Source organism: Anas platyrhynchos, chromosome 5 (genome assembly GCF_047663525.1).
Source record: "Anas platyrhynchos isolate ZD024472 breed Pekin duck chromosome 5, IASCAAS_PekinDuck_T2T, whole genome shotgun sequence".
Classification (NCBI taxonomy): Eukaryota; Metazoa; Chordata; class Aves; order Anseriformes; family Anatidae; genus Anas; species Anas platyrhynchos.
Genome location: NC_092591.1, coordinates 3,263,099 through 3,387,719, shown reverse-complemented (window position 1 = coordinate 3,387,719; position 124,621 = coordinate 3,263,099). Strand labels below are relative to the sequence as shown.

The window sequence follows — 124,621 nt, the reverse complement described above, 5'->3', positions numbered from 1 at the left end:
TGGCGTAGAGCAGCGAGAAGGTGACGTGCATCCCCGCCTCCTCCGCAGCGTGCCGGCCGTCGTCCAGGTACATCTGGATGAAGCACCAGGTGCCGGGGCAATACTGCACATAGCGCCCGAAACCCACCAGAGGCAGCGAGCAGAAGGCAGCAGAGAAGGTGTAGATGGCTGGCAGGGCCACCAAACCCGTGCGGGGGCTGAGGAAGCGCTCGTAGAAATAGGGCCGCCCCAGCGCCAGGCAGCGCTCCAGCGCCATGGCGAAGAGGATGAGCATGGTGGCGAGGCCGAAGAAGCTCATGGAGAAGCCGAAATAGAGGCAGAGGTGGCCTCCCCGCGCCAGGGCGGTCAGGGTGAGGTTGCGGTGGTAGGAGGCCAGCACCAAGGGGCTGACCGAGCAGGTGCCCAGCAGGTCGGTGACCACCAAGGCCAGCACCAGGACGTGGAAGAGGGACGGTGGCCGGGCGCGGGGTGGCCGGCGGCAGCGCAGCAGCAGCCCCAGGGCCAGGAGGTTGCCCAGGAGCCCCGCGGAGAACATCAGGGCGCTGACCAGAGGCCGGGCACCGGCCACCAGCGCCTCGCCGCGCTCGCACGGCTCCCGGCCCGTCCCGTTCATCGCCGCCGCCCGAATGCGCCTCCGCCGCCCGCCCCCCGCCCCGGCCCCGCGGCGCCGCCCCCCCTCCCGGGCCGCCCCGCCCCGGGGCCGGGCCCCAGCCCCGGGGATGCTCCGGGAGCCCCCGAGGATGCTTCGGGAGCCCCCCGGTGCCGCCGAGCTGCGGGGATGCTTTGGGAGCCCCCCCGCGCTCCAGGGCTGCCAGCACCCCGCTTGGGGTGCGCGGGTGGCCAAGGGGTGCGCGGGGGGCGCAGGGGGAGCCCCCCCTTTCCTGCCCCAATGCTGCTCGCCCTGGGGACCCCCCAGCTGGGTGGGAGCCCAGGGGGGATGGAGGAAGCCCCCAGCACTCAGCCTGCCCCAGGGGGCTCACCCAGCCCAAGCAGCAGCCCCAGAAAAACTTCCTTGTGGCGGTGCCGCGGGCGCGCAGGATGGCACAAGAAGCCTCGCCGCTGCGTTGCATTTCCCCTGGCATGACCCCAACCCTCTCCACACTTTGCCCCTTCCTTTGGCCACCGAGCACGGATCCAGCTCAGGCAGGACACGGGTTCACCCTTTCCTTCATCCCTGCCCCAGCTGGAGCCTGTCCCCACTCGTGTCCCCCCCCCCCAAAACCCGTCGAGATGCGGCGCCGTTGCTCAGCTCCGGCGTGGGCACGCCGCTCGCTGCCACGCTCACGTTTTCGCCGTTGCTTTTGAAAACTCCCTTTGGTAACAGGAACTTCGCAAAGGAAACGCCATCGAAGGCGAACTCCAGCGGGGGGTGAGATGTGGTTTGTGACAGCACCTTGGCTTCCGACGCGAGGTTCCCGTTCCTCGGGCTGCTCGCACGGCCCGAGAGGCTCCTGCCGTGTGCCGTCACCTCCGCGGTCCCGTGGCTGAGCGTGAGGGGTGTGATGGAGGGAAAGAGGATTTTTGTGTGCTTGTGGGACAGGAAAATGCCTGTCCTAGGACCTCTGCAGCCCCCCATGGGGCTGATCCTGCTGAGCATCAATGCCCACGGACACGGACGATGTCGGGAGCTGTCCCAGCAGCTCCCCAGGCTGCCGAGGGCTGGATGCGACCCCGCCACGCTCAGCCCCCCAAAAAAGCCCCCAAAAAGCAGATTAAAACGGTGGCCAGGGCCAAATCCTGGCCTGGTTGGTGTAAGCAGCCCGGGGAGGCTGCGGCGTGCGCTTTACGAGCAGAAGCCCTCCCGCGGGGTGGCTGCCCCAGGGCTCCTGCCAGCCTCCCACTCCTCTCTGGTGGTTGCTATCGCAGCTCAGGAAAGGTTTTTGGCAGGTTCTGGAGCTCGTTTTCCTGGCAGCTAATGGAGCCTTAAATACCCATCTGGGGCTTCGGGCTTCTCAACCGACAGTTGCCTCTGAGGGGATATTTTTGCAGTAATAGGGAAATTGCTAGGCTTTTTTTTTCTTTTTTTTTTCTTTTTTCTCCCCGTTCTGAGCTCAAAACCAGGAACATGCCACTTGGTACAATCTGTCCGTTTCTTGGGAAGTGTTTGTTTCCCCCCCTTCTGCTTCCATGTTTATCTCCGCGTCTAACAAGGAGCATATGTCTTCCCGAGGGTCGTTGGCATCATTTTTCCCTAAGAGGAGATTTATGGGGCTGTCCCGCTCGGAGAAGAGCTCCGGGCTCGGAGGAGCACTGAGTGAATTTCACAGAAACCCCGGGGCCAGGAGGACGCAGCCTGTGCCCGGGGCTGGGGAGGCGCTGGGACCGTGCTCCATCCGCGGCGGGTTTGAAATAAAGAGACCCGCACGGGTGGGTTTTGACCCTTTTAAATCAAAAGCCCTTCTGTTTAGAAAACCCAGACAACGTTTTCCTTCCAAAGAAAACCCAGACGTTTTCCCAAAGCGTTCCCAGCCCCGACACTTCTCTGGTTGGTGCTGGAAGCAGCCTGGCTCCCCGGCTGCTCGAAGCCAGGCTGAGCACCAGCGGGGCAGGGACATGTTCCTGGGCCCTGGGGAGCGCCAGCACCTGGGCGCACGGGTTAAAAAATGCAAAGCACTCACTGGCTCGTGGTGTCGTACAGCCCGCGGGCTCTGCGCCCTGGCTTGGGTGCCTGGCAGCCGTGGCGCTGCAGCCTGCCCAGGCACGCGGCTTCCGACTTCGGGAAGGGCTTAAAAATGCAAGCAGACAATAAAAAAAAAAAGAAAAGAAAAAAAAAAAAAAAGGGCCCCGTGCAAGAACCAAGCATGCTGCTGGGAAATGAGCTTTTTGGGAAGCTGCGCCTGGATTTCATGAGCTGAAAAATATAAAAATATATATATCTATAAAAATAAATCAGCTGGGCTCGATTTACAGGGTTGGGTGACGCCGGGGACAAGGACACCAGGGGACACCGTGGTCACGGGAGGGCGGTGGGCACCAGGCAGCAGCTCCAGAAGTTGCCTCGCTGCTTCCAGCCACTGCAGCACCTCCTGCTTGCCTCCGTTACGCACCGGATCCGTGCCTTTGTGCCTCGCTGGCACCGCAGCGCCCTGGTGCAAAGGGGCCCCCCCGGGAATTGCCGCGCGGTGCCCGATGGCCGGGAGCAGGGACAGGCTCAGCCCTGCAGCCCTCAGCATCTCTGCTTTTTACCTTTACAGCTAAACTGCAGGTCTCAGAGCTTTATTTATTTATTTGTGTGCTTGTTCATAGGAAAGGGCGATGGGTTTGGGCTCCTGAAGCCCCCAAAAGGGGCAAGGGCACACCTCGGGGCACAAGGCTGCCGAAGGGGTGGGTTGGAGAGGAGAGCGCAGCCCCCTCCTTGCAGCTGCTTTGCTCTGTCCTGCTCTCAGCCAGCCCTGGCTGGGGACGTGCTGCCATCTCTGGAGAAGACAGCAGCACGGCAGCCCCACGGCCCCAAAACGCAGCCGAGTTTTGGATCCCAGCGGTGTGAGGATTCGCCAGCAGCTGCTGGGGTCCCCCCTGCTGTGAGCACCCATGGAAAGCGCCACCAAAGCCAGGTGAGCGCGCCGAGGTCACCAGGATCCCCCAGGAAACCTATGCAGGGAGCCTCTAGGGATGGGGTCGGGGAGGCAGGGGCAGGGGTTGGGGTCACCCCACTGCCCTGCAAACCCCCCCAAAACGGGGACGTTTCCTTCCTCGGGTGATGAGCGCACGGACGAGTCCAAGAGCGCGGCGCACGCGTCACCTGGGGGCTCGGATGGAGTCTGCATCCACGCACCTTAATAAAAACCCTGATTTATTTTAATTTAATTGCTCTCACTTCGCACTGAGCACAGTCCCGGGCTTTACAGACCCGCAGTCAGCACCCGGCTCGCGGCACCAGCTCGCAGCCTGCTTCGGGACGCTCTCCCGGAGCGAATCCCGCTGGGGGCACGGCTCCTGCCAGCCCGGTCCCCCCATCCTGAGCGGTGCACGGAGCCACACGGCGGAGGAGATGCCAGCCCAGGGGCCAGCAGGAAGGTTTTGCAGAGCCTTTATCCCAGCCAGTGTCCGTCCTGCTGCGGAGATCAGCCCGGTGAAAGCCGTGGCGCTGCCTCGGGGCCGCTCCTGAGCTCGCAGGGTCCCACGTGCGCCACCTCCAAGTCGGGAACGTGCGAGGAACGGGACACCAAAATGAGGACCAAGCCTCAGTTCAGTCCTTTTTCCGCAGAAAACCCCGCTGTGGGGCACAGAGCGGGGATCTTGCAGGGCCGGGGGTGCCCCCCTGAGTACCGCCAGCCCTGCCCTTCCCTCCACCAGCAGAGCCTGGCAGGTCCCGGAGCCGGAGCAGGAGCGATCAGGTCACCTCCAAAAAGCCCCAAGCTATATTTACCCGAGTTGCTTCCTTCAAAAGGAAAATCGGTTTGACAACAAGAGTAAATACCGCGTGAGAACTGGCAGGAACACGGCTACACCTTGCGAGGCTTGGCTAAACAGAGGGAGAGAAGTATTTGCCCTGTCTCCTCCAAGGACGCTAAGCAGATGGGGACCGGGGTTATCGTCATTTTTTTGTCCTAAACGGCCACTCGAGGCAGATGTTAAACAAGCACACCAGTTTTAATACGCCTGCTTGAGGGGAAATGGAGCTTTCATTAAAAGGATCTGTTGCTCGCATGCTTGCGCCGCGAGGTTATACATCCTGGGCTCTGCTTTTTCTCTCGCTTGCCGCTCTTATTAAGAGCGGGTATCGTCATAAATACCGCCTTAAAATAATTACGGGCAGCCTCCCACGGCACAGCTGGGCGCGATCGATTCTCCAGAGCAGAGCCACGGCGGGGAAATCGCAAACCCTGAGCCGAGGAGGGGCTGGGGAGCTGCCCCCATCCTCCTCCCCGGGCACCCCGAGGCACCGCGGGGACAGCGCAGGGGCCGACCCCATCAGCTCTCCGGGCATCGTGCGTGGGATGAGGAGATGGGGCAGGGCTCCAAACCCCTTTTATCCGAGGGGGGAGGCATGAGGCTCTCCCCCCGGTGTGCTCCTGCCCAAACGCAGCCCTGGCACCCCGCACCAAACCCCGCAGCCGTGCGCTCCCCGACCTCTCCGCCGAGCGCTGCAAAATCCGCAGGTCCCCGGAGGGATCCCCCCCCGGCCCCCCGCTTCCTCCGGCGGGCGGCACGCATCCCCAGAGCCAAAACGGGGCAGAAACTCCACTTGCCCACCCCGTGCCACCGCCCAGGGCGCCGTCTTCCCCGCGCCGCTCGGGGCCGAAGGCTCGCTCCTCATCTTCACCGGCTCCCGCGGGCCCCCGCCGCGCTCAGGGGAAGACGAGCTGCGGGGCGTCCGTCCTGCGCCAACCCAGGGGGCAAAAACGAGCGTCCCCCTCCGGCCCCGGTCCTTTGAGGGTGGTGGCCCTGCGGGAGCCCAGGCGGCGGCAGAGCCTGCGGACGAACATGCGGAAGACGGAGGTGCGGAAGATGATGAAGACCCAGGGGTCGACGATGGAGTTGACGGAGAGGAAGCGCAGGGCGCTGAGGTCGGCGTTCTCGTTGAAGTCGGCCGCGAACGCCCCCATGTACGCACGGATCTGTCCGAAACAGGAGGCTTCAGCGAGGCCGTGGGGGGGCTGAGAGGTTCGGGGGGGGGGGGCGAGGAGGGTTCCCACCCGACCCATCTGCGGGGTTCCCAACCCCAGGGTGGATTTTGGGGAAGGATTTTGGGGAGGGTTTTGGGGAGGGTTTTTCCCGGGTCAAGAGATCTGGTGAGGTTCCAAGGGACCCAGCACCTCTGGGATGGGATGAGCATGGGGGGGGGGTTTAGGGGGGGTTACTGAAAGGTTTAACACCCCTGGGAGTGGGCAGGGAGAGGGTTCAAGGGGTTAAATCAATGAAGTGACCCCCCCTCTGAACCCCTGGGATGAGGTGGTGGTGATGGGGGGGGGGGGGTGAAAAGGGGACTAAAGCACTGACCCCACTGCCCATGGAGGGGGTGGGGGGGTAATTAAAGGGATTAAGGCAATGACCCCGGGCCACTGCCACCTCCGGGATGGGGGGGTGGTGATGGGGGGGGTTAATTAAAGGAATTAAAGCAATGACCCGAGCCCCCTGACCCCTCCGGGATGGGGAGGGAGTTATGGGGGGGTTAATTAAAGGGATTAAGGCAATGACCTGAGACCCCTGACACCTCCGGGATGGGGGGATGATGAGGGGGGGGGGTTAATTAAAAGGCTTAAAGCAACGACCCGACCCCCCCGACACCTCCAGGACGGGGTGGTGGCGATGGGGGCGTCCTTCCAGGGCGGGTACAGCGATCCCCAGACCCACGGGATGGGGTGGGGGATATTGAGGGGGGGGCAAAGCAACGACCTAACCCCCCCGACACCCTCTGGAACATGGTGGTGGCGATGGGGGGGGGTTCGTGGGGTTTCAAACCAACCCGTGGGACAAGGGGGGGGTGAAACACAATAACCCACCCCCCCGGATGGATGGTTATGGGGGGGAATATCCTAAGGGGGGGGGGGTAAAGCAATAAGGGGTGGGGTGGTGATGGGGGGGGGGTACTTGGAGAGGACCGGAGCGAGGTGTTCGGGGGTGGATTTCACTGCTGGGGGGGGGCAACAAGGGGTCTGGGAGGAGGGAGGGGGGGTGGTGGTGATGAAGGGGGGGGGTCTTTGTACTCACGATGAGCGGCAGCGAGCAGACGGTGAAGAGCACGGTCATGAGCCCCAGCAGGACGAGGTGGTCGAGCTCCTCCATGCGGGGGGGGCTGGCGGCGGTGGTGGCAACAGCAGCAGCCGGGGGGGTGGCCGCTGCCCCCCGGGGGGGCTGCCTGCGGGCCATGCCGTAGAGGTGCCGCATGCTGCTCACGTTGCAAGCCCCGATGGCCAACACCAGCACCCCCATCAGGCTGGCGTAAAGCACGGGGAAGCCCAGCTGGCCGACCCCCCCGCCGGCCATCCGGATAAAACACCAAGTGCCGGGGCAGTACTGCATGGGGACCCCAAAACCCAGCAGCGGGAGCGCGCAGAAGAGCGCGCAAAGCCCCGCCGCGGCCGGTGCCAGCGCTGCGCCCAGCCGTCGGGTAAGGTGGCGGCGGTAAAAATAAGGGTGGCCAAGAGACAACCAGCACTCCAGGGCCATGGCGAGCAGCAGGAGGGTGGGGGCCAGCCCGAAGAAAGCCATGAGGAAGGCGAAAAGCTGGCACAGAGCCCCCGGCTCGCCCTCGCCTCGCCCCCCGGGGGAGCCCAATTCGCTCAGGCTGCGGTTGTAAGCGTAAGCGGCCAAAACCATGGGGCTGAGCAGGCACTTGCCCAGCAGATCGGTGACCGCCAGCCCGCTCACCAGCACGTAGAAAGCCGAAACCCTCGGGGGGCGACCGCCGGGCGAGCGGGAGCGCCGGCGGTGCTGGCCAAGCAGCAGCAGGGCGAGCACGTTACCCAAAAGGCCAGCCCCAAAAAGCACCGAGCTGGGCACCGCCGACTGCCCGCTCTCGATGAAACGGCTTCCCCGGCACCGGTAGCCTTCGCTCGCCATCGGGCAGCCGCCCTCGCCCTTCCTCCTCCTCCTCCTCCTCCTCCTCTTCTTCTTTCTTCTTCTTCCTCGCCGCCGCCGACTGGCCCGGCCCCGGCGCGGGGTGGGAGGCACGGGGGAGGCGGCGCGGAGAGGCTCGGGGCGGCCCCCGGGGCGGCTCCTGCCCGCCCCCGGGGTTAGGGGCTGGGGGGGGCACGGAGGGGAAATGGGGGGTGGAGGGGAAATTGGAGGGGGGGTGGGGGGAGGTCCGCTGGGGGGGTGCGAAGGGGGCGGGGGTGGGGGGATGGGGGGGTAGGGGGGTGGGGGGGTGGGGGGAGTTGGTTTCTGGGGGGGTTGGGGGGTGGGAAGGGGTCGGGGGTGAGCTCCTGGGGGGGCTAAAGGGGTGGGGGGTGAGGTTCTGGGGGTGCAGGTAAGGGGGTGATTAGCTCTCGGGGGGCTGGGGGGGTGGGAAGGGGTCGGGGGTGAGCCCCTGGGGGGGCTGAGGGGGGTGAGGGTATGGGGGGATGAGCTCCTGGGGGGGTTGAAGGTGAGGGTAGGGGTCGGGGATGAGCTCCTGGGGGTCTGGAGGTGTGGGTAAGTAGAGGGGAGAGCTTCTGGGGGGGCTGAGGGGGTGGGAAGGGGTCAGGGATGGGCTTCTGGTGGAGCTCGTGTTTGGGTAGGGGCTGGGGATGAGCTCCTGGGGGGATTAGGGATGTGGGTAGGGGTCGGGGATGAGCCCCTTGGGGGGGGTCCCAGGGTTGGGAAGTGGCTGAGCCCCCAGGGGGTCAGGGGTCCAGCCCTTGGGGTGATCAGGGCTGTGCCCCCACTGCAGGGGTAGGTGATGGGGTTGGGACCAAGTCCTTGGAGGGGACTACGGGGTAGAGGGCTGGTGTCGGGCTGGTGTAAAACAGGCCAGGAACGGGCAAAATCCCCCACGAGGCCAATTTCTGCAGGGCTCCGCCTGCCCCCCATCACTCCTACCTGCCCCCCATCATCACCCCCACAGCACCCCACTGCTCCTACAGCACCCCACAAGCCCACCGTGGGGTGATGCCACTGCCGAGCCCCCGGGGAAGGTTCCCAGCCCCCCTGTACCCGCGGCAGAGCCCTGGGGCGAGCTTTGGGTGAAGCCCCCAGCGCCTCTTCCAGGAAGAGCAGCGGCCCCCTCCAGCTGCCTCGCGCATACCGCAGCTCGCAGGATACATGTGATGATGAATAAGCACGAAACCACGGCCGTCTGCTTTCGGGCCCCTTTTTTTGCTACTCGAGCTGAGCGTAGGAGAAGTGCAGGAAAGTATCAAGATGACAGGAGGGGTGGGAAAGGCGCTCGGTGCCCGGCACAGGCACCCGCTCCGGCGCGTTTTGGCGATGGGCTGGATTTTTTCGGGTCGCATCCAAGCCCCCCTCCGGCAGGGAGGGCGCCGAGGGAGAAATTTCAGGGAGAAATGAAGGTGAGCCTGGGCGCCGCTCGGCGTTTTTTTTTTTTTTGCACGTGTGGGTGTTGAAGTGCTGCCCTCGTTAGGGCTCGGCGCAAACACGGCGAGCGTTTCTGCCCCGGGGTGGGGGGGGACCCGGGGAGAAGAAATTCAGCCTGCTTGGAAATTTGGAAATTCGTCCTCCTGGTGGGCACGTCGAGATGAAACACGTTGCGTTCTTCAATGCCATGATGGGCAGCTCCTTTTGGATGGAGAGCATCGCCGTGGGGCCAAACGTGGAGCCTCGTGGTGCTGCGGGGCACGGCACCCACGTTTTGGTGGAGCCCTCCGCGGTGCCGCAGCCCATGCGTCGCTTTTGGTGGCCATCCTGGTGACCCTGCTCTTTGTCCTCGTTCCGGGCAGATTTGTGGTGTTTTGTGCTGAAATCCCACCCGGGGAGCTGCAGCCATCCATGCAGGAGCTTCTCCAGGTGAGCCCCATGCGCTTCGTGCGCTGGCACCCTGGGGATGCCCTCGGAAGGGCACGTCACCGCGGGGCGCACGCTGCTGGGGTGGAAAAGAGGCCAAAGTGTCACCGCTGGGGAGTTCCTCGCCAGGCTGGGCAACGCCAGAAGGCCAAATTCAGCAGAAATTTGTCGCCCCGGGGAGAGGAGGAGGAACCTCGACAATAGGCAGCCCTTTTTTGGAGCGGGTGCCGTCCCCGGGTGCACCGGCACCGGAGAGCTGGCTGGGAACCCTGAAGGACGCGGGGATGCTCGGTCCTGTCCCCAAAACACCCGAAGTGGCAGGGTGATGGGGACCGAGATGGCTTTTGGGGACAACCTCCAGGTCCAGGTGTGACCCCAGGGCACAGGAGGTGGCCACCTCGGGCAGGGGTGGCCGCGTTTCTTCCCATCCTTGCTCCAAGCAGGTTTGGCACCGAGCGTGGCCGAGCACGGGCGCCGCCTTCCAGCCTGCTGCGGGGTCAGGGCGGCTGTCCGGTCAGGAACACAACCACAAAGTCATCTCCCTCCTTTCCCTGCCCCAGGGGAGAAAGCGGCGTGGGCAGCCAGCTGCTCCCGCTCCCCGTTCGGCTCTCCTCTTGGCGTGGGTTGTGTAAACTGCAGCTATTCGGGGGAAAATGATTTTGAGAAAGGCTCGTCACCGCCGATGACGAATCCCCCCTCTTCGTCACGGTTCCGACGTGACCCTCTTCTCGCCGCTCGCATTCCTGGCGGAGAAAGGAAAGAAAGGAAAAAAAAAAAAAAAGGATCAAAACAACCCAAAGCGGAAGAAAAAGCAGCACGCCGCAAAACCCCAGAAGACAAATGAGGAGCTGGAAAAACTTGAAGCATCTGGGAGGAATTTCAGGTTTTGTTTCCAAAACTCTCGCTGACCCCAAGCGGCTTTTCCCCGCCGCCCGGGGGGGTGCTGAGCGGGGTGCCCGCCCCACCGGGTGGCTGCCAAACCCCGTTTTTTCCGCGAAGGAAGCCCGGCGGAGCCCCCATCGGTGATTTCTCGCCCTCTTCCAGCCCGGCGCTGGCTTTGGAAGCGTTTTTATCGGTGTCCCCATCACCTAATTTAGAGCCCGTTAGACGGGGAGGGTTTTGGCAGGCGGCGAGGGACGCGGCTGGCCGGGAGCGGCCGCATTGGCAGCGCTCGCTGGATGCTCCCATCCTGAACAAACGAGGCTGGGAGGGTCCTACATGGAAGAGACATCCCCCTGCCAGCCAGGAGCATGAAATTGGGGTGGCGATGCCCCAAAATTTCGCTCCCGGGGCTCTCCTTGCTGCGGTGATGCGCTGAGAGTCCCGGACACCCCGCATCCAACCGGTTGGTGAAGGCACCTCGAGCAGCCCAGCCCCAGGCAGTTCCCATGTCCCTATTTCTGGGACAGCAGAGGTGTCCCCATTAGGGTTTTTTTTTGGGATCCCAAGTGTTCCCAGAAGTGGCTTTGGGGTGCGGGGAACACAGCCCTGCTCGGAGCCAGGCGGAGAAGTGCCGCTGATTGCTTCCAGCTGGTGCTGCTTGGAAATGAGCCCCAGCAGGGTGATTTGGGGCTGCGGGGGGTTGGGGTCGGGACGCGGCCCTGCCCCGCTCTGGGTGGGCAGTGTGGGGGCAGGAGGAGTTGGGGGGGAGGGCAATCGACCCCATTGCACGAGCACAAAAAGGCTGCGGGAAGGGCAGGGAGAGGGGCGCATGGTGGGGGGAGGGCTGGGGGGGAAAGGGGATGGGGATAGGGGATGGGGATGGGGATGGGGATGGGGATGGGGGCAGAAAAAGGGGTTGGGGTATCGGTAGGGGTTGGGGATAGGGTTTGGGGACAGGGGATGGGGATGGGGATAGGGGTTGGGGATAGGGATAGGGATAGGGGTTGGGAAAGGGGGGCAGAAATATGGGGTGGGGATATCAGTAGGGGTTGGGGATGGGGTTGGGGACAGGGGACCGTAATAGGGGTCAGGAATAGCAATGGGGTCGGGGATAGGGGTCAGGGGATAGCAATAGGGTTTGGGAATAGGGGTCGGGAACAGGGGACAGTAATAGGGATCAGGGACAGGGGTTGGGGGCAGCAGCAGGGGTCGGATATGGGAATAGGGGTCAGGGATCGGGGTCGGGGATAGGGCTGAGCCTGGGGGGGGGCAGAGTGCGCGTGCACGTGTGTCCGTGTGTCCGTGTGTCCGTGTGCGCGTTCCCGAGCCTGGCCCGTGCCGGGGCTGAGCCGGGGCCGGGCGGGCACCGGGGGGCAGCAGCGAGCCCCGAGCGGCTCCGGCACCGCCCGGCCCCGGGATCCGCCTCTTTTTTTTTTTTTTTTTCCCCCCTTTTTTTTTCTTTTCTCTTTTTTCCCCCTTTTTCTTTTTTCTTTTTCTTTTTCTTTCTTTTTTTTTTTCCATTTCCTTTTTCTTTTTTTTTTCTGTTTTATTTTTTCTTTTTTTTCTTCTTCTCTTCTCTTCTCTCTTTTTTTTTTCATTTTTTCTTCCCCCCCTTTCTTTTCTTTTTTACTTTTCTCATTTTTTTCTTTCCTTTTCCTTTTCCTTTTCCTTTTCCTTTTCCTTTTCCTTTTCCTTTTCCTTTTCCTTTTCCTTTTCCTTTTCCTTTTCCTTTTCCTTTTCCTTTTCCTTTTTTCCCTCTTTCATTTTTTCCCTTTTTAATTTTTCCTTCTTTTTTCCCCTTTTCCTTTTCTCCTTTTTTTATTTTTACCCCTTTTAGTTTTCTTTTTTTTCTTTTTTTTCTCTTTCCTTTTTTTTTCTTTTTCTTTTTCTGATTTTCTTTTTTTTTCTTTTTCTTTTTTCCTTCCTTTTTTCCTCTTCCTCTTCCTGTTTTTTCTTTTTCCCCTTTTCTTTTTTTTTTCATTTTCCCTTTTTCTCTTTTCTTTTTTTCCTTTTTTTTTCTTTTTTTTTTTTTCCTTTTTCCTTTTTCTTTTTTCCTTTTTCTTTTTTCCTTTTTCTTTTTTCCTTTTTCTTTTTTCCTTTTTCTTTTTTCCTTTTTCTTTTTCCTTTTTCCTTTTTTACTTCCTTTCCCCTTTTCTACATCTTTTCTTCATCTCCATCTTTTCTTTGTCCTTTTCCTCATCATCCTCTTTCTTATTTTGCTCTTTACTTCATTTCATTTCATCTCACCTCATTTCATTTTTCTACCCAGGCCATCGCTGCCCTGCACATACCCTGGGCTCATGCAGAGGATGGTGACCCCCCCCCTCTCCCTCTCTGTCCCTTCAGCAGCACAGGACAGCGTCACCTTGCTCCCCTCACACCCACTCTGGGGACAGCTTTGTGTCCCCAAATCCAGGACTTCCCCCACCACCTCCCACCTGTCCACGCAATCCCCTCCTGGAGCCCTTCCAGCACTTCAGCCTGCCATAAATTTACCCCTTTTCTTTCTTTTTCCCCCTAAAATTTGGGCTGTTTCCCACCAGACCCAGAGCGGCGAGCTCAGCCCGGCGGCCAGGAAAGGGTTTTTATTTTGAGGATGCGTCTCCCCAGGAGGTGCATCCACCACTGATCTTTTCTGCAGCTGCAGCTCCTCCGGCACGGCACGCCGCGGTTTGGGTTACAAGAGCAAAAATCCCTCCGTTTATTGCCTAAGCCTCGTGTTTCCCCCTTCTGGGGGCCCCAGGCACACCCCAGCTGCTGCAGGGAAAGGATCCCCATCCCTGGGGCTGGGGGTACCCAAAATCTCCCCAAAATCTCCCCAAAATCCCAAGCACAGCACGGCACCGTGCCACCACGGGGACGCGTCCCGGTGTGCTGGGCTCCCCAAATGTGCTGCCCACGTGTTCCCTCATTTCCCAGGGAATTTTTGGATAGCCCGAGCGCTCTTGTCCCCCGCCAGCCCCCAAATCCCTTTGAGGGCGAAACGCTCCAGGGTCCTCAGCGCTCTTCAATTTGGAGGAGAAATCCTAAAAGCTGTGCCTCTGGCCCACCGCTGCGTGATGGGGGACGTCGGGGGACATCAGGGGACAGCAGGGGACATCAGGGGACAGCAGGGGACAGTCCCCCCTGCTCCCAGCCCCACGGCACAGCCCGAGCCAGGAAAATGTGGCTAAAAACGTCTTCGCTCGCAGAGGCTGTCAAGGGAAAGACAAAGGCAGGAAGCTGCTGGGCTGCACGAAATGAGGCTTAATTGCGGGGCTTAGTCACCCGGAGCATCTGGGGGGCAGCGGCGGAGTGCCGAGGAGGTGACAAAAAGGGTTTTGGGGGAGCCCTTGGCTCTGTTTGGCCCCATTTGTGATGGTGCTGCCTGGAGAGCCCCTGGGTCCCCTTGGGCACCCCAACCAACACCGACCTCGAACCCCTCCGGGCTGCCCTGCCCGGCAGCCTGAGCCCCTCTGCCGGGGATTTGGCTGGAGAAGGGACCGAAGGAGGATGTGGGGGGTCCCTGGGGACCCCAGGGATCGGCACCGGGCGCGGGGGGCTCGGTGCGCTCATCCGGCAGCTGCCGGAGCGAAGGCAGCCTCGCAGTGGCGCATGGAGAGAGGAAGGAAGGAAGGAAGGAGAGCCCCAGAGATTAAAATAAAATCAAACCTTATTTTTATTTTTACCTTTACGCCTTAAAATACTTTGTAAAACCCGGAGTGATGGCTGGGCTGGGGGCTGTGGGTGTCTTGGGGATTTTTTCAGCGTCTGCGCCCCCCGGTCCCCGGGGTGCCGGGTGCCTGCCCGAGCAGCGCCCGGGTTGCTTCTCCTCTCCGCTCCTTCCTGCACTCCTGCTCCAGCCGAGTAGCCCAGGGTTGAAAAAAAACTCCTTATTTTTTTCTGTAAAAACCTTATTTTCCCATATCTGGGGCTCCGAACCCTTCCCCAGCCACCCCAGGAGAGGCGCGTCTCCTGCTCACCTCTGCGCGGCCACGGTCCTTGAAGGGCTGCAGGGTTTTCTGACCCCACAGCCCCGCTCATCCCAGCCCAGCCCACAGTGCCAGGCCTTCCTCAGCCCTTCCCATCCTCTTCCTCACCCCCCAGCCCAGCCGAGGGGCAGCCCTAGCTTTTTAGGGAGAGGGATTTGGGGTGTATGTGGTCGCTGGTGGGACCCAGCCCCTTCCTGCAGAGCATCCCGCACCTCCCGCAGCCCCACCACATCTGGTTCTGCACAAAGCAGCACGGGGAACAGGCCTGGCTGTTCCTTTTGTTTATGCCCAGGCTGAGGGAAGAGCCAAACCCCAGCCAGAGGCTCTGCTCGGCCACGTGGAAGCGATTACAGGGATCGGGCCCTGTGAGCACCTCCCTCCCCAGCACATGGCGTGGGTGAGAGCAGCCCCATCCCCATCCCCATCCCCGTCCCCATCCCCATCCCCATCCCCATCCCCGTCCCCGTCCCCGTCCCCATCCCCATCCCCATCCCCATCCCCATCCCCATCCTTGTCCTCAACCCATCCCATCCCCATTTCCATCCCCATTTCCATCATTTCCATTTCCATTTCCATCCCCATTTCCATCCCCATTTCCATCCCCATTTCCATCTCCATTTCCATCTCCGTCTCCATTTCCATTTCCATCCCATTTCCATCCCCATTTCCATTTCCATTTCCATCTCCATTTCCATCCCCATTTCCATTTCCATCCCCATTTCCATCCCCATTTCCATCCCCATTTCCATTTCCATTTCCATCTCCGTCTCCATTTCCATTTCCATCCCCATTTCCATCTCCGTCTCCATTTCCATTTCCATCCCCATTTCCATCCCCATTTCCATCCCCATTTCCATTTCCATCCCCATCCCCATTTCCATCCCATCCCATTTCCATTTCCATTTCCATTTCCATTTCCATTTCCATTTCCATTTCCATTTCCATCCCCATTTCCATCCCCATTTCCATCCCCATTTCCATCCCATCCCATTTCCATTTCCATTTCCATTTCCATTTCCATTTCCATCTCCATCTCCATCTCCATCCCCATCCCCATCTCCACCCCATCTCCAACCCATCCCATCCCTATCCCCTTCCTCATCCCTATTCCCATCCCATCCCATCCCTATTCCCATCCCAACCCCCTTCCCCACCCCATCCCCACCCCATAAGCCTCCCCCGCCACCACAGCCCCCCCAGCAGTGGGGCTGCGCCCCCGGGGCCAGGCATTCCTCCAGCTTTCCCCAGCAGCTTTTTCCCATTTTTATCTGCTGGGACCTGACACCGAGAGGTGCCGGCTTTGCCACGGGGGTGACAAAAAGCCTTTTTTAGCATCCCGAAAGCCCACGTGGGAAGCCTGGCAGCTTCCCGTGCCCCAGTGGGGCCCCTTTCTCCCAGACACGGCTGGGGACAGTGACATTTTCCCCAGGAGAGGCTCATCGTAGGGGAAATTGGGGCTCTCAGAGAGCCAAACCTGCTTGTCCTCCCACCCATTTCAAGGCTCTGCTGCGGGGTTACAACCCCCAAATTAATTTATTCCTTAATACCCTCGCAGCGAACCCTTTCAGGGCACCAGCAGCACCAGCAGCCGTCCTCTCCAAACCCTTCTCTTCGCTGCTGCTGCGGTATGGGGTGGAAAACCCCAAATTTTCCACCCCAGCGCTGAGTGCCGTGGGTTTATTTTTGGCAGCGAGAGCCCACAAACCTCCCCCCACCCCCAGGGCCACCTTTCCCCAGGGGAGGGACGTCCTGGACCCCAATTTGCCCTTGGGGCCAGCACCCTGAAATATGAGGGTGCCGGGGGGGTCCTGGCTGTGCCAAGGATGGGGGTGGCAGAGGGGACAGGGCCGGGGGGGCTGCGGGCTCCAGGCAGCACCAGATTTCCCTGGACACCCCGTGGGGTGTCAGAGCTTCAGAAAAAAAACATGAATTTGGCCCGGGGAGCTCCTCGAAGGCGGAGGAGTGCATCCAGCTGGCCTGAACCCCGCTCCAAGCCCTAATGGTTTTTTAGGGCCAGGCGAAACCTTCCCATCTGAGGGACTGGAGCCTTTGGATAAGGTCCCTGCTGTCACATCCAGGCTCCCAGCCCTGTCCCCTCTGATCCCCCCCCTGTGCGCCATTTGGGGACATGGGGACCCCAGGTCCGTGGGGACGCGGCACCGGGGCTGTGCGCCCTGGGCGAAACTTTCAGAGCCAAAAAGCGCCGGGAAAGGAGAAGCTGAGGCGCGCTGACACGGTGCCAACCGAGCTGCCCGGGGGGGGGGCTGTGGGTTTCCAGCTTCCTTGCCCGGCCCCCCCCCTCTGCTCCCTGGGGATGTGGGGTCGGGTTTCTGCCCGGCGGGGGGCAGCGGGGAGCCTCCCCCCACCCCCGAGCCGACCCCATCCCCATTTCGTCCCCATTTCGTCCCCATTTCTTCCCCATTTCATCCCCATTTCATCCCCGTTTCCTCCCCATTTCCCGGCCCCAAACTGGCCTGGCTCCCAGCTCCGGGGGCGGCGGGCAGCCTGCAGCCAGCCCCCCCCCCTCTCCCACCCCCCCATCCCCTTTTATTTTTTATTTTTTAACCCCCACCCCCTTTTTTTGCCCAGCCCCGGGATGCCCGGCCCGCCTGTCACGGCGCAGAGGAGGGGAAATCACAGCTCCGAGGGCGGATTTTGGGACAACCCCGCATTGGCCGACCACGGGGCTGGGGGACCCAATAGCGGAGCCTTCGGGGCTCGGATCCGCCCCATCCTTCCCCGGTTTCCCCCCCCCTTTCCCCCCCCCCCCGGGGCCGTCCCGTCGGGGCCGCTCCGCTGCGCTCCGGCTGCGGGATGCGGGCGGTGGCGGGGCCGGGGCTGTTGGCCGGGCTCCTGGGGCTTTTTTTGGCCGGGATCGTTCAAGCTCTGCCCCGTCCGGGGCTCCTGCCCCACGGGCCGACCCTCGGAGACCTCCTCTTGAAGCCTGGAGACGATGAGAGCTCCCCCGCCGTGGCCCTGCCCCGAGCCCTGCGCCTCTACGGCCGCGCCGCCCGGCGCCTCTACGTGAGTGCCCCCCTCCGGAGCTCCCCCCGCCGCCTTCCCGGCTCTCTGTCCCTCCATCCGGCCCTCCTTCCATCCCTCCTGCCGCCCCTCCATCCCTGCTGCCTTCCTCTCCCTCCCCATCCTCCGCTCATCCTTCCCTCCCCTCTTCCACTCATCCCTTTCCTTTCCTTTCCTTTCCTTTCCTTTCCTTTCCTTTCCTTTCCTTTCCTTTCCTTTCCTTTCCTTTCCTTTCCTTTCCTTTCCTTTCCTTTCCTTTCCTTTCCTTTCCTTTCCTTTCCTTTCCTTTCCTTTCCTTTCCTTTCCTTTCCTTTCCTTTCCTTTCCTTTCCTTTCCTTTCCTTTCCTTTCCTTTTTTCCTCCCTCCTTCCACCTCTCCCTTCCCACCCTCCTTCCATCCCTTCCTTTCCTCCTTCCCTCCATCCTTCTGCATCTCCCTCTCCTCCTTCCATCCCTCTCTTCCCTCTCCTCCCCTCTTCCATCTCTCCCTGTCCTCCCTCTTTCCACCTCTCCATCTCTTCCCCTCTTCCATCCATCCCTTCCCTCCCTCCTTCCACCTCTCCCTTTCCTCCTTCCCTCCCTATTTCCATCCCTCCCTCCCCTCCCTCCCCTCTTCCATCCCTCCTTTCCCTCCCTTTTTCCATCCCTCCCTTCCCCTCCCCATCCCTCCACCCCCCCTTTCTCCCCACGACCCCTCTCCCCCTCCTCGCCCTGACCCCACACGTGCCTCGTCGCCCTCCATCCCCACTCCTCCTCTTCCTCCTCCTCCTCCTCCTCCTTGGCGCCTTCCCTGGGGCTGCCGAGGAACAAGAAGCCTTTTTCCTCCGCAGCTGTTCCCCCCCCAGCAGCTGGGGCAGCCCCCGAGCCACAGCTCAGGAGGTGCCCGAGCTCTTTTGTTTCCCCCTGGCCGGATGGGGCCACGCGGTTTTGGAGACCCCCAACCCCATGCCATGCCCTGGGGGACACCAAGCAGGCGGGAGGGGACACGGGAAGGTGCCCCCGCTGCTCCCCGACACCTCTCACCCCTCTCCCCGCAGGTGGGGACCAACGGGGTCATCTCCACCCAAGATTTCCCCGGGGAGCCCCAGTACGTGGACGACGATTTCCCCACGGACTTCCCCGTCGTCGCTCCCTTCCTGGCCGACCTGGACACCTCGGGCGGCAGGGGGGACATCCACTACCGCCACGACACCTCCCCGGCCGTGCTGAACCAGGCTGCGGGGTACATCCGAGCCGGGTTCCCCCTCACCGCCGGCTCCTTCGTGCCCGACGGCGTCTTCGTGGCCACCTGGGAGGACGTGGGCGCCTACCAGGAGTTGGCACCGGGCGCCCAGCCCTCGGCGCAGGTGAGGCACGAGCCCTCCCTTTTTCTGGGTACCCGAAAATGGATGGTGGGTCCGGTGCTGGAGGAGGCACGGGATTTCTTTCCCCTTTTGGCTCACGGCAGCCTTTTGGGGTTTGCTCGCTCTGCTGCTGGGTTTGGAGCTCCGGGTGCTGCCGACCCCAACGCTGCGCCCGAGGGCCGGGTGCGCACAGCCTGGCTCACCCACGCCTCCATCCCCAAAATTCTCGTTGGTTCCTTGGGGTGAGCTCATCCTGCCCTGACACTCCCAGCAAGGATCCGGCCTCCCCATTCCCACCGTGGGCTGATTTTGGGGTCGGGCATGCGTTCTGCCTTCCCCACCCCGCTGTTGATAAGGCACCCGCGTGGGCGCCGCGTTTTTGCGGCTCTCCCCAAAAATCACCGCGTCCACGGCTGGGAAAGGAGCCGGTGACCTGCCACGGGGCAGGAGGTTACAGGGACACCCCACCACCGGGAACCGTCCCCAATTGTCCCCAAACTGAGGCCCCGTGGTGGCAGGCTGGGGATTGCTGCGGCCGGGCGGGGGAAGAGAGCGAGGTTTGGAAGGGAGCGGAGCGCATTTTTTCCTCCTATTTAAAACTTGGGAAAGCAGCTGAAGAATTGCCATCGGAGGCCTCGCAGCGACCTCGCAGCCATCAAAAAATGCGGCCTCGTTTTCTCGCCCTAATTGTTTTTTTTTTTCCCTCTTGGGTCGGGTTTGAAGCTGAAACAAGCCGTGCTCGGGAACGAGCAGCTGGATGGAAAGCCTCGTTTGGGAAGGAAGGAAATTCAGCTTGTGCGCGCTTTGCAGGACTCCCCCTTCCACGGCCACCCCCTGAGCGATACCAGCTGAAAACCCCAAAAACCTAAATCCCCAAAACCCCTTTTTTCTCCCTAAATGTGCCGTGCTCAAGCAGGATTTGGCCTGGTGGCCCCCCATCTCGGGAAGCCGCAGCTCATCGCTCCCAGCCCGGGCTGGGGGCTCCCGAGCAGCGAATCCCCCCCCCCGGGGACGTGCCCCCCATCCGTGCCGTGACAATTCCCAGCCCAGCGGGGGCAGAAATCGCCCTCTGGGCTGGAATTTGCCCTTTACAGAGAGGCCGCCCCTGCTCTTTGCCCCGTGTCCCCGCTGTCCCCCCCGCCTCCGATGTGTCACCAGCCAAAAAATCGTCCCCCGGTCACCGCCGGGCTGGCTGCGTGGGGGAAGAATCCAACCCGGGGGGGGGGTCACCAACCCCTCCCCAATCCCCGGCAGCATTTTGGCTGCCTCTCCGCGGGGTCTCTGAATGCCCCGAGTGTGCGCCGCCGACAACGGGGCTCTTTGTGCCTGCTCGGGGGCGCGCGCGGTGCCGGGGGCTCTCCGGTGGCTCGTCAAAAGGGTTGTGCTCGGGGCTGGGGGGGCCGGCGGGAGCACACGTGCGTGGTTTTTCCTGAGGAAACCGGGCTGAAATTGTTCTCCCGGGGAAGCGGGGGCGAGGGTTTTCCTCCGGTGTTAAGGGGAGGGTGGTGGGGGGCTGGCGGTGGGGTCAGGACGGGAGGTGCTGAGCATCCTCCCAGCACCCGGGTTTGGCTCAGCCAGGCAGCCCCTGCTCCTGGGAGGTGTCTGTAGGGTGACGGGGGATTTTTTTGGGGAGATGCTACCCCATTTGCATGCATTTTGGGGCGCAGGGAGCCAGGTATCATACCCGGGGTCACTGCCCTTGGGGATCCCAGGGGTCTTGGGCCCCTGGTGATGTCCGTGTGTCCCGCTCTCCTCTCGGCAGCTCAACACCTTCCAGGCAGCCATCGCCTACGACGAGGATGACACCTACGTCATCTTCCTCTACCCCGAGGGCGGCCTCCAGTTCCTGGGGACGCGGCCCAAGGAATCCTACAACGTCCAGCTGGAGCTGCCGGCCAGGGTGGGCTTCAGCCGCGGGGACAGCGACGACGGGAGGAGAGAGGGGCTCTTCTACAGCGTGGCCAGCACCGAGCAGGCGCTGAGGCTCCTCGAGCGGTGCGTGGGGGCTCGGGGTGGGCAGGGGGAGCAGGGATGGTGGGGGGCGCACCGGCTGCTGGGGCCGTGCAGGCTCGGGGGGTGCCTGCGTGGAGCTGGAAGAGGCAGGGGAGCAAGCAGCAGGGGATGAAATTCTTTGTGGGGGGCTCAGCACCATGCGTGTAGAAGGTTTTGGGGGGCAGATTTGGTTTTTGGACGGAGCTCTCCGGATTTCCGCAGCCGGATTTGTGGGTCGGTCGTTGGGGTCCTGGGGGTTTTTGGTGTTCCAACGCGTGTGCCACGTGTGTGTGTGTGCAGGGGGAGCAACGCGGGGGTGCCCGGCGTGTGGGTCTTCCACGTGGGCAGCTCGGGACCCCTGGAGCACGTGGAGCCGGGGGGCAATGAAGGAGGCAGCCCCGGCACCCCGCAGAGCCCCGCGGCGCCCACGGAGCCGCCGGCACGACCCCGCTGGGCGCCCACCTCACCGCGTCCCCGCCACCACGGCCAGCTGAGCATCGTCCCCGTGGGGCTGCCCGTGTCCCCGGGGCAGGAGCGGAGCCGGCGGCTGCAGCCCGACGGGGACACCCCACAGAGATACCCCGCAAACCCCGCGTCCTACAGCTCCGGGCACCACGGCGTGGGCGTGGAGGAGGACGTGCATTTTAACACCGACGGTGAGATCCCGGGGTGACAAAACCGAGCTGGGGACGGCTCGTGGCGGGTCGGTTCCTAAAAAAAGGGGCTGTGTGCTGCGGGTTCGTCTTGTCCTGAGCGGGAACGGGTTGGGTTTGCTCTTTTGGCACGCTCCTGGTGCCAAAATTGGGTGCTGTGGGGCTGCTCGTGGCCGTGCGCCAAGCAGGGAGCCTCGGGGGTGGCTCCGTCCCCACGTCCCCAAACTCCCCCCGCTTGTCCCCAGTGTTCACCTACAGCGCGGGCAGCAGGGAGACGTGCGCCCAGCACCACGGCCGCTGCTCCCCGCACGCTTTCTGCACCGACTACGCCACCGGGCTCTGCTGCCACTGCCAGGCCTCCTACTACGGCAACGGGCGGCAGTGCCTGCCCGAAGGTACGGGGACACGCGGCGGGGAGGGCGCCTGGTGCCCCCGGGATTGGGAAAAAAGGTGCCAGGGCTGCGTTTTCTCCCCGCCCAGGGGCCGTGCATCGCCTGAACGGGAAGGTGAGCGGCAGCCTGGTGGTGGGGAGGACGCCCGTCCGCTTCCAGGACGTCGACCTGCACGCCTACATCGTGGGCAGCGACGGGAGAGCCTACACGGCCATCAGCGGGGTGCCCGCGCCTGCTGCTCGTGCCCTCCTGCCCCTCCTGCCCCTCGGAGGGCTCTTCGGGTGGCTCTTTGCCCTCGAGGAGCCCGGCTACGAGAACGGCTTCAGCATCACCGGTGAGCGGGGCCGTGGGTTGGAGACGCTCCCCTCGGGTTTGGGGTCCCTGTCACCTCCCCGCTGTGTCGCGGGCTCTGCTGGGTTCATCAGTGGGGCAGGGGAGGGTGCTCCCCGACCCCATTCCGGCACAAATCCCACCTGTCCCCTCCTCCTGCCCAGGTGCTGAATTCACCCAGCACCTGCAGGTGACCTTCTACCCCGGGGAGGAGCAGGTCCACATCACCCAGACGGCCGAGGGCTTGGGGCCAGACAATTACTTGAGCCTGAAGACCCACATCCAGGGCCAGGTGCCGTTCATCCCGGAGAACTCCACAGTCCACGTCGGCCCCTACAAGGAGCTGTACCACTACTCCGGCTCAGGTAGGAGCTGTGGTCTGCTTATCCCATTTATTTGCCCCTGCTTTTGGTGTCCCCGATGCTGTCCACGCGTGCTGCGCTCAGATCACCCCCAACCACCCCATCTCCATCGCGGTTTCTAAAATCCGAGATGGAAATCAGCTTCCTGCGGGTTCCCTTTGCAGCCGTGACATCCTCAGCCCACCGGGACTACGTCCTCACCTCGGGGGCCACCAACCAGACCCTTTCGTACCGCCTGCACCAGAACATCACCTTCTCGGGCTGCCCGCACGCCCGTGGCCGCCTGCCCCCTCTCCAGCGGCTGAGCGTGGCGCGCGCCTTCGCCCTCTACGACGCCCAGGAGCAAGCCCTGCGCTACGCCCTGGCCGGCCGCATCGGCTCGGCCCACGGTGAGCACGCTCCTCCGGCCGTGCCAGGTGGGATTGGGGTCTGGGTTCCTCCTCCCAGTAGTTTTTCACCCGCTAACGAGCCCCGCTCTGCCCCGCAGACGATGCTGAGAGGCCGCCGGTGAACCCGTGCCGCGATGGCACGCACACGTGCGAGGCGACGGCGCGCTGCCAGCCTGGCACGGGGCTGGGGTACACGTGCGAGTGCGCAGACGGCTATCGGGGAGACGGACGGGGCTGCCAAGGTGAGGGGGGGCTCGGGGCACCCCGTTCCCTGTGGGGTACCCACCTTGGGTAGAGCAATTTGGGGTGCTGGGCGTGCCGCAGCATCGCGACACCCACTGTATGAGGGGCTCCCGGAGGTGCACGGAGGATGTTGGTGGATTATGGGGGGGGGAACTGAGGTCCTTGGGGGTCCCTGGATTTGGGGGTGGATGGGGAGGTGCCCCAGGAGCAGGGTGGGGATGGAGGAAGGGGCTGCTGTGGGATGGGATGGGAGGTTTGGGGTGGGATGGGTGGTTTGGGGTGGGATGGGCGGTTTGGGGTGGGATGGGCAGTTTGGGGCGGGATGGCCGGAGCACCCAGCCCCCAAAACGGGCTGTGTGGGGGGTTCCCCACCACCACCACCGGGGTTCCCAGCATCTCCCCTTTCCTACAGACGTGGACGAGTGCGGGGAGGGCCTGAGCCAGTGCGGCCCCTTCTCCGTCTGCCTCAACACCCCGGGCAGCTACCGCTGCGAGTGCCGCAGCGGGTACCGGCTGGCGGAGGACGGGCACGCCTGTGTGCGTAAGTGCCAGCCCCGAAATTCAAGGCACCGCATCCCCCAACCCCTCTGCCCCTTTGGGTTCACCCCCAGCACCCCCTAACCCACATCTCCCCGCAGCCCTGGCCGATCCCTGCGAGGACGGGAGCCACCCCTGCGCTCCAAGGGACCGCGCGCGCTGCCTGCCCCGCGCCGGGGGCATCCCCGCCTGCGAGTGCCTGCCCGGCTACACCGGGGACGGCCGCGACTGCACCGGTAGGAGCGGGGTGCCCGGTTCTCGTCGGGTTGTGGGGATGCACCCGGTGCCTGTCTGAGCTCTCCATCCCTTGCCCAGACGTGGACGAGTGTGCCGAAAACCCGTGTCACCCCGCCGCCGCCTGCCACAACTCCCCGGGCTCCTTCTCCTGCCAGTGCCAGCCCGGCTACGAGGGCGACGGCTTCCAGTGCGCGCACGGTAAGGCGTGGAGCTCGCCTCACCCCGGGGGCTGATTTATTTTCCCCCCCCCCTCCGTCCTCACTGCCCCCTTTTGTGGCTTCTCCACCAGCCCAAGGCAGCACGCAGCGGCTGACGCCGTGCGAGCACGAGCGGCTGTACCCGAGGGTGCCGGGGCACGCGGCGCAGTGCGACGAGCGGGGAGGGTACCGGCCCCTGCAGTGCCACGGGGGCACCGGGCACTGCTGGTGCGTGGATGCTTCGGGGCAGGAGATCGCCGGCACCAGGACGGCGCCGGGCAGCACGCCGCCGCGCTGCGGGAACCCAGGTGAGCGCAAAGCCTCCCCAAAACATCCCAGCTCCCGCCCCAAAACATCCCGGCTCCCGGGGAGCCTCCAGGGAGGGGAGGCAGGATGGGTCCTGCGGCGTGTTTTGGGGATTTCTGTGGGGTTTGGTGGGCGTGGAGGTGCTGGGCGAGGCATTCCCGGCACTACTGGTGGGGCTGAGCTGGAGCTGAGCCCTCCCTGCGTGGCTGCAGGGTGGGGACGCGGTGAGAGGAGGGGACCTTTTGCCAGGGCACCGCAGGGGGCACCCAAACTTTTAGGGCACCCTGCCCACGGGGTTACGGTGCTGGTGGCCAGCGGGGCGCCTCCTGCATCATCCTGGGGTGAAAGGGGCTGTGGTGGGGACATCCCCAACCCCCCTGGCACAACCAGAGCCCCCGGAGCCTCACCAGCACCCACATCCGAGGGTGCCCGGCTGCTCCAAGCGTGCCCCCCATGATCTTGGGGCTTGGGGTTGGGGTTTCACCACCAGCAGGGTCCTCCCAGCAGCTGACGCCGTGCGAACACGAGCGGCTGTACCCACGGGTGGTGCCTCCGGGCCCCTCTCCCGTGGGCGACGGGCACGTGCCGCAGTGCGACGAGCGGGGAGGGTACCGGCCCCTGCAGTGCCACGGCAGCACCGGGCACTGCTGGTGCGTGGACGCCGCGGGGCAGGAGATCGCCGGCACCAGGACGGCGCCAGGCAGCACGCCGCCGCGCTGCGGGAACCCAGGTGAGCGCAAAGCCTCCCCAAAATATCCCAGCTCCCGCCCCAAAACATCCCAGCTCCCGGGGTGCCCCTCCAGGATCCTTTGTGAGGGTGGAGGAGCACCCAGCGAGGACTGGGGGGTGCTGGTGGATCCCCGAGCGCCCCGTGCGTGCCCGTGGGGTCCGCGGCGAGGGGGTGACGGTGTCGTTCCCCGTGCCAGAGCCCACGGAGAGGCCCCCGAGCATGTGCGAACGCTGGCGGCAGAGCCTGCTGGAGCACTACGGCGGCAGCCCCCGCGGCGACCAGTACGTCCCCCAGTGTGACACCGGGGGCCACTTCACCCCGCTGCAGTGCCACGGGGACAGCGGGTACTGCTGGTGCGTGGACGAGAGCGGCAGGGAGATCCAGGGCACGCGCTCGGAGCCCGGCAGCCCCCCGCCATGTAAGAGAAGAGCTCTGGGACTCTTCAACCCGCCCCGTGCAGCGCTTTTGGGGTGCAGAGGCGAGGCGAGGAGCCTCTTTGAGCCATCCCTGATCCTTTTTTCCCCTTCCAACCCCGCTCTGTGCCAGGTCTCCCCAGCGTCGCGCCGCCCAGCGTCCGGCCCTCGCCGCGGCCCGATGTGTCGCCGCCGGGCACGGGGACCTTCCTGCTGTACGCCCAGGGGCAGCAGATCGGCTACCTGCCCCTCAACGGCACGCGGCTGCAGAAGGAGGAGGCCAAGACCCTGCTCTCCCTGCATGTAAAGTCCCGAGGGCGTTAGGGTTGGGCATGGGGTGAGGGATCAGGGAGGAGGAGGAGGAGGAGGTGGCGAAGCGAGGGCGCACCGGCACCCTCGGTGCGCCCCTATCCGGAGTCGGCTGCGACCCTACTGCAAAATTTTTGCCTTTTTCCTTCCTCCGACTCCTCTTTGGAGCGGCTCCAGCCAGGCCAGACCGAGGGAGAGTCTCCAAAAGCTGGGCCACGACCCTCCCTGCGCCCTTGGGGACGCGAAGCGCCGCTTGCCAACTCTTCCCTTCCCCATCCCAGGGCCTCGGGCTGGCCGTGCCGTTGCAGGAAGCTCTCCAGGAGCCGGAGGGTTTCGGACCCATCTGGCCGTGGGTGTGCGCCCGCGGCAGCTGGCCCGAGAGCCCCGGCTGCAGGAGGAGCCCGTGGGGGATTTTCCTATTGAAAAGGGGCTCCGAGCATCGCCCCAAAAATTGTAGGGTGGCTCCCAGTGCTTGCGGCAGGATCTCACCGCGTCCCCTCCAACCCCATCAGGGCTCCATCGTGGTGGGGATCGACTACGACTGCCGGGAGAGGACGGTTTACTGGACCGATGTGGCCGGCAGGACCATAAACCGGGCCAGCCTGGAGCCCGGCGCCGAGCCGGAGACCGTCATCAGCTCAGGTGTGTCCCCACCACCCGTGTCACCCCCCCTCCCTTAGAGCCACCTCGGTGTGCCCGCCGTGGCTCTGGGGCCGTCCTGCTTCGGGGTCCTGCATCCCCCGGCGCCGTGCGGGGCCAGGAGCCACACGTCCCCTCCCGCAGGGCTCCTCAGCCCCGAGGGGCTGGCCGTGGACCACCTGCGCAGGGCCATGTTCTGGACCGACAGCGGCCTCGATAAGATCGAGCGAGCCCGGCTGGACGGCTCCGAGAGGCGGGTGCTCTTCGACACGGAGCTCGTCAACCCCCGGGCCATCGCCGTGGACCCCGTCCGAGGGTGAGACCCCATTTTTTAAATTTTTTTTTGTTTTTTTTGGGGGGGGCTGCTCGAGGTGGGATGGGGGCGATTCACCTCGCCCAGCGGTGCCAAGACCCGGCCCTGCTCTCTCCCACCACACCCCCCCCCAAAAAAGGATGGGCTCTGTCCTCCCTCGCCCTCTTTTTTCTTTAAAACCTCCGGATTTGGCTAAACCTGCTGTTTCAGCATCAGCCGTATTTTGCAAGGCTTTGAAGCACGCTGCTTGAAAACACAGCCGTGCCCCCGGGGTGCTGTTGCAATACCAAACGCGCTGCTCCCGAGGCTCACCCTCATCCAGCAGCCACAGCTTGGGTCGTAAACACATTTGACATCATTCTGGCTTCACTTTTAGAGGTTTTGGGTGTTTTTTTTTCCTTCAAATCAAATAAAGAGCTATTCCAGGCAGCACAGGGGGAAAACCAAGCCTCTTAAGTGATGAGACACCCAGCGCTCTCCTCCAGCCCTCATGGGCGCGTGCCCTGTTTAATTAACCGTGTTAATTATTCCCCAAGCAACCTTTACTGGACCGACTGGAACCGGGAGGCACCGAAAATCGAAACGGCCACCGTCAACGGGGCCAACAGGAGGGTGCTGGTCAGCAAGGACATCGGGCTGCCCAACGGCCTGACTTTCGACCCCTTCTCCAAGCTGCTGTGCTGGGCAGACGCAGGTAACTTTGGGGACGGGTCACACACCGAGGAGAAAGCTGCTGTGTGCGCTTTTTATCCCCTTCCCCTGTCCTTGTCCTGAAGATTTTTGGCGTGGCGGGGCTGGGGGGCTGGCGGCACAGGTTGCTTTTACGCCTTTAGGCTGAGAAGCTGCTGGAAAAATTATTGAATGTGTTTTTTCTTTGCTTTTGTGGCCCGTGAAAAGGCACCAAGAACCTGGAGTGCACCTTCCCCGACGGGGCGGGCAGGCGCATCATCCAGAACAGCCTCAACTACCCCTTCAGCATCATCAGTTACGCCGACCACTTCTACCACACCGACTGGAGACGGTAAGAAAAGGGTCCCGCTCCCTGCAACAGCCAGAGCAGCTCCTGGGGGGAAAAATAAATGCCAAACGCTGTCCCCAGCCCGCTCCCGTGTCCTGGAACCTCACCCGGTCAGCAGCAGGCGCTTGTAAATCTTTCTTAGAGCACAGAACAGATGTTTAGAAACAAGCCCAGCTTCCTGGGAGGGACAGAAATAGTGTTTGTTTTTTTTTTCTCTAATGAGGACTTGGCACAGGGTTCTGGATGGAGATCAGGTCAGGGAAAAGATACTGCCCTCGGTCGTTCCCTCTGCCCCACCACCCAAAGCAGCAGGGTCACCAGGAACTCGCCTCTTCCAATCCAGCTGGAAGCTCTCAAAGCTGCAGTGAAATCTTAGCAGATTACATTAAGCACTCCAGTGCTTGCCACGCTTGGACGAGGCTCTTGGGGAGGTCATCTCTGCGCTTCCATGTCACCAAAAAGCCATGCAGTGGATGAGCTGCGCGTAGATCTTGCACAGGGCAAATCTGCCTTGCTCTGCAGGTGTTCAGACAAATTATTTTAGCTGCTTCTGTCTTAAAATGCAAGTAGGTGGGGTTAAAATAAAGAACACCCAAGTAAAGCGCTTCTCTGCCACCAGGGACGGCGTGATAGCTGTCAATAAGGAAACCGGCTCCTTTACGGATGAGTATCTCCCGGAGCACCGATCGCATCTCTACGGAATAACTGCCGTCTATCCCTACTGCCCTGGAGGTAAAACCCAACAAATCCCAGCAAATCCCAACCCCTTTCCTCTTCCTGACATCTGTTAGAGGTGCTAAAGGGATCCATTTCTCTCCGCAGCAAGGAAATAACAACTGCAACTTCGAGAACCATCAATCTTTGCACCCAAAGGAACTTCAGACCCAGGAAACTGTCACTGCATACAACGAAAAGGGAGAGCCCTTAATGAAGGCCAACGAAGCAACCTACCCTCCTGCAAAAGATTATCGTGTATTTTTGAATTTATACCTCAAGTCTTTACTACTGTATTTTTTTTTAAAGCGAAAAAAAACATGGATTTATTACAAAAAAAAAAAGAAAAATGGTCCTGTGAATCCTAGGCCATTACTCTAACTCTTGCTTATGCAAGCAAATTTAAAAGGTAGCTTTCTTATTCAAATGTTTTTATTTTATTGGAAGAATAGATTTAACTTTATTAGTTTGACGATCCGACCACCAGGTCCTTTTTAACCAAAACCAAGCACAGCGGGGAAGCTTTGGATGCAGTATCTTGCTGGGTCTCGGTCACCTACAGCCCTGAAGACTGTACACGTTCAGAACAGTTTTGTGATATAGCAAAGGCATGGGAGTTGTTTTTTTTTTTCTTCCAGAAGACAATTCTGTATTTTCAACACTGCCTCAATGCATGTCTTTTAGTATTTATATTAGAAGAATATGCTAGAATCGATCTGTTCATGCTCCTTGGTTCTCCTGAGTGCCGACCCCACGGAGACCAACGCGTGTTCAGAAATACATTTTAAGTTGTAATGCTTCACTTTTTCTAGGTTACTTCAATAATTTGAATAAAAACGGTTGGTTTAAGTTTCCCTTGGGATTTCAGCATGTCAGTTTTCAGGTGGGTTGTGGAGAAGCAGCGAGCAAGCCAGGAGCAAGCTGTTCACATGGCAGGACCTCAGCAAAAGAGAAATCTCCAGAGCCTTTACGAAACACTCCCTTCTCCACACAAAGCCAAACACAATGAAAAAAAAAAATGTCATATTTGCCAACTCGGAGCTAACGAGAACAACTTGCTTCTACTTCCCAAACTTCATTTATTTAAAGAAAAACGGTAATTCACTAGAACAGTGGGAATTCAATTTCCTGTTTTCTCTCATATCAGTAAAATAATATCCATTTCGAACTGCATGCCAGAGTTGTCGAGTTGTACATAGTTCCTAGCTGTACTAAGGACACAGCAGACTAAAAGCTTTAATCCCTTTATCTCCCAACTTTCCCCAGTCTGTGGTCTGTCTTGGGATCAGCAATAATTGCCTGAACCGCTACGATCGCTTCGTTAATTTTTGTTTGCAGCTCCCGGAGCTCCTCTATGTGCAGCAGTCGCAGAATTTGGGCAGCTTCGTTGATAACAGCATCTGGGAGAGTTGCAAAAAGAACAGCGTCAGGCATTTACATCTGACCTGAGGGTCTGAAGAACAGCTGAATCTAAGTTAACACCGTGCAGCTCATTCATGCCTGCAGTTTCCATACTCGAAATGGGAGAGTCCCTTTCTCAGGAACTTTCCCTGCTGCTAGCGAGGGTGCTCTGCAAAATCTCACTCGGCTTTGTGCAGCCCGTGCAGTAATCCCCAGCCAAGCTGGGTCACTACCAAGCACTCCAAGTAGTAATTTAGTTGTACACGGGGCAAAAGTGAAGCCAGGCTAGTGGAGCCTGTGCCACCCGACTCTTGCTTACAAAAAAAACCATCAGGTCAGGCCAACTTGCACTGCCTCTGGTTAGATTTCGTTAGATCTGGTTGATTTAGGTAAATCAGGTAGCACAGAGGTCCTCTGCTGGTAGGAGTAAGGTTGTACAAGACGAGTAACAAGAGGCATTCCTTCTGGGTGCAAATGTGGCTGTCACTGAAGCATTGCTCCCAGACAATTTAATATATTCCACAGCTAAGATTTGTGCTTTTTTGTTCCATCACAAAATGCTCAAGAGTGCTCATAAATAAGCTGGGAGGGAGCAATTCTTTCCACTACAGGCTTCCAGAAGAATCATGCCTTTTTTTTTACAGTACACATTATCTACACATTTGACAGTGATCTACTCTGACAACGACAAACATAGCAATTTAGAAGTAACATCAAGAGAGCTGCTTACCTCCTGTGTCAAAACCAAGAATGTGCTTTTCTAAAGCAACAGGCAAACCCTTTAAAAAGAAAGAACATGATCAAACGAAATTAGAAGTGTCATTTTGCATGCCTGGAAAATAAAATCAAGTATTACACCAGATAACTCCGGAGGAGAGGACACAAGTTTTTTCTTTACAGACACAATCAACTTCAAAAAGCCATCACGCCTGATTGTGTGACTGCCCTGGTGTCCTGAAGCATCAAGCACGGAATATTAATAATGAAAAACCTTCATCCTTAGCAGTATTCCCCTACTTGTAGAGAGAGTCCCACTGGATACACGCTGCCCATAGTCAATCCTTAAAAGGCCAACCAGCTGTACTGCAGGAGAACACCCAATGCAGCAACATCCCCAACCAGACACATAAAAAGCTCGCACAAACTAGGCTTTCTCGGTAACTCTTGCATTTAAACAGCTGCCAGATTTCAAAGCATTGTCTGATTTGGAAGCAAGCTGCAATCAAGTGGGTTTCTCAAGCACTGAGCTGGCAGCCTCCATCAGCGTCCTCCGAAGCATTTTCTCGAGCGCTGAGCTTCGGAATAAATCTAAACGTTTGATTTTCTAAACACTTGCTCTATAAAACAGTGCAAGCAGAAGTTTTATAGTTTTATTAGCGGTTATTTATAAGCACTGCTCTATTTCTTTCACCCTCTTGAGCTGTGGAGAAGTCAGGGTGAGTGATTGTTCAGCATATTTCCACGTACACAGAAATTGATTTAAACAATGAAAATCTTAGAGGTTGCCTTTTACCAGCTACATAACTTCTCAGCATTCGCCTTGCACAACAAAAACATTCAGTTCAATCCCATTAGCTTCTACAGCGATGGGGTTACAAACCTCCTACAGAGTGAGCTTTTCTTTTAAAGGGTTATATATATATATAAATATACATCTTAATATAAAGGGGTATATATACGTATATATAAAAATATACATTTATATAAATATATACACAGAAATATGTATAAGAGGGGTATATAATCTTAAAATGCATCTGCATGAGTGCACACTCACTAAAATTTAGACAGCTTGTTGCTAAGAATACTGCTGGTGCCTCTTCAGACAGAAACCAGCAGTTTCAGACCACATGCATGCTTTAATAGCTTCATGTTTAAGACTGCAAAGACCTCATCACCACCTTAACCTGTTCCAAAGCAGCAAAGCACCGATTCAGCCAGTTCTTTGCAGCCAAACTCCCCAGGGCTGTTGCAGGCACCTCCACTGGGGTGACCCCAGTGGCACCAGAAAGCTGGTGGTGTTTTCAGCCCCCCCTTGCTTCCCCTGCCCTGCTCCCCCACCCTGATGCGAGCTCCCTTTTGGCTGTTCAGGCTGCTGTCTGCTCCCTCTGCTGGAAGCTGTCCTTGGCCGAGCAGTGCCCGTGGCCCTTTCCAGCCCTGCAGCGATCTCACAGCAGGCACTGGGCTGTCCCAGCACCACTGCTGCCACGACCAGAAAAGGAAGGTCTTCGTTTGCACCGTGGCCTCAAACAGGCAGAGAAATGAAGAGCATCTTTACAGCTGTTACCACGCAGAGCAGGTCATTTTACAGCCTCACTTTACCCTGATTTTTTATTTCAAACTGCTGCACAAAATGCTTGCGATGGGCCTGACCACGGCAGGCATCTCCTCTGTAACTGGAGCTGTCGGCAATAAAACCAGATACCCTGGGAGCGGAAGGCAAGGAGTGTCCAGATGTCAAAGCAGGGGGAAATGTACCCCCTTTATTGTGCCTTTAAACCTTTCAAATTCCCTTAAAGTGATCCTGAAGGACTGCTTCCATGGCATTTGTTGTACTTACCTAGGATACTAGGTAAGGGAAGCCTAAGACAGGCTCAGAGCCTGTTGGTACCGATCTGAATCCTGTCCAGACACCGAACTGCAAGCCATTCAAAATATTATTTCTTAAAACCTGTCTTCCTTATCTTTAAAACTGTAGCTTTGACAGCCTAAGATAAATCTCATTTTATTTTGTAAACTGCATGCACAGCAGTGCAAGTTTCCTCTGCACAGTTTCATACACATCCCTCAGCGAGGACCTTTCTATGTCTATTTTATCTTATCCCCTCCATATCTTGACATTGCCAAGAATATACAAAATGTCACGAGATGCATTAAGTCCTCAGCCATGCAGAAGTCAAACAATTATAAACCGTTTCCAGGGTCAAGACTTAATACACAGAGTGTCACTGGCTGGTATCCTGGCCATTTCCAAGCCAGCCAAAGCCAGGAGCAGAGGTTTATTTTCCCGAGCTCCTATCCCGTGACCCAGCTGTCCCCACTGGTTCAGATATTTTCTCCATTTATCCAGCGTATTATGATACTGACGATCACTACTGGCGCAGACAAAGCTGTTTCCCTGCCTCCAACCCTCTGCCTTTTCACCACCTCGCTTGGAAATTAATATTCATCACGAGAATATGCTTCCAGTGACGTTATCACGCTCGGTGACACAGGGACATTTCAACCTGACCATGCTCTGAGGACATAACAAATAAGAAACAGTATTTGGTATGAGAAAATTCACTGATCCTCAAAGATCTGCTGCCAAACTTGGAAAATCCCATTTTGATCCCTGCATGTCAGCTCTGCAGCTATGTAAACAACAACAAAAGCTAGCCTTTTATTAGCAGCAGTTAAAGAAATTGAAATGAATGCAGCAATCCCAGCTGCTTTTGTATTTTCCTGCCCTATTATATCTTCTGATATCAGAGTCCAAAGCTCTGATTTACTGTTCCAAGGCTTCTGGCAATTACTGACTGCGCTGTGCTTCTGAGCACCTGCAGTTGCCACTTAGTAAACACCATGAGCAGCGTTATGATAACAAATAAAGCACGGGCTGCTCAGAACAGCTGCCAGGAAAGATGAAGGGACTCGCCCTCTTTGACCAGACCCAGTTGCTTTAGCAGGGACATTTCTAAACACGATCTGCAGGGCAGGAGAGGCTCCCTTCCTCGGCTGCAGCCGATACCCAATGCCAACAGCTGCTATGCCAAATGCTGGAGAACTGGGATGTTTAAGAAATGACAATCTGGAAAAACAGTCATTCACAGAGAATCGCTGGTGCATTATTCATCTGACCCACAAACAACGCCTCACAGGCAGCTCGTTGTTAAGAAATCATTCTGCAGAATCTGAGGCTCAATTGTAGACGTTTCCTTCACCGTTTCTCACTCAGGGGGAAGGGAGAGAGGAGCTGGGTGACCAACATCCCATTCTTCAAACGCGTGAGACGTGAGCAGCACAACACTCCATACAAGGAATGTTTCACCTGCTTACGCAGCCAACCCTGCTGATTCCACGGAAAGCCAGGGCATCTATTTCTTTGGGTGCTATGGTCCTGCTGCGATGAACAGTAACCCTTTAGCAGACACTAAGATGGGAAAACAGCTATTCAGTTGTGTGCAAAGTGTGCCTGTACCGTACCACAAGTGAGGAAAGAGCTCTGCATGCTCCCCTCGGGTCTTTCAGGTTCAGAACTGCCAAAGCAAAGCAAGTTTTCAGCACCCAATTAAGTGAAGTGTTTAAACAGCACCCACTTCGACAGAGATGGCAGGCGCTGAACAATTAACACCAGCTTTGTGCACTGTGTATACAAACCTCCTTGGACTGATTGGCCTTCGCTATGGCATCCTGCGTCAAGCGCTCTTGAACCAAGATGCGAATCGCCTAGGAAAAAAAAACATTTAAAGGCCAGAGTCATTCATTTACGTCTCGATGCATTTCACAGACAATCCATGGGAAAAGGAGCCAACGTTTTAAGCTAGCATAGCCACAGCTTTGTGAGAGACTATTGGAAAACACCTTCGGACCTTAAAGCTCTGCAAAGAGCACTACTCCTCGTAAGGAGCAGCTTACACAGGCAGAGTTGGCTGGGGGAAGGTTAACCAAAAGAGATGAGGACACTACACTTTTCATTTCAGCCACCACTGGGCCAGAAACTGCTAAGCACTAGGAGCAGCCAAGAAAGTTTGCCATTCCTAAAATGAGTTGCTAACGATCCCAAAGCAGCAGCATTTTTGTTTTTGAGCTTACACTGCCTGGATTACACTGTTCCACCTCTAATGCTGCAACAATGCTGCTTCTTCAGGAAGGAATTCCTGCTACAGGGATCTTTCAGTAGGTACTGAGCCACCTTCCACACGCAGAGAAACTTGGAAAGAGGCTCCCCAACCAGGCTTTAAAAAGACAAAGAAAAGATTTAGACAGAGAAACAAGAAGAATCTTAACAGTCCTGCTGCTCATCTGCTTTTACTGGCTCCAGAACACAGCCCAAAATCCTACTGAGCTATTAGCTGTGATACCTACAGCTGGAAATGCCTCTAGAAACTAACAAAGAAATACCAGGCAGGCATTCTTCCACCAAAAAAACACTTTGTCTGTCAAAAACATTCTGCAGACTTTCCCTGATGAATAGCCGAACGTGACAGCAGCAGTCATGCCGCTTCATGTTTCTCCCCCACGATTTCTCCTGGTTTTGTTCATGATTAGAGTGGAGACGTGATCCTAAGAAGCTGTCAGTGAGCATTTCTAGGAACCTAACTGAGGGAATTGGCCTGGATATGAGAAGCGATTTGATAAGAAGTTTAACTTTAAACTCCAGCAGTGAAACCAGACCTCACACGGGAGAATTTTGAGTGGCTTTTACTTCAGAAAAAGTGTGTAACTGTGTTACATAGGTGGTTTGTGCCCAACTTCTCAAACTGCAAGTAATAAAAGGGGGAATCCAAATACCTCTCTGCTTCTGGCCAAGGTTTGGCCAGATGCCTGTGTCAGGCTTGCACCCTTCTGCCTTCCCTAAGGAGCCATTCCAGAGTCTAAGCCTGAACATGCATCATAATCTCTATCTATGGGCACTGCAACAGGCAATGTGGGGTAGAATTAAAAGACTTTCACTGACACAATTCGTTATCATCAAGCCTCGAAGGCCAGCATTGCTGTTGTTTGTGCAACAGAAATTGCCATCACAATAATCTGTTCTTAAGGCAATTAAAAAGAAGAAAAATTCAGGCTCGTGGTTTTGTCCAACTACCTCCAACCAAAAAACAGTGAGACTAGAAATGCTGAAAGAATGACAAAAATGTAAATACATTCACACAGAAAACACATTCTGGGTTGTTAGTACAAAATAGGTGCACCCAGATAAAGGTTGCTAGCCTTCAGACACATCTGGAAGAGCAGCTGAAGGAATTCTGCTGGACATGGGCTGAGAAGGAGAAAGTGGCTGACAGGATAACTCTAGGTCATCATTTCCTCAGGAACCCAGGCTAATACGATAGTGCCTTACCTGTTACAGACTTACCCACCTATACAAACTTCACCACCCATTCATTGCATGAGTTTCTCCAAGATAAATTTAGCATATTGCAATGGATGGGCATTATTCTCTTGTTATTCAGTGAAATAAGCTTACTTTGGTGCCAAACAAAACCAAGTGTATTTCCATATTATGGCACGATCACGTGGGAACTCTGGATTGCTCCCACCTCACTAAATACAGGGCTCGGAGAACACAGCCTCAACCTGAAATTTACAGGTAACAAAGTTCCAACACTAAGTCACTAATTTTCCCCAAATCACAAGGAATATCTTTACAAAATTTATTTGCTTACTTACTGCATTTAAAGGATCTAATCAGCTGTCAAGAATAAACTAAACAGACTTTGGTAGTGACAAGGAATAAAGGACCAAAAGTCACGAGGAGGCAGCATTTAACTGTGGCTTCTCCCTGTGCTGTTTTAAAGCATCCTTTGCACCCCTTAGCCTCTGTTTTCAAAGTTTCTCTTTTAATTTCTAGATTTGGAACGCAATGCTAGTCTTCAAGCGTGTTCCTCAATATTTCTGAGGCTTGCAGAAACCTCACCAAGCAGCAACTTCTGCTAACCTAGAGCACTTCAAAACCTGAACAACAGTTCTCAGCTAGCATTGCAATTCCCGGAACTCAGCTACAATCAAACTGTTTACCAAGGTAATTATCCCTGCATTAATTTCTGTGATTTACACTGTGTGTTCTTATCTACTTGAAAAGGCCCACACTTTCTCTTTGTTCCTAAAGAAGCCATAGTTATCAGTAAATGTGCACCACAAGGTATTACATGCACATTAGCCACCGGAGGAAGAAAAAAAAGGAGACCCAAAAACCGTGAAGCTCACCTTAAGCATTACCAAGTAATCATCATGTCGCTGGATCTGAAGCAGATTAGCCAAAGCCATCACTCCAGCCTTGAAATCAGGATTATTCACTGTAAAAAAATAACAATAAAAACAAAAGACAGTTTAACTGGCTGCAGAAGGCAATTAGCTTCCTGATTCCACAGTACCAGATTGCCCTCAAGTGTGCAGGCCACACAAGCACAGCAGCAAGCACCCAGTCACTGTAGCAGTAACAGAAGGGTAGCGCTCAGCCTGGCGCAAGGCTGAAGCCTGCATAAGGTTATAAAAGATACAAAGCAATGGAAATGTGCCACGAGGCTTTGTAACCGGGTTGTAGAACCCCATCTGAGCACAAACGTGCTTTGCTTCCAACGCGGAGTACATTACATATGTCCTACTACAAAGGAAACCAGTGTTAAGGTTTTGAAATTAAAGCCCATCGTGAAGATATTCTCTTTTAGAAATCTTTCTTTCTCTGCCTGCTGGCTGGGAGTAGGGCCAGCTCCAGCTGTCTTTCTGTACAAGGAGTAATGAGGGAAGATTTGGGGGATTTCAGGCTATTTTTAGTGGCTGCTTTCCCACCAGTCCTACTTGTTACAAACGTGCCTAGCCATCAAGAAAGATAGCAGTCATGAGGAAAAGGTAAAAATCCCCCAGCTGCTCCCTCACTGCCTGCTCAGAGCCCTCCCACCTTCTTTGTATCTGCTCAAGTCTCTGGGTACCTCATTCTGCTGGGAGATTCTGTGTCTCTGCCCTTCCCCAGGAGAGAAAGGTCTGCACCAGTGCACACCCAGACACCTGGTATTCACAAGGAGCAGCTTCTCTGTCCTTTACGTCCAGGCATGCAGATACAAACAACTCAAAGTAACTTTCAGAACACTGTTCGCAGAGAAACAGTTTGGGGCAGCATTAGAAAGAAGAAACCTCACCCTTTATGAACCCTGCATTCCTAAAGCTTTAAACATGGCTTAAAAAAGTTGTATCACAGTACTGTAACTGCTTAGAATCCAAAGAACTTGACGCAGGCCACAGAACACATCTGTGTATGATGCAGCCATCATTTCCAACGCCGTTGCACACTTACCATCCAAGTTAATCAGCGGTTCTGCGTTTTTTGCTGTGTTGTCAGTATTCTTAGCACCATCAGGGGTAGAGTCCTTATACTTGTCAGCTGTTAAATTGAGAAGCAAATACGATCAGTGTTAGGGCTCATTAAAAAATGACTAGTTAGAAGTTTAGAGCCAAACTTGCTGTGTTTTGGCGGTGTGATGCACGCCCAGCTCTCCAGAAGGCAGCTGAACAAGCTGCAGCTGCCATCAGTTCACCTAGGACCGGCCCTTGGCCTTTACCAGAGGTGCACACAAGGATCAAGATCTGCAGACTCAAAGGGGTTCTAAGCAGTGAATGAACCACTTCCAACACAGGCTTTGTTTTACAGACTGCAGCATTGCAGAAATGCCCCACAAATGTGCTTTTCAAGTATTTGGCGGTGGAACCTCTGCCGTTTCCTCCATCCTCACGTAAACCTGAGTGCAAGGCAGCTCACTTTCTCCAGCACAGCAGACCAAGAACCAGCTTTATGGGTTTCAGGTATTCATATCCCATCCTCGTGTTGGGCAGAGCTCAGCCCTGCAGCAATTAAAGGTAATGGAAAACAGCACTCTGCCTATTATAATGTTTGCACTAATTACATTTGTAATGTACAGCATTCTCCCTGTAAACACACTGCTGCTGACCGTGGAAGCTCAATTCAACTCTTTCATACCCTTGTCCCAGTTCCCAAGGGTTCAGGATCTACTCCCCGTGGAACAAGGCTTTAAGAATAACTTATTTGAATGCATGCACTTTGGAGTAAGTTCTCGTAAAGGCAACACCACAGGGAGAAGGGGATAAATATATACAATGGGTTTGGCTACATCCAGAAATAGAGCAGCAAACGTGAGCGTGGTGCTGCACTGTCCCGCTGGAGCTGAGGGGAAACAGTTCCCATCTAAATACGCCGCCAAATCAAGCACACAATTGCATTTCAATTTATACTTTTGACGTTGTCTTAATTTGACAAACACTTCATAAAATTAAATAGCCACACAGGTTCTCCAGCAACGTGAAGCACTGGAGGAGTTCATCTTACCGTTATCTCCATACTCGAGCCGAACTGCTAAGCCAAGGAGCCAGTCCACCGTTTCTTGTCGCTCCTGGATTTTGAAGGGACAGTTCACATCTTTCATGTACTGCGGAGCAGGAAGAGGAGAAAAGGAAGAGGTGTTAATGACTGGAAGGAAACACTCGTACGAATTAGCTAGGAGCACAGAGCTGCTTTGTGAACAGTCCCTGCAGTTGTTAGAAGATAGTTATTAACAAGAAGCATCATTACAGAACATCCTGCTGCAGTATCTAATCCACCTGAGGCGTGTGAGAGCAGCCCAATGCTTCCTCCAGTCTGCAATTAATAATGGAACCTGCTTTTTCCTGAGTAACTGATGCCATTCACTGTCACGCTGACAACCTGACAATTCAAAAACACTTTTTTGCTCTCCATTCTCTTTACGCAGTGAGCAGAAGCAAGGGAGAGGAGGACAGAGAACCAAGCACAGCAAAGCTTCCCTTCTAAAGCAGGAAGGAGGGACGACGCAACCCAAAGCTCTCACAATACCGGTACCAAGGTACAACAATGCCCTTAAACCATCTGCACCAAAATCAGAGGATTCTGAGGGGGCAGCACAAGTAATTTTTCCCTCGAGGGAAAATTGTGTGCAATAGGAGAGGACAAAGTGAGGCTGGGATGCACACGAGCTGGTGAGCTCTGCTGGCAGGCATGCAGAGAAGGGCAACCTGGCCTCACCAGGAAAGTTTTTGTACCACCGACACCACAACAGCACCAGCAGCCAGTAATTCTGGTATCACACATGTTGAAAACTCAGAGCACTGCCCTGGCATCAGCCTTGGCACTGTGCTTTAGGCTCCCACCAGCAAAGCACGAGCACTGCAGCTCCAAACCTTCTGGGCAGCGAACGAGGTGAACAGTTCCAGGAAAAACAAGTGAGATGAACGGGCAGCGAGCATCAGGAGCAGCATTTTTAGCTTCTCCTGGGGCTGTTGTGAGAGAAAGGAAGCGGGAACGAACACAGAACCAGCCGACGGTGACTCAAAGCACTCACAAGCATACAGGAGATCGCTCAAAGAACCATGGCTGCTTGCCACACTTTGCACCAGCAATGGAAAATCATCTAGGAGGTGCAGAGTTGAGCTGCAGCAGCTTTATTTCAGCCCCTCGCAACGCCTGTGACTGTATCAGCCTGATCCAGTCTCAATTTGGAACAGAAAAACCGTAACACAGAAAAAGGCGTTTGTTTGTGGACGATTTCAACAACTAAATCAATTCAGGCAAGGAAGATTAGGACAGAAACTATTGCAAAAACATGGCTGAGTGAAAATCACGTACAAAAAGCTCTACCAGCTGAACTCCTACAGCTTGGCTGCAGTTACACATTTAAATTCCCAGAAATGGAAAAGTTGAGGCACAGGACAAGTGTTCAGTCGGTTACATTCAACCACTGCAGAAGCCGTGAATTGTCACTGACATACGACACATTTATAGTTAAGTTTGTGCTTTTAAAACACCAAAAAACACCTTTTCAAACGCTTTGGGCCAGTCATCGCTGTGTATGTTTCTTAAATTCCCTCGGTCTTCAATCTTGTAGTGCCTGATTTTCTGGTCTTCAAGCCAGACGATGAAATTCCTGAATTCTGTTTCATCTGCGGGGAGAAATAAAGAGAGCAAAAATCAACCAACACCTTCAGGGCAAAAACGAGCCCCGAAATTCTGATCGAATTCATACAAACGACGGTGCCCCTGGGCACTTTCATTTATTATCATGAAGAAAGATGTACTTAACACTAAAATCACGTATTCCAGGATAACCTCTGACCGAAACTCAGCAGTCTGAGCCTTTTTCACTTTGAATTTGCTATGGTTGATGGATTACACTAAAAGGCATCAGCCAAAATACTGTTTTTATTAGGAATTCAATTATAACTATTAAGCAAAGAAGAAAACGTGAAACAATGACATTAAGAAGTTCAGCCTCTAACTCTGCTGCCCAGACAAACGTGTCCCATGCTGCAAAAAAGCCTTTTCTGCACCAAAAAACAACGCACACAGATCCATGACTACACAGGGGCATTTTCTTCCTTCCTTCTCTGTTGCCTCAGCCTTTCTGGATTGTTGGCCCAACATTTCAGCCCTCGGAGCTGGAGCTCCACAAAGGCTGCTCTCCGAAGATGCTGGTAACAGACAAAGCAATTTCTTTGTACCTGTGCTTTGTATCTCTTGCGCACCACCAGCCCCTCAAAAACCAGCTGCTAATTAGGCACTGGATGAGTTTGAATATCCGGAGTTAACGAGGTGAACAACCTCAGATCAGACTGGGGTAAGCACACTGGTTTCCCAGCAGGGACGAGGACTGTATCAGGGATTATTTCTACCTGTTAGGGGTTTCTTCTGTGTGATCAAAGCCTCCTGCTGCCCCTGAAGGTGGTGTAAGGAACACACGGTCACAACGTAATTGAATTAAAGCTTTCAAAAACAACTTTTACAGCTTCTACGCATCCGTGAATTACAGCTTTCAGTAACTTCTCCAACTCCTACACATCCTAAGGCTCCTGAAGGTGGTGGAAGAAACACCTGCTCACAACACACGTGAACTACAGCTTTCAATGACACCTTTTACAGCTTCCACACCGCCAAAACAAACCCTTGAGGAAAAAAACCGCCAGCTACAAAGAGCTAAGAGTGTATGGTAACAGCAGATACGCCTGGAAAGAGAAACGAGCCCTGAACCCACACCGTGAAGCAACCGATCCCCAGGAGTACACCCTGCCTCTCCGTAACGCCTACCACAGTGCCCTTTTAACCAAAAAAACCACTAAAATACGACAAAAAAGGGCACACCGCGCACGAACAGAGCCGCCTGCCGGGCCTGTGAGGGCTGTGAGGCACCCTCAGGGCCCCGAGCTCCGCAACGCCGCCGGGACGGGGCCGTGAGGGGGCTCTGAGGGGGTCGGGGGGGTCCTGAGGAGACCCTGAGGGGACCCTGAGGGGGCCCTGAGGGGGCCCTGGGCCGGGCCTGGCCGCCTTGAGGCCTACGGGCCCGGCTGCCCCGCGGGGCCGGGAGTGCCGTGAAGGGGAGCGGAGCCCCGTGAGGAAAAACGGAGCCCCCTGAGGGGGTCCCGGAGCCCCCGAGGGGGCCGCGGCCCCTCACCCCTGCAGCTGAAGCCGCCCGGGTTGTGGTAGTCGAGCGCCGCCAGCTTGCGGCGGAACATGGCGCCGCCCTGCCCCTGCCGCCCCGCCGCACCGGAAGGACCGCCCCTCCCCTTCCCGCCCAGCGCGGTCTGCGGGGAGGACGATTGCTATTGGCTCGCGGAGGGTGAAGGGCAGGGGGGTTGGCCAATAGGGGAGAGGGGAGGGAGGGAGGAGGGAGCGGGGGGTGGGAACGGGGAGGGGGCGGGGCTTAAGAGGGGGCGGGGCTTTGGGGTTGGGGGCGTGGCCTCGTGACATTGTGGGCAATACGGGGGGCGTGGTCTGTAGGGGGCGTGGCCTAAGGGGGCGTGGCCTGTGCAGGGGGCGTGGCTTGCGCGGGGTTTGGTGCGGTGTAAGGGGAAAGGAGGGGAAATAAGGGAAAGGGGGAAAAACTGGGGAAAATGGGAAATGGGGAAATGGGGAAAAGGGAAAAGAAAAGGGGCGAAATGGGAAAATAAAATAAAATAAAATAAAATAAAATAAAATAAAATAAAATAAAATAAAATAAAATAAAATAAAATAAAATAAAATAAAATAAAATAAAATAAAATAAAATAAAATAAAATAAAATAAAATAAAATAAAATAAAATAATAAAATAAAATAAAGAAGAAAAGAAAAGAAGAGAAAAGAGGAAAGAATTGGTAAAAAAAAGAAAAATGAAAAGAAAAGGAAAACAAAGGAAAAGAAAAAAAAGGAAAAAAAGAAAAGGAAGAAAAAGGGAAAAGAAAAAAAAAGAAATAAAAGAATTGGGGAAAAAAAGAAAAAGGAAAATAAAAGAAAAAAATAGGAAAAGAAAGAAAAGAAAATGGAAAAGAAAAGAATTGGGAAAAGAAAAAAATAAAGAAAAGAATTAGGAAAAGAAAAAAAATAAAAGAGAAATTGGAAAAGGGAAAAAATGGGAAGAGGGAAGGGAAGGGAAGGGAAGGGAAGGGAAGGAAAAAGGAAAAGGGAAAAAAAGAAAGGGGAAAAAAAGAAAGGGGAAAAGAGAAAGGGGAAAAAATTGGAAAAAGGAAAGGAAGGGAAAGGAAAGGGAAAAAGACATGGGAAAAGGAAAAAAGGGGAAAAAAAAAGAAAAAATGGAAAAGGGAAAAGAAAGGGAAAAAGAAAGGGGAAAAGGAAAAGAAAGGAAAAAAATTAAAAAAAAAAAAAGTGGAAAAGGGAAAGGAAAGGGGAAGCAATTAGCGGTGCTGAGGGCACCCGAGGGAAACCACCCCAAAAACGCGGCCAGCAAAGTGCGGCCGTCCCAACCCCAAAAAAAACACAAAACCCACAAAAAATGGGGAAATCTCCACCCCTTGCCCCCCCCTCGCCCCCATCCCACCCATCCCACGACACCACCACGGGAGCCTTGAACCAAATCCCAACTTTTATTGTATTGATTTCCACCGAGCACACACAGACCACGAGGGATGGGGATGGGGATGCGCTACACCACGACGCCGACCTCCCGTTACAAACCCCCCAAAATTCCCCCCCCCAAAAAATAAAAAACAACCCCACACCCGGGCACCCCCCCCATAGATTTTTCCTTTCCAACCCTGCTGGTCCCAAGGGGATTTTTGGGGACGCTTTGGTGGTCCTACTGGCCCGGAGAGGTGACCCCCGAGGGGATTTTTGGGGACCTTTTGGGGTGACTTTTGGGGTGAGGTTCCTGCAGCAGCGCCCCGCGGGGAGGGGGGAAATAAATAGGGAGCAGCGAGGCGCTTGGCAACCCCCCTGGGTGCTTTTTCGGCTCCCGATCCCCAAATTCTGGGCTCCTGGTGCAGCTTTTTAGGGTTTTTTAGGGTTTTTCGGGTGGTGTTGGAAAAGACGCGCGCCCGGTAAAAAAATTATTACAAACCACGACGGCGCTCGGGGAGGGGGAAGGCAGCACGAAAGGAAAAGGCAAGGCAGGGCGGGGGGGGGTTACCCATTTTCCCCGAAATACCACGAGCTCGCTGCCCCAAAAACGGGAGCAGGGGGATGCCAGAGCCACCGTAGGGCGCCGGAGCCCCCAGCCTCATATCGGGGGTCTTCGATGCAGAAGATTAGAAAAAAGAGTATGAAAAGGTAGAAAAAAACCCAAAATGGGCTGGAAAGACTCGCAGAAAGGTACCTGGAGACCGTGGCCCTCTTGGGTTTCTCTGTTTTTTTTTTTCTCTGTTTCACCCAGCCCCAAAAGGAGGCGTTTTTCCCCCAAAAGGAGGCGTTTTTCCCCCAAAAGTGGGGGGTGCTGCGGGGTGCAGGCTGTGTAGGAACGGGGCGTCAGGCACCTGAGGGAGCGGGGAGCTCCGGGGGCATCCCGGACCCTCCCCAAAATCACCCCCCCGTGGCCACAAAGTGGGGGATGGGAATGGGGAGGGGCAGCGGGGACGCCGAAAGGGGTGGGCAGGGAGCGAGCGGGGGGGCAGAGAAGGTGTGGGGGGAGAGGATTGGGGCTGGGGAGAAGTGGCCAGAGGTGATTTTGGAGGATATCCCAAAAAAAAAAGGTCCGGGGAGGTGCTGCGGGAGTCGATTTTGCCTTGGGCATCACCTTGGGCATCACCTTGGGCGTCACCTCGGGTGTCACCTTGGGCATTGCCTCCCCCCAGCACGTGGGGTGGAATGATTAGGAAAAAAATCCCAAAAAACCAAGGGGATCAGTGCCATGCAGCGTTACAAAAAGCCGTGGCGGGGCGAGGGGAGCACCAAGCACAAGACGAGCACTCGCGGGGGGCCAAGGCGGCGGCAGCCACAGCGCGGGGGCGCAGCGGGACGGGGCTGGGGGGGGGGGTCCCGAACGCGGGGAAGGGGAGCGCACGAGACCCAAAACGGAGCAACACCACGGGGGCAGCCAGCCTGGCGCTATCCATCCGGCAACGCCAACGGGAAATCCCAAACCGGGGGGGGGAAGCCAGGACATCATTCCGGGAGGGGTTCCGCGTATCCGCGGCGGTTCCTTCGCTCAGTGCCGCGCCGGGGCTTTTTGGGGACGGAACGGCCGGACAATTTTGGTGAGCAGAAAAGTGATACGGGTTTATTCTTTACATCAATATTCTCTTTTTTTTTTTTCTTTTCTTTTTTTTTTTCCTTTCTTTTTTTTTTTTTCTTTTCTTTTTTTTTTTTCTTTTCTTTTTTTTTTTCCTTTCCTTTTTTTTTTTTTCTCTCTAGGCAACTCTACAGCCTTCAGCTCTTTTGCCTCGCAATGCGGATCGCCTGATTCCCCCAAGGGCGGCCGGGTTCCTTAAACATGCACATCCCCCGTCGCTTCCAGGCCGTGTATTTTTTTATTTTTTTATTTTTTTTTTTTACTTTTTTGTTTTGTTTTGTTTTGTTTAAATTCTGTGGACTAGCAGGTCGTCCCCCCCCGTTCCTAAAAACTCGACGTCAGTCTTCAGGGTGGCCTGAGCGCCCGTCAGGCTCCTTGAGGGTTTACAGGATCACGCAGAAGAACTTCTTCTCTCTAAAGGGGTTTTCTGAAGCCGGGACGGGGGTCAATAGGGGGTCCTCCTTGGCGTGGGCTTCGCAGTACGCCATCAGGTCTGCCGCCGCCTTCGACACCTGGAAGAAAAGGAGCTGGGGACGGGCTGTTTGGGGACGTCCCCCCCTTGGGGACAACACGGTTCCCTTAGGGACATCCCGCCCCATCACCGCCGCCCATGCTTTGGGCTTGGAGCGCGCCCCGGAGGAGCTCCCCGCGGGATTTTGGCACACCTGGGGGCCTCCCCACGGCACCCCCCAGCCCCGCAGCACCCCGTGGGGGTGTCCCGGCATCGTTACCTTTATCCTGTCGATGTTGGCCTCCATCTTCAGCTGCTCCACCAGTTTGCGTGCCTGCGCTATGCTGGCGGTGTTGTTGCTGGCCATCGGCACGCCGGGCGCGCGGGGGGCTCGGCACGGAGCTGCTCGCCGCCCTGAAACCCCAAAAAGCGACTCGCTGGGGCTGCCTCCGGGTGTTAGGGGGCCGCCAGAATATTTGGGGGATGCTGAGCGGTTTTTAAACCCCGTGTTTAACGAGGGCAGAGAGCCACCGGCATCGTTGCTGGAGCAGGGATTTCCTATTAATGGGGCGCTCCGGCACGGTGCTGCCCCTTACCAGAACAGCACCACCACCCCATAACGCAGCACACAGCCCACCCAGCCCACCCTACACCCCCCAGGCAGCCCCACACCCCCTGGGGGGGTGTCCCAGCAGCGATTGCTTTTACCAGAGGCAGGGCTCGCCGGCGACGGGTGTCCCTAGGGGAACGGCTGCTCCTCTCAGGCGTCCGAAACCTGGAAATAAAGGGGGAAAGAGAGAAAATGGGGGGGAAAAAATAAAAGGAGGGTGATGAGATGGATGCGATGCCACAGTGATAGGGGTATTTATGGCCCCCGGGCAGGCTGGGGGTTTCCTTCCGCTCCCCCCAGGTCCCCCGTGACGCTGTTTGTTTGCACGCCGTGCGGCTCTCGGCACAGGAAGAGGTTTCGAGGCAGCGGGCAAATATCCGAGGGCTCCTGGCAAGCGGTCCCTTGGCTGTTTCCCAGCGAAATCAGCAGAAATCCTCCCCTCTTATCCCCCCTCCTTGAGCATCCCCAGCCTCCGGTGGAGGAGACAGCCCCTCTGCACAGCGTGGGAACGACAATATTTTTGGAGCCGGCGTGTCCCCGCTGCGAGCCGCCGGGCGTGCTTCCTTCATGCAAAAATACAGCTCGTGGCCATCCCGCGCTGGAAACCCACCCCAAATATCCCAGACTGTTAAAAAAGCACAGCCCTAAAGGCATTATTTTCCACCCCAAAGTGAGGACACCCAGGGTACCTCCAGCACGGAGGCGCCGGGAGCAAACCCCAAAGCTCCGTGCACGGATAGCGGGTCGGTGCCGAGAGCATCGGGCACATAAAAAGCACCCCAGCTGGTAAATCCTCTGTTTTTATGAAAAATGCCCAAATATTTGAGGATGGCTCTTCCTTTGAAGTGTTCTTAGGGGAATTTGGGAGTTCCTACAGTGACAGCAGCCCTGGGAGCGTGCTTTGTGACGTTTCCTGAGCCCTATTTGCAGCAGGGGACATGGGGACATGCAGTGCCCTGTGCCAGGGGTCCCCACAACACCAGGGGCTGCATGGCACGGGGACAGGGACACGTCCTGCTCCAGCAGCTCAGCGGTGCGTGTGCCTGGGTAATAGGGACGATATTTTATTTTCATGCTAATGCTGCTTATGCTTGCACGTTTTTTTCTTTCACCAGCCAAATCGGGCACCAAAACTAGGATCCAGGGGGGATTTGCGTGGACTCAGCTGTGCAAACGGCGAGTGAGGCTGCTTTTAGGGTGCCAAATCAGCATTTCTGGCTGTTTGCTCAGTCCGGTTTTGCCAAAAGCTCTGTTTTTTTCCCCAGGACAGCAAAGCCCCAAGCTGTGAGTTGGTTTGCACCTTGCACGGGCTCTGTCCCCCCGTCTCCAGCCCCACAAACACAAATCCTGAGCCTCCCTCTTCCCCTGTCAGCAGGGTTTTATCTCAGGTTGCGTGCAGCGTCCTCCGAAACGTTTAACAACCAGAACTTTAACCCAAACACCTTAAATTTAACCCAAACACCTTAAACCACAGCTCAGGCTGCCTGCAGCCTTTGCCCACCCCACTGCAGACCCCATGGGCTTAAAACCCACGGATCGCATCCTCTCTGACCCTCCCATTCCCCAGATTTATTTTTTTCCTCCAGGTTTTTGCCTGATTTGAAGAAAATCGCTCTCCCCGCTACCGCTCCTGGAGAAGCGAAAGGAAAAGCAGCACCCGGGCAGGGTGGCTCTGCGGGAAGGAAACCGAAAGCTCTGACATCTGCCTGAGAAAACCCTCTTGATTCCTCCACCTCGAGGACCAAAAAGCAGCTCGCCAACCCCAGCACCCCCCACCCAGGGCGTTTTCGGAGCGGGAGCCTCCCAGCCTGGGGGTGCACCTGAAAAAAAAAAGTCCAGCCAGGGAACTGCACCGCAGGGAAACCCCGCTGGGGACGGCCAGGATTTGGGGGAAAAGGGCTCAGGGTGGTTCCTACGGGGCAGGCATCCCACCCCAAGGCTGATGTAGGGGAAAAACGGAGCCCAGCGGCACCACCTGGGGGGAGCGGATGCGTTTTTGAGCCATCCCCGTGCTTGTGCTAAGAGCTGCCTCTAAAGATAGGCTGCTCGCTTGAAAACTAAGGACTAAATATACGCAGAAAGCCAAAAAAAAAAAAATTACTCCAGACAGAAAGAAAATAGCAAAGAGCCACGTTTCCAGGGGGTGGCCTCGCTGAGCTGAGCAGCAGACGGGGCTGGAGAAGGAGCCTCGGCACACCCCAAGCACTGGTGGCCCCTCGTTTCATTAGGCACGGGGTTAATTAGCCAGCTCGGAGCCCCTGGGATCCTCACACACCCCTCACTGGGACCTAGAGCCACAGCCCCTCATCCCATCCGGGATTTATTCCCCTTCTCCGCCGCGGGTTTTCCTGCTGAGGAGCAGCCCGGGGGTCGGAGGCGCGCCAGCGAATAAAATAGATAAATAAATAAATTGCAAGGCGCTGGAGCCGAAACCGAGCCTGTTTCCATGGAAACTGCTTCGTTAGCACACCCGCTAACGATCCCGCCCAGCACCCGGATCGGCCCCAAAGGTGGTGACTTGTCCCTGTTGGGGGTCTCGGCGCTGCCCCGCGTTGCGCCCCAAAGGGTGCACGGGGGTCCTGGGCACCCAGGTGGTGCACGGCAAGGGGATGAGGCACCCCGGGGGAGATTTGGAGGCTGTTTTGTCTCCAAAAGCAGCGTGAGGGATTGGGGGCTCATCGCCGGTCCTGGATCCTAGGGGGCTGAGCTCTGGTTGTCCCCTCCATCCATCCCCTGCCACAACCAAAGCCAAAATTTTGCTTAGGGACGGAGGAAACGGCACAGGATCCCCCCACTCACACCCCAAAAGCCTCCAAAGCAGCGTGCTGGGGTGCTGCAGCCACGGCTCTGGGTGTGGGAAGGGGCGACCCCAGCCCCAAGCATTTGGGGGCCCTGCCTCAGGGTTCCCCTCGTGCCCCAAGACGTCCCCGCAGGCGTCACGCCCGAGTGAGAACCTGGGGTTTTTGTTTTCCCACACATGCCCCAACGGTTCAGAAGAGAAGGCAAACAGAAAGCAACCTCAACTTCCTTTTAGTTGTTTGGTTCTGCTCTCAAACACGATTTGGGTGCTCACGGCACCACGGCTCTGCCCCTGCTCAGCCAAAACCACAGGGGTCCTGCTTGGGAACAGAGGAGAGCAAAAAAACCCCAAAAGCTCCTTTCTGAGACCATCCGAAACCCAAATCACCCTTCGGTTAGAGGAGGCATCACCGTGCTGAGCTCTTTCTTCCTTCAATTCTTGATTCCTTCACCAAAATACCTCCAAGTTTCACCCCCCAGCATCCTGCTGCTGACTTCCAGTGCCAAGATAAAGACCCCAAGGGGAGGCACGGGGGGAGCTTTGGGAGCGTTTTGGCAAACGGATTTGGGCATTTGGCTGCGCCGATACCACTCCTGAAGGAGCAAACCCCCGCTGAGCCTTGCTCGAGGTGGCCCTTCATTCGAAGCCACGGCCACTTACTGGGGACGGGGACAGGGAAGCTGGGAAGCCACCAGTTTGGCCCAGTTAAAGCCCAGCCCTGCACCTTTCGCTCCCAGCACGAGAGCCCCGCGGCGCTTTTTGCTCCCGTACCCCCAGAGGTGAAGCCTCCAGCTGCGCTCCGGGAGCCCCGCTGCCATCTCTGATGATTTCACCCGAACCAAACCTTTATTGGAATTTTATTTTAAGTACCAGCCACACGAAGCCTAATAAACCTCCCCGGCCGCAGGGAATTGCCCAACAAGTTACATCAGCGCAGAAACAACCCCCTGAACCACCCCCATTAGCTCGAGACCCCCCGGGAATTACCTTAGACTGCTTTAATTAGGCATCTGCAGTACAAAAGAATTAATTAATTAGTGATAAGCACCTGAACCACATTACTCATAAGGATCTATTTCCAGCTTCAAATACATCAAACAGGTCACAGCCTATCCGCTGGGGTGGAGCAGAGCCCCGGTGCTGCTGAACACCGCTTCTCTCCCCATCCCTGCGCCGCAGCCATCAAAGCAGGAGGCTGGAAGCTGGTTTTTTCTTCTTCCTTTTCTCTCTTTTTTTTTTTTTTTCCCTTTCTTTCTATCTTTTTTTTATACATAAATCCAGAGCAGGTGCCTTTGAGAGCCGCTACTCGCGCACCGCGTGGAGACGGAGAGCTTTGGAGCCGCTTCCCGGGATGCGTTGCGCTTTGTGCAGGGGTTGTAGAGTAACCTCCCACGCCTTTTTGGCTACGATTAACCTGCACGGGTTTGGCGACAGCATCAATAAGACACCTGCTAAGCAAGCAGAGAGCTCTCCGACGGCCGCATCCCAAGCAGGAGGAGGATCGCCAGTGAATGTGGGTGATTTTAGCAGGTTTCCAAGCGGAGAGGAGGAAAAAAAAAAAAGGGAAAATAGATCCCCGTACTTCTCAACTTACTATTAAAATTATGTAAAAGTAATTTAGCGTGCTAAATAGTATGTGGTGAGCGGAGTTACTACCCGCAGGCGAGCGAGCAGCCCTGCAAACCGGGTTAGCAGGGGCAGGCGAGCCAGAAGTAGGCTGCTGGCGCCCCGGCCTCGCGTGGCGAGCTGACCCACATTGCCTCCGCTAAATTCCCCCTCTGCCACTCGCTGCTGTGCCCTTCTTGCTGTAACCCTGAGCATCTCGCTCAGAAGCAGAAAGCACAAAATGATGGCAGAGGCGGGGAGCACACCTGGGTCCCTTCCTCGCCTCCTCTCCTACTGAGCTCCAGGTACAGCGAGCACCTAGGTTTTCCCATGGAGCCTGACATCCCTCACCAGCCTGTTTTCCCCACAAAACGCACACGGAGCATTTTTTTCCCTTTGTCAAAAGCCATTTTTTCTCACACTCTTATTTACAACGAGCTACCACAACCCCTGAGCCACATCCCTGCCACGTTCCCTGCTGAGCCGCTGGCACCACGTGTAACGCCAGCCACCGTCCCCGCCGTGCCGGGGGTGACACGCGCCTGGCAAACCCTGCTTTATGCCGAGGGAACCGAGAGCTGCTCCCCGGGGCCGTGTTCTTACGTTTGAGATTTTTTTGCCTTGCAAAAAATGTAAAGGAAATGTGCAAAGCCAAAAAAACGTGTGCCAAAGCCGGGATAAAGTGGCGCAAGGCGCCCTCCTGTCCATCCATCCTGCTATCGTGGGGGTGATGCCACACCAGGGATATGGGGCAGGATGGGACCCGAGGCTGTAGGGTGCATCCTGGCCATGGGATGCATGAACTTTGGGGCCAGGCTTTGGTTACAGGTAGGATGGAGGAGTAGCATGGATGCCAAAACAGCCTAAGTTTGACATCCGTTAATGAAAACGTTAGTCCAGGGCTCAGATTTAGGCTTGAAAATCATCCTTGTGTCCGTTATTTGCTGTCAATGCCCCCCTAAAAGCCCGGGTTGCTGTATTATCATCTTTTTTTTTAACATCATATTTTTTTTTAACATCATCTTTTTACTCCTGCCTGGCCCAGCATGGAGGGAGGAGCCGGGGGCGGCAGCGTCCCCCCCCGCAGGCATCAGCCAGGAAGCACCGGCCATGAATACGGCCCCCAGGCGGGGACGTCAGGCTGAGCAGCAATTATATTAAATCAGCTGATAAATAATGCAACGTATTTTGATGGCAGCGGCGCTGCGAGCTCCGCACAAACACCATCACGGCTCCGCGGCATTAAAAATACAAGGGGGTGAAGCGCAATCAGGTCAGCATGACTTGAATAATGGAGCCTGGAGCCTTGCCGAAAGGCTGCCCTTGGGGTGGGATGGGGCACGGGTCCCATGGTGGTGCCACCAGGCCGTGGATTTGTCCCTGTCAAAATTCAAAGTGTTCCCATTTGAGGCAGAAGACCCCACTCATGGGCACGTCCCAGCATGAGAGGAGCTGCAGACCCAGTTTGGGATGGATGAGAAGAGCTCTGAGCAGTGTTTATAGGTTATGGATGGCTGACGACCCACCCCAAAGACCCCAAAACCCCTGGAGACCCTCTGAGGGGGTAGAAGACCCCAAGCAGGCACATGGAGCTGGGTGGAGGAGACCTGGCCAGGTCACCATGTGTTTTTAGGGTCAAGTGGCTGCGGATGTGCTGCTGGGCCCACAAGAACCCATATGATGCCCAGAGGTGGGACCGGACACCTCCAGGGGCCCCCTCCATCCTAAAGGGGCAAGGGGCATGGTGCTTCATTGCCAAACCCCTGGGAAAAGCCCAAAGTGAAGGGGGGACTGAACAGACCCTTGGGCAGCCCCCCTGAGGCCACCAGCTCCTGGGGCTAACACATTGAGCCAAAAAACCCCAAACCACACGGCCTGGGCTCCATCTGCAACACCAGCCAGCCCCTCGTTCATCCCAGCTGTCACGGGGGGAGCCGTCTCCTCACTCTCCCCATCCAGCTCCTGCCAAAAAGGGGCAAATTTGGGAGCTGGTGCAGGCAGAGGGGGAGAGAACCATAACACGAGTGAGGCCGAGTGTGCTCCTGGCAGCCCAGATGTGCCAGAAGAGAAGCCCAAGGAGCCAAAACCCAACCACACACGGGCTGGGAAGCCTCCCCTACACAAACACGATTTGGGGTGCTTTTGGGATGCCTGCTGAGCCCCCAGAGGGGTCCCGTCATGTCCCATCAAGGCCCTGCAGGGCTGTGTGTGGGGCTGGGCCTGTCACAGCCCGGCCATGTTGGCACCTCCTGAGGGCGGCCATGGCCCCGCTAGAGACCTGTGGCCCCTTCTTGGAGATGATGGGAGGTTTTTGTCAGATAAGAGCAGGAAGTGTCATGGGATTTACTACAAGCAGCCAGATATGGGGCCTGGTCACCTCAGGGGTGACGGACGGGCCTTGTGCAGCTCAGGGGACTCCGTCCAAAGTGTTGGTGTCCCTACAAAACGACCCTTGTCCAAGGCAGACACTTAGCCTTCCCCCAAAGTCATAAATTTTGGAGTTACAGGGCTGGTAACACCATCCCAGCATAGGGAAGAGCCCCGGCATGGCAGCAGCCCCATCACACAGCCAGCCCCAGAGTGTAGGGATGCACCCCGAGCATGCCCTGCCTTGGGGATGAGGGCACCCACCCACCCCAGGGCCACCCACAATGACCTAAAATTCTCCAAAACTGCTGTGGATGCCCTGCCTGGCCTCAGGTCCCTGTGGCTGTGGGGTGGGACAATCCTTCTGGCCATGGAAACTGATCTGGCTGTAGGATCTGGCCCCACTCCTGTTGTTCCCCACCAGTCACAAGGGTGTCATGAGCATGTCTATGTCTTCTTGCAGAGGTGCCCATGGCACCAACGTCCCCGTGACACCAAGGAACAGCTCCGGCCGTGGCAGCCGAGCCGCAGGGATGGGTTTTAGCAGCCCCGAAAGGGAGGATGCTGCAGCAGGAGGGGTGCTGGGCAGCGCGGTGGGGGTACGGCAGCAGCACCGCGGGGGCTCCCGGCAGCTGCAGCAGGAAAATCCTGTGCTGTGCCGGGTTTATTCCCCTCTGCTGGGACTGCGTGCTATCTAGGAAGGAGCACTGATTGCTCAGGATCTGTGATGAGCTCCAAGGTTCGGGTAATGCTGCTTTTTCACTCCCAAGTTGGCGTGTCCTACACACGTGTCAGCGCCACCGTGATGTGCTGCTGGTGCTTCAGCACGTCAGAGAAGGGCATTTCTCGGTGCTGTGCCCCAAGGGATGAAACCCCAAAGGCACCATCACCACCTGCAAACCTACAGCTCACCATGAGCTCAGGGAAGAGCCAGGAGGACGCACGCTGCTGCCAGGTCTGTGACCCCGAGCAATGCTCCTGAGCTCCAGCGCAAGGACGAGCTCAGCCGCTTCTTCGTGAGCTCGGTGAATCCAGAGGTCTCCTTCAACCCATCAAGAAGCCAACACACCTGGATGAGCACCCCAGAGCTGCTCTTTTTTAAATGCAAACTTCTCTCGTTTCCCATCCCTGCATCCCAGCCCCCACAGGAGCATCCCCACTGCTGGAAACCAGCACCGGTACCCACCGAGCACAACCCAGGAGCACCCTGACCCTCTCCAGTTAGACCAAGCCACAACGACAACAAGAAGCAACAGGGGAAGAAGATTTCTGTGTGATAAGCAAGCGGAGGATGAGATAAGGTGAAAACCAACTGTGTTTGGTACGATGAGCTGGTCTGGGTACAGCTGCTGCCCAGGAATTGTCAAAAATGTTACCAGCTGCACGCAAATGGCAAGGTGGGAAGTTTTTAAGGTTTGGTACAATGCCATTTCAGAGACTTCTTTATGTTTTTTTTTCCCCACTGAGTGTGTGAAAACTTGGTTTTGCCTACGTGAGATGGAGGAGAAGCGTTATGCCAGACTTCAGCCTCCTCGTGGCTCACACGAGGACGTGCACGCAGGAGGCAGCGGCCAGGAACGGGTCAGGGCTGAGAACTGCTCCCACCAGCCACAGCCCCAAAACCCCTGCAGACCCCATGGGGCTGCTCCCTACATCCTGCCTGTGGGCTCTGCTCGCCCAGCCCTGAAGTTTTGGAGCCAACCTCACCTCTCCACCGAGCCAAGTCCCTGTCCTCCCACCAGCCACAGCAGCTGGAGCTCGTCCTTCTCCCCAGACCTGCCTCGAAGTGGGGCGAGAGCCAGCTTGATCGTGCCAAGAGCGTGCAGCAAACCTCGCTCATCCAGCCAGAAAACGCAGCCTGAGCACCCCCCCTGCAGCCATCTCACCATCCCCAGCAGGAGCAGAGCCCCCGCTTTCCCTTCTCCCCATCCATTTGGGATGCGGGGCTGCTCCTGCACCGTGGAGGACCTGTCCTGGGGGTGTTCCAACCACACCTTGCAGACAGAAAATTAAAAAAACGCACGTGGAAGGTGTGACCCCCCGCTGGAAGTGGCCAGGCAGTCAATTTGGGGAAGGACAAGCACAAAAGTGCCTTTCCCAGCACAGCACCATGTGCTGCATCCCTCACCCAGGCACCACGGCGCGGGATGTGGCATCTCCCTCTGCCTTTCCTCCCCTCCTTGCTCCCGGCACCCGCTGCGACCGCACGGAGTGGCTGAGCGAGAAGCCAGAGAGGGAGAAAGAGCAAGGAAAGGGGCTGAAAAGGAAGAAAAATTAAAAATGCACCCCGGTCCCTTTGCTTGTTTCTCCCGCTTTGGCATGCTGTGAACGCACGCGGCCCTGGGCACAGCTAAGGACCGGAACACTCAGATCATTCACGCTGAGCACCGACACAACTCGTGCCAAAAATGAGGCTTTTCCCAGGGCGATCCCCTAATCCCCGACCCAAAAGAGGTTATGGGATGGCAAGGTGGCCAGCAAACAACACGGCACGAGCGGGACGGTCCCAATCCCCCTGGAGCTGGTGCGGGACCGGGCGGTGTGGCCACCCCGCAGCCCCCCGGGCAGCGTTTTTGGGGGCTGCAGGGCTCGGCGCTGGCTCGCCAGCCCCAATTGCTATGGAAACAGCATGCGCCGGCGCTGCTTCCCTCCTCCCATGACTCACGGGTTTTCAAAAGGAGAAGTGGTGCCTCGGCCGCCGCTGTTTTGAGGCCAAAACAGCCAAAGCCGTGCGGGCGCGCTCACGGGGGCTGGGTGGGGAGGCACCGCCTCGCCGTGCAAGGCGTTTTCGCCAAGCTCCCGGCTGCTCCCGTGCTGAGTGGTGAAAAAGCTGTGTGTTTTGGGGCTTCAGAATAATAATTACAATAGTAGTAGGGCTCCTCTGGTGGCACACGCCCCGCTACCTGCCGGGAATCACATCGTGTGCCCCGCTGCCGCCACCCGTCCCCGATGTGGCTGAGTGCTGCGCGCACCCAGAACCATCCTCTGGGGTTTGTGTGGGTGCCTGAAGAAAAGGTGGCAGGTCCCAGAGCATCGCAGTGCCGTCCCAGAGCATCCCAGTGCCATCCCAGAGCACCCCAGTGCCGTCCCAGAGCATCCCCAGTGCCGTCCCAGAGCATCCCAGTGCCATCCCAGAGCATCCTCCAGTGCGTGCGCATCCAGGGCTGTGGGGAGAGGAAGGGCGCATGCAGGGAGTGCAGCTTGGGGCAGGGGACCTGTGGGTCCCCCGCCTTGGGGTCACCGTGCTGGGTGTGAGAGCGACTCCGGTCATCATCCAGATGGTGCTGAGACCGCCACGCTCGTGGCACAGGTGGCAGCACGCCCCTGGCAAGCCAAGGCGGGGCTGAAAAAGCTGAAAAAAAGCACCAAGAACGGTGCCAAGGGGGCAGCCCGGCCCCACGCCCCACGGCACGGGGTGAGAAAAGCCCCCGGGCACCCTCCTGGAGAAAGAAAGGCTTCGCCCCGGGGCTTTCCTGGCAATAATTAATTGAGTCATATTTCAATCCAGCCAGCGGCCATATGGCAGAAAAGAGGATTAAAATCGCAGGCTTCCAGCTGCATTCAGGGAAATCCAGTTATAAGGAAAAAGCCTCCATGCCTGGCCCCAGCCCGCTGCCAGGGCGTGTGCCCCGACCCCAGCCCTTCCCTCCTGTGCCCCCCTGGGGCAGCACGCCCCGACTTTACCAGGGCCTCGTTAGCAAGAAGGAAGGAGAGCCCAAATCCAAGTTTTTGCCTAAATATAAATCCGTTTTCCCACGAGGCAGCAGGAAAACCAAAGTTTTTGGCCGCCTTCCCCTCCCTCCGGCGCAGGGGACCCCTGGAGAGGCTCTCCCCAAGGGGTCTCCCCCCTGTGCACCCCCATGGGGGGAGTTCTGCCGTGGGTACTTGTCCCGACGCCCTGCACAAGCCGTGCTGCTGCCTGTTGTATGGCCACAGCTGGGAAAAAAAAAGCAGGATTTCAATCAAAATCCCCAGGCGGAGGGCTGCCGGCGCGGGGATGGTGCACCCCAAAATTTCCCCCTCCGAACCAGGCTGGGGGCAGCTCCGTCCCCAAGCCAGAGGTTCCGGCAGGGATTTAGGGCAGGGAAAGCCCTTTGTAGGGGAAAGGAAAAAATAAATAAATAAAAAATAAATTAAAAAAGGGAAAAAGGAGAGAACACTACTCCTCATTCATCCTCGGCAAAAGCCTTTCGTGTGATGGCAAATCAGTTGATTAACCCAGGATCGGCCCCTGTAAATCAGAGCTTTGTTGGGGAGGCTGAGCGCCGTGCGCCAGGCACCTTCCCCCAGTCCCCCCAGTCCTCCCAGTCCTCCCAGTCCTCCCAGTCCTCCCAGTGTCCCCAGGCAGGTGCCATCACCGCCGGGGGTCCTGGGGTGGGTGGCAGCGGGTCCCCATGGGGTGCCGGTGGGGTGATGGGGCGCCGCCGCCCTGCCTGGGGGTGGCACCCAGGGGGTTTGGGTGGGCTCAGCTTTTTTTTGTCCCTCTTTTTTGGGGTGCAGAGGGTTGGGGGGGGCCCTTTGGGGCCCGCCGCAAGCAACCAGCCAGGGGTGGGGCTGCCACGGGGGGGGCTGCCCAAACCCCAGCGCGCCCAGTGCGCCCAGTGCGCCCAGTGCGCACAGTGCCGGCGCTCCCAGTTGCCCGCAAGCCCCGGTGGCTGCGCTCCCAGCGCCTCCCAGTGCCTCCCAGTGCCTCCCAGTGCCTCCCCAGCCCTCGGAGGTACCTGCAGGCGGCTGGAGCTGCCCCGGCTCGCCGGGGGGAGGACAGACGGATGGATGGAGGGATGGATGGAGGGATGGATGGAAGGATGGAGGGAGGGATGGAGGCAGCAGGAGGGGTGGTCAGCAGCAGCCCGGAGCGCCGAGTCCCCACCCAGCTTTGTCTGCGCTCATCCCTCTGCCTACAGGAAGCGGCTCGGCCCCGACTTCCTCCTCCTCCTCCTCCTCCTCCTCCTCCTCCTCCTCCTGCTGCTGCTGCTCTCCCTCCCCTCCCCGCCCCTCCGACCCCCCGTTCGCTGCGCATCGCTTTTCTGCAAGACCCCGCTGCGCCCCAGCCTCCCCTTCCCTCCCTACCCCTCCCTCCCCTCTCCTCCCTTCCCCTCCCTCCTGCCCTGCCCTGCCCCACAACCCCCCCCCTCCGCCCCACACCGACCCCACAACCCCCCCCTCCTGCGCCCTGCACCCCCATCACGCCCCCCATCGCCTCCTGCACCCATCCCACCCCTGCACCCATCACATCCCCCGGCACCCCCAATCCAACCCCCCCAGACCCTCAGCGCTCCCCATTTTGTATTTCCTTTTTCAGCTCTTTAAACCCAAACGCCCAGATTTTAAGATTAGGATTTTTATTTATTTATTTTTTTTAGGATTTTAGCAGCTGGCGAGCACCATCGGGGTTTTTATAAAACCTTTTTCTTTCCCCCACCCGCACCCCAAAACAAGCGCTGATGTCCCAACTGCAGGTCCCTGGCTGACCCCACAGATCTGTTTGGGATCCCGAGGAGATCCCGGGCATGCAGCAGGATCACAGATCCCACAGGAGACACGGGGGCGAGGTGCCGGGGGGGTGCTCCCAGTGGCACTGGGCACCCAGTGGCACTGGGTTGATTTAGGGGATGCCTTTGGCAGCCCCCTGGCAGAGGCCGGTGCCATTTGGGGTACCGCAGCTCTCCCAGCCCCACAATGGGATCTGTGGGTCCGTGAGCGTCTTGTGTCCCCCCCGAAAAACCGGGGGCCCCCAGTGGCCTCCCCGTGCTCCGAGCGCGTTTCCTGCAAGGGAGGCGATGGGCTGCGAGAAAATGGGTTTTCCCCCCGTTTCCACAGCAACGCCGATGACTGATTTCCGAGGCTGCCCTGCAAGCACCGCACGGCACCCGCTCAGCCAGCACCCGGCACCCCAAAAGGCCTGGATCTGACCCCCCAGGGGAACACCCAGCACCAAAACCCCACACCGAGCGGGGGGCGCGGGGCTTTTTGCCCTTTGCAGGGCGTTTTGCGCCGGGCTGTCTCCTTAAATCAACACGGTTCACCTCCAAAGCGCTTCTCCTCTTGGTATTTGATTTTTTTTCCCCTTAAATCCAGTTTTCCCAGTTTTTTTTTTTTTGGCTTTTGAGCGTAACCAGTTCCACGTCGCCCCGTTGCGCGGTGCTCCTGGCACAGCAGCGATGGCAGGGGGTGCGAAGCCTGGAGGAGAAGCAGCTCCTGGAGATGAAACTCCAACCTCGCAGCGAAAGCTCGAACCTGTGAAATTGGAAAGCTGGCGGCTGCCGGCACCGGGGGCACGAGGGCGGCCCAAAAAAGAGCTTGGAGAGGGATGGGAGCTGGAGGAGCCCTTCCCCTGGAGCTCCCCCCATGGGGACAAAGCCCCCTGCATGGGGACAAAGCCCCCAGATGCCTTCGGGTGGCACAGGATCCGTGGAAAAGCGCTCGCCGGGCGCAGCCTGCAGGAGGGGAGAGAGCTGGCTCTGCCCCAGCCGTGGGGCTGCCGCCCGCTGCGCTGCCAAAATAAAAAGGATTCGACATCTGGTTCGAGGAAAAATGTCGGTTTTTATAGGCCGGCGATGGAATCTGGAGGCTATACTTAGCAGCACGCAACGCCGACCCCTCCAAAAATGTCATGCACTGCGTCGTGCTCGTCCCTCCTGCACGAGGCTGCTCCGAAAATGCAGCAGGGAACCACGGAAAGCCCACAGGGACCGGTGCCCACCCGCTGCCTCCTCTGGGCACGTTCCCACCAAGGCCAAGGGTTATTTCTGGGGACAAAGGGGGTCCCTGGTACACACAGGGCTCCCCACGCAGGATGGGGCCGGGGACGCGGCCACAGGATGGCAGCAAATGCCACCGCTTGGCTGGCAGCAGCGGGCAGGGGACAGGGCAGGGGGACAGAGCTGGGGACCCCCCCCCAGCCTCTTTTGCCCTCTGCCTTCCATCCCTTCTTCGATCCTCAAATCGCCACGAGCCAAGGGGATGCAAACAAGGGGCACTTTTATTGTCACCTCCGGCCGCACCGCACGAGGCGCCCGACAAACCTCTTCGTTACACAGAGCACACGGCGCTGGGGTTTTGGGGCCGTTTTACTCGGGTTTGGCTTTCGCCACACCGTCACTCCGCTCTCACCTCGCCCTGCCAGGAGGCTCCTTTCACAGAAAGGACCACGCAGCTCGTGCACGCGGCCACCTCGGTGTTGCCGAGGGACCAGCACCAACCTCAGAAGGCCACCGACAACCCCATAACGCCCCATCCCACCCCACACAGCGGTCCCGGACCCGTGCGGCACCCTCTGCACCCCACAGCCCCCGGGCACATGTGGGCCTCTCACCCCGCACCACTGCCAGCGACCCTGCTTGGTGCTTGGTTTTGGGTTTTGGGAGCTGCTCTGGTTCAGTTTTGGCTGTGGGATGCAGTGGGGAAAGGGACAGTGAGGCCTCGAGCTTGCCACTATCCCCCCCCCATGCTCCTTCATCACGAATTTGCGCATTTCGTGCCCAAACGGCGCATGCTGCAGCCTCGCAGGGAAGGGGAAGAGGCCTGGGATGAATTTGGGGGATTTCCCGACCCCCTCAGCACACCGTAACCCACCCAGGGACGGTGGCTGCCTGTAGCAAACCCCAGCCCAGGATGCGGTGTCACAGCCATCCCTCGGCCTTTTGGGGTCCCCAAAAACCGACGCAGGGCCCTGAGCCCCCACGCAGCATCCCACCGCTGCCTTGGGTGGGTTTTGGGGGGATTTCCACGGGGTCCCCAGCCTCCTGCTGGCGTCCCTACATCATTTTCCCATAACACACATCAGTCCCACCGTGCCCACCCCTCCCACCCAGCAATAACCCCGAATTTTTGGCACTGTGCCGACAGCTCCGCTCCGCTTTTTTTTTTGGTACCGATCCCCCCCCCCAAAATCTGAACATTTCTTAGAAAAATAAGATTGTGCTTATTTATAAAATATTCTTTTTTTTTTTTCTTTTTTTAAGAAAAGTTTCCAGTTTTAAAAAAAAAAAAAAGGCGGTAATATCAAAACAGGGTAAAACTTTGGCTGTCGACGGCTAAACCCTCGTTGTGCCGCGAGGACGCGCTGCCCCGGCGCTTTCCCCTCCTTGCACCTTCCCGGGGATGCTCTCCAAAAAAAAAAAAAAACGAGGTGCCTTTTCCCAGCACGTGGCCACCGTCCTTTGGCAGAGCCGTTCGAAGCGTAAAAGCCTGAAGGGCGCAGGGAAAGCCGTGTTCAATCGGAGCTTTCTCCTGGCTAGGAAAGTCTCTGAGTGCTTGGAAAAACAAAAAACAATCTGATTGTCTGTATGCTTCGTGAAAGGAAGGCGTATCCTTTGTCCAAAAGGCATTTCAGCGCAGAAACAAACTGAAACTGGGTCTGTGGGATCCGGACATATATAAACATTCGTACTTGGATATATTTATATATGGGATTTTTAGGTATTTATCGGTCGGGGAGCGTTATTGCAGCGTCGTCACGGGTGACCCATCCTTCTCCGTTCTCCTTTCCTTTGGGTTTTCTTGGGTGCGGTATTTTTGGTTTCTTTTTTTTTTTTTTTTTCTTCTTTTTTTCTTTTTTTAAATAAAGCTCCATGAAGGCCTGAAGGCCCCGCTCGCCCCGCGTCCCCCAGCGGGACCGGGACCGAGCTCCAGCGCGTTTTTTTTTTTGTTTTTTTTTTTTTTTTGGAAGATCTGGGTTCGGGCACTGCCTCGGCAGCAACCCGCTGACACCTTCCTCCCCTCCCTTCCCCGAGCAGGGACATCATCCCCGGCTGCTTATTGCTTCCCATACTGGCCTGGAGGGGATTTACATCTCTTTGGCTTGGCTTGGGCGCAGCGATCCGGTCTTTCCTTCCCAGCATCTCCTCGCCACCGAGCGGCACGGCGGCGCAAAGGGAAGGGGCCGGGAGGGGAGAAAACCAAAATTTACCCCGAGGCACTGAGGAAAAAACGGGGGCTGGCCAAGCGAGCTGTGCTCCTCCGAGGCGAACCAGGACTTTGTGCTCTGCACAAACCATTCCCAAAGGCAAAAGGCTGCCGGGGACTTGGGGGGGGACACACACACACAGCAGCCAGTCCCGGCCTCTCCGCGCTCAGACGACAAACTCCGGGACCTCGTCGTGGGTCAGGTCCAGCGAGAAGTATTTGCTGGTTCGTTTGACGGGGAAGCCCTCCTGGATGTTGAGGCACTGCTGGGCCAGGCAGCCGTGGCAGTAGAGGCCGTCCTCGGCCAAGCCGTGGGCGCAGCCGAAGGTGTAGCTCTGCGCCGTGTCCTGGCACAGGTCGGCCAGCTGCAAGAAGTCCTTCTGGTAGAGCCTGATGTCGTCCAGGCTCAGGCTGTGCCGGTCCGTCGAGGTTTTGGGTTTCCTGCACGCCGTCTGGGTGAAAGAAAGGGCGTCAGGAGCCGGGGTCCCTGGGGAAAGGGAGACCCGAACCTCTCCGGGAGAGGGGCCGCGGGGTGAGGAGTGCCGCGGGTGGCACCTACCTGGGGTAAGGAGTCCGTGCTCTGCCCCCGCAGCTTCACCACCGTCTCCGAGGAGCTGGAGGTGGAGGAGCTGAGCTCCTTTACGATCAGCCCTGCGCCGGGGGGAGAGAGGAAGAGGAGGGTGTGAAGGTTATCTCATGGCATTGCGGCTCCCTTGGGGTGCCCACCCCATTGCGCTGGGATAGAAGGCACCCCCAGCTGGATGGCACCCCCAGATGGGTGGCACCCCCAGATGGGTGGCACCCCCAGGGCTCTGCACCCACAGAGCATCCCAAATCGGCACCAAAACGGCCCCCAAAGCCGAAATTATTCCCAACGACCACATTTGGCTCCGGCCAGGGCACCTCCGCCCTCGTTCCCGGCGTCCCCACAAGCCTCCTGCCACCCCCTGCTCGCTGTCCCAGGGGCTTGCTGCTCGGGTTTGTGCTTCCTTTCCTTGTGCACCCCCAAAAAAAACTTAAAGCAAACCCTCCTCTGAGAAAACCCCACACCTTTTTGGGGCTTTTCACATTTTCACCCGGCTGCACGTGCCCCATCCTCCCCTCCACCCACCGGGCACCCGAAAATTCCCAAGGGGACTCTCGGGCTCGTTTTGCTTTATCCCACACCGAGACAAACGTGGAAGAGGAAAGGCCGGGGAGGAGGGGAGCAGCTGGTGTTACCTGAGTGCCCGTTGAATTTCCGTGACAGCAGCATGTCCTCGGTGATGTAGACGCACATCTCGGGGCTCACCTCCAGCGCCAGCTCCCCCGCCTGCTCCAGCTCCCGGGGGTCGTCCACCAGCATCTCGATCTCTGCTCGGGGCAAGGGGGGGGATTTATGGGGACGGCTGAGTGAGGAGAAGCACCCCAAGAGCCCTCGGGGGGGGGGGAGACGAGGTCCTGGGGTCTCTCACCCTCATCCTGGGAGTCCTCCTCCAGCCGGTCCTTGCCCCCGCTCTCCACGCCGGAGGTGTGGGAGCTGCCGTGGCTGGTCATGGAGCTGCAGGTCTTGAGTTTGCGGTGGACGCCGGGCTCCTCGGGCCCCGTTTCGCGGGGTTTGGGGTCGGTCTCGATGCCCGAGGTGTGGGAGCTGCTGTGGCTGGCCGTGGAGTGCCGCGACAGGCGTTTGTGCCGGAGGCTGCCGGCGCTGCTGCCGCTGGCCCGCGAGCGCTTCTCCAGCTGCTCCATGTCCAGGTCCAAGGTGTCGCTGATGTAGGACTCGCGGTACTGCTTCTTCTCTGCCGGGGTGGTACGCGGCACCCTGAGCCCCCCACGGCAACCCCAAGCCACCCACAGGGTGCCAAACCCAAACCCAAAGGGGTGGCGCAACGGGAGGCGGCTCCGTCGGGGGCACGCGGGGCTGGGGGAGGTGGGTGAGGGGCTCTAAAGGTGCTGGGCGCTGCCTCCAGTGGGGGGAGGAGGAGGAAGGAGAGGAGGAAGGAGAGGAAGAGAAGAAAAAGGAGGAGGAAGAGGAGGAGGAAGCTAGGAAGAAGGGGAAGGAGAAAGAGGAGAAGAAAGAGGAGGAGGGGGAGGACGAAGATGGAGAGGAGGAAGGGGAAGAGGAGGAGGAGAAAGAAGGAGAAGGAAGAAGAGGAGGAGGAGGAGGAGGAGGAGGAGGAGGAGGAGGAGGAGGAGGAGGAGGAGGAGGAGGAGGAGGAGGAGGAGGAGGAGGAGGAGGAGGAGGAGGAGGAGGACGAGGAGGAGGAGGAGGAGGAGGAGGAGGAGGAGGAGGAGGAGGAGGAGGAGGAGAAGGAGAAGGAGAAGGAGAAGGAGAAGGAGAAGGAGAAGGAGAAGGAGAAGGAGAAGGAGAAGGAGAAGGAGAAGGAGAAGGAGAAGGAGAAGGAGAAGGAGAAGGAGAAGGAGAAGGAGAAGGAGAAGGAGAAGGAGAAGGAGAAGGAGAAGGAGAAGGAGAAGGAGAAGGAGAAGGAGATGCCTGTTTGTTTCCACAAGGGTCTCACAAGCTTGGGGAAGGGCCATGGGGCACTGGGAAGCGCCGTGCTGAGGCACTGGGAGGAACTGGGCCCTCGGGGAGCACAGCAGGGCTCACACCCATCCCCCAAAATCCCAGGGATATCCACAGGCACCCACCCCAACCAGGAGAGGACTTTTGGCCACCCCCAGCCCGACTCTGAACCAGGACCAGGACCACCCTGACGCACCATCAAGGGGACCCACGGGGTGCCCTCCATCCCCAGGCTGGGCAGCGAGCCCGGCAGGGGCAGGGTTTGCAGGGCAGCCCCCCCGGCACCTACCCTCGTTCTCCTCCAGCTTGCGGACCTGGCGCAGCACGGGCTGCAGGTTCATGTAGAGCCGGTGGCTGCTGCTGAGCAGCTGCAGGAGGTGGCGGGAGCGCAGCGGGCAGCCCGTGTAGTAAATGAGTTTCCTGGCCGAGGGCAGCCCGTCGGGAAGGATCTCGAACTTCTTGCCCTGCGCACGAACCAGGGGAAGCTCTTCAAGATTGGCACCGGCACCCTGCACCCCAGCTGGAGCACCCCAAAGTGAGCCAGCCCGGCACGCACGCGGCCCCGCACTCACCACGAACACCAATTTGCCCACGTTTGTCCAGGGGAAGTCGTAGAGCAGCTGCTTTTCCTCGTCGAGGTTCTGCAAGAAGAGGCGAAGCTGAGGAAATGAGGGACACGGGGAGCCCGCGGGGATGGAGCCCAGCCCTGGGCGCTGCCCGGCCCCGTACCTGGAAGATCTGAATGCCCCGCGTGGTCAGCCCCAGCGTCAGGGAGGCTTCCACCTCCCTCTTGTCCTGGGGGGGGAGAAATGAGAGGATTTTAAATACACCATTTGCAGCTTGAAGTGTGCCAGATCTGCAGCCTGGGGTCTGCCCCTGCAGCGGGCGCTGGGTGCCAAGCCCGAGCCAGTGGTGCCACGCGTGTCACCGCGGGTACCCAGTGCCACCTCCCCTCCCCAAAACGCCAAACACCCAGCAGAGCAGCTTAAATGCCCAAAAACATTGAAAAAGCTTCAGAAAAAAGGCTGGGGCACTTCTGTGCCTGAGCACACCCAGCACCAGCACCACGCCGGTGACGGTGGCCACATCTTGCCCATGCGCATCTCCCTGAAAGGCACAAAAAGCTGGAAAAAAGGTATTTTAAACCATTTTTCCAGCTCTTTTCAACAACGTGCCTCCTCGCCGTGCTCAGGCGCTCTCCATACGCGCCATCCCCCGAAGACAAACTTCTCCTCCCCACTTTCACCTTGTAGAGCCTGTAGTAGTGCACGGCCACGTCGTCCAGGCGCACGGCCTCCTTGATGTACTTGAGGTGGGCCTCGGAGGCCGTCAGAGCGAACTGGTCCTTGTGCATGTTGGGGACGTGCTTCAGGATGTAATCCCGGCCCCTCTTGGCCACGACCTGTTTGAAGGCGAGGAAGGTGTCGAGGGGAGCAGAGGCAAAGCAGAGCGACGCCTTCCATCCTAGAGACCTGCGAGCCCCCACCCCTGTAGCGCTCAATTTCTGGTGGTAAAAATAGGATAAATACAGGGGCCAAACATTCCTCCTTGTAGGGTTTCCCATTGGGCATGGCCATGGGGCCATCGCTTTTCCCCAGCATGTATGAAAACCACGGAAACTGGTAGATTTGGGGCAAACCCAAAACATTTAAGTCATCAATCAAAGCGGACAGCAGTGCCTACACCTTTTATATGATTTTCTCTGATTCTGTGATTTATTTATCCTACAATCCCGGCACCCTGAGCAGTCCTGGCTGCGGGATGCCCTGGGCAGCCCATGGGGGGCACGTGAGGGTGGCCGGGCGGCACGGCACGAGGGGAACCCCCCCGTAGATGGCATCCCCGTAGCAAACACAGGAAAATCCCCGTTTGTAGCACCACCACGCTGACCCCAAGAGCTATTTGCAGCCCCAGCAGTTGTCACCGGTTATTAATAACCAGGCTGGAGGCGAGGAGCCAGCAGCATCGCCCCTTCCCCTGGAACAAACCCCGAGCGGCGCGGAGAGCGGGCAGGAGGTGCCGCGGACATGGGATATCCTTATGGCAGGCAGCAGTGGGCTTACCCAGGCAGGGAAATAAGCTTCGGGCTCGAAGTACTTCCCGTAGTGCTTGCTGCGTTTGAAATCCCCCAGGTCAGCCTGCAGGGCGAAGGCGGTGAGCAGGAAATAGGCTTCCTCGCGCAGCACGCACTGCGAGTGCAGCACCTGCTTCCGCAGGTGCCAGTAGTAGTAGTACCGCGCCGTCCGGTCGCTGCAGGGGGCGAGAGGGTTCGGGGAAGGGGTGTTGGGGATCCTACAACAGCACCAGGTCCGCGCGGGCACCCCCTCGCAGCACCCCCAGTCCGCAGCTGGGGAATTAAAACCCCCTGGCACGGCACCGCCGCGCGGCCACCGGGTCCCAGAGGTGCTTTAGGCCCTGAAAATGTCTTGTTTTTATGCTGAAAGGAGATGTCAAGATCCCTTCTGGCTTGCTGGAGAGGGATAAAATCCTAAATTGCAGCCCCCAACCCCAAAAATGGCTCCATCACTGCGGGGGGAGATGCGTCCCTGATAGTCCCTGCAGGGAGGTTCGCAGCGCGGGGTCCCTTGGCACACGAACAGATTTAGGGACAGGGACGGCAAAAAGGGGAAAGCTCTGGGTGCCCGCACACTCCTGAAATAGGACACGCTATTTTGGGTTACTTTCATAAAAATCTGTAGGTTTTTTTTGCAGGGTTTTGGCACCGCCCGGACGCAGCCCGGTGCGCCACGAGCCCCCCCCGCGCGGTTATCGCCTTATCAGCCCATACCTTATCAGCCGGCCGTTCTCCACGTAGTACTGCACTCGGAAGTGGATGATCATGGGGGGGCCGAACTGGTCGATCCCCTGAAACACAAAAGGCGTTCGGGGCTCCTGCAGGGATCCCACTGTCACGCTGTGACCCCCGGTCCCCTCTCCGGCACCCCCAGCGCGAGGTCCGCCTTGGCGGTTTCCCTCCCCACCACCACATTTTCCCCCCCAAATCTGCCTTATCCCAAAAAACAAAGGGGATTTGGGTTTAAAGAAGGTGGAGGTTGGGTTTGAGACCCCCAGAGGGTCTGAAACCACTTTCCCCCGTGCTGCTGTCCCTCTTCCATCCCTCCCTGTCCCCTTCGCCAGTCCCCGCAGCAGCACGGCAGCCTTGGCACCGAGCTCCCCGTGCAGGCTGCACTGAAAATGATTAAAAGGTGGTTTGGGAAAAGGAAAAAAAAATTAAAAAAGGAAACAAAAAAAGGAAACAAAAAAGGAAACAAAAAAAGGAAAAAAAAAAAGGAAAAAAAAAAAGGAAAAAAAAAAAGGAAAAAAAAAAAGGATGCTTGATTTTAAAAACTGGAAGGAAGCTGAAATTCTGCTGAAATACGGGGAAATGAAGGAGGAAAAAAAATCACTGGGGAAAAAATTAATGTAGAGGATGGGTCCCCAGCTGGGGCACGTGGTGGCACGGGGGTGACGGCCACCAAGCCCCCTCGGGGTTTGGTTTGCACACTCCCCCTCCTCCCCGCACCCCAAAACGCGTTCCTCCCTGCCCGCCCCCCGCAGCTGCGCAGGGACAGTGACCTGCGCCGGGGACAGAGGTGGCCTTAGTGCCGTCAGCTCTCCATGCAACACCTCACCGCTGACCTTGCTGGCCTCCTTCTTCCACTCCTTGGGGCAGTATTTGTAGAGTTTCTGGGCCAGGTCCATGTAGACGTGCTCATTGTCTGCGGGGAGGAGGGAAAAGGGGTGAGCGTGGCCGGCGCGTCTGCGTGCCCAAACGGCACCGGGGACGGGCACCGGGGATGGGGGGACAGCCCCAGCCTTACTCTGGATGACGCTGAGCCCGAAGAGGTGGCAGTCCTTCAGCCTCAGGAGGTCGCACACCTGCACGAGCAGCTCGTGGCACAAGATCTTCACCTGCGGACGCACGCACGAGCCCCGTCGCACGGGCACCGAAACCCTGCCGTGGCCCCCGGCGCGGTCACCGGGGGGGGGTTTGGGTCTTTTCCGCGGGGACAAAATCCCCCCCCAAATATGTGGGATACGCGCGGCTGGGGCAGCTCGAGTGCGGGTGGTGCGTAAGGCACTGCTTTGGGGGCAGAAAGTGGAATACTGGCGCTGAATAAAAAAATCAATAAGCAGAGGGTGGGAATTTCACGTGGAGCACCCAACGGAAAGCTCAGCAAGCGGCACACGGAACGGAGAAGCAGCAGGAGAGCGCAAAGCACCTTCAAGGGGGGGGTTTCAGCAGCAAGGAGAGGGCAGGGGGGGCTCAAAATGAGAAGCAGAAGCGAGATGAGAGCTGGCAAAAGAGGCGCGGGGGCGATGCCAGCGGCTTTGCTCAGCGGGAACGGGGTGGGGGTCCCCGATCCGGTGCCGCCGCCGCCGCCTTACGTTGATGATGATGTTGAGGGAGTCGTCGTTGGGGAGGAAGATGCACACGCTGCGGCGGTCCTGCATGACTCGGTTGTTGTGGAAGGGCAGCTTGTTCATCGTGGGCCGGGCTCTCCCTCGCCGCGTGGCCGGGCTGGGGCTGGGGGCGGGCGGCGGGCACCTCACCGGCGAGCCGGGGCGGCCTCGGTCCCCGCGGGCGCCATCCCTGTGGGATATGGGGTCGGATGAGCCCTGCGCCAAATTCCCTGCCTCGTGGCTTATGATGAGCTCCCCAGGAGCCCCCCACAGTCGTATTCCTTCCCATTAAGCTGGGGTCCTCCCCCCAAGTGGTGGCAGGGGACACCCGAGTGTGCCCCGCCGTGGTTTGGGCAGTGTGGGGTTTCAGCCCAGCCCTAAAAGCCTGAAGCAGCGGTTTTCTTCTCCCGGCTCCAGTTTTGGAAAAACCCCCGAAGAGGCTTTCCGGGCATCGCAGCCATCATAAAAAACTCTTTGTGCTGGGAACAAACCGAGCTGGCCCGCCGCGGCGCTGCCTCGCGGGAGGTTTTGCGGCGAGCTGCAGAAAGCCCCGGATCAGTGGGGTCTGGATTTAGGATCTGTGCCCCCCCCAGCAGCCCCGTGCCCCTCCAGCTCTGCCCGAATTTCTTACAGGGTTCAGACAAACCCTGCAAGAGCCCCACGGGATGCACGGGGCAGCCAGCAGCCCTCGCCCCCTGCTCGCTCATCCCCTGCGTTCGCCTGAGTCGGGACGGGGGCCAAGACAAACCCGTCCCAGCACCAACCACAGGCAACTGGGTTTGATCCTATTTTCAAGGGCAAATATTCCTTAAGCACTCTTCATCCCACAGCTGTCCCCAGGGACGCAAACGCCGGCGTGAAACAATGAGCAAGGATCTTTACAACCCCAACGAGCTCGCTCCTTTTCCTAACCAGCAGCTCGGTGCTGGCACCGAGGGCACCACAGCGTCTCCCTCTGCACCAAGGATCAGCCCTGCTCTAAACAAAAACACGTCTGGCTTCCAAAAACAGCTCCACTCGGAGATTTTTACAGCGGAGGAAGAAGTGCCCCGAGGTGCCTTGGCGCTAGGTGGTTGCTGGCGGTGAGCACGAGGTGGGAAACCCGGAGGTGAAGCTCTCCTGCCGCGCTGGGCTGCACCCTCCGAGGCGTTGTGTGGCCGTGCATTAAATCTGTGCCCAGCTGCCAGGCTGCTTTCAGGGTTCATTAAAAATCACAGCAGGGAAGGAAACGGGGCTGGAGGTATTTGGGGAGCGTCCCCAACAGCAGGGAGGGCGCCGTGCCCCACAGGCAGGCGCTGCACGGTGCCCTCGGCACCCCGCTGCCACCCACGGGTGCCCCACAGCCCCCGAGCATCCTCCTGCTGCAGCCACAGCACGGAATATTTTTGACTTTCCGGGTAGAAATAAGCGGGTCCTTCCTCCAGCCGGGCTGCTGGCAGCCGGCCCAGCCCCAAGGAAGAAGCCCGAAGAGCTCCTGGAAATGAAACCACATCTTCGGGGCCCTGGCAAAACCGCCCGTGCCCCGGGAGCGACGCCAGGCCATACGTTCACTCCTCGCCCTGCAGGGCACTGCCTGCGAGAGCAGGCAAAACGCTGGAGGAAAAAAAAAACCCACACATTTCTGTGTTTGTAGAGGAAACGCTCCAGATCCTCCTGCTGAACGCTGTCTCCCCGTGTCGGGGCAGCTTCACGACCCCCCCACCTGCCAGAGCTTCCCCTGGGTGTCCGCAAGCTGGGTGAGAGGCGGCCATCGGGCACCCTGAACCCTTCCTGGGTGAGCTGTCCCCCCCCCAAGAGCTGGGGGCATTATTTTGGGGCAGCTGCTGCTCCTTCCCACGAGGTCAGCTCGCATTCCCTGTGCTGCTCCGGCGCGCCGAGACAGCCGCGGGCTGGGCGCTGCGCTCGGCTGTCTCCCCAAAAATACCCGCCGGCGCTGGGTGGAAAGGCTTAAAAAAAAAAAGGAAAATAACCCGGTTAAGTGCTGCTGGTGGCTAACCGTGAGCCGGGGGCAAACTCGGTCGATCTGTGGTCGCTGTTAAGATTCCCAGCCAACAGGTATTTTTCTCCCCGTGTGCCCAAACAAGCGCTGACACGAGCCCCGAACACGCACGGCTCCGGGCTGGGAACGGCGAGAAGAGATTGCAGCAAGGGAGCTCTGCTCGGGTCCCGTGATTTTCCAGCCAGAGCTGCCCCTGTGCACGCAGAGACCCCCAGCAAACCTTCCCCACGTGCGATTTGGCAAGGTGGGGTAGAGCCAAGCGGTGCTGGCAGCCGTGCAGGGTTTGGGCACGGCGCAGCCCCGTGGTGCCGGCACACGTGGCTCTCCCAGCCACGGCGCAGCTAGAATGGCACGCTGGTGATTTTCCTGCTAAAGGGAGCTCGGGCAAAAAACATTAAAACATCACGGGATGGCACTGCAGGCACCTCATCAGCCTCCCTGTGCACTCCAGGGGACAGGGAGAAAATTCCTTGACCCGCTGTGCTCGCCCCGGTGCCGCGGGACGAAAGCTTTTACAGAGCTGCCCGGGAAGGAAAACGTTGTGCAATAAACCCCAGAAAGCAGCTCCAGACATCCCTGCTACCCGGGCACGCGCCGTGTGGAACCCGGCTGCGGGCACGCGAGGGCTCAGGGAGCGGGGGAGCAGCTTGCCAGGCTCTCACAGCCAGCAGCAATCCTGGTCCCGTTCCAGCGCCGGGGATTTGCATCGCCTGAACTCCGTGGCCGAGGTGGGTTTTTGCTCCTCGCCGTGCCAAACGAGGCTGCTCTGCACGTGCATCGGACCCAGAGGACGTGGCCGGCTCTCGGGTTGTGACATTTCTGTGATTTTCGGATGCCCGAGGACGGGTGGCACGGTGCTGGCGGGTGGCACCGGTCACCAGCGAGTCCCTCCTGCTGCCACCAAGGCGGGGAGAAGCAGCACAGCACGAGGCACGCGCTGAAAGCACATCCCTTAACAGCATCCCCCGAGCCCGTCATGTTTATATTTGACCAATTTCCTTTTTTTTTTCCCTGTAAATTCTGTCCCATCAGCCGTCCAAGCCGGCCGCCGGTCCCCGGCTTTTGTTTGGGAGCCACAATAGCAGCGCATTAAGGGATTATGCAAGGGTTGATCGGCGCAGGGAGAGGAAAAGCAGAACAAAGTGCAGAGCTGGATGGGAAGATGAATTCACGGGGCAGGAATTTCTTGTTTGGAAGAGCTGAGAGTCGGCTCTACCCCACATCACAGGGCGCAGGTATGCGCAAGCTGTTATTACAAGTTTGGAGGCTGTCACTTAACGCAGCTTCTGCTAACCCAAAAGCGAGATTAATTCACGCTTGCGGTCACCCCGTAATTAAAATTGTCTCCGATTCCTCCTGAACTCAACAGTTTCCTCATAACGAACTGAGGCAGATGAAAGAGACCTGCACTGGGAAAAAGGACGGGGTTATAAATATTCCATTACTTCATCCCCCACAAAGCTGTTGGGGTGCTGGGGACTCGGCCGGGGCAGCACCGGGGTCCCCGCGGCCACCGGCGCGCAGCAGCTCTGGGGACACCCGGGGACGGCCACCAAGGGCTCGGACACGAGCACAATCCCAAAATGGGGACGCTGCAGCTGGGGCAAACCGAGGGGCTCAGGAAATTGAGCCGGGGGCTCAGGAAATTGCTCCCTGTGCCATGCAAAATGTCCAATCCAGCCTGGGAGCACGGAGTTTTCCAGCCGTGCGTTACCCGTGCGCGGCGCAGCAATTCCTCCTGCCTTCGCTGCCTTCTTTTGGGTGCTCTACAAACTAAAACCAGCAGCGGAGGCGCTCGGGAGACGGATCTCGGCAGGCTCCGGCCGCCAGCTCCTGCTTTTTTTTTTTTTCCTTCTCTGTTTTCCTTTCCTGTTTCACGAACCAGCCCCTTCCATTTTATTTCCTTCTGGAAAACTTCCCCGCCGGCCTCTGGGATCACAGCAACGCCTGCCCAGAGCTCTCCCAGATGCGGCACCACCGGGTCGGGGGGGGCTTTATCCATGCTCCCCCCCGGCTGCTGCAGATGTCCGAGCCCTGAAGGAAGCTGGCGGTGATGATCCATCGGGACAGCTCACCAGGGGCAAGGCCGGGGCTGCACGCACGCATCCGGCCAAGCTGGTGTCCCGCAGCTCTGCCCAGTTTGGGAGGGCTGGAAACGAGGAGATGCCCCCACGCCAGGATGGCCACGCAGCCCACGCCTCCCCGCTGGCGCTGGGAAGCAGCTCTCCCTCCTGCAGCATGCAGCTGGGGCACTCGGGCTTCCTTTCATTGATTTTTCAGCCTCCCCAAACCGGGTTTTGCCCAGCCACCACCACCCCCGTCCCGTGGCGGTGCCCAAAATCGCACCGCGAGGCGCCCAGACCGCTCGGAGGCCGGAGAGGAGGCGCACGGCTCGAGGCGGGCTGGCACACGGCTGGAAGCAATTATCCCCCGCGGCAGCGCCAGGAGGAGGAGGAGAAGGAGGAGGAGGAGGAGGAGACGCGGCGCTGCTCTGCTTGCTGCGGGTTATTCGAGGAGAGGCAGGGGAACAGACGGGGCTTTGTGCGCCCCGGCCAGACAGGACCCCGGCGCGGGCACCCCGAGCCCCTGCGCAGTGCTTTCATCCTGTTACACCCCCACCCCACGCTTTCCGGGGCTTTGTGAAACTTCCCCCAGCCCCACAGCAGGGTTTTTTGGAGCATGGGTCCCGGGATGGCAGCAGCTGCCCCAAAGGATGCCCGGGGATGGGAAGCGGCGCTGCCCTCTCTGTCCATGGGGTATCCCAAGCAGTATCCATAAATCCTCGGGGGTTTGGCTGCAGGATCTGCTCTCCAGCCACAAGGAGCAGAGCAACCTCCCCGCAGCCAGCTTGGCCTCCCCGTGCCGGAAAGAGACATTTCCAAACCATGAAAGCCCCTATTAAAAAAAATAACACCAACTCCACGGCAGCGTCCTGCCTGCGTGATGCCCCGACCCCAGGAAAAAGTCCCCGTTCCCTGGGAAAGGGCTTTCGGGAAGGCTCAGAAGATTTTTGTGCAAAAACCCCTTTTGGGAGCCCCATCCCATGGCCGTGCTCCCGGGCAGGAGCCGCGCTGCCACGGCCCAGCTGGGGCTCAGCGCCCAAACCGGTCCCCACTCCGGGTGCACGTGGAAAAAGCCCCAAAACCCAAAGCCTCGATCCTATTTATTGTAGCCCCGGGACAGGGGAGATTTCCCAGGGGAAGGAGACGGCTTCAAAACCGCACGTGGGGAAGCGCTGCCCTGCCCCGGGTCCGCAGCGAGGTGCAAAGCACGTGGGGTGGGTGCTGAACCCAGCCACAGCCCCACGGGATGCCGGCGGGCTCCCCAAATTCAGCCCCAGCGGGTGGCTCCCAGCATCGCCAAGCCCTCAGCTCCATTTTGCACAAACCCAGCTCAATTTCATGCCGAAACGCACACAGCAGCGCCTCGAACCTTCAGGTCCCCCCATCTGCGCCCTCCGAAGTCCGCGGCACCTTTGCCTCCGGCTCCAGATTGGGGCAAAGGAAGCCAAAGTTATTATTTTTGGGATCCTCAGGACTGGAGGGGAAGAGAAGAGACGCCCTGGCTGGGCAGCCCACGAGCGAGCAGCGTGGTCTCTGCGAGCAGCCGGGCACCTCCACGCTCCAAATCGCCCCGGGCAGCCCCAAAAGCACCGGGGCTGGGGGAGCCACCCCGCACCTCCCCGGCTCCCCTTCCCCGGCAGCGCTGGGGAGAGCCTTCTGCCTTTGGAAAATATCCTAAGCCTGCTTTTCAGAGAGGCAAAGAAAAAAAAAAATAAAAGCATAAAACTAAATTAACAACCAGGCAGATATTTTAACCACAACCATAATTTGTATATTCCATCTGGAGTCCACAGCGCTGCCTTTCTTTTTTTTTTTTATTTTCTTTTTTTTTTTTTTTAGCAGGAGGGAGCTGACATCATCTTAATTTGAAATTCACATTTATTTTTACATCTGGTCTGAATTAATCCTTTTCAGTGTACTGACTTTCATGTAATGGAATAATTGCTTACAGATTCTGGGTTTAAAGAGCCTGAATAAACCGAGTTTAAAAAAAGAACCCCTTTGCAAGCTGATAGTAAAAAGCCTCTAACCTATAACCAAATCCCAATCTGCCTTCGGGGCTCGGAGTTTTAAACGAAACAACGTCGCTTTCAGGCAACAGAGACCAAATCCATCCCCGCTCTGTCTAAGAATTAGGGAGTATGAGCAAGCCTGGTGGAAAAACACCGACACAAACCAGCCCAGGAACCGCGCAGAGCAGGAACCCTCGGCGCGCAATCAGCGCGGCTGGAACCGTTCTGGAAAAGCTGAGCTTGGCTTCGAGCGAAAAACACCCTCATGACCAGAAAACGCATCAGCCACGAGCAGAAAAAAACTGATTTGGGACTGCAAGGTGACAGCGAAGGCACCCGGCCATGTCCCTCCTGCTGCCACCACGGTGTCCCCGGGGCAGTGGTGGCACGTCCTGGGGACACCGTGGTGGCAGCAGCAGGGAAAGGCTCTCCTCGTGGGAACTCTAGTCCCTACGGGGCCACCAGCTCATTTAGGGCCTCGTTAAGGGGCTGTATGGGTTTATCCTCATGGATGGGGGTTCACATCCCCATGGCACTGAGCCGTAGTGGTGCTATCGGGTGCGCTGGGTGCCACCAAGCTCCGTGCCATGGCACCCCCGTGTCCCCACCCGCCCCGGTGCCCCTCTGGCCACGCAGCCTCCCCTGGGACTGAGCAGGTCGTGGGGTGACGGCACCCACAGCAGGGCCACCCATGGGTGAGCGGCACCCAGAGGCCACGATCCATGGCCAAGAGGCCCCACGGTGAGGGTACCAACAGCACCCATGGGTGGAGGGTCCCATGGAGAAGTGTAACCCGCGGACAAGGTGAGGGGACCGGGTGAGGATGGGACCCCTGGGCGATGGGACCCACGGGTGACCGTGACCCCTGGGTGATGGGACCCACGGGTGATGGGACCCCCAGACAAGCACAGCCCACGGGCGAGCGTGACCCAGGGGCAGGGGTCCCACGGATGGGCAGGACCCAGGGCCGAGCACAGCCCCGGGCGAGGGGTCCCGGGGGCCGAGCGGAGCGGGGCGGGCGGGGGGTTGGCGGAGCAGCCCCGCCGCTGTTAAATTTCAACTCCCTGCGACCGGCCAGAGGAAATGACTCGCATTCCTGGAAAATGAAGCCACTTGCAGCTCTCCGGCACCAACTCGGCCCCCAAGCGCAACAAGCCGCCGCGCCGGCCCCCGCCGGCCAAAAACGCCCCCCACGGCCACTCGAGCCCACCCGTGGCACCTCCGGGGGTTGCCCCGGAGCCGGGAGAGCTGCGGATCGACCGTGCCGAGCCGTGCCGAGCCGTGGCCGTGCCCGGCCGAGCCGTGCCAAACCGTGCCCGAGCCTTGCGCGCGGTGCGGGGCGCACGGGTGCGCACCTACCTGCGGCTCCGGGGACCGCGCTGCCGAGCCGAGCCGTGCCGTGCCGAGCCGTGCCGAGCCGTGCCGAGCCGTGCGGAGCCGTGCCGAGCCGTGCCCAGCCCAGCCCAGCCCAGCCCGACGCCCCCGCCCCTTCCCCGGCCGCACCGCCCCGAGCGCCACCGGCGCCGCCTCCCTCCAGTCTAGGCGAGGGGCCGGGGCCGGCCGGGGGGCAGAGGGAAGCCCCCGGGGGGAGCACGGAGAGGGGCCGGGAGGGGACGGAGGGCACCGGGGAGGGGACCCAGGGGTGGTCCTGGGGTAGCTGAGCTGCCTGCGGGGAGCTGATAGCCGCAGGGAGCGGGCAGCCCCTGGGGGGAGCCGGGAGGGAGCCGGGCATCCCCCTGGGGACACCGGTGTCGCCTGGCCACGGCACCCGCCTGGCTTCTTGGGGGGGAGCCGAGCACCCCCTGAGCCAGCCCTGCGGTCCCCAGCTCCATCCCGAGGCAGCCCCTTGGGAGCAAAAGCCCCGGGCTCTGCCCGTGCCCCATCACATCACTCATCCTTCCCCCCCGCTCTTAAAAACTCGTGCCGCCTGGGCCGCTGCTATGCCACCGAGGAAAAGCCCCCAGAAAGCTTTCCCCAAAAGCCCCAATCTCTCATAAACCCCCCCCAAAAAAATCCCCAAAGCCCCCAGGTTTTCCCACAGCCCCAGCCAGCCGTGGAGGAGCCGCTGCCACCCCTCAGCGTGCGGTGCCTGGGCTCTGAGCCCCCCCAGCCGTGCCACCGACCCCCCAGGCCTGCCCTCAGGAACCAAACCGAGCCAGAATTAGGGCCGGATCCTGCTCCTACAAAATCCTCCCCTAATGTCCTGGCAGCAGGACCACGGGGGGGTCAGGCTGGCTTTTGTGACGGCCGAAGGGTGCCCGTAAGGGGTGCCCCGTGCCCAAAAGGCAGCCGATGCGCACACAGGGCCGGGCTCCATCGGTGACCCGGGCCAGGAATAGCAGCAGCAGCGCCATAAATTAGCGGCAAAGCATCTTCCGCGGCGCTCCTTCCTCAGAAGTGCCATATGGCGAGATTTGTTTTGGGAGTAGTTATTTATTCCTCACTTTTAAGTGTCTATAGGCATCTTTCAGGCTGACCTGCGAGGCCGGCTCTGCCCCCGCAGTCTCTGCGAGGCTGTGGGAGAGAACAGCCGCTCGTTCCCAGACCTAAATAAAGAGCAGCTCTGCTGCGAATACCCTGACGCTCGCTCCTGAAATCTGTTTGCAGCCCGGCAGATCGTGCCGGGTAATTACACGACGCGAGCGCGCGGTGCCGGCAGTGGGAACCCGACGCGCTGCTGCTGCTGCTGTCCTCATGGAAAAAAACAGCCTGGCTTTCGGCAGAGCTGAAAGGGGCTGGAGAAGCGCCGGGTTTGGGCTCTCGTTCCATGAAAAATTCAGGGAGCGTTTGCACTCTGCAGCTCGCTGCTGCTCGTGGCACACCGCGGCCCCGTGAAGCCACCGGTGGCACGTGCTTGGTGCCACCGCAGCCAAGGGGACGGGCAGAGCAGAGGCCACCTCCCCAGCCAGAAGTCTTTTTTTCCCCCAAAATTCACTCTGGAGACCTCCCTTCCCCAGCTAGCACGGGGGCCATGCACATTGCGGAGCTGCAATTTGCTTCATTTTCTAGAAAATGAACAAAACGTTTTCAGTGTGGTGCTGGTGGGGCTGGGGAGGGTGAGCGCACATCACCAGCTCCAGCAGCGAGGGGAAAACATCCCCACCACCTCCTGCTCTGCTCAGGAGGGCGAGTCAGTGCCACAGGTGTGCCACACGGGTCCCATCCTGCTGAATATGTCACCTGTGGGTCCCACACCAGCCCCTTCCCTGCTGCTCACCCCTTGGCTTGCATGCGCTGCCCCTCGGTACTAAGGTGCCTTGCTCTGGAGGCACTGGGACAGCTAAATAAAGCAGCAGAAAGCTTGCAGATGCCAACGAGGCGATACACAAACACATATTTGGACGGCGTGCGTGCTCACGCTGTGTTACAGATCCCAGGATAAATGGAGATACTCCCAGGCCAGGGCTGCGGGCGCGTCCCCTCCGCAGGGAGAGCTCGGAAAGATGGACACGAGCCAGTGTCCGGCCGGCCGGCTTCGTGAAAGGAAAACCCCAAGGACTCCAGTGACATTTCTCTTTCACAATTCGGGCATTAAGATTGCCAAAAAAAAAAAATCCCAAGAAACGGAAACGCAGATGGAAAATGGAATAAATTGAACCTTTTCTTTCTCTCTTTCCTTTCGGAGAAGGTTTTAACGGAGCTAATTGCACTGCGAGCCATGTCTCCGGAAAGGAAAAAAAAAAAAATCGGAGTTGTGGTTATGACCAAAAATATCATCCGCATAAAATATACAGATTTTTTTCACACTAGATGTATTTATATTGAGAGGAGGGGAAATAGCAGCTGTTCACTGTGATCCTGCGTTATCGCCAGTCGAGTATCTTCTGTAGCAGCGTCTCAATATCGGCATTGTTACTGGCAGGAATCGCTGCACAGACGTGGAAGCTCTCTTATCTCATACATATTTTCCCTCTGATTTTTGCTAATGGGATAAAATTTATAAACAAAGCCACAGAGTAACAAATAAATTCATCTGGTTCTCAGCGCCCGGCTCCGTTCTGCAGGGGCTGGGGTTGCTGCAGCCTGCAGCGCGCCGGGCGCTCCGTCCGGGGAGCATTTCCAAATTCAGGCTGGGGCTGCCCTCACCCCAGGCATGTTCCCCGTCAGCGCTCAGCATTAACACCGGGGGCTGCAAAAATAGCCACCCGTTTCGCACGGGGAATTTTTAGGATGTCTCTTAGAGCAGAATTTACCAGGAAGGGTCTAAAACCCCCGTGCGCAACCCCAAGCTCCCTGACTTCTCCCATAACCTGGCCACGAGCTCCTCCGTCTGTGCCACTGATTTTGCACATAGTTTTCATAAAAGGTGATGAAATGCGGTCTCAGGGGGTCTTCCAGCTCTCTGCCAGCCTCCCCCGGTGTATATTTGCTTTTTAATAAACCATATCCAGAGGCATGGGCATGGCACCGGGGTGCGCCCGGGGGCAGGGGTGTCCCCGCCGCCCGGGGACGCTTGGCATGGCGGCGGGGCCACGGCTCCAGCTGCAAAGTGAGGTTCCGAAATTCTTCCTTGGGGCAGGCAGGACAAAGACGGCGGTCACTGAGTGGGGGAGGCCGGGCTCTGCTGGGCTTTGGGATGGTTTCTCAGCCCATAAAGGGAAGAAAATAAATAATGAAGCCCCGCTCGGCTCGGCGCAGAACCACAACAGCCGCGCGTTGCTATAAACTCCGGCGAGGAGCTGGACCTTGCTGGGTCCTTTGCATTTCATGGAGGATTTCCAAGGAAACTCATCTTCTGCACCCCCCTGGGCCAGGCAGACGTGTGCCCTGTCCTGTGTAGGGGCAAAATTGTGCGCGGAGAGCTGGGCACCAAGCTCTGAGCCCGGATTCTGCGGGGTTAACGCAATGGGGTGCGCCAGGGGTGCCTGCTCTGCAGGGGCACAACCAAGCCCCTGCCTTTATTTGCTTGATGACCAAATTCTGGGCACCTGTGGGAGCCCTCCTTGGGGTTTTTGTCCCGATTCTGCCTCGATTCTTTGGTGTTGGATGAGCGAAACCTCCGGCACCACCCCAGTGGGATAGGCAGTGGGACAGCTGGTGCCCCCAGGCAGGGTGACAGCAGGTCCCCGCCTGCTCCAGTGCTCACAGGGAGATTTTGGGCACATCCTCGGAGTTACGGGGCTGGCACAGCCTTGGGAAAACCCTGCACAAGCTGAGCTCCATCGCACCCTTCCGCAGGGGAGTGGGAAGCAAGGGGTGGCCCCGAGACGGCCCAGCTGAGCGCGGGGATGGCCGGCGGTGGCACGCGGCCATCGGCGCCGGGGCAGGAATGCCAGAAATGCAGAACCACCCACGGCTCCACAGCCAGGGGGGGACCGGCCACGCCGTGCTCCAGGGTCCCCACCGAGGGGGGTGCCGTGGGTCTGGACCCCAAATCTCCCGCTCTGTTTGCCCCACTATGGAAAGAACACGGAAAGTGGGTTCGCACGGGGCTGGAAAAAGGGGAAAAGCCACCCTTGAGTGCACAAGGGTTGGGAATTTCGGGAAAATTGAAGCCTGAGTCCTCGCTGCCTGGCAGGGGCCGGCATTCACCCGCTGCCTGCAGCTCCGCCGTGGTGCTGGTGTGGGGTTTTCCCCTCATCTCCCCCCCCCCAAATTTGCAGCCGCCTGCCACCGAGGATCCTCTTCAAAACCCAGCCGCAGCAGCTGGATGCGAAGGGATAAGATGTGAGATTCCTCGGGACAGCCCCATGGGAGGGCAGGCTCGCTTCTCGTCAGCTGCTTGTCACTGCCAAGTTATTGATAAGGCAATTAATTAGCCTGGGGGGCTGGGGGGCGAGTTGGCAAGGCCAGCAGGGAAGTGCCACGGCGTGGGTTTGGCTCAGCCCCCTGCGCGACAAAACACGCTGCACTTTGCATTTCCAAAAAAAAAAACACAAAAAAACACCAAAATAACCCATCTCCCTCTCCCATCCGCATGTTTACCCATTTTTGGGGCCCTAAATGAGCTTTTTGGGGGCTCTGGACCTGTTTTTTTATCTCCCGGAGCTGCTCCCTGCCTGCCGGAGCTGCTGGAAAGCTGTGGAAACGTGTTGCAATGCAGGAAAGGCAGCGGCCGGCGGGGAGGAAAGATCACAGGAGCAGGGGGGAATATTTTTAGCCTGTCTGTGCGCCTGCTCGCCGGCTTCCCTGCGAGAGCTGCAGAGCCACCAGCACATCCCAGCCCCATCCGGAGCGGGGACAGACACCCCCGGGGCTTCTCCGCGGCAGGGGCTGGGATTTTGGGAAGCCCAGTGGGGCTCCCCCGCTGACCCCATCACAGCCTCAGCCCTACGAGACGTCAGAGGATCCACGGCGGCATGGGGTTAAGGAGCTGGGGGAGAAATCAGCTCGGGGAATCTGCTGGGAAATAATTGCAATTAATGCTATTTGGGCGGGGGAAGCACCCGTCTGGGGCCAGGGCGCATCTGCAGCTCCTGGCTCAGCCCCCCCCCAAGCACATGTGCTTTCGGCTGGAGCCCCCGGCAGCGGGTTTTGATTAAGGACTTGCACAAGGCAGCAAACCTCTCCCTCGCTCCCCGCTCATATTTGGATGCAGGCGGCAGGGAACGGGGTTAAAACGTCGCGCGGGAGGTCAGCGACCAGCCTCTGGAGAGGCTTCCTGCGCTGGAGCCGCTCCGTTTGCACCCGTGTGTGCTCAAATCTGGATGGAGGAGTCCCTCACCAGCAGGATTTACAAACCAGAGAGGACTCCAGCACTGAAAGAGGCTTGCCCCAATGCATAGGGTGAGCTGCATGCTGCAATATGGCTCATATTTTGGACATCCCCACGTTGCATCGGGTGCTGTGGATGATTGCTACTCGAGGGAGCGCACGAGCAGCCAGGGTGCAGGCAGGAGCCAGGGAAACAGGGCTCTGGCCTCGTGCTTTGCAAATTTGCAGGGCTGCAGGGCTGGAAATATGCAGGAAACCCAGCCCACGCCAGCCCTGTCCCCGCCGGCCCCAGGGCGCAGCACCCCGTGCCAAAGCACCCCATGCCAGAGCACCCCGTGCCGCGCTGCCTTGGGGCCACCCCTCGGTTTCCACACCCGTGTTCTGCCTGGCAGAGGGGTGCCAGCCCCATTTGGAGCCAGTTCCCAACAGGGCCAGCAGCACAGTGGCCACCCCAGCCCCAAACCACCCCTGTTGGCACCGTGGGTGTTTGGGCTGTGCCTCGCAGGAGGGCTGGGAGAGGTCCCGGCCGCGCGGGTCCGCCTCTGGAGCAGAGCACGGCGTGCCTTAAATGCCCAACCAAATGCTCCAGGGTTATTAAAGAGCAGACTGAGCAGGCCTCTGGGAGCATCCATATTTTGGGTAACGTCTATCTAGAGGGATCCCACAAAAAAATGTTTAATTCCTGGTTCGTCAGCAGCCGGCAGGATAAGGCGCGATGCAGCTGAGCTCCCCGGGCACGTCGCGGGGGTCCTGCGGGGCCATTTCCTTAACTCCAGCTCTGGTCACCTGCATTTCACTGCTTTTATTTCAGTATTTTGGTCCCTCCTTTTGCGGAGAAGACCCGTAAATATGCACATATACACATTTATTTATTTAATGCAGCTAAGGGAACGCTGCCCACGGCGCAGAGCGCACCCGCGACCGGAGCGCGGCTCCCAGCGCCCTCCCGTGCAGCAGGGCACCAAATTTTGCCCAGACGTGAGCAGCAAGGAAATGCTGCACGTTGTTTGGGCCTGAAGGGCCGTTTTCTGCAGAAACATTCCCCAGACACATCGCTTCCCCAGGAAGTGGCAGCTGGGAAGTCTCCGGCTGGCCGCGCACCGCACTTGCTCGCACACAGGGCTCCCAGTTAGTGGGATAAAAGAAAAAAATGTGCTTAAACCGTGAGTCAGGCACAGCCCCGGGGCCAAAATGATACGGGGCAGGCTGGCATCGCCCTGTGGAGCTTCGTGTGGCACAGCAGCACTGCTCCGTGCTGCAGGATTTGGCCCCGACAGCCACAGCATCTCCCCGTGCGCTCGGGGTGTCCCAGCTGGCACCCGGCGGGGCCAGGGGATGCGGGGCCAGCCGGCTGGGGCCGAGCAGATGGTTTCCATCTGGATTCCTCCAGCTGGGGGAAAAAACAGCAGCGGATGCCAACGGGAGGCCCCGGCGTGAGCGCAGGCAGCGCTGGAGGTGCCCAGGACACCCAACGGGGGTGTCCTGGGGCGGGTAGGAGCGGACCCGGTGCTGATTCCAGCTGGGGTCCTACCTCTCCAGGACAGGGCTCGCTTGGATTTCAGAGCCTGGGAGTCTCCTTCCCTCCTTTCCCAGCTCTCCGGGTGCAGACTGTCCAGAAATAACCCCAGGAAGAGAAATCTCCCAGCCCAGCCCTGCACTTTTCCCCATCACTTCTCTCCAGCCACGCTCCCCTGCACCACAGCACCACAGCGCATCCTAAAACCCAGGCGGGTTTTTGGGGTGGCCACAGACAGCCAGGTCCCCAGCTGGGCACCCCGTGGCAGCAGGCAGGAGCCCTCAGCACGCCCGAGAGCTCCTCACTTCGCAGAACAGAGCTGTTTATGAGCTCTAGGAGCGCAATAAAGCAGAAGCAGCTGTGGCTACCGCCTCCTTTATGGGATTTTTTTTCCCCTGCTCCTCTGAAATTTTATGATCCAGATATAAAGACTTAGGGGAGAGCACTGACACCCTTCAACGCGGTGGCATAAAACACACGTAAACCTTTCCCTGGGCGTTGCTTTGAGTGGGATCCACTCGCATTTCCTTGGCACGGCTTTGCCAGCCGCTCAGCAGCCGGGCTGGCAGCTTCCTTGCACAATTCCCTTTTCTCATTTTTTTGGGGGGGAGAAAAGAAAGTGCCTGGAAGGCTGCGACGGTGCCTGGCGGCGGGGGGAGAAATCCCAGGTGTTTCTCATTCGGTGCTGGTGTTTGCACAGAGCTTCCTCGGGCCAGCAGGGCTTCGCCCAGGGCTTTACACGGGAGAAGGAGCGGGGCTGGAGGAGGAGAGGCGTGGGGAGCAGGCGAGCCTCCAGCCCCGGCTCGCTTTGTCAGCACTTGCTGTGTTTAGTATCAGTGTTTTTTTTGTTTTTTTTTCCTCTTTTTTTTTCGCTTTTGGATATGCTTCGGAGCTGCCAGCAGGAGGGAAAAGCAGGGTGCTAATATTAGAGCATCGCCAGGCGGATGGAAAACCACGCCGAGCTGCGGGGTGAGGGCACGGAGACACCTCCCTGGGGACGGGGACACCCCCGGAGCACCGGGCAGGGGAAGGTGAGAGGGGTACAGGGCACGTCTGGGTGGCAGCACCGATGCTGGCACCGCTGCAGGAGGGATGCTGAGCCCCTGCTTGCTTTTTGGACCCCCGTGGCCACGTGTCCTAGCTCCTCGCCACCCGCTTCGCCCCTCTCCACGCTCTCCCCCGTGCCAAATCCCACTCCCGTGATTTACGCCTGTGAGAAGGATTTGGCCCGGGGGAGCGGGGAGAGATGGCTCTGCCCCTCGCTGCGATGCTCCATGGGCTGGGTGCAGCCCCCCCTGCATCCCCAAAGCCCCCCAGGGGCTTTTTGCAGCGCTGTTATTCGGGTGCAAGGCACTGGTGTGAATAAATCAGCCCGGGGAGGTGCAGGATTGGACCTCCCATGGTGGGTGCACGCAGGAGGGGGCAGCCCTCACCCACCCTGGGGATTTCTCCCCATTTTATTCTGACCCCGTGCGGCCCCAAAGCCACCCATCCCTCTGCTGCAGGCTTTTTGGCTCTCGTGCCATCAGATCCAGAACTCTGCCTGCGCAACCAAGGACCCTACCAGGTGCCCACAGGCTCAAGGCAGAGAAAATGCTTGAAATACATTTTTTTTCCCAAGGCAGGGATTGCTCAAAGCTCTCCTCCCGGCACGCAGGTTTGTGCTGCTCCTTCTCCATCCAAAACAAGGCAGGGCCACAAGAAATACCGGGGTCTGCAGGACCAGCAGCTCCCACCCCAGTGGTCCCATCCCACTGGTTCCCATCCCAGTGGCTCCCACCCCCCCGGTGCCCATCCCAGCGGCGTGGGCAGCCTCCCGCAGCGTTTGCAGGCGGGGTTGAGCGCGCAGGAGCCGGTTAATTACACGGTGCCGGGTGTTTTTCTGCTTGCAGAGGGCCGCCTGTCTTTGCGCTCCCCAAGCTGGATGGTTGCAGTCCCGTTTTCGGCAGCGTTTCGCTCCCCTGCTGCATGCCCCGCACGCCGCCGCCGGCACGAGGCTGAGGAGGGATCGGAGCAGAGGGAATTTGGTGGGTTTAAATCACCGGGATGCAAAGCCACAGTGCTGTGCTGGACAAGCTGCTGCTGCGTCGCCAGCTCGCTTTGATTTGGGGAGGGCAGGGGGCTCGCAGCAGCCCTGCCCGTTCTGCTGCCTGCAAGTTTCGGGGCGCAAAGAGGCATCGCCAGCTCCGCAGAGTGAGATAAAGTAGCCAAGGAGGAACAGGACGGCTGCAGTGCGAGCACCTGCACCTCCATCTCCCTCCGAACCCAGGGCTGGTTTTGCAATCACTTCTCCAGGCACAAAAAAAAAAAAACAGCCAGGGCCCCCTTTTCCTTCCCATCCCTGCGCTTCCCAGCGAGAGGTTTCAACATGCGGATGCCAGAGGCCCAGGAAAATGTAACTCACTTGGAAAATTGGCTGTCGAGGGCGCTGGGGGATTTTTCACGGGGGGTGGGAAGCTTTTTGGGAAAAGAAAAAAAAAACAGAAGTTTTTTTTTCCCTGCCTCTGCCCAAAGGGTTGTGCTCACACCGAGCAGGCGCTCCGAGGAGGAGCACGCCAGCGAGCGCTTTCCTTCCCAGGGCGTGCACGAACCTCTCCAAAAAAATAACTAAAATCTGCGTTCCTTTGGTAAATCGTTTGCACTGAGGGTAATTAAAGGTTAATCAGCAAGGCCAAGGATGTTCAGATTTTTCCGTCGGAGAGGAGATGGGGATGGAGCGATGCTCTGTCCCCCAGCAGGCACCCGCTTAGGGCAATGCCAGCAGCTTCCACCTGCCCCTTGCTTCGGGCAGCCCAGGACCACGACACCCTCGGTGCAACCCCAGCAGCTCCTGGCTCTGCTTTCCGACCATCAGCCCCCACCCCAAAACGAAGCTGACCCCACATCGTGGTGGTGAAACACCCCCCAGCCGGCCGGCGGGGCGCCTTCGCCTTCCCTCTCGCAGCAGGAAGCCAGATGGGGAAGAGCGCAGGGTTTGCCGGGGCAAACAGCAGGAAAATTCAGGCATTTTCCGAGCAAAACGACGCTGCTTAGATCTCGGGGCTAAAAATTACCTCCTGTCTGCTTCCTTATGCCTCGTTACAAACCCTCGGTGCTGGAAGCATCCTCCCCACCCAGGCGGGGAAGCCAGGGTGCAGCTACCTGCTTATTAACCCAGCTGGATCAGGCAGGAGGGTGCTCCCCTTCCCTTCCCTTCCCTTCCCTTCCCTTCCCTTCCCTTCCCTTCCCTTCCCTTCCCTTCCCTTCCCTTCCCTTCCCTTCCCTTCCCTTCCCTTCCCTTCCCTTCCCTTCCCTTCCCTTCCCTTCCCTTCCCTTCCCTTCCCTTCCCTTCCCTTCCCTTCCCTTCCCTTCCCTTCCCTTCCCTTCCCTTCCCTTCCCTTCCCTTCCCTTCCCCACCCCACAGGACCCCTCCCCACTGCCCAGCATCACCCCCAAGCCACGTGGAGAGCTGGAAATCCCCGTTTGCCCCCCAAAACTGCCCCAAAACGAGGCACGGCACGCAGGCGCGGGGCTGGTTTGGAGCCCGGGGGGGGGCCCCTCCTGCTTGGGCTCTCGCACAGCCGCAGCTGTTGACTGGGAGCAGGGAGGGGAGCGCATATTTTCACCTCAAAACTGGCTAATTGCAGGCAGCGGGGAAATTCCCCCTCCGCAGAGCCAAAGCCTGGGAGGTGGGAGGGGAAGGGAAGCTCGCCACGGGCGCCAGGATCCCGAAGGCGAGCGCTGGAGCCAGCGAGGGCGGCCAGGGCCCGCGGCTTTCCACGAGCGTGCCCAAAAGGATGTTTTTTCCACCCAGATTGAACCCTGAGTGCGTTACGCAACAGGCGCAGGGGCTCAGCTCTGCAGGATTTGGCTCTGCAGGGCTTGGAGACAGCTTCGGGAGAGGAGGGGTTGCAGCCACTGGCACTTTTGGGAAGCCGCACGCCCCAAGCCACCCCCTGCTCCCCACGGTCCCAAAAACCCAGAGTTGGGGACCAGGCTGCACCCCACACCCCGGGAAGCCCGGTGCCCCGCAGGAGGATGCTGAGCTCGCTGCCCTGCATGAGGGCAGATGCAAAAAGCACATTTCCCACCCCAAAAACACCTGAACCTGGGGGAGCCATGCTGCCCGGCGTGTCACTGCACGCCAGCGGGGAGGCAACGCTCCCCCCCTGCTGCCTCTTGCCCCGGCTTTGCCTCGTTCCTGCCCGATGACGGGTGTGATTGCTTCACCCCAGAGGCTCTGGCCACGGGGAAAGAGCAGCCACCGGCACGCGGCATCGTCCCCGCTTTTGCAGGAGGGTCTCACACCTCCTCCTCCTCCGGTGGCAACGTGCCGGGCATGCCCAGCCCCAGGTTCAGCTGCTGACCCCAAATTTGCCAGATTCAGGCTTAAACCAAGCCATTTTATTTGGCTGACGCTGGGTGAGGGCAGTCCCACCTCCTGCACAGGTATGAAGGGAAAGAGAGAGAGAGAAAGTTTGCCACCGAGTTGGTTTTTCCCCATCCCCAGAGGCTTTGGCACGGATTTACTTTCCACTTTTTTTTTTTTAAATTTGTTCTCACTCCCTTGTTTTTTTTAATCATTTCAACCAACGGGTTATTGAAGTTTTTCGCCTCCTGACAAAACCCGGGCTCCGCGCCAGCGCATATTTCTGATAATTCATCCATTATTAAACGAACTCAAAGATATGACTTAAAAAAAAAAAAGAAGAAATAAAACCCAAGGCGCGGGATGTTCGCATCGGCGAGATGCTGCTGGGAGCTCCTTCCTCTGCAAAAGGCTCTCCCCAGGGAAAACCCTCCTGGTTCACCACGCAAAATCCATGCTCCTCGAGCTTCAAACCCGCTGGGGGTGCCGAAAAACAGGGGTCCCGTGGCACGGCTCCGCGGGGTGCAGGCGATGCTCTCCGGGGCCGATAACCGCCCTCGGTGCGCCGGGTGCCGCCGGGAACGTCCTCGCCCTGCCGGCAGGCTACGGGGCCGACCCGCGGCCGGGGACACCCGACAGGCTCAGCCGGTCCTCTCCAAACCCGAAAGCGAGGCAAGATCTGATGGAGAGGGTGGGGCACGGCAATTACAGCCTCCTCGCTTTAATAACCCTCGCCGCTTCCCCGAGTCCCTATTTACATCGTTTTCGTAACAGAAGGAGTAATTAAAGTCTCTCCGCTCAGGTCTAAACAACAGCAGACCCTCCTGTTATTAAAAGCAGGGAACCCAAAGCTGAAAATCAACCCCATCTTCACGGGCAGAGCGCCTCGAAACCCTCTCCATGGGAGAGGAGCTCAGCGGGCTTTAGGGCCGCGTGCCCGTGCTCTAGCAGGGAACGCATGGGATCAATAGGGTGGATGGATGTCCATGGGATCAATAGGGTGGATGGATGTCCATGGGATGCCAGGATGGAAAACCTCTTGGAGACCAGCCCCAGCCCCTTCTCACCCCACTTTTTAGGATATTTGCACCCCCCTGGGCTGCCCCGATCAAAAGGGAGCACATTTTTATCTGGGGGCTGCAGGCGCCAGCTATGGGGCAGCTCGTGCCTGACCCAGCCCTCCCCTCGCTATTAGAGGAGCTATCGAAAGAATTAGCGAAAATTAATTAATTATTCACCAAGGCTGCTAATTAAGCAAGGGTATGGAAGGAAACGAGCTGGAGAAGCTCCGAATGGTTTCAAAGGAGCCGTCCCACAGGCCCCGTGAGGCGCCGGGACAGGGCAAGGGACGGTGGCCTCGCTGCTGGCCGTGCTCGCAAGGTTTGAAACATCAAAAAAAAAATTAAAAAAATTAAAAAATGGAGTAACGGGGTGAGGCCAGGAAGGGAGCTTGGGGTTGCTTCTGCTTCTTCCTGAGGTGAATTTCGCCACAAAATGGCGTGTAGGGTGACCGAGCACAGCGCTGTGTTTCGACACGGAGCATGAGGCCTCGTCCTCACCCCCACGGCCCTGTGAGGCCTCCTCAAACCCCACGCGGGGATTTGCATGGGTTTGGCTGCGGGCGAGCCACAAAATGCTCCCAAACCGCATCGCCCAGCTGGACGCACCCAGCGCCACGTTCCTGCCCGCTCCCAGGGCTCGGGGGGGGCCCGAGTTGAAACCAGCGTGGACGAAAGCTCCTCTTAGCCCATGAATTTGCTTGCTAAACCCCAAAAAGAGCTCGGGGCAGGCCTCATCCCGCTCCGGTCCCACACAGCGGGGCTCTGGCTGAAGGCAGAGCAAGGCCGGGGCCTGATATCCATGGCCAGAAGGAAGGCCGAGGGTCAGCCCTGTGTGGCGGGATGGTTTGGGCAACCCGGAGGTGACACCAGCCCAAAGCACCTCGATCATAGCCACAAAATCTGCCCTATACACAAAAACCACCGTGTGCCAGAACGGGGAGGCCCTGGGTCAACTCCCATTTGGTGGCGGCCAAAAGGGGACCCGGCACGGCCCTGCTGTCACCATAAGGAGCACCCTGGGGTGCCCGGGGTGACACCCAGCACCCATGCCTCCTGCCCCCAAATCATTTGGGGCCGGCACAAGCCCTTCCCAGGGCCTCTCCTTCTCATCCCATAGGGGCTGACGGAGGAAAACACTTCAGGGCCTCGCATGGCGGTGCAAAAAGAAGAGTTATTTTTTAAAAAGCAGCTTTGTTTCCAAGGTGTCTCGCCAAGAACAGCTCAAGGACAGGACAAGAGGGCTTAGGACTGCCCCCCAGCCCCTAAAGCCACCCAAAGGGGCACCGAGAGCCCCATCCCACAGGGACGTGGGTGTCGGGGAGGGAGCGGAGCTGCCAGAGCACAAGATGGACGGTGCTCACAGGCTTTCCCTTCCCGAGTACCACCCCCTTCCTCCCCGCCCGCCTTTCCTCCTGTTTTTCCATCGCTGACCCACAGGACATGATTATTTTTTTTTGCCCTTTTTTCCTTTCTCAGCCCCAAGCGACCCACCCTGGTGATCCTATGGAAAGCACCGCCACAGACAAGGCAAACAAAACCGAATAAACCGAATCCAAATGGAGTGATCCAAGCCAAACAACCTCAAAAAAAAGAGCCTGGGGGCTGGGGGATCTGGAGACAGAGCCGTCCCCACCAGCACCCCAGAGCCCTGCACGGCCCCAACACCCAAAAAACACCCCGATGGGACACGGGGAAGGAACATGTGCCCCGTGTCCTCGCCAGGGGAAGACAAAGCTCGATAACGAGATTGCCCCAAAATCTTCCACTAGAAAGCATTTCCAGCCACAGGACAGGCACGTCGTGGTGAAAGCCACGTCCCCACGGGTGCCAGCCAAGACGCCCCCCTAGGAGCAGCTCCCCACCCTCCCCACCATCCCTCCCTCGCCATCGCAAACCCACAGCAGCTTCCCTACCTGGAGCTGGGAACACCTACGAGTCGGGATCCTCCAGCAGCTCCATGGCGAGCTGGGGGCGATCTCAGCAGAGCTGGAAGACAAAAACCACGTCGAGGAGAGCTCAGCGTCCCTCAGAAGTGAGATGGCTCAGAGAGGGCTCGGCCGATGGGAGCCCATGGTGCGTGCCGGGGCGCACCGCGTCCTGCGGGGCTGGTGAGGCTCCTGGGGAGCGCGCTCTGCTCCGAGGGACCTACCCTGCCTTGACTGGTGTCCAAATCCGAAACGCGTGTTCTTACCTGCTCGCTCGAGGCTGGGGGAAGGCTGGAGAGCCTTTCTGGGAAGCACATGGGTCCCCGCGGGGTGTGCACCTCGGCAGCTCCTCCTGCGCTTCGGCCGAGCGAGGGTTTTAGGGAGAAGAGGCGCCGCGGCGTTGTGGCAATCTGGAGGAAAGGGGCCGGTGGTGGTGCGAACGCTCCCCGCGGCCGGTGTCTGAACAGATCTGCCGGTTGGTTAACAGTGGAGAGCTCTGATCACAACAGGTACATTGATGTCAAGCCGGGACTTGTCTTCTCGGAGAGGAAAGGGAACAGCAGAGATTACTCAGCGATGCAGGAATGTGGTTTGTTTAATATGAGCAATCAACACAGGAGAGTAAAATAATGACAGATGTGCAATCACATTTCCTGAGTCTAAAACCATGAGATAGAGAATTTAAACACCACTTTTCCCAAGATCAAGAAGAGGAGCCGTTTGGCTAAGGGCTCATTTGGTTACTAATTTCCTCGGCATTAAAACCGGCTTCCCGAATCTCTTGACATACTTTGCCAAAGCGCTCCAAGGACGGGGCTGCTCCCCGGAGCTTTGAAGTGAGGGCAAGCAGGGCGAGAAGATGCTTTGGAAACACGGGAACGCCGGCTGACCAGGCTGGCCCGGACCAGAGATTCCTGAGAGTTGCTTAATGGGATTATTTTAATGAAAGATGGCAAGAGAAATTTCACGTGGCTCCTCGTCAGGGGAGTGGTGAGCGGTGGGAGGCAGAAATCAGGATTTCGGTTAAAGCAAGCCTTCCGGGGCAGAGGAACACAGACATTTCCCCAGGAAAAGGCTGGCTGCTGTGGAAAGCCAGAGATTTTTTGCTCTGCTTGGGTCTCAGCTCCCAGTCGGTGCTCAGCTTGGTCATCCCCCCACTGTCCCAAAGGTCCCGGGTGCAATGACCGCAGGGACACGGCTGCCGTCCAGCTGCAGAGCGCGGTGAAGGGCTGGGAGGGATCTGTGCCATCTGCTCGTCTCTCTCTTTTTTTTTTTAAATTATTTATCTCAAGATCAAAAGCGGGAAAAGCGCCAAACGAAATGGGAAAGGTGCCACGGGGCGCAGGAGCCAGCTGCAGAGGGACTCTGCTCTGTGCCCTCACTGCCTCCTCACTGCCTCCTGCCCTGGAAAAAGGCAGCTCCAGCCCCTCCACGGGCTTTAATCACCCCGACAGCCTGCCAGCAGCTGTGCCGGGGACACCCATGCTGCAATTAAGCCTCACTTTCCCCCCCCCAAACCGTGCGGGACCCAGGCACGGCTCGCCCCATGCCCAGGGCGCATCCCTCAGCCCGCGGCTCCCATCCGGGGCTGCCACTTCGTCGCCGGCTGCTTCATTAAAAGTCACCTGGGGTGGGATTTGGGTACGAGACGAGCTGAATCACACCCTGCGAGCCGGGCCCCGCTGCAAAGGGAGTCTAGACGGCGGGCCGGCGGGGAGCCATCTCCTCCTGGAGATACCTGCACGAGGCTCCCACATCAAAGGCTCCGCGCGCGGCTGTAATTAAGCCTCCCCGGGGCAGGAGGGTGAGGGTTTCTCCCAGCACCGACGGATCTCTTGTCACTGCTCCATCCTCTGCCAACATCCCAGGAGGTTTTCGTGGCCACATCAGGGGTTCCTCGTTGTGCTGACCCTGCGCTGAAAGCTGGAGAGCCGAGCCCTCCTCTGCGCCCAGCTTCTCGCCCCTCTTGCACACCTCAGTGATGTGTCAGGAGCTCCTTATAACCCATTTTTACTGCCATTTTGCCCCAAAATTCAGCCTGGGTAGCAACCCCTGGCACCCTGGAAATCTTTGCAAAGCTGCAGCCTGCCAGCGAGGCGCATGCAGGACGGCAGGCTGCAATTTTGGCTGCAGGGAAAGCAGGGGAAAGCAGCCCTTTAATGACCCAGGGGAACCTGCTTCGTGGCGCTCCTCGCCAGGAAGCGCACCCGAGTCTCATCCTCAGCCAGGCAAAAAAAAAATAAACCAGGAAACACGGTGCCCGGGCAGGACCCAGAGCACGCAGCTGGGAGATGCTGGAGGACGTTTTCCTCTTTCGGCAGGGTTTTTGTAAGGGTGGATCATCTCACAGAGCCAGCTGGTGAGCACAAAAAGGAAGAAAATCACCCCGAGAAGGAGGCACAAAAGCCCCGGTGGGCAGGGAGAGAGGGGTGAGCTGCTGGTCCCACCTGCCCGCAGCAGAAGGGCCGTGCCTAACGTGGCCTTAATAAAAGTAGGAGCTGACTTCTCAGCTCGCCACGGAAAACTAAGCTCCGCAGAGCATCGCTAAAGCCCACATTAAAGGATTAAAAATGGGCGAGGAGATCCCAGCAAGCTGCTGCGCTTGGAGAAGCCCCGGCGAAGGGGCATCACTGCAAAAACTCTGCTGGTAAAGGGTGTGCAGGCACACAGCACACCCGAACCAGCTGGGGGACTTTTTTGGGGAGCTTAAAAATAGCAGGAACGTAAAGAAAATGACATTTGGGAATGGGGATTGCTCCTCCATCCAGCCAACCGCTCAGATGCATGAACCCAGAGAAGTTTTTTGGAGGGGTGGCATTTCCCTGCACCAAGAGGATGGTTGAGCGTTAAGGAGGTGTCCAGCACCAACCCCAGCCTCCCCCGCAGACCCACCAGGGACCCTTTTAGTGATTTACCAGGCGCATCAGGTTTTTGGGGAGCTATTGACGCCATCCTGCTGTCCCTGCACAGCCCCGATGGCTGTGCGGGCACCTTCCCTGCCCACCATGCACTGCCCACCTTGGAATCAATTTCCCTTTTATTTTATTTTTTATTTTTTATTTTTTATTTTTTAATTTTTTTTTTTAATTTTATTTCTCCAGCTCTTGGAGACTTCTCAGCTCGTGGGCCCCTTTTTTTCTACCTGCCATCAAATCCAAGCCCTGCTGCGAACAGAAACTGGGCCGGGGCGATAAAAGAGCAGGGCTCCCCTTCCGAAGGTGGAAACCTCGCTTGGAGCTGAGCCAGGCTTTGAGGCTGGGAATTTGCATGGACCAAGCCAATGCAAAATGCCCTGGATGATTCACCCCGTCTCCAGCCCGCTCTAGAAGTCGTCGCAGGCTGACTCAGGGGGACAGTGCAGACATGACTCCGGCACAAGGTGACTTTAGGGGGTGATTGATGTCCCCCCCCCATGCACAGCCAGGGCTCGCACCGACTTGCTGTGCCCATCCCCTGGGATTTCGGGGGCTGAGGAGCCAGCCCTGACCCTGGGGCAGCAGATCCGTGGCACGGAGCTCTTCCCCTCCCTCCCACGGCTTTCTGCAGCTTTGCTCCTCGCACAGCCAGGCAGGTTCGCATCGGAGGCAGGAGGAATTACCCAACCCCACTGCCCTGAGCGGTTGCAGGGCAATGGGGAAAGGCAGGAACTTGTCGGAGCTGCAGCTGATTTGCAGAGATTTATTTGCTTATTGGGTCACATTTGGCTAATGGACCCTGCCGTGCTCCACGGCGAGAGCTGATCAACCCTCCCTGGAGTTCCAGCGGCACCGTGCTCGATGGGCAACTCGACGGCGGCCCTAATTAACCCGGTTTTGCCTTCCTAATGCAGCCCTGGGAGTCAGCCAGCGGGGCAGGAGGCGTTCCCCGTGCTGGGGACAGGCTGGCTACCCACGCCTGCGCTGACCTGTTCCACCCTGGGCTGGGTGGGCACACTCCCTGCGTCCTCCCCCACCCGTTTTTTGTGGCACGGGGTTGGAAGGGGCGAGCAGGGGACGGGGGCACCCTGGCACGCAGCATCCCTGCGGTGTTTTTTGGAGCATCGCCCTCCTGGCTGCACAGGACACGAAGCATTCGGTCTCCTTTTCCCATCCTGGCTGATTCCCACCCCTGGTAATCCCTGATGGCCCTGACCTCCCTCCCAGACCCCACACATCCCTTTTTCACCCCCAGCTTTTTGTCTCCTCACCCCATCCAGGCGCTACCCAATTTGGCACCGAGGTTGGCACAGCCGAGGCGCTGCAACAGTGCAAAAAACAACGGTGCCAGCGCCGAGCACGGCTCTCCCCCAACCCCTCACCCCTTCCTCCACCTCTCCCCTCCCCATCCTGCACATCCTTGCCCATCCCCGGGCTCACAGACAGCTCCGGCTCTCCCCAGAGGAGCTGCTCCCCGCAGCGGGGCCGGTGCCAGGTATGAACTCAGAGCGTGACTCAGCCGGCCGGGATCAGGCCGAACAGCACCAGCCCTGCGCTTCCCTTCCAGGCCTCCAGCTCAGCCCGGCACAGGCTGTTCCGCAGCGTCGGGGAAGGGTGGTTCACTTGAAAGATGGCTTTTTAAACGGTTTGCTGCATCCTTTGCTCCTTCGGGCTGCAGCTGGTAGGAGAGGATGATGGAAAGGCGATCGCGGAGATCATTCCGAGGTGGTTTTATTATTTTTTTTTTGCTGTCTGGGTTCAAGGTTTCCTTTCCTTTCCCTGCGAGACCTTGGCACTTGTTCTGCCATGGAGATGTGCAACGTGGCAAGCGCTGCAAGATGTGATCCGTGCCGTGGGATGGAGACGGAGGGGTTTGGGGAACCTCTCCCCTGGATTTGGGAAGGGGCTGCGCTGGCCATGGGGTTCCCCTGGGGCACGGCGTTGTCCTGCCCACGGCTCATGGAGAAGAGGAGCTGAATTGTCCCAGTTCCAGCCCAGGAAAACCATCCCTGTGGCCGTAGCGTGCTGAGCACAGTGGGACTGTGAGGATGGGCAGGGTTTGGTGCCAAAATATCTCATTTGGGGGGTTTTGTGCCCAGAGCTCGCTGCTGCCGAGCAAACAGCACTTTGCGCTCACGAGGAACCGCGGCACAAAAGGGGGAGCAAACCCGATGCCAACAGCACCAACCCTGCGCTGGTCCCAGGAGCAGCTCTGGGTGGGTCTGGGCAAGGCATTTCTCGGTGTTTTTATTAAAAAGACATGAAATAATAGTCCCTCAAGTATATATTTTTTTCTTTTTTGAGAAGCGCACTAAAACACGCTCGGTTAGGAAGGGGCCGTGCCAGCACCCTACCAGTTTCCCTTCCACCAAAAACATCCGTATCTGCCCTGGCATTTCGTGACCTCTGAGATCCTTTTGCTCATCCACACTAATAGAAAACCATCTACAAAACACCTCTCTCTATATACAACATCTATAACTTCTCCCCATTAATAAACTCTCCAAGAGCTGCTGAAATCCCGAGCGCCTCCCCAGCCCTCAGAGCACCTTTCTATTTTTATTCCCGTTTCTGCCTTATTGCCTCCTCTGCTTCGCTGTGGAGGCCGTTGTAAGAGAAATAAGTGCAAAATAAATGTGAATTATATTCATTTTTGTGAATTCTGGGCTGCGTTCACCTGTCCTGCACAAAGCGTCCTGTGTCCACGCGGGGCGGCTGGGCTGGGTGCTTGGTGGTGCTCAGTTCTGGGCGAGCTACAAAGCCCTATTTTGGCATGTTCAAAGGAAAAAAGTTGTCTTTTTCTTTTTTCTTCTCTTATTTATTTTTTCCAGCCGGGTCAGTTACGCCACTCCGACTCTTAGCTGAATTAATTATTGCATTATTTTATGTTATATAAATGCATGCTGACGAGGAGGAGGTAGGAACGATGAAACCAGCGCCCAGTTTTCCATAGCGCCGGGCCTGCCCCAAACACAGCAGCTCTGAGATTTGCCTCCTGCACCCAGGCTGGAAGGTTTCTGAGGGTCTCATGGGGCAAAGAAGCCCAGGAAGGGGAAAATTGGTGGATTTGGGGGCGGCTGCAGGATCGCCCCATGTTCCCTCCGGCGTTACTTGCTGAGGGCCAGCAGCGCTGGGAGGCTTTTATTTGGGGGAAGGCTGCAGGGGAGAGAAGAGCCCCTCACCCCAACCTGGGGCTCCCCTGGCTCTGGGCACAGCAGCTGTGCTCCTTTTACCATGCCAGGAGGTTTTGGGCAGCCTCAGTTATTCCCTAATTACGACCCAGCGTGAGCTCACCAACAGCCCGACCCGCGTGGGCAGGCGGCAGGAGTCAGATTTTGCCCCAAAACCATCGTGTTTTGGGACCTCCTCCTTGCTGGAGAACTTCCCCCCTGAGAGCTTCGGGCAAGAAGGGTTTTTTCCTATTTTTCTGGACTCGCGGTGACCTCACCGTGTTCCCTCAGCACGGATCATGGCAAAATGCGCTAATCCGGCGATTACGCCTGCGGGAGATGTGAGCGGGCAGCGGTGCGGGGGGAAAAAAGGTGTAAGAAGACATGAGAACATCGTTCCCCTACCACAGGCATGAAAAAAAAACTCGCAGAGAAGTTCCACTCCGATTCCCAGGAAGTTTCAGAGGCTTTTTTAAGGGCTAACGCTCTGATTTTTAACCTGTGCCGTGCAAATGTGCCTGCTCCATCCCCAACAGCACCCGGCCAGGCTCTGGGGGAGCTCCCCATGACTGACCCCACAGCCTGGATTTGGGGTGCCCACACCCCCGGTGCTGCTGCCTAAACCCAGAGGGGCTGCACCCACACAGCTACAACAGGGAGAGGCGCACCCGGGTGGTGATTTTGGGCTGGAAACGCAGGATTTGCAGAGTTTGCTGGCGATGCCCAAAAAGCCCCACTGCAGGCACGGCCTCGGGGAGCCATCAGAAGGCAGCGGGGCTGTGAGATGCTCGGCTCGGCCCCAAAACGAGCATCCTCACTGCTCCCAGAGAGAGGAGCAAGGGCTGCTTCCCTCTCCCCACTCACCTCCGTGCCATCCCGACGGTTTGTTTTAATTACGCAATTATGGCACAAAGCTCTCCCCGAGCTTCGGTGGGTAATTAAAACAGATGGCGAGCTTAATGGGACCGGCTCCTCCTCCTTCTTTTAATTAAGGTGTTAACGCTTTGTGGGCTGGCTCCAAGCCCTCCTCCCACGGAGGCGTCCCCGCACCTCGTGGGTGACCCCCTGGTGGCACGGGCACCCGGTGGGGCTGGGTTCAGGGGGTGGATGTTGGGTGTCCAGGCACGCACCGGCCTCTTGCAGGACCAAAAAGGATGCCTCAAAAAGGACAGCACGTGTCACCATGCTGCACCAGCCCTATAAACCCCTGGATGACCCTACAACGAGCCGTGCCCCCCGCCGGGCTCCCCCTGCGCCCCTCTCCGGCCAGAGGGCCGCGCGCCTCCGGCCCCTCGGCTGCACGAGGAGCTCGTTGCTACAACAGGAATCCCAAAAACCATGGAAACTGCTCGTCTCGGCCAAACCCAAACTTAGCTGTGTACACAGCATAAAATTTAGTTGCTTTAAACTCGCATTTTTTGGCTCAACCCTCCCGGCCACATCCTGAGCCCGAATGGATTGAATTACCGAGCGCAAAATAAATTCCATCTGAGCGGGCTGCAGCCGTTGTCTCCCCAAACAAAGGCCGAGGTGTTTGCTTTGCCTTTTTTTTTCTTTTTTTTTGTCTTTTATTTTTTCCTCTTCTGGAAGAAGAGGATTTTTCTCTGATTTTGCCAGAGGGGAGGAGCAGAGGCCGGGGCTCAGGGCAGAGCCGCACCAGCTGCATTACTTTTGGGCTGACGTCGCGGCGCACTGGGCCATCGCCCCCAGATGCTGCCACCTCCAGCCTCCTCCTCGTCACCCGGCGTGGCGGTGCCACCTCTTTTTCCACCTCTTTTTTTTCGAGCAGGGACTGTGCACCGGGTGCTGCGCAGAGGGAAGCGCTCCGAGGGTTTCAGAGGGTGGTCGCAGGGGAACTTTGGGCTCTCTTTTAGCCCAAATTGGGCAGGAGAACAAAGAGCAAGGGGCAGAGGATGGGAGAGGGGAGCAGGAGGTGGTGGCAGATGCCCCAGCAGAGCCCCAGCAGCAGGGTGTCCCCTCGTGCCCACCCTGGGCTGAGCCGGGAGCTGCCACCACGGCACAGCTGTCCTGGGGGGAACAGAGGAGCGCTTTGTTCCCCGCTGCGTGGGACGCGTGCCCCCGTCCTCTCCCTCCCCATTTATCCGCCCTTTCCAAGGCAGTTCCCCGGGGCTGGGAGCCGTCCCCTCCAGATATTTAGCTCAGACTTTGAAAATGGCCCCAAATCCCGATAATTTGTGGGTAAAAGCTGCAGCGGGTCCTGGCTCCACGGACCTCAGCGAGGGCCAGGATGGGAATTTGGGGTCCCACCGCTGCTTGCTGCATCCCTCCTTGCCTGAGAGGCTGCTCCCTGACTCAGGGCACGGTTAGCCTTAACGAAAAGCCTGCTCTGTTGGTGACAGAGCTCCAAGGAAGGCGAAAATTCGGGAATGAGGCTGGGATGTGCTGGTTTGGGAAGGACACAGCTGTCTCCATCCTAAATTAGTGCCCGTTATCTCCCATGACACCGACCCAAACTCTGATGGGCTCAGACATTTCCTCCCCATGGCATCACCTGGAGGAAAATGCCCACATGAGCTTGTCACAGCACCAAAGTCACCTTTCCTACCAGCAAGGTCTGCTTTTGATGGCTCTCCAGGCAGGGACACGCTCCCGGAGGGGCTGGGAAGCATTTTGGGCAGCCTGGTCCCCAGCCAGCCTTCACCAGCCACAGGAGCTGCCCCGACGATGCTCATCTGGTCCAAATACACAAAAGACACAGGAGAGCTTCAGCAGGAGCTGCGTTTGTGCCAAATGTTTAGAAAAAAAGCCCAAGAAATCAGGGCAGGTCGATGCCCTGGCTGACACCACCCACCGGGTAAAATCCTCCCAGCTTGCCGGGAGCAGCGGGGGGCCGAAGGCTGCCAGCACGGCCGGGCTCGCAGGCCAGGAGGGATTTTCTGTATTTCAGAGCCAAGCAGGCGTAATCTTGCCTTGATAAATGGGTTTTGATCCCGTGCCCACACACAAAGGCACTGTGCTGGCCAAAGGCAGAGCCAACGACTCCACGGCACTCGCTCCTGCGCAGAGCGCACCAACAGGGGTCAAGTTTGGGGGAAATCAAGCCCCAGCTCTGATATCCCTTGCTCTGGGACGTTTATGGGGCTGCAGGTGATGGGGAGGCCTCCTTTTTGAGAGGGTGGTGACAATGGTGCCATCACCGTCCCGTCTCAGTGCGCCTCGGCCACCCTCGGAGCTGCCCCAGGTCGCTGTGGTTTGTGAACGCAGGTGGGGGGATGCTGGCCCAGCTCCCAAATTTTAATGCCCTTCCCCTGGCTGACCTGCAGCTCGTGGCTAAGAGTTTGGACCAAGTTCCTAAAGGAAGAGCGAGATCCAAGAGTGAAACTGTCTCACTCACAGCCGAATTAATCCCCCGAGATGCTGCCTGGAGATCCCGGGGTCTTCTCCTTTTAGCAGCTTCTCCTGCTGGGAGCCGCAGGCCCTTGGTGTTCAAATAAATAAATAAAGGGGAGAAGATTAAATCCCCTATTTCAACCTGAGAGCCTGAATAGGGGGACTCTTCCTCCTTCCAGAAAATCCAGTGCAATTAAATGATTAAAAGAGACAGAGCAGCAAGGAGGAGAGGCTGGAGGAGCTGCTCTGAATACAGACCCCCTGCTGGAGCCTCGGTGAAGCCTCCTCCATCACTCCCCCATTGTCAGGACGAGCCTGGTGCCGTTCCCGTTCCTCTCTCCCAGAATAACAGCACAAAGCTCGGGATGAGAGCAGCCAAATTTCTCCGGCAGAGCCCACTTGGCGGCTCCATCCCATGCGCACGGTGCCCGAGCACCTTTTCTGCCGCGGGGATGCTCGTTGGAGCGCGTCACCCAACCTCAGCGCCCAAATCTGCAGCCTCCAACCCCAACCCCTGGAGGGATTTATGGCCCAGAAAGGTCACCAGTGTCCTTTGTGACTAAACCGGGCACGGGATGGAGATGAAAGCTGAGCTGCCCCTTTCCAGCCATCCCCAGGCAGCTCCACGGCCACGGCCGAGCCCCCTCGGGTGTCCCAGACATCGGTCCCCTCCATCCTCAGGCTGCTTCCCTGCCAAAGGAGCAACCTCAGAGCTTCTCCAGCCAGCATGTGTTACAGGCACGTGTTTCCCAAGGAGCTGTGCCCCTGTTTCTCTCTTTACCTCCATGGTTTGATGCTTTTTTTCTCAAATCCATCCCAGGGGGAGCAGGCTGCCTGCAGGAGGGCTCAAGCGAGGCAGGGGGCAAGAGGCACGACTGTCCCAGGGGCAATTCCTTGTTGCACAAGCAGTGCTGGGGAAAGTTTCTGCTCTCTCCCTGTGCCCTGCTGGCTCTTCTCTTCCACCTCTCTGTGGTCTGGCAACATCTGTGGCGAGGAGATGAAAGGGGAGAGCAAGGAGCTCCTGCAGGTACCCGGGTGCCGGAGAGGGGAGCTGGTAGCGCCACCACGGGTGGGCACGCAGCCCCCAGAGCTTCCACAACGTGCTGGTGCCTCCTCCCGGCCCTTAAAAAAATAAATAAAATTAAAAATCCCTCGGTTAAACTCCTAAAAACATATAAAAAATAAGTAGATGGAATTTAAAGACGGCTAGCATCTCTCCCAAGCACTGCGCTCATCCCGGGGAGGGAGAAGTGCCCGAAATCAGCTCGAATTCGCTGCTGATTCTCCGTGGAAGGCGTTCAGCTGCTTTGCTGATAACAGCCACATAGATCTCCAAGCTGGAGAGGTAGATCGTTAAGGGGAAATGTTTAGAGAAATTAAATCCTTTTTTTTTTCCTGCTTCTTATGCTAATAGGGAAAACCAAGCTGATTTGCAGGAGGACAACACTCAGCGCCATCTCATTCATCCGAGTCTCCATCTGTTCTCCTCCTCGTGCTGAGTCTGTCAGAAATCAGCTTTCCTTCAAGCAACACCCGCGCCGCTTTTTAGCCGAAAAGAGGCCAATTCTGGAGAGGTTTGTAAATAAACGACTCCTGCAAACCCGGCCAGAAAAAAAAAAAAAAAAAAAAAAAACAGGCACGGGCTGGGCCCGGCCGAGGGAAATACGTGTCGGGCCCGAGGAGAGGTGGCAGAGGGAAGGAGGGGATGGGGAGGTGACTCAGAGGTGCAGCTGCCAAAAAAACCTGCAGCGGAGGCAGGGCTCGTGTGGCCGGCCAGCACGGGGTTAACGACACCACGATGGGGAAATCTCCAAAGCGGGGAGATTCTGGCCAAATCCTGCTCCGGGATGGGGCAGGGTTCGGGGGGCAGCCCCTTTGGAGAGGTCCTGAGCTACCCCATCCGCTGCCTCGTGCCCCAAATGTTGAATTTATTTATTATACTGCCCTACCTGCACCTGGGTATCGAAGCCAAGAGACCAGCAGTGCATTTAATCCGAGCAAAACACAACACGGAGCAGATCTTCTCCCAAAACCTGGAAATTAAGGATTTAAGCAGCAAGGCTACGTTCCCAAATTCTTCTTTAGGGGCAGGTGGTTTTGGCACTCCTGGCAGCACCCGTACCCACCTCTGGACCTGGGGCTGCTCCGCCTTCAGGCGTTGCAGCAACAGAGGGGAAAAAACCCTGACATTTGCTGCCCTAAAGACAAAACTTTTGTGTTTTTTTGCTCTCCCTGCCGAGCATCGCCTGCGCCCGCACAGCTTTGCTGCCACCAGCCGTCTGCTGCCTTCGCGAGCTCCCTCGCTGCCAGCCCCGGCTTGCTCTTCTTGGCCAAGCGCAACGAGCAGCAAAAACAGGAGAAAGGAGCAGGGGGAGGCTGGAAAATCCGAACGGGCACAGGTTTTGATGATACAGGAGGTCGTGCACGAGCTGCCCCTGCAGCACCGCTCGCCCCGGCTGACTCGGACAGGGCTGCAGCAGTGGGGCTGGTCCTGAAAATAAATGAACTGAGCCCCCCAGTGAGGCCACTGCCCCTGCTGGGGACATCCCCAGCCTTTCTGGCACTTTTCTCCTGGATGACCCCAAAATCTTGAAGGAAAGCCAGCTGCTGTGAATAAGGAAGGAGAGAGAGGAGTTAACTCTTTGCTCAGCTCCCAGCAGAGCAAAACATTTGTCTGCATATGTACCCAAATTGGAGCAGATCTCTCTTTGGGGCTTTGGAGCTTGGCCGAGTCCCTAATTGCAGCAGACAAACCCCAAAAAGTGATGCCCTTGAGCTCCACACGCCCAGCACTACATGCACGTGGCCAAATCTCTCCCCAAAAGTCCCCTCCAGCAGGAGCTGAGACCGCTGCTGCAGGCATCGGCCAGGTTCACCATTTCCTGAGCGAGCAGAAGAGAAATGAGGCATATCTGGACACCACGTGCCTCGCATAAATCCAGCCGAGGGACTGGAGTTAGTCAGTGTTTTCTAAAAAAAAAGGCCTCTTTATGGCGCCTCCAACCCGGCCCCTTCTTGGAGGTCTCCAAGAAGGGATCCATCAGCTGCTTCCAGGGCTCCGAAAACACCCATCAAAACGGATTTCATCAATTAGCCCCGTTTTGTAGCACCACCGCTCACAGCGGATCCTTCGGCGACTCAAAGCCTTTGGGAAATTTGGCCACAGACACAGGGGACATAAAAATGTAATTTCTATTTCTGACCAGCCAGGCGCACACGGAGCCCACACCAAAGCCTGCTCAATGCCAAGTGCTTCGTCTCAAGTTTTGTTAAAAAAGCCCTTCTTGAATGATAATAATTAAAAAAGAGCTCGGTGTAAGGCCACGCTGCATGGCCTTCCCAAATATTTCATGAGGGGATGGGGAGAGGAGCAGGAGAACACATTTACTCACCTCCAGTCACCTAAGAAATCAGCTCTGCAGTTGGAAAATGGCAAGAAATAAGGGAAATGTGAATTTTTCCTGAGAGACTTCAGGGCTGAGGTGGCCTACAAGAGGAAATCAGCTGGGCTCAGCGGGCAGTGGCAAGGAAAAGAGAGAACTTGGATAGTCCGAGGAGCCAGCTGGAAGGGATTTACAGCACCGGTGCGAGCTGCAGCTCCGAGCTGCATGGAAACAGAGCAAACTGATGATAATAATGGGCAAACAGCCCCCAGTGTCACTGCTGTGCCGCAAAAACTCACCTGTGGCTGAAATTACAGAGGTGGAGGATGCCATGTGCAGAGGCCAAGAAGAAATCTACACTTTGAATGCTCCTTTCCCCTTCAGTTGAGTCTCGATACAGCAAGCATGCAGAGGGAGCAGCTCTCCCGAGTGCCAAGGACACGGAGACATCCTTCCTGAGGAATTACCAGTCAGACAGGGGAAAAAAATGGGGTTGCAGTTCGGGCTCAGCAAAGCATAGCTGAAACACGCTGGAAGGAGAAGCACAGGCAACAAATTTTTATCTTTACTGATGATCTTGCATTAATGGTTTCTCATCTCGCATTTTTAGAGCTTCTCGGTTTAGAAGTCACCATTTAGCTTATAAATGAACCTTCCGAAGCAAGATGCAGAAGATTTAACTGGTGACTTTTTTTTCCTGCAGAGTTTCACAGCTATCTTACAAAATTCTGTCATTTTAAGGGCATCGGTTTTAGACAAGCATCCAGCAGCTACCAGAGCCCAGCTCCTGCACCCCGTGCTTCAAGGTCCACGTGCCATGGCCATACGATGAAATGGGGTCTCCTAGAGAAAAACATCAGCCCCCAGTGCAGGAAAGGCTGGGTGTTTGATCTGCCTCGCATTTGGCCCACACAGGACCTCAACACCAAGCATTCCTTTGGTTGTTGGCACTTTCTCTCTGGCCACAGCACAAAGGAGGAACTTACCAGCAGGGCAGCAGCAGGAGACGAATCGCAGCTCACTGGGTATAGCAGGAGCTGGGAACAGGGCTCTAGAAGCTTTTTGGAAGGGTGGATTTTGCACACAGGAAGTTAAGGTGAAATACAGCAAGTTTTACACCAGGATAATGCATTTATTCTACTCCATCAGATAAAGAAAATACATTTATTCCTCTCACAGGCTAAAGATGACTACTGAAGATCAGCTGTGTACCTAAGGTTTGGCTTTCTGTGTGAGTTAAGAAAAAGGCTGTAAGCAATGCTAAACAGAAATTAAACTTGAAGTATTAAAGAGCTAAACCCAGAAACCTGAAGGAAAAGGGCAGATTGAGGCAGAATCTCTTCTCCTAGAAAGTTACTGAAGTTAGAACTTCTTAGCAAGGTCAGCAAGGTAAAAAAACAAAAAACAATAATAATAAAAAAAATCTGACCCAACAGCAGAGTGTAGGGCATTAACCAGAAATAAAATTCAGGGAAGAAAGAGCCAAAGGTGATGCTCTTTGGGTCAAACCAAGAACTTCAGCTGATGCAAAAGAGTTCCAGGAGACAGCCTCCCCCACCTTCTAAGACTTTACAAAGTCTTAAAGTTGACATTTTATTTTAGTGGTGCAGAACACTGAACCAACGCCATAGCTGAACGTTCTCCTTCCCTGTCACTGTTAAAACTGAAACTCTTCCAGTTTCAAAAAGCAGACCCATGGCTGATGGCAATCTGGCAAACCCCAGTTGCCAGCTAAGCAGACAGTTACTTTTCTGTTTCCCTCCAAGATAATTAAAATAGCTGGGATTAGCTAAGCATATTTGACTTTTAGCTGCTTTGGGCTGGTTATTGTTCTCTGCTGCACGTCATCCACTGAGTGGAAGAGTAGGGAAGTCAGGCTTTTATGAGTATCCGCTAATTCCCCAGGCAGTGCATGTTTCTTGTTCCTGCTGGGGAAGGATTGCAGAATATTACTGCATTTTTCCAGAAAAATCCACACAGAGAGCATGCACAGACAGCTACCACATTCTTCCCTAAGAGATAGATGAAAGCAAGGGAGCAAATCCTCGTCTTGCCCCCAAATATCTCCTTCATTTCGGACAGCTCCAGTTTAAGCTCCCCACTACCAGAAACACCAGAAACACTCTGACGCCGGCCACTTCAGCTGTTGGGATGTGATGTGGTGTGTAGGTGGAAGAGGGGAGGCAGCCGGCCGTAGCTGAAGCGATTTGCATGCACACACAACACGATTTCAGGCAAAGAAGTTGCAAAGAGCTGAATTTTAAACAGCATTTGCCAACTCTAGCCTACATTCTTTTTGCAACACAAGTTTTTTTTTTTTTTCCCCTCCTCAACCATCAGTGTCTAAGCCTGGTATGCATGAAAGCTCCCTCCCAAACCGTAAAAATCATCTAACCAAAATGACTCACGCTACCACGAGAAACCCAAGCCAGGCTCAGCTAAAGACCACAAGTAGCTCAGCGCAGCTTTAGTCCAAAGAATTCCTCAGACTTGTCTTTTCAAGGAGATTTATCACAAATGGCTCATTTGCTAGAGCGTAACAGCAATTTTTTCCATGGAAACAGCTGCAGTTTTGCTCCTCTGCTATACAGACACTGTCCTAAAAACAAGGAAAAAAAACAAACACTGAACACAGGAATCCAAAGCTCATGGTTTTTTACTCGAATCTCTGAAATATTAAAAAAAACACCATTACAATTAATTTATTCCTTCCTGAATTACACTGGATGTGCTTGGTCAAGGCGAGGATACAGACACAGTCTGACTTGTATAAAACTGATATTCAAGCATCATCAACGCACACAAAGGACAGGCTCTTATGCACATTTATTACATGGCAACCTTTGCTCTTCTTCAGTAAACATCTTTTGAATACAGATGGAAAAAAAAGAAATAATATTCACAGGACAAAATTATGTTATTATTAAAAATATGAACAGCAAGATTTACAGAGATCAGCACATGCAGGCTGCCTATGGATAATCAGAACAGCACTTGCATAAATTACACCGATCGCAAGCACGGGTCTGCAACAGGGGCTGGATTCCAGCAACTCAGAACACTTCTGAGTAAGAGGCAGTTTTGGAATTCAATCAGTTGCCTAAGGCAGGGAGACAGTACAAAAAGGTAGGAGTGCAGAAGGCAAAGGCAAGGTAAATCAGTGCTAGAAGTTCTTGTTAAACCAGGAGTCTAAGATGAGAGTAAGGAAAAAAGGTCGTATTTGTTCTTCTGAACTTAAAACATTAGACAAAAGTTACCAGTATATACTTCCTGTATTGCACAACCAGTTATAAAGTAACTGAAAAATTAGAAAACCCTAAAAAAATTCTGCATTTTTAACAGCTACATTTAAATATAATCACTGCCCAGAGTTCAACTTTTAAAACAATTCATTTTTTTTCTACCAAGATCATGCAGCATTTGTGTCCCATCTTCTCGAGCCCTCTCCAAACTAATTAAATACACCATTTATCAAAGTGCTCCTACTTCCCCTCAGTACACCACAAATTTATTGCTTAATTTTCCTAGTTACAAAGGCTAACACGAAGCGTTCAGAGAATTTAAGGCAATCTTACAAGACCGACACCTTAATGGCATTTATGGCACACGCACGTCTTTGTTCCAACACCAGGAAGGGGTTTGATACTTAATGGCAGGAACACTTGGATTTTAACCAAAATGATCCTTTCAAGCATCGCAGTTGTATCTTGTCAACACCTAACCCAGCACTTGAGTAAAGTCATTCTAGAGCACCAATGTTCAGAAAGAGAGGAGGGAAAAATAAAAACTCAAAGGAGGAAGTTCCAGGCTCTTATATAAGAGCTCATTCTTACTCATCTAAGGACTTGCTGGGAGATTCACTCAGCTATTTGGACAGCTGAATCACTTCTTTCCATTCACAACACGCACGCCGAGTTATAACCTGTCAGATGTACTTAAAATGCAACTGACAAAGTGTTTAGAACTGACAAAAAACAGAAGAGTTGTTTGGTTTTTTTTGAACAGCTTTAAGTAAACTCACTCACCCGCAAGAGCTTTGAATCTTCTTGCCCCCAATGTTTCTCTCCTACCCCACAAAACTCATTACTAGCTTTTCGTTTCATGGTCTGTCTTCTTATTAATCACAAAGAGAGCCTGGCTTTAAACAGCCCTGCTGCCAGTGAAAACATTTTCAAGAGAACTTCTGTTTGTGGTCTTAATCACAACCAAGTTTGTTACTGGCACAGGTTTATCAACTGCCAGTCCTGTAAGCCCACTCAGACGAATAATTAAAAATTAGAACAACAACAACAAAAACACACCAACAAGAACAAGCCTGTCAAAACCCCACGCATGCTCAGCATAAGACCAACCCTTCCCTTGCAAATACTTTGGAAATTAACTGAAAGAACATGGAAAAATCTTTAACTGATGCAAGATAGCACTAGTCCAATGCTCATGTGCATTCATTTCCGTGCAGAGTGAAAACAAATACCAGTCAGGAAACAGTAGGTCACAGGCTTTTTTTTTGCTTTTGTTTTAAAAGAATTAGGAGATACTGTTACAATGTGGTTTTGTGAAAACTGAAAAGATGAATTTTTGAAGAAAGAAATTAAGCAGCCAGTTCAGCTTCAGACCAGGTACAGCCTGACTGGATTTGCAGTAGGATTTGGTTATGCAGCCGTTATTAATGATGTATTAAAAATGAGCAGAGTCCTACAGAGGGACACACGGATGGGACTCACACTGAGCAGAGAACCCTGCATGTAAGCTGTCCCTACCACTGAGGCTTCATAGTGCTACTTGTAATACTTCTCTGGAGCAGAACACTTCAACAAGAGGTTCATACATTTTTTATAGCCTTTTCTAAAGAAAACTGATGCAAGTTTTACCAGAAACCTGCCTGTGTCACACACGCTGCTGCTTGTAACCTCCACCCGTAAGGACTGCACTGACAAGCTCTGCTTTTCTGTTCCTCTAGACGAAGGCAGGAACCTTCATTTCTTTGGAGAAGTCTGGGGTTTTTGTAGCACTCATTGTCGTAGCAGAAAGCACAAGTTGGTCGCACAGAAAGCCCGGAAAATATCCCGTAACTGAAGGAACTCCTCCCCTCAGCATTTCTTCAGAGCACAACTAGATAGGAGTTATACTGAGAAACCTTTTTGAATGCTTTGACAGCAAACAGGTTAGTGCATTTTTCTTGGTAATGTTCCCTAATAGAGTGATTTACGTTCTATTAAAAAAAAAAAAAATCCCTACAGAACAAGTCATTTGAGAAGCCACGTCATTTCCTGGTACTCCTCTGCACATAGACAGAAGTTCCAGCCATGTGCAGCAGCAAGTTTTAGTTTTGAATACCTGCTACCGAAGACACTTAATTCTGAATTAGTGAAATGCATCAGAACTACCACGATAGGAGTCACTCTTCTCTTTGAGCTGAAGGATTTGACATTTAACTCCTTTTGATTTGGTGACTCACGAGCACTAATCCTGCATGCAAATAATGCTAAGATTTATCCGCTGTCCCAGCAGGGTTCACTGGGCGCTGTCGTACAGCATTTGGTGACGAGTTTCTGGTAGACTCCTCTTTATCCCCTGCCTCATCATCTGAGATGTCTTCTTCGTCCGCTTCTTGTTCCTCATCCAGCTTTTTCAACAGGTGAGCTGACTCCGGAGCTAGCTTTTCTTAAAGGGAAAAGAAAACAGGCATACAGAAAGTAATACCAGTAACAAGTGAGATGTTTTGTGATGGTGTTTTTGCTTTGTTTTTTTTTAAGAAGTATCACAGACTAGCACAGAATATGGATGAACTTAATCCAGGTAGCACTTCCCAGCATCTGTTACTTAAATTGCTACCTTTGGTAGAACTGTTGCTAACATGAAATTACCCACAGGTCAGGTATTAAAGCCTACAGCCTACTAGGCAAGGTAACAAAAAATCTTCCTGTTTGGGAAAAATGAGTACGGTTTCTATAAAACATAAGCTAGCATTCAGATCTTCTTCCATGTATTTTAATGTTACCTTGATAGATTCTAGAGACTAACCCCAAACTGAATCACTCACTATCCACAGAAACACGAGTCCCCTTTTAATCCTCACTTTGCTTCCTAGTTGCAGAATTTGCTTCTGTTTTAGGGGCAATGAGAGCTCCACAGGATAAAGCTCTCATTAAATTCCATATAAATATGGAATTTTAGAACTTGTAGGTATAAAAATGCAGCAAAAATAACATTTTTCTATCACCTAAAGCACAGCTTTTCAGCAATAGTTTAGCATTAGCCCCAAATATAATCTCTCACTATAAACCCTAAAGGGCAAAAGCTGCAGTTAAAGCACAGCATCAGTCACGTGTGAAAACTTCTCCATTAAATCTCCTTTCTGTAGCCCCAAGTTCTGCACCAATTTGTATTCAGTAAGATTTACTCAAGACTGAATTTGAAGTAAATAGTAGGCTTACTTGAATAAGGGTACTGTGGTGGTCTGTGTTTTTTGGAAGGGCACAGACAGTCTGCTAAGAACACCATCATCTGAAACCAAAGAAAGACAGGGTTAAAGCAAAGACACCACAGCAGACACGAGCCACTCTGCTTCAAGGGGTTCACTTACAAGTCCCAGTATAAGTCCTGAGAACAGCGTTGCCAAGGCAAAAATGGCATATGAGCCCCAAACCGGTATTCCAATGCTTTCTGTTAAATAACCATGGCAGTGCTAGAACAAAAAAATAAAAGGAGAGTCACACAGAATCACAGAATTTCTAGGTTGGAAGAGACCTCAAGATCATCGAGTCCAACCTCTGACCTAACGCTAACAGTCCCCACTAAACCATATCCCTAAGCTCTACATCTAAACGTCTTTTGAAGACTTCCAGGGATGGTGACTCCACCACCTCCCTGGGCAGCCTGTTCCAGTGCCTAACAACCCTTTCAGTAAAGAAGTTCTTACAGAGTCATTTCACAGATAGCTGAATATCCTAAATATTGAAACAAAGTTGAGATCTGAGCACATACCCTGATCCACATCGACAGCTGAAACAGAGCTGACATGCTGCTCATCCTGAAAGAAAGCAGAAAAAATTAACTGAAAGCATCCAAGTCAGTCAAATGTCTGTTATCTTCTCGTTTGCCTGACTAGTCACTATTTAGCTGCACATTGAACAATTCTCTGCTCGTGCCTGGTTTCCCCGTTTGACTACTTTGGTTTTTATCTTCTGTTTTGTCTTCTCCTGCAGCAAGCACCCATTTCCCATGAAGCTATCTTTAGAACCAGCATCACCCTGCACGATATTCCACATCTGGACAACCACCAATGCCTTGACTTGGCCCTCTGGCATGTTAATTTTAATTACTTGTGTTTATATTCTAAGTTATATATGGATCTGAGAAGCCAGCTGGAACTCTATTTAAGATCCTAATATATACTAATAATGAATCATCTGGACATTATACTAAAACAAAGAACCTGTTGAAAAAGCTCAGGTTATGTAAGAACTGAGAGAACTTCAGGCAGCTGAGTTTAGCTTTGTGTTAAATACAAGTAAAAAAAAAAAACAGGCTATCTGCTATGGATATTCTGCTGGTTCTGACATTTCCCTGCTACTGTGAAACTTGGCATTAAGCACTAGCTACCTGTAAAAATAAAAAATAAAAAAGGAGAAATCAAAGCATGAAGACAACAGAAATTGCTAATGGGTGAGCTGCAGAAGCAGGCAGGCATGAATAAAGACCTGCACATGCTCTTTCAGCATGCTCAAAGGAGCTGTGCTGTACCCTTCCAAGAGAAAACCTACTAATCCTAAAATTAGTACCCGATTTCATGTGTTCCTTGGTGGGGGGGTACTACATTGTAAGAAAATTACATGGTTTGGAAATTCAAGTAGTATTGTAAGTAGAGAACATAATGAAGCTGAGCTTCTTAGAATACAAAAATGTAAGATTTCAATCTAGCATAGCACTTCATGAAGCGAACCAACCATCCCAAACCTGCTTAAACCCCAGTAGAGTCAGCACAGGTCAGTCACTGCAAGTGACAGTTGATGTTTCTTGAATGAGAAGAAAAACCACGAACAATTGGGTTCGTTTGCCCCAACCAATCGCATTCCCACCACGCCGTACTGCTCAGTTACTCGACTGCTCTGGAGCCGCTCCTCTCCCCCCCACGCAGCGCATGCAGTAACCACTGAGAGCATTTCCCAGCCGCAGAACACATCCTGTGCACAGCCCTGAGCTGCTGTGTGAGCTGTTAACAACCCAGGGCCTGTACCGACCCGTCCTTCCCCACGCAGCACCAGGTGGAGCACGTACGTGCTGCATCTCTCCCACCACGTCCTCCAAGTGCACGTGTTTGACAACAAGCGACTATAAAAATCACACCAAAACTTACAGGAAAGAGGAAGGACCAAACCACGACGAAACCGGCTCAATGGATTTCCATTCCTGGTCACTGATGAAGTTGATGAAGTCAGTTTTAGTTCTTGCGCCCTGGTATTTCCGAAACACCCCATCTTTACAGCTGTAAAGGAACCACAGAACAAGTCTTTTATTTTAGACAGCTGAAACATTCGTTTTCACTCAACATCTCCCCTCCCCACCCTTTTTCCTTTGAGTTTTGCTTTGCTGTAGATGATACTGGCTCCGACTTGTTTTCTAAGAACCCTGACTCCACATATCTTGGTTTGCTCAGGCTGCAATTCCATCCAGAGATAACGATCTTCCTAACGCACTTGCCACCCAGCAGCACTAATATCAACCTACAGAGAAAAGATTGCAAAAGGGGAACACCCATGAAAAGGTGGAATAAATACGGCCTGAGGGCAAAAAGGAACTGGTGGCACTGTAAGGTCACTGGAGATAAGGCAATGGATGTCTCTGTAACTCATGTTTTTAAAAAGCACCGTAAATCTCATTTGCTTACACCAAAAAAGCTTAAAAAGTTATTTCCTCTTCAAACAAAAAGTCACACTGCATACTTACTGATAGATGGTAGGAAGAGCTGTTATGACAAATCGCCCACTTAATCCTGTGGAAAAAAAAAAAGTTATATTCAGAGAAGTACAGCATTGTTGTATAAAAGGAAGAGCTGGAACTGTTATCATACACCCAAATAAAAGCAGCTGCTCCTAGGCGGTCGCATGAACTTGTGTGTATCAAAGTACAGCACAACTTCTAAAGGAAGTGGCCATGAAGAATGGGAGAAAACTTTTCTACAGGTGATAGGAGAAGAGATGGCTGAGGGTAACCACTCCGCTCAACATTTGGGCTGCGGCTCTTCAAATATGCTTTTTTTTTTTTTTGTCCACAAGGAGGTGCAGACTCCAGTGCTCACCGAAAACAAACTGAGTGAGGCAAGTTTCAAGAGTTCTTGCATGCCTTCAGAGAAAGCACCAGTTCAGCAGTTTCTACAAATCCCTCATGAATAGGGGAGTAGATCAGGAAAGCAAGCTTCAGCAGAAAGAAACCTGTTCCTCATGCTCCCTTTTAGCAAAGGCTAAAGGAAAATTTTTAAGCCTGCATAGTGCTTAAAGAAGAAGCATTTCCTCGAAGCCTTCCCATTCAGCCCCCAGAGAAGCCTCCCCGTTGCATTTTGTGCCCCGGCAGCCTGGACAGCCCACTGCCCGGTGCCCGAGCTGCCCCCCAGAGCCCAGACCCCACCTCCCACCTCCCCAAAGCCGCCCCCCCCCCACACCCCTCACACCCTCCCCTTAGCCTCCCCGCCCCACCTGGCTGCTCCGTGACGTCCACCTTGGCGATATTCACATCCAGATCCTCCCCCCACTCAGCGAACTTCTCCCACTCGGGCTGCAGGCTCTGGCAGGCGGGGCACCAGGGCGCGTAGCTGCGGCAGGACACAGAAACCATCACCGGGAGGGGGCCTCCAGGAACCTCTCCCTCCCCATTACCCACCCCGGTCCCCAAACACTCACAACTCCACCATCCATTCGCCGTGCAGCAGCTCCCTCCACGTGCCGTCCGACAACACCCGCACCGGGCTGGGCCTGCCCAGCGCGGCGGCGCCACCGGCCGCCAGGAGCAGCGCCAGCAGAGCGCTCCCCCACCCGACCGCCGCCATCTTGCGCCGCCGCGCTTCTGCCTTCCGCAGCGTGCTCGGCGTCTGACGTCATCGCGCACGCCCCGCCCCCCTTCTCCGCCCACCGCGCGCGTGTGGGCGGGGAGAGGGGCGGGGTTAAGGAGAGGGGCAGCCTATAGGGCGTCGAGTTGCGGGGAGAGGGGGTGGGGTTGGCCAATCACGACTCGCGGGCGCTGCGGCTGGCCAATGGGGGGCGCCTGGGCTCCTCCCGCCGCCATGTTGAGCGGGATGGGTGAGGCGGGAAGGGCCGTGCGCGCCGCCATGTTGGGAGGGGCTGGGTGAGGCGAGGGGGGGGGGGCCGCCATGTTGCAGAGATGCTCCAGCCCTATGGGGCTTCTTCTCCTTTATACCCCACGGGCTGACGTTTAAATGTGAATAAAGAGCTGAAACAAAGGCTGTGAATGTGTGCTGTGTCCTTTTTCCTGCCTGAGGAGGGGGGGAGAGCTGGGGGTGCTTGGGGCGGGGTGTGGTGGGAGGGGAGGGGAGGAAGCGGGCAAGGCTGAGCTGGAAGGTGACAGGGAAAAACATAGCAATTCATGGCAGTTCAGGAGTTAAAATCATAAAATCACAGAGCCATTAGGGTTGGAAAAGCCCTCCAAGATCACCTGGTCCCCAAGCACCACATCCAACCTCTCCTTCAACACCCCCAGGGATGGTGACGCCACCACCTCCCTCGGCATGTTTGTTGATACCTTAAGCTATTCAAGGGGATTAATCTATTTTTTGATCCGCACATATCACCAAATCACACAATCACCTAGGCTAGAAGAGATCTCCAAGATCACCCAGTCCAACCCCTGACCTAAAACTAAAGTCCTCCACTAAACCGTATCACTGCATACATCCTCTCCACAAAGTTTTTGCCAGCTCTCAATCAGAAGAGGCTGTGGTAATGTCACCTTTTCTGCCTGGATCGTTTCTTTCCCTGCATCTTTCACAGGGGCTTTTGCCATAATTTAATATCCCACAATTTAGGGCTTTGGCAGGTGGAGAGAGCTAGTCTGGAGCAGCCATTAGAGGAGGGCAGAGAAAGGAATAAATCAGCATTTGGGATTTTTTTTAATTTTGGCATCTTTTCTGTAGTACAATGTGTATGTTCCTCCTGTATGAGGACACTAAGGCATTACTAAGGACTTGATGAAGGTTATTATTCATTGATTCAGGGTTCAGGAACAACTCACTGCTGGCAGCACTCTCACTGCCATTCTGCTTTAGTCATAACTGTTTTTTTGGGGGAAATTTTGTTACAGATAATCCAAGAACACTTCAGTTCTTCATCAGTCACGAGATGCTAAGAGTTGTCATCAGTTCTTCAGAGTAGTGGTACACATCCTGATAATTTAAGATGCATTCGGGAATAAGATGATGCTTATCAAATGTGCTGCGTTACTGTTGTGTGGAGGTTGGGTGCCTACCAAGCCACACGGCTTTGATCTATATCCTAGCAAAAGTGGCTGGTTGTAGGGTCTCACCTCTTTTACACGCTGAACAGGAGGATAATTAAATGTGCCTTACCAAACAGCTGTGTCCACACAGATGACTGAACAGAGGATGAATTTGATTTCATCCATGTGTGTGTTAACAAAAGGAAAAACAGAATAGAGGCTACAACAGGAGCAAATTGCAACACAGCCTTCAGATGACACCACAGGAGAGCTCTTCTGGGACCGAATCCCACCTAGAAGAGCATGTGTGGGACTGAGAGATGGGGAGAGTGATTTTGCCATTTAACGCTGCTGTGCTCAAGGAGAAAGGAGCTGGTAGGCGTTTACTGTAAATAAAGAGTAGTTTCAGAGGCACACTAAGCTCCTATGGAAACAGCTTGAAAGATCCCCAAAAATATGACTTCATACCTCCTCTTCTCTTGGTACTAATAATTATTTTAATTAATAACTACTGTGGATTACTCCTCATCTCCGTTAGTATTACACTGACATTTTCTTGCTTCTTTGAAAAGTTTTGAGGCATTTGAAAACAAGCAAACCTTGGCCATATCTTTTATGCATGCATCCTCTCGCCTGTTCAGCCCTCCCAAACTGTAAGAGCAATGTTTGCCCTTTCAAGGCTTATAATAGAATAAAGAGATTTAATAACCAACCCAACAGGAGATGACGCTGAGTGCCTTTAACACACGAACACAGCTCCTGATTCTACCACCCCTTTTCCCTTTCTTTTGTGCCTGCTCTGTTACCGTGAAGGAAAAAATGTCTTATTTTAGAAACGGGCAGAGGATGGAGGCACAGCACGGCTTTAACCTACTCGTCACCACCATCCAGTCCCCTTCTCTCCTCTTATGCTCCCTTGAAGGATCTTTGAAGGATTGCTCCTTGCAGGAGCAATCTCAGGTACCTCAGTGTTCACAAAGCTGCAGATCCCCGTGGCTTTGATCTTGATGGAGCTGCCATGTCTCCAAGACCGTCCTGGGATTGCCCTTCTCCACTTATTCCTCAATCTGAAGAGGGATCCTCAGGCCTCGAGGTTCTTTCCCTTTGCAGGTTGTACAGTCTAAGTTGAAGCCCAACATATATTAAACAGCTTTTGGTACCGATCCTTAATGAGTTCTCTTTTTTCAGGGTTTGTCCACACATCCCGGTGTACAGAAGGGATAAAAAATGCATGATCCAGACTGTCAGAGGTGCTCTGCTGGCATTTAAATTCGATTAAAGTGTTTGCACAAAGGGGTTTGTGCGCTGTGATCTGTGCTTTTACCAGCATATCCCGCCTTTAAAACCAACTTTGGCCTCAGTTTGCACCACCACCCAAAAGGGAAAGGATGATCAGTGGGGAAAGCACCCTCGATCCTTAAGGACCATCGTGGACCTGCCAACAGCCATCCTTTTGGCAAACCCCAAAAACTGTCCCCATCCCCCAAGAGAGCTCTGAGCACCCCTGCAAAGCACCGGCCCCTCTGGTGGGGTGGTGGAGATCCTCAGGGGCAAATTCCCATCTGTAAAATCAACCCCACAGTGCTAAGCAGGTCCCTTTTCCCCTGCCTGGTAGGGTGAACCCACAGGGGATCAGTTTGGGATTTCTTTTCGCTGCCACACGGCGGCAGGGCTGAGGCTGCTTCTAGACAGGGAGGAGAGCGAAAAAAAAAAAATCCTCTTGGTTAGGAATGACCTGCAATGCCTGCTAGGGCATCCTGTTAGAGCATGGTGTCCTTTTTCTGCGCCTGGTAATGCTCCTTCTCCTATTTTTAGGTTGATTTTTCTAAGAAGATGGGGTACAGGTGCTCAGTCTGCAGTTCTTCCCCCCGCACCGCACCGCTTTGGTCATTTTGGCCAAGGCCGGGGTGACAAAAATACCAGGTCTCTGTAAGCTCCACATTCAGTTAGGACAGAGTAAGTGCTACTGATGCACAGAAAGAGGCTGAAGCACAAGTTTAGGTTATTATTAGAGACAGAAGAGGAGTTATGAGTATTTTAGCTGCAGGGAAAGGTTTGCTCAGCAAGAACACTTGTCAGAGACGGGAGATTCAGCCATGAGACACTTGAGCCCAGGAAACAAAACCTCTTGCCCACAGAGCTTTATTTTTTTTAATTATTATTATTTCTAATAAAATACGGAAGATGATAAAGCAAAAAATGACTGCGTAACCAAGGTATCATCTTCTTTTTCCTTTTTTTTTTTTTCTTAATGACATCTGTGCCTCAGAAAAACAGATCCCGCAGGTAGGAGTGGGAGGAGAAAGAGCCTGCTTCCTTCGGAGTTTGTTTTCTTTCAGACTGGGAGTGAAAAACCAAGACCAAAGTGCCTGAATGCCTCAACATATCGCCCAAAGCTAGAGCCACGGAGACGAACAAATTTTGTGAATTCAAACAGTTCCGTAAGCGGTCAAAAATGGGAAAAACATCCATGCCAATTCACCCACTCTCTTCCTTTTTTTTTTTTTTTTTTTTGCAGAATGTTAATTCAACTATATTTGAAACGCGAACAACTTGAACCAGCTCTATTTCTGCATATTTTCTCTCTCTCTTTTTTTTTTTTTTTAAAGTCCCCTTACATTTCCTGATGGCAAGCTGAACCGAACCAGACAAATGATGGGGAGGAACCCCGGGGCTGTCTGCCTGGGGCTGAGCTTTTGAAGGGCCACTTGGGGAGAGCAGAGCGCTGGCCAGGTCATTATTTCAAGCTCTGCAGTCCCTGGGCGAGCTACAGCATCAGAGCCCTGACCTGATTTACAGAGGCTGCGTTTATGAAATGCCAGGAGATTATGCAGAGAGCGTTCCTGCAAGGGATCATATGAGGCAGGAGACGTGAAGTCATTGTCCTGGAGCCCAAGGTGAAAGCAGGCTGACCCCGAAAGTCATAGGAAGGCCTCGGGCTGTCTTTTGTACCGCTGTAGGAACACGGGCTGATCCTACTTAATTTATTTGGCTGTTTTCTAGCCTCAGCCTTATGGCAAAATTGGCCACTCTTACAGGCTTCAGTGTCTGAAGGATTAAAGTCAAGAGCTAATTGCTTTTTTTGCAGCTCTGGGTTTCCAGCCTCATCCTCCTTCCTCCCAGCACCGGAGCTGCCCCAGCGTGGGCTCACGGGGTCCAAGGACCGCGTTTTGGGGTTTTGAGTCCTCGAAAGCTTCAGCTTCATCGCAAGAGCTTTGCTGCCTCGGCTCCTGCCGTTATGCAATGCGCTCCTGGCTGCAGTTTGCGTCAGCTGGTGCCGATGCTCTGCGCAGCACCGTTTGCTTCGGGAGACCTCGGGATTACACCAGCCCCTCTCGCATCCACCATCCGCAAGCCTTTCCCCTCGGCGTGCTGAGAAACTCCGGCAACTGCTAATTATTCAGTAATGAAGTGTCTCTCCAGGGTCATCGTTGTAAATCTGGCCTCTCCCAGTCAGTGTTTGCTCGTTAGGTAGCGGTTTTCTCAATGCGAAAGCAAATTCTCTGCTTTAGGTTTGATTGGATTACAAAATTGCCTTAAACTCGGCGGAGATGATTAGGGAAAGGGTGTCTTTGCGCAGCAGTTACCATGGGAACTAAAGTGGAGAGATCTTTATAAACCAAAAGTCAAACAGATTGTGTTTCAGACAATTAATATTGTCTCACATGTTTATTCATTTGCTTTAACTCTTTCCAGCAGCGTTCCGAAATAGCTTTATAAATAAAATATAACGTGTGTGTCATCGCTTTTTTAGCATCGGGTGCTGCGCCAAAGAGACTCAGCGCCTCGGAGGATTCATCCCCTTCCTCTCTTGCAAGGGCACCTTGCTCCCACTCCAGCACTAATTAACTTCACCTTCCTCTTTGGCTTTGCCTCTCGGGAACATCTCGAGGCGTCAGGACACCTCGGGGGGCTCCCAGATAGGATTTGGTGTGGGAATGGGACACTTATGGGGAGAAGTGTCAGGGCTCCCATCCCGTCTGCTCTCATCGCTTCTCCTGGGGAAACTCCTCCTGTCTTTTCTAGCTCCCCGGCCTTCTCAAACCTTCCCCTCCTCCAGTTCCAGGTTTGACACTTTAGGGAAAGGCAGAAAAACTGACCAGGTGCCAGCAGCTGAGCCTCTGCTCCCTGTTCTCTCCCCCCAAGCCCTCCTCTTCCTCCATCCCATCCCATCTCAATTTCCCTCCCATGCTCGGCTCCCTCCCCAATATCTCACCATCCTCTGGCTCATATACAACAACTCTTTCACCTCTTAAAAATAATTAGGGTTATGCCAAAGGCCCACGTCCCACTCCAGCAGTTTCCATTTGCCTTTCTCGACTGCACCCAGCTACGGTACCGACAGCATTGCCCTTTGCCCTGCCTGCCATTGCCTTTGTGCTCCCATTAGTTTTGAACTAATTAATTAACTGATAGAACTCTCATCACGTTCATGGCTTTCCCGGGGCAAGGTTTTGTCCTGCGTTTGTCCAGCGCCCCTCGGAGCAGGGTTTTGGTGCGAGCACAGCTCCAAAAAACAGAAACAAGGCTGGAGAAAGCCGTGTTTGCTGCACATTTGGCTCATTTCACGCTGCTGCTCAGACCACAGGGCTGTGCCACAGCAGCTGCTCGCTTCCTCCCACCCCAGATCAGCTCCTGCTTCTTCCCTCACCCTCCCCGTTTCCACACTTTCCCCGTGGCAGCAGGCAGCCGGCTTGGCAAGCTCCAGCAGGACCAGCAGAAGGCGAATTCCTGCGGCAAGGGTGGCGGAGCCACCAAATTTCCAGCCCCTGATCGAAATCGGGGACGAGCTGAGATAACCTTGTAGAAACACGGGCAAGAGCTGGTGCTGCGTGAAGCAAGCCGCCTGTCTTCTGTAGCTTCAGCCTCAGCCTGCTGAACTGATTTGAGCAGAAACCTTCCCGAATATTTGTGCCAAGGCTGGAATACATCAGCGTGCAAGGGTTCAGCTTGGGAGGTGAGAGGAGACCGAAAGCGAGGGCTTGCGGTGGGAAACGTCAGGCAGGCAGGAGTGCCAGTGTTGCTCCTTCCTCTGCTGACAGCGTTTTGCCACGGAAGATGCACAAACCGGGGCGTTTACTCTTGTTTTGCAGTGATTTACTCGTGTTGTACAGGATTTACCCTTGTTTTCAGGAGATTGTGAACGCCGTGCTGATGGAAACCCATTTGCTGTGCTATAGCGACAAGAAACCTGCCCTGAGGCCAGCACAGGAACCTGTCCAAAGACATACAAGGGGAAATTTTATTAAATTAATTGGCTTTTAAAACACCACTTTTTTTTTAAGAGGAAGGTCTGTGCGGGTATTCCTGTACTGATTTAGGAGCTCCTGCCAAAGCTGCGTGCACAGGGCTTGTTCAGGCGACGGAAAATAGGCCACGTTTAGCTACGAAATGTGCTATGATGCTATGAAATATGGCAATGAAAACATCCCAGTTTGGGCCCAGTTTCCCTCTTCAAAAGCCCGTGAGGCAGGGGAGGTGTCAGCAATGCTTCGTGTTTCACTGCCGCCACGGGAAGCGATGCCTGTGGAACAGGAGGGGCTGGAACCAGCAAAGAGAAGCAGCAAAAAGCTTGCTGGCACCACTGCTTTCCAGTTCAGTCCCAGTCCCAGACTGTAAAAATCCAACCTGTCATTTCAGCGAGGTCTCTGGGGCCGGAGGAGCTTTCCCAGGTAGCTGAGAGGGAAGCGATTCTGCTTCTGAAGCCGGGAATCAATCCTTGAGATGCACAAGGTGATCTGGAACAGAGCCCAGCATTTCGCTGCTGTCAGTTGGTGGCTCTCCAGAAGGTTTTGCTGGATTATTGGGGCAGATTGGATTAAATTCTCCTCCTGGATACGGAGGCCACGAGGAGCTTTGAAAGGGGGACGCGTACCTTAACGCATCCAAACAGGGTAAAATCAATTCTCCCTCTTGAAGACAGAGCAGGAAGTTTTCCCCATTCCCAGTTTGCCTCTCCTGACTTCTCTCCCAGTGGATACTCACCAACAGGATGGAAAAATAAGGAGCCTGGTTAGAAAGGTCCAAAGGCAAAAGAAAAAAGTCGGCAGCAACAATACTGCTCAGTGCAAGAAATCTGTCCGAAACCACAGCCTGAAAACTGTACTGACCATATTTTCTTATCCTACACCCAAATTTAGAGTCTCAGAAACAAGGATAAACAATGCTTTCCTCCTCACTACACATTTATCCCTTTTGTAAGAGCCAAAAAGCACACAACATTCCTGGCTATCCTGAACCTAACAGCAGCACTGAATTCTTTGCCATAAATCAGATGTCCTAGTACAATTACTGACACAATGCTTTTTATTTTTGTCCCCTTTAAAAGCCCTTGGAATGGCCAGAAACTTCATTGTACACCAAAAAACACCTCTCGACATTGCCATAAGCACGCACAAGTCCTTCAAACTCTTCGAACGTAAACGAAATGGGCAAATTAGTGATGCACAGCAAAGCATCCGCTGGTTGGAGTCGCACGGATGTTTCTTTTCCCCAAAGAGAATACTGGTGAAATTTCCGAATCGCATTTGGAGCCTGCTCTCCATGTAACAGAGTGACAAATGCTGTCAGAGACCAAAACAAGTGACATCGCTTCTTACTTTACAGAGAAGCGCTACAGCCCCCCTCGCCTCTAAGAAAAAACAACACAAAACCCAGCAGTAGAAGTCAGAGGAAAAATAAGAGTTTGGGGTTTACTCTGAAGACACGGTACCTAAAAAGAAATGCTGCAATATGTACTTAAACATCTGAGAAACGTAGCTATACAAAACCTCACTGCTTGTAACATGACAGAACTTTACATCGGGGAAAAAAAAAGTAATTACATTTTCTAGTTAGGCCAACATATTGGTGATTCAGCTACATTTCTTTGAAGCATCCATATATTCTCACTAGGGATTTACGGCATCTTTGCTGCATTTTGAGTCTCTAGGGTATTTCCCCAAATTGCAGAATCCCAGACCGGCTGAGGCTGGAGGCCAACCCCTGCTCAAGCAGGGCCACCAGAGCTGGTTGCCCATGACCATGCCCAGCCGGCTTTTGAAGACGTCCAAGGACAGAGACGGAGCCACCTCTCTGGGCAGCCCCAAACAGCACCAAAACGTTTCCTGATGGTCAGAGGAAACCCCCCCGGGTTTCGCTTTGTGCCTGCTGCCTCTTGCCATCTTCTTGCCATCCTCTGTAGAGGCTGTAACAGCCTGCACTGAATCAAGCAGATGGAAGATCATTTACAGGTTTTGTTCTTGAGTCCCACTTGAGTGTGCAGCACAGGACAGCCACTGGCAAAATCTTTGGCTCACGAAAGAGAAAGAAAGATGCAAGTCTACAGCTCTGGCTGAGACATCCTCAGCACTGTCAGGCACTTGCGGACACAGGGTTGGGCACTGGACATCTTTCATACCCAAAGTGTGAAGTATCACCTCCAGACAGCAAACATTTTTCTGCTGCAATCGAGCCTTCAAGCCCCCAAATCTCAGCAGCAAGAACCACACAAATCTTTAAAATGTGGCAGTGGGTAGGCAGCACCTGCAGGATTTGATGCTCTTGTAACCTTTGCTGGGCTGCTGATCTTCAAACCGATCTTACAGCTGCTGAATTTCCCTCCCCAGAATTACAAGCGGCTGTTGGTTGTTGTTATACTTTTATTTTACTTTATTTTACTTTATTTTATTTAACCACTTCTTCTGCTCAGTGGGCAGGTCCTGGTGATGCCATGGCCATGTCACAGGGGACAGAATGTTGGCGGTGGCCGTGTCACAGGGGGAGCAGCTATAAAAGGGCCGCAGCAGGCCAGGCCGGCCAGTCTGGCCGAGGAGCAGCCAGATGAGTTGGGGCTGAGGAGGGAGAGGAGAGGCCCTCCAGGGCAATGAAGGGCGGCCGCTCCCCTCCACCTGTTTTTTTTTTATTATTATTTATTATTACAGATAGAATCCTGGAAAACGACAGAGCAAGACCATGGCTACAGCCTTCTTCCAGCACTCCACTGGAGACGTGTCAACGTTCGGCAGGAGAGATCCCTGGACTCCACGGCCACTTGCTAAGGAAGGTCAACTCCCAGTCCCTTCCCACATTGTGCCGCTGGCACCAGCCCCACTGGTGTCACGGCCATATCACAGTGGGGCTGGTGATATGGTGGGCCCAGGAGAGGCCTGGTGTTAGACATGGTGGTTCTCTTGTTGCCTAGCCTCAGCGCTGGACATGGACACGAGCCCGTGACACGGAAACATTCGATGGGAGAGATCCCTGGACTCCATGGCCACTTGATAAGGAAAGTCAACACCCAGCCCCTTCCCATATTGTGCCACTGGCACCAACCCCACTGATGTCTTGTTGCCCGTATTTGTTTCTCTGCTAGCCTCACCGCTGGACACGAACACGAGCCCATGACACGTCAACATTCTACAGGACAGATCCCTGGACTCCATGGCCACTTGCTAAGGAAGGTCAACACCCAGCCCCTTCCCATATTGTGCCACTGGCACCAGTCCCACTGGTGTCATGGCCACATCACAGTGGGCCCAGGAGAGGCCTGGTGTTAGACATGGCAGTTCTCTTGTTGTCTGTACTTGTTTCTCTGCTAGCCTCAGCGCTGGACATGGACGCGAGCCCCTGACACGTCAACATTCGACAGGAGAGATCCCTGGACTCCATGGCCACTTGCTAAGGAAGGTTAACTCCCAGTCCCTTCCCATATTGTGCCGCTGGCACCAGCCCCACTGGTGTCACGGCCACATCACAGTGGGGCTGGTGACACGGTGGGCCCAGGAGAGGCCTGGTGTTAGACATAGCAGTTCTCTTGTTGCCTAGCCTCAGCGCTGGACATGGACAGGAGCCCGTGACACGTCAGCATTCGACAGGAGAGATCCCTGGACTCCACGGCCACTTGCTAAGGAAGGTCAACACCCCGTCCCTTCCCATATTGTGCTGCTGGCACCAGACCCACTGATTTCATGGCCACATCACAGTGGGCCCAGGAGACGCCTCGTATTACACGTGGGCGGTTCTCTTGTTGCCTAGCCTCAGCACTGGACACAGACGCAAGCCCCTGACACATCAACGTTCAACAGGAGAGATCCCTGGACTCCATGGCCACTTGCTAAGGAAGGTCAACACCCCGTCCCTTCCCATATTGTGCCGCTGGAACCAACCCCACTGATGCCTTGTTGTCCATACTTGCTTCTCTCCTAGCCTCACCGCTGGACATGGACGCGAGCCCCTGACACGTCAACATTCGACAGGAGAGATCCCTGGACTTCATGGCCACATGATAAGGAAGGTCAACACCCAGTCCCTTCCCATATTGTGCCACTGGCACCAGCCCCACTGATGTCAGGCCACATCACAGTGGGGCTGGTGACAGGGTGGGCCCAGGAGAGGCCTGGTGTTATACATGGCAGTTCTCTTGTTGCCCATACTTGTTTCTCTCCTAGCCTCAGCGCTGGACATGGACACACACCCCTGACACGTCAACATTCGACAGGAGAGATCCCTGGACTCCATGGCCACATGCTGAGGAAGGTCAACTCCCAATCTTCCCATATTGTGCCACTGGCACCAGCCCCACTAATGCTGTGGCCACATCAGAGTGGGGCTGGTGACAGGGTGGGCCCAGGAGGGGGGTGGCACAACACACAGGGGTTCTCCTGTTAGTGCTTTTGCTTCTCTGCTAGCCTCAGCGCTGGACAGGGACATGAGGCCATGATACCACGCTCCTGGCCGCCTCTCCTTGACGCACCGCTGGAGATGCACCAACATCCTGTGGGACAGTCCTACAGAGGAGCAGATGGTGCCATCAGCGGACGAGATTCTGCAACACCCCACACTTGCTACATGAACTTGTCTATGTGTAACCTTTTCTTAATAAAAGAACTTTTCTTAATAAAATGGCTAAAAGAACTTAATAAAACCAGCCTCTGAGCCATGTGTTTATCAGGTGGGCTTTTCGTGTCCTGTCAGTACCTCTCCCTGCCAGCGTAGGGATAGACAAAAACACCACCTAATAAAAATAAAATAAATAAATAAATAAAAATAAAAATAAACAATCATTTTCATATGCTTTAAGGGAATAATTGAGTCAATGATTCCCTAACGAGAGCCCTGCCCTCTGTTCCCCAGAGGGTGTTCTTGCTGGCACAC

General features: G+C 56.1%; 7 protein-coding genes and 1 long non-coding RNA gene across 15 annotated transcripts in view; 1 reads left to right on the top strand and 7 right to left on the bottom strand.

Annotated features, from left to right (window-relative positions):
* PTGER2 (prostaglandin E receptor 2) overlaps positions 1–1,269 on the bottom strand; it is a 4,590-nt gene extending 3,321 nt beyond the window's left edge. The window contains exon 1 of one of the 2 annotated variants that reach the window (XM_027458896.3): positions 1–1,269. This exon is cut by the window's left edge and continues 233 nt beyond it. In XM_027458896.3, the coding sequence (XP_027314697.3) occupies positions 1–613 (613 nt within the window). In that variant the 5' untranslated portion in view covers positions 614–1,269. The other variant, XM_072038084.1, reaches the window with a different exon arrangement.
* A 2,503-nt stretch (positions 1,270–3,772) lies between these two features.
* LOC106016377 (prostaglandin D2 receptor) lies at positions 3,773–7,629 on the bottom strand. The gene is made up of 2 exons (XM_027458859.3): positions 6,655–7,629; positions 3,773–5,561 (listed from the first exon to the last, which is right to left on the bottom strand). The coding sequence occupies exons 1-2, from the start codon at positions 7,504–7,506 to the stop codon at positions 5,292–5,294; spliced, it is 1,122 nt and encodes a 373-aa protein (XP_027314660.3). The 5' UTR covers positions 7,507–7,629; the 3' UTR covers positions 3,773–5,291.
* Positions 7,630–8,718: 1,089 nt separating this feature from the next.
* Positions 8,719–15,306, bottom strand: LOC140002556 (uncharacterized). Its single transcript, XR_011809390.1, has 2 exons — positions 13,935–15,306; positions 8,719–10,127 (listed from the first exon to the last, which is right to left on the bottom strand). It is a non-coding gene; the product is annotated as an uncharacterized lncRNA (long non-coding RNA).
* Positions 15,307–16,962: 1,656 nt separating this feature from the next.
* NID2 (nidogen 2) lies at positions 16,963–29,228 on the top strand. 5 transcript variants are annotated; one of them, XM_072038080.1, is made up of 22 exons: positions 16,968–17,261; positions 18,295–18,603; positions 20,363–20,595; positions 20,893–21,248; positions 21,491–21,640; positions 21,726–21,971; positions 22,132–22,332; positions 22,494–22,745; positions 22,817–22,960; positions 23,374–23,502; positions 23,600–23,734; positions 23,814–23,933; positions 24,025–24,240; positions 24,732–24,968; positions 25,165–25,386; positions 25,515–25,684; positions 26,203–26,332; positions 26,474–26,645; positions 27,179–27,336; positions 27,540–27,663; positions 28,280–28,392; positions 28,483–29,228. In XM_072038080.1, the coding sequence occupies exons 1-22, from the start codon at positions 17,052–17,054 to the stop codon at positions 28,491–28,493; spliced, it is 4,038 nt and encodes a 1,345-aa protein (XP_071894181.1). In that variant the 5' UTR covers positions 16,968–17,051; the 3' UTR covers positions 28,494–29,228. The 5 variants fall into 5 exon arrangements, with proteins under 5 accessions (XP_071894184.1, XP_071894181.1, XP_071894180.1 ...); XM_072038079.1 differs by having other exon boundaries at positions 24,729–24,968; XM_072038082.1 differs by having other exon boundaries at positions 16,970–17,261; positions 22,494–22,718.
* A 205-nt stretch (positions 29,229–29,433) lies between these two features.
* RTRAF (RNA transcription, translation and transport factor) lies at positions 29,434–42,103 on the bottom strand. Its single transcript, XM_027457935.3, has 8 exons — positions 41,949–42,103; positions 40,319–40,443; positions 38,819–38,918; positions 37,772–37,858; positions 36,688–36,776; positions 34,135–34,203; positions 30,506–30,554; positions 29,434–29,774 (listed from the first exon to the last, which is right to left on the bottom strand). Exons 1-8 carry the CDS (start codon positions 42,007–42,009, stop codon positions 29,620–29,622), a joined length of 735 nt encoding a protein of 244 aa, XP_027313736.1. The 5' UTR covers positions 42,010–42,103; the 3' UTR covers positions 29,434–29,619.
* A 3,123-nt stretch (positions 42,104–45,226) lies between these two features.
* Positions 45,227–57,758, bottom strand: GNG2 (G protein subunit gamma 2). The gene is made up of 4 exons (XM_027457940.3): positions 57,550–57,758; positions 46,155–46,221; positions 45,727–45,860; positions 45,227–45,507 (listed from the first exon to the last, which is right to left on the bottom strand). The coding sequence occupies exons 3-4, from the start codon at positions 45,811–45,813 to the stop codon at positions 45,379–45,381; spliced, it is 216 nt and encodes a 71-aa protein (XP_027313741.1). The 5' UTR covers positions 45,814–45,860; positions 46,155–46,221; positions 57,550–57,758; the 3' UTR covers positions 45,227–45,378.
* A 2,034-nt stretch (positions 57,759–59,792) lies between these two features.
* On the bottom strand, positions 59,793–90,754 carry FRMD6 (FERM domain containing 6). Of its 3 annotated transcripts, none has more exons than XM_072038076.1 (15): positions 90,487–90,754; positions 90,209–90,281; positions 68,628–68,832; positions 68,060–68,150; positions 67,815–67,957; positions 67,027–67,103; positions 66,302–66,488; positions 65,485–65,640; positions 64,968–65,033; positions 64,811–64,879; positions 64,528–64,702; positions 63,190–63,513; positions 62,957–63,088; positions 62,295–62,386; positions 59,793–62,187 (listed from the first exon to the last, which is right to left on the bottom strand). In XM_072038076.1, exons 3-15 carry the CDS (start codon positions 68,724–68,726, stop codon positions 61,903–61,905), a joined length of 1,896 nt encoding a protein of 631 aa, XP_071894177.1. In that variant the 5' UTR covers positions 68,727–68,832; positions 90,209–90,281; positions 90,487–90,754; the 3' UTR covers positions 59,793–61,902. The 3 variants fall into 3 exon arrangements, with proteins under 3 accessions (XP_071894177.1, XP_071894179.1, XP_071894178.1); XM_072038078.1 differs by having other exon boundaries at positions 67,878–67,957; XM_072038077.1 differs by lacking the exons at positions 90,209–90,281; positions 90,487–90,754 and adding an exon at positions 76,076–76,216.
* Positions 90,755–105,677: 14,923 nt separating this feature from the next.
* TMX1 (thioredoxin related transmembrane protein 1) lies at positions 105,678–113,135 on the bottom strand. Its single transcript, XM_027457910.3, has 8 exons — positions 112,939–113,135; positions 112,735–112,850; positions 111,989–112,034; positions 111,399–111,527; positions 110,027–110,072; positions 109,626–109,727; positions 109,477–109,546; positions 105,678–108,703 (listed from the first exon to the last, which is right to left on the bottom strand). The coding sequence occupies exons 1-8, from the start codon at positions 113,082–113,084 to the stop codon at positions 108,525–108,527; spliced, it is 834 nt and encodes a 277-aa protein (XP_027313711.3). The 5' UTR covers positions 113,085–113,135; the 3' UTR covers positions 105,678–108,524.
* Between the last annotated feature and the right edge of the window lie 11,486 nt (positions 113,136–124,621).

Excerpts from the sequence above, each read along its gene's own strand:
- LOC106016377 (XM_027458859.3), bottom strand. The coding sequence starts at position 7,506 with ATGGCGAGCGAAGGCTACCGGTGCCGGGGAAGCCGTTTCATCGAGAGC. Across the intron at positions 5,562-6,654 it reads TCTGCTCGCTGCCGCTCATC|ATCCGTGCGTACATGGGGGC; the intron begins GTGAGTACAAAG and ends TGTTTCGGACAG.
- NID2 (XM_072038079.1), top strand. The coding sequence starts at position 17,052 with ATGCGGGCGGTGGCGGGGCCGGGGCTGTTGGCCGGGCTCCTGGGGCTT. Across the intron at positions 23,503-23,599 it reads GGACGGGCACGCCTGTGTGC|CCCTGGCCGATCCCTGCGAG; the intron begins GTAAGTGCCAGC and ends ATCTCCCCGCAG. Across the intron at positions 24,969-25,164 it reads GCCGCGCTGCGGGAACCCAG|AGCCCACGGAGAGGCCCCCG; the intron begins GTGAGCGCAAAG and ends TCCCCGTGCCAG.
- RTRAF (XM_027457935.3), bottom strand. The coding sequence starts at position 42,009 with ATGTTCCGCCGCAAGCTGGCGGCGCTCGACTACCACAACCCGGGCGGC. Across the intron at positions 36,777-37,771 it reads ACCGCTGATTAACTTGGATG|TGAATAATCCTGATTTCAAG; the intron begins GTAAGTGTGCAA and ends ATTTTTTTACAG. Across the intron at positions 30,555-34,134 it reads AGGCCAATCAGTCCAAGGAG|GGTTTGCCTGTTGCTTTAGA; the intron begins GTTTGTATACAC and ends TTCTTTTTAAAG.
- GNG2 (XM_027457940.3), bottom strand. The coding sequence starts at position 45,813 with ATGGCCAGCAACAACACCGCCAGCATAGCGCAGGCACGCAAACTGGTG. Across the intron at positions 45,508-45,726 it reads CCAACATCGACAGGATAAAG|GTGTCGAAGGCGGCGGCAGA; the intron begins GTAACGATGCCG and ends CTTTTCTTCCAG.
- FRMD6 (XM_072038076.1), bottom strand. The coding sequence starts at position 68,726 with ATGAACAAGCTGCCCTTCCACAACAACCGAGTCATGCAGGACCGCCGC. Across the intron at positions 67,958-68,059 it reads CGGGCTCAGCGTCATCCAGA|ACAATGAGCACGTCTACATG; the intron begins GTAAGGCTGGGG and ends TCCTCCCCGCAG. Across the intron at positions 64,880-64,967 it reads GGGGCATTCAGATCTTCCAG|AACCTCGACGAGGAAAAGCA; the intron begins GTACGGGGCCGG and ends CTCTTCTTGCAG.
- TMX1 (XM_027457910.3), bottom strand. The coding sequence starts at position 113,084 with ATGGCGGCGGTCGGGTGGGGGAGCGCTCTGCTGGCGCTGCTCCTGGCG. Across the intron at positions 112,035-112,734 it reads GGACGTCACGGAGCAGCCAG|GATTAAGTGGGCGATTTGTC; the intron begins GTGGGGCGGGGA and ends TTTTTTCCACAG. Across the intron at positions 111,528-111,988 it reads GCTCTTCCTACCATCTATCA|CTGTAAAGATGGGGTGTTTC; the intron begins GTAAGTATGCAG and ends GTTCCTTTACAG.